This window comes from Stigmatopora nigra, chromosome 3, assembly GCF_051989575.1.
Source record: "Stigmatopora nigra isolate UIUO_SnigA chromosome 3, RoL_Snig_1.1, whole genome shotgun sequence".
Classification (NCBI taxonomy): domain Eukaryota; kingdom Metazoa; phylum Chordata; class Actinopteri; order Syngnathiformes; family Syngnathidae; genus Stigmatopora; species Stigmatopora nigra.
Genome location: NC_135510.1, coordinates 896,138 through 1,017,255, shown reverse-complemented (window position 1 = coordinate 1,017,255; position 121,118 = coordinate 896,138). Strand labels below are relative to the sequence as shown.

Here is a 121,118-nt window from a genome sequence, read left to right as displayed (position 1 = left end):
AGTGCCACCTATAGAATACATTAGTCTATTTTGAAGAAATATGTATTCATTAATATTCATTTTCTGAACGGCTTTATCGTTATTAGGCTCGCGGGGGGTGCTGCAGCCCATCCCAGAGCCGGAGGTGGGGGACAATCTGGGCACAGAGAGACTGACAACCATTCGCTCTCATACTCAAATCAATCAATCAAATCAAAAGCCTTTTGTGTCATTATACAACAGCTGCGTATACAAAATTAATGGTGCTACTCCACTAAGTGCATGTTTCTCAGTAAAAACAAGTAGTATCAAAAGTCACATCGGGGCAAGGTACATTTTAAAACATTTATATATTTATTCATGTATTTATTTATTAACTTACTTATTACCTATCTATTTATGTCTAAAATGCCTTTCCTATTTCTGCATCCTCACCCTCTTGCTACTGTGACAACCAAATTTCCCAAATACGGAATGAATAAAGTTATCCAATTCAAAGTTAATAGTATGCATGATTTTGGAATGGGAGGAAACCAAAGTACGCAAAGGAAACATATATTGGAACAACCTGGATTTGAACCCAAGACACCAGAGCTGTGAGGGTGATGCATTAACCACTCAGCTGCTAGGGCTCACAGTTTGAGGTTGGTCCTCCTGTGTGGGTGTGTATACGTGTTTTTATTATATATATTAGAAATAAATATATACATGTAAACAATGTAAGAAGAAAATAATAGCCTTTAATATGCATTTTTCAGAGCCATAGATGTCAAATCCACTTCGTCTTCGAGGGAGAAAAACATGTTCCATCACCTACATTCAAAATGGATTGGGCCACGAGCACTGTCAATGGCAAGTAGTCAGTTAAATGGGGTTTCTTGTGAGTTTTTACTTTTAACTCAGATTCATAACAACAACAAATGTATTGACAGGCAAAAAAAGTCATTAACACTGGAATAAAAGCAAGAGAATGGAAGAAAATATTAAAATGTCAACACATGCCATTTATGAAATAACTGGAATTTTCAATATAAAAAAGTACATCCTTTAAATGCATTCTTGAAATATGCTGTTGACAACTTGGAAAAAATGGGAATTTTTAAAGTGCGAATTGGTTGGCAGACATGACAAAAAATCCACATAATGAGGACCAAACTTAGATCAAACCCACGACCCCAGAATTGCGAGGTCGACGCACTCGGACCCCTGGTCGCCAGAGCATTTTTTTCCTCCACAGCCATCAGGATTCTGATCTTGCGTTAGATCAACACACAATCCCTTCTGTGCAATAACTTTGGGGTGTGCAATAGCAATGTGCAATATCTTAGATTGTCCAATATTTTAGAATTTACCTTGCCAGGATGGGACTTTTTATATTTTTATTTTACTTATTTGTTTTTTTTTTACTGGGAAAACGCACTTTGTGGAGTAGCACCACCAATTTCGTTATACACAGCTGTGTATGATGACAAAGACTTTTATATTTGATTGATTTGATTTTAAAAGTGAAAATCTCACCATTGATCTTTAAATTGCATGTGTTAAGGTTTTAATTGTTGTGAAATACTTTTGCACAAACTTATATTAGCTTGTTAGAAAAATGGTTATGTTTAGTTTTTAAATAATGCAGTTTGGAAGGGAGAAGTTGAACATTTTTATTTTTTTTAAATAATGGAGAAAGAAACTTTCATTCCTTCCCAGCAGAGGCCGATAGATCCTTCGAGTCGTGCACGTTGATTTTTGACGACTAACTTTTGGAACATTTTGCAGCGCAAACAATTTAAAAAAAGCACACACACAAACACAAAATTGATTCTGAAAAACAATTTCAAGACAACCAATAATATCCAAAGTTGGCATATCAAACCTTGAATCACAAATCTAGAACAGAATAAACTAAAATGTATTTAATCTAATCTTATTTTCAGTACACGTGTACAATTATCAAGAAGTGTATTTAGTCAATATTACAGCTATAAGCACATGAAAAGACTGGAGTGTATTAACATTGTTCATATATAAAAAAAATGTAAATCCTAGTAGTGAAAGTATTTCTCTGCTTGATTTAAATAATAATGGAAAAAAAACAGGTTTTGGGAGATTTAGTGCAAGTCCTCTCTTTCTGGAGTCAGCTGGGATACGCTCCAGCAGCCCCCGCGACCCTAATGAGGATAAAGCGGTTCAGGAAATGAGATGAGAAGAAACAAGATATATGTCATTAGGGTCCTGAATTGAAAAACTTATATTACTATCCATCAGTGGCGGGCCGTCAGGACCTTCAAGGCTTTCTCTGCTGGTCTAAGAAATATCTGAATCATATATTATGTTTTGTCCATCAATACTTATTAAATAATTCCAAATTGTTAGCTTCCTTTCATTGCTTTCCCACCTGGTTACACTGCTTCCAGATGTGTTTTCATATTGAAGCATTTAACCAATTACATTATTTGCCATTATTTGTTGCCAGGGTTGGAAATCTGCCGTAAGGCCTTCACAATCAGTTCTGCGGGCTCTGCATCGATAAAACTGTTGCTTTAACCAATCAAATTTGGAGTTGGCAACACCACAATGCCTTGTCGCAAGCGTAGGGATACGGCGTTGCCTTCTGGGAGGCGTAGGGATACGTAATCGCTTTCACCAACTATGTTGGCTAGTGATTAACCACAGCTACCAAACTGTCTGGAGCTAGTTGCACAAGCAAATATATTGTTGTGTTGATTTAAAGCCATTTTCATGATGGACTTTGCCAGAAATATGACAGAACAGGTTCGACTTTCAGCATTAGCTTCGATGGCGATTTAAAAGAAGGAAAATAGGAGGATGGATATTGTGTACCGTTAAAAGTTATTTTTGGTGAGTGAAATATGGCTATATTCCTAAATAATATTTAAATTGTGGGCCAAGTTCTGATTTCTGAAAATCAAATGTTTCAAAATGTTTGAATTTAATCACTAAATGGTGCTAGGAAGTGGATTTTACCCCCATTTTAGTGCAATTTTTGTCATTTTGTGTTTTACATGATGTACATTGTCCAGTTTGGATTTTTCCTGTCCTCACTTGTATATAATTTCCTATAATATAATTTACAATCATCAAAATAATGTTAAACCTTTTTCAATTACAGAATTAACTCATTCACATGGTCCAAAATAACTGCAGCCCTATGCTGAGTGAAGGATCTGTTATCCGTTGTCTTTGTGCATTGATGAAACATTGTTTTGATCACAATGGGAACAAAGACAAGTCACATGAACTCCAATCACATTGCCTGGTACTATTAGTGCCAACAATATAAATAGACCCCTCTTTGTGATATTTTGAGTTTGTTTTGTCAGGTTAATGATCCATTTAAGGGAGCTATTCTCAGTGAAATATTTTTTTAAAAGCATTTTTTATTAAATACTCAGTTTTATATGTAAATTTAATACTGTCCATTTGGTAGCTTTATAAGCACATGATGAAAATCCTCCCATCCATTTCCAACATTCTTATTCCAATCAGACAACCACTCTCAGGGCTCTCGTCCATCTCATCAACATACAGAGTTGAATCCCTTGTTTAGTTTCAGCCAATGCGGCGAGGAGATATCAAATAGTCACAACACATTATCCAATCAAAGATTCACCTTCCACCAAGGCCACACCTTAGCGTCCTCCCCATTCCTCTCCTCTTGCCATCCTTTCTTGGGAAACAGTTGTCATGGAGATGGAAAAGAGTTCAATGTCCACTAGCAGCAATGTTACCATAGAAATTCCTTTTGCTGTAGAAAGTCCAACAAAGCAATCCAAAGCAGGGGAGCCTGTTGAGAACAAAGATCAGCAAAATGAAGATGTATTTCAGCAAAGTAAATATCGCATGCTGATTGTGAGTGGAGAGATTTCCTCCTATGAACAGCTGGATTCTACTCGGAAACAAATCGCACAAGGTAGGTCTCGATATATTTTTCAGACAGATATTAACTAGTCAAAAACATATAAGGAAAACTAGGGTAAAAAAAATAACATTGTGCTACTTTTTTCCATATAAAACTATTCCGTTTTTGCTAACGCAACCAAGAAGGCGCCTTTCAAGTAGCAGCCGGTGGTGGTAGCTCTGTCAACTTTTGTTCGTTTTGTGTTTTTGCTGCTTTTCTGACTTAATGATTTGATTTGGTGATTCTTCATGATCCCATTTACTTTGCTTTTTTTGTGCTTTGTGCTTCTTGCTACTGTCACAATGAAATTTCCCAAATACGGGATGAATAAAGTTATCCAATCCAAACTCAGTGCTAAGAAGTTTACTGAATCATTCTAAAAATGTTGAGCCTCTTAAACCATGAACTACGTTTAGTCCGGACTGCTGGGCATTTTGCTACGTGCTTTAAATCAGTATGAGTTAAATGCGATTCCTTTCCTCTTGTAACAAGCTGCGCGTGATTTGTAATCAGCTCTTGTCTGTCTATTTAATCCCCGTGTGTTTGTTTGTCTTTGTCAGAGTGTCTGCTTTCTTTTGCTTCATGCCATGTTGCTATGACCTGCTCCATGTTCCTCGTTTATCCATGTCTTCCATGTCAGGTTTGATTTTGTTATTTATTGCTAAATCCTTGTTATCTTTTTAATCATCTCCTGCCTTTAGTATTAAAGTTTTGATAGCGCACTCAGAGGACTCGTCCATTGCCTGCTTCCCAGCCAACTTGACGTTCAACGCTCGACGTCACCAAAGACGTCACATTTAGAAATCATGGAGCGGTCTGAAATTTTCATCATAAGTGCATGTCAACTGTGAGAGAGATAATTTAAAAAGAAATCATTCTGAACATGATTTTAAAACAATTTCTGATTCCGCTGAAAATAAGTATTTGAACATATGAGAAAAACAATGGTAATATTTGTTACAGAAGCTTTTGTGTGCAATTACAGAGGTACAACAATTTCTGTAGTTTTTCACCAGGATTTCACACAGCAGGGGGATTTTGGCCCACTCTTTCATACATATCAGTCAGGCTTCTGGTCTGTCCCTAAGAAATAGAGTTTAAGCTCCATCCGAGGATTTTCTATTGGATTTGGGACTGGAAACTAGATAGGGCACCCCAGAACTTTAATATGCTGCTTAAGGAGCCACTCCTTGGTTTTCCTTTCTATGTGCTTTGGGTGATTGTCATATTTTTCCTCCAAAAATGGTTGGTGGAATGATGACCAAAAGTTCTATTTTGGTCTCATTTGAACACACTGTCTTTATAGAGCTAAAAACCTCAAACAGGTACATCTCTTTCAGGATTATACATGGACAGGTGTTCAAATTTTTATTTGCACCTGTATTAGACAAATAAATAGTTTTAAAAAATCATACATTGTGATTCCTGGATTTGTGTTCTCTCACAGTGGACATGCACCTACAATGAAAATTTCAGACCCTTCCATGATTTCTTAGTAGAGGAACTTGCATTATAGCAGAGTATTCAAATACTGATGAACTCACTGTAACAGCGGTGATGTTACGCCCACGAGAGACGACTTCGGTAAGGTAGAAAGGATTAGGACCCAGTCGCGAGCAACCGCGTCGTGAGGACGGGGCAATTTTTGCTCATAACAATTACTTTAATAACTTAGAAGGGACCTTACAAAACAACAAGGTCTTGTGAAATGAAAAAAAAAAAAACGGAACATGGAGAACAAGTGAAATCGAGCAGCAAGGTAGCATGTCTGCATGGTAATGCAATCTACGCTGGGATATACGCAGAGACTTTTGCAGACAATCCGACCATGAATACTAAACTCAGTGGTGTTTAAATACACAAATCAGGAAGTAATTATAAATCATGCACAGCTGGGCGAACACAGCAGCAGGACAGGAGGGACAAACGAAAGTGGGAATAGCAGCAGGGCTGACCTTGATAGGTGACCCCACTTTGCGTGATTTCGATTATCGTGGTGATGTCTGTTTTACATTATCTGCAAAATTGGAATTTAGTATATATATATATATATATATATATATATATATATATATATATATATATATATATATATATATATATATATATATATATATATATATATATATATATATATATATATATATATATATATATATATATATATATATATATATATATATATATATACATACATACATACATACATACATACATATATATATACATACATATATATATATATATATATATATATATATATATATATATATATATATATATATATATATATATATATATATATATATATATATATATATATATATATATATATATATATATATATATATATATATATATATATATATACATACATACATACATATATATATATATATATATATATATATATATATATATATATATATATATATATATATATATATATATATATATATATATATATATATATATATATATATACACACACACACACGCACACACCATTTTTATTTATTTATTTATTTATTCATTTATGTCTAGAATGTATTTTTCCTATGTCTGTATTCTCACCGTCTTGCTACCTGACAGTGAAATTACCCGAATACAGGATGAATAAAGATAGCTAATCTAATATACTTGAAAAGTACCCTTCCAGTATTCATTACTTCTTCAAATTGGACAATATTTTCAAGTTCAGATGGGTTTGTGGGTGGAATGATTTGGTGGGTTGATGTATGGGTGGATGGGTTAGATGGATGGAGGAAGGGTGGATGGATGGATGGATGTTGCATTCCACGAACTGAGAAGGTTTTCTTTATGACACATTAATAATTTTGTATTTTTTAAACCAACCAGGTTTGCTGTCCTGGAATGTTGATTTCAACATCTGCGACTTGAACAAGGAGCTTCTGCTGTTTAAGACCAAACACACTGCTCCGTTTTCTACACAAGTCAAAGGTTGGTTCAATCTACCGTCAATTTCAAAATGCTTTTGTTTCTGCAATGGTTTGTTTCTGCCCTAAATTGATTCTTTAGTTTTGGTAGTTACATATAATAAACAAATGTTTCTATGTCTTTGGTAAAGAACATACGTGTTCTAAAAAACGTATGAATAGGTATTATAGGGATATTGAATGAGTTAGTGACTTAACAACAAAGGAAAAGACACTCATGGCTGGTTCCAGAATATCAAAACATCACCTTCCATATACCTGCTCAAGTGTCTTTGAGTAAGGCACATAAAATGTATCCATTTGCCAATGTCTTAAATTAGTGGGAGTTTTATGCATCTGAACTATATGATGTGTAAACCTTCTTATCTTCTGTATTCTAATAATGAAAACATGGTACGCATTTGTCTTTTTTTATTTCTTTTTTTTTTATTTGGGTTCAGAAACTGAACGGCTCATAACAAATAAAGACCACACAAAATGTACAATAAGCACAGTCAAAATGTAAACAAGGAACAAAGCCACGTGAACACAAACTGGGCGAGTGGTTATTGCGTCGGCCTCACAGCTTTGGTGTTCAAATCCAGGTCACGTCCACCTGTGTGGAGTGTGCATGTTCTCCCTGGGTTTCTGTGGGTTTCCTCCAGGTACTCTGGTTTCCTCCCACATTACAAAAACATGCATGGTAGGCTGATTGGACACTCTAAATGGCCCCTAGGTATGGGTGTGTGTGCATGGTTGTCCTTCTCCTTGTGCCCCTGTGATTGGCTGGTCACTGATTCAGGGTTTCTCCCACTTCTGGCAGCTGGGATTGGCTCCACCACCAGGACAAATCGGTTTAGAAAATTATATGAGAGGAGACAAGACCACAAACTGCACATGTCCAAATGATTCCGATGTCTCCAACAGTCGCATACATTTTGGACAAAAAAATAACAGCATACAACCAGATTTTCAACGAACAGCTATGAAAAGTGCAAAAAAAAATCCTTCAAAATTAAAATAAACAAAAGTCATTGAAATCCACGCCTACCTATGGCGAGTTTGCACATTTTGCTAGGTTTGTGTTTTTTAGTTATGAGTTGTTTTAGGTTTTACAACTGCCAATTTCCAGTTCTTCTCAAACAGCAACACCTCTCCTCACTGCCATCTGCCTGGTTTGTAGTATTTGGGGGGGGGGGTTTATCTGGCTCAGAATTCAGTGAGCAGGTCATGGACACTGGACACTGGACATCTGAACAGCTATCCCAGCAGTGCCTCCAGATGTTGTACCCTGTATTTGCGCATGAAACACGGATAAATAATCACAAACTGATTTGTTGTTGCTTCTTCAATCCAGCTTTACTGGTATGAAAAAAAATTCCCGGGTTGGTCAATGTATTTGCATAAGGCATCAATAATCGAATACCGATATACACTTTTACATGTCATACTTGCTATGTGGATCAAGGCACCAATAATCGAGTACCGATATACACTTTAACATGTCCTACTTACTATGTGGATCAAGGCACCAATAATCGAATACCGATATACACTTTAACATGTCATACTTGCTATGTGGATCAAGGCACCAATAATCGAATACCGATATACATCCCCAACATGTGATCGTTAATAAAATAAACACTTGTGTGTTCTCATCAGTTACATCATAGCAACTAATGAATTTGCTAAAGGTGACGTTAGGTTTATATGATTCTATCTCATATGCAGTACAAAGCGAGTGGACATAAAGATTCACTGCTGTCATGTGATGAATAAGATACCCAGTAGCCAACTGGCAGGAAAACAAATGGGGTATGTTGCAGGGGGGCAGATGCTGGAGTGGACATAATGATTGAGATGCACACTCAGCAAGTGTAAGGCTTGGGTGGGTCAACAGCATTACAACATTGTTTTTTTCTAAGCAATTACAACCGATCTAAAGTCAATTTTGGATTTTTTATGTTTTCCCTCTTGGCTGTTCGTGATGCTGCTGAGCCAACAAATTGTTTTGGTATGGGTTTGTCTTCCTCACTCCATGCATGACTTCCAGTAATCAGTCTCTCTATTGATTGCTGCAAGTCTGAGTGTCAGTATACATTACGTAAATGCTTCAAACTTCAATGACCAAAAAAATTAAAAAGTTCATTTATTTAATGATAGATCTTTCCGAACAAGGCGAAACATGTATGTTAAAATAAAACCATTTCATGCGTCTGACATGGTTAGTACAGATCAAATTTTCAATCAGGGTCTTGTGTGCAACCAAGAAAATACATGTTTATTAATAATTCAACAGATCCTATTGATTAGTCCTTCAGCTTCTGTGTAGGCACCACTGGCCATTTGGATAGTGAGTATCACTACGTTATCTTTCATCTGAGCCTGAATGCAAGCTCCTCGAGAACTTGCATATGCTTAAGTCATACTTCTGGTAAGCACAACTGCAAATTCTCTGTTTATTGATGTATTGAAAAAAAATCTCGAGGACAATTTACGGCTTTTTCTTATTAGTGACATTAGGGATATAATATTGTGTGATTTTGGTCCATATTGGCTTATGGGGTTGTTTAGTGGATTGGCTTCATGGTTCTGGAATCTCATCTCATTTTCTGAACTGATGTTTCCTCATTAGAGTCACGGGGGGTGCTGTAGCCAATCCAAGCTAATTCAGGGACACCCTGAATCGGTGGCCAGCTGATCGCCGGGCACAAGGAGATGGACAATTATGCAAACTCACACCCATACCTAGGGGCAATTTAGAGCGTTCAATCAGCCTACCATGCATGTTTTTGGAATGTGGAAGGAAATCGGAGTACCTGGAGGAAACCCACGTAGGCCTGGGGAGAACATGCAAACTCCACATAGGTGGACCGACCTGGATTTGGACTTAGGACCCCAGAGCTGTGTGGCCGACGTGCTAACCACCCGCACCACCAAGCCACCAATTAGTTCTGGGATTGAGAGTTAAATCTCCTGTTCAGACCTCTCTGTGGGTTTTCATGTTCTTGCATGCCTTACATAAGGTTTCTCTAACATCCCACAAATTTGCATGGTAGGACACTCTAAATTGCCCCTAGCTATGAGTTTAAGCGTAACTGGTTGTCCTTTTTCCCCTTGTGCCCTGCGATTGGCTGGCCTCCAATACAGGGTGACCCTCTCCTGATGCTCGAAGTCAGCTGGGATAGGCTCCAGCACCCCCCGCGACCTTTGTGAGGACAAGCAGTATGGAAAATGAATGAGTAAATGTATGAATTGGCTATCTGGCATGGGATATTTTTGTCTGATTCTGTATATTTTTCCTGTTAATTTGGTGGCATTTTTGGGCTTGAATTTCTTGTTAACTCATGTTTCAAGGCCATTGATGGCAGTATACATCTTATTCATTTTGACTAGGATAGGTATGAACAAATGCTGTTGTTGTGCATTTCCTTGTAATTATTCTAAAAAAATAAATTTGAATGACATAAACAAGTGTTTGTGAGTGTTGTAAAATGCGCCTTGTGCTTTCCTTTTGGCACTATTAGAACACCCTTAGTGTTCAATTGCTGTAAAAGTGAGTTGGATTGTTGTTTATCTTTGTGTCCAGAAATTGTCTGGCAACTAGTTCAGGGTGTACTTTAATACCCCTCGCTTAAAATTAGATGAGATAGCTTTCTAGCTCATGCACAACCAGACTGAACAAATGTACTATGGAAAATCAGTGGAAGTGTGGTGTACACTTCCAAAGATAGCCGTTTGACTCATAACTGCCTGAAAGGTTCCCCTTTTCAAACAGTTGAATAATGTGGAAATGTACACAATTCTACTATTTTGGTTTACCCCACAATTATTTAGCATATTGCTTGCTACTCATGCCACATAGAGTTTCAGAATATCTGTATCTAACATTTCAAGGTTGTTTTTACCCATGTAGTCAGTAATTAAAATAATCTGAAAGTCATTCTAGGTGACACGGTGAAAAGTCGTCACATTTCTGACGTAAAAGGTTAAATCCCTGTGGAGTTATCATGTTCTCCCAGGCCTGCATGGGTTTTTTTCCGGTTAACAAGCTTTCCCCTCACATCCCAAAAACACGGATTGTAGGCTGGTTGAACATACTAATTTGTCCTGAGATGTGAGCATATGCATGAATGGTTGTTTGTAATGTTGTGCCCTGAAACTGCCTGCCAACCCTTGATCTCACAAATGGAAGGTGGACGTGTTAACAACTACTCCATCGGACCACTTAAGACTAATCTCTCAACTGAATTTGTAATTTACGACCTTGAGTTCGACATGTCAAGTTTTGAGCAATGAGCTAAAGGAGAGGCACATTCTTTGTCTAGTGTTGAAACTGAGAACTGCGTCACAATGTAGGATCAACTCAAGCTTTTTTTCTGAGGCAATGTTTAACAGATTTTCATAATTTACTGCTGGCCCCTGAAAACGAAGCTGCAGATGGACAGCCACAATGTAAAATATGCAAGTACCATTCCAGCAATGTGCCAAATAAACCTTTTACTTTGTATTGATGCTGTAATTATTGTTGGCTACATCTGTATGCATCTTTGATGAAATTAATTGAGGTCATGAATCAGATGTCTGCAAACATGTCAGTTTTAATCATGAAAATAAGACGTCAACGGATAACAATATTTAAAAAAATTAGGAAATATAGTACGCTTCTCTAAAACAGTTATGGGTGGCAGGGGTGCTTGAGCCTATCCCAGCTAAATATAGGCACCAGGACACCCTGAATTGGTGGCCATCCAATCGCAGGACACAAGTGGTGTCCTGCAAGTGCAATCAGTGGATTGCAGTCAGGTGCTTCTTTTTTTCTGCAGAAATCTCATTGGTTAAAGTGAACTTTGCTGGATCGGTTGCAACCAAAACCTGCACCCACAGTGGCCCCCGGGGACCGGTTTGCACACCCCTGCGCTAACCACTCGTGCCGCCGGGCTTCCCTCAACAACAATTATTCATTCCTAATTCTATACATCAGAAAGACAACTGGAAAGATCTACATTTCATATTTTGAATATTTTAGACCAGTTATTGTGAGGATCACTTAAGACCTGTCTAAATTGGGCCGCTCTGTGCGCTCGCTCTTAAAGAAATCTCGGGCACCAGGAAAGCTGGGTTTTACGAGCAGCCCTTGAATGTAGCATGATCAGCTTCCAGTCAAAGCAGGCCGACCCAGCCTTCCTCTCCTCCGCAGCCCAGCAGCATCACCGAACCACCCACACAGCTCCATCCACACGGCCGAACTAAGGACGGTAAGCCATCTCGACATTTACACATTTTCCATCCCGCGGTGTTATTCCGAAACAGGCGAAGAAGTGCCGCTTCATTTTTTTTTTTTACAACATCACGTCGGTCATTTGTAACGCGCGTGCGAAACGGTGTCACTTTGGGGGAAGAATCTTACTGGGGGGTCTACAGTATTTGTTTTAAGGAGGCCGCGGTGTGATTTGTGTAGGCAACATTATGGATGATGACGTCGTCCATTTCACTGGCTGGGCGAACGAACGATCACGCGCCACTGGAATAATATTATTAACCACGAATTCCACGGCGTCTTTTTAAAACAGGCGCACATGTTGCATTGTCGACGTGGTGTCTTGCAATGATGTCATACCGTTCCTGCAAAAGGGCTACGCTGCACGAGTCGCTATCGTTTTCATCTCATCTCATTTTCTGAATCGCCGGGGGTGCTGGAGCCTACCCCAGCTGACTTCACGCCAGAAGCGAGGGACACCCTGAATCGGTGGCCAGCCAATCGGAGGGCACAAGGAGACAATCATTCACGCTCACACTCAAACCAAGGGGCCATTTAGAGCGTCCAATCAGCCTATCATGCATGTCTTTGGAATGTGGGTGGAAACCGGAGTACCTGGAGAAAACCCACACAGGCACAGGCAGAACATGCAAACTACATGCCAGGGGTTGTGAACCTTTTTGACAGAGAGAGCCATAAACAATTCATATTTTCTACTGTTATTTCTTGAGAGCCATTCTCAGAATTGAAAAGTAAAAATACTTGAAAATGTGTGATTTTTTTTGTCATTTCACCAATTTTATATTACCAAAAGTCTCTGAATTCTTTTGACAACATTGTTATGTTGTTGCTAATAAATCACTATCAATAATATGCATTCATAAGAGTAATGAAAAACAAAATTATGATTAAAGTGGTGGTTGAGGTAGTGTCAACGCCACAGTTATTTAATGCTCCTAATAGTGCGTTTGGGACTCAGCTCTCTCACCAGAGATTTCCATGTTTTACCTCACAGGTTAGTGGAGAGCCATATGCATCCATGAAAAGAGCCACATATGGCTCCGGAGCCATAGTTGCCCTACCCCTGCGCCCACCACTCAGCTGCTAGTCGGGTATCGTTTTAGGTCAATAAATTTGGGTGACCTAATTTACAGTCAAAAGAAGTAACATCTTCTGAGCTGAATATCACATTTTAATCATGATGAGTCTCTGGCCCTGCCCATGCTATACATCGTTATTTATCAATGACTAATTTGTGATGTAATGTGGCTTAAACCTCACTCTCCAAATGAGCCTGAAATTATGCAACAGTCTAGACAAAAGTTCCCTAAATAGAAATATGTATTGATGATGTTTTAATCTGGTCTCCTACTCGGTGTTGTAGTCAATCAAATGTGTCAACGGGACAAATTTAACCCTTTTATGCTTGAATTGACTTTTTTATTGTTTTGCATTCAATTATCTAGATGTCAAATCAATTTTGTCTGGGACAAGGTGAAAATTAAAAAAAACAACTTTTGTTTATTTTCCCAGTCAAAATGGACGGTAAATGTTCATTCGCCCTCTCTCAGTAAAAATAGATTGGACGTCTATTGCCGTCGAAGGCACGGAAAGATGAGCATTCACGGTCAGTCCTCTCAGTTTAAAAGATGTTGTTTCCCATCAATGGTATGCATTGAGTTAAACACTATGGAGAAAAATGCTACTTGGGGCCGAAGCACAGGGTATTTCTGTTTTTTTTCCATTTTAATTGAGATAATATAGCTTTTAATAACACTTTATTAATACCTAATATTTTTATAACTATATCAAAATACTTTAAAAAATATATAATCATTAGTAATTAAAAATATAATAGTAATTGCATTTTTTTAAATGACCAAAAACAGTCACCCTTAGTGTACATTTCACAATTAAGTTTGTATTACTAGAAATTTATAATTCATTTATGCGCTGTTTGTTTTTATCCTTTTATTAATTAATTGTTGTTTTATACAGAATGTGTTGCTTGTGAATAAATGGTTGAAAATACAAAGTTAATCCCATTTAATCTGAAAAAGAAATAAAATATCAAGATTCAAACTATGTAGATGATAGTACATCAATGCACAGTGACATCATTAGAATGACATAGATTACATTATATATCATTTTATTGTTTCATTCTCTCACACAATGAGAATTGACAACCGAGTTGATAAGGAATCAGAATGCCTAAATTCTTGTCAATTTCCATACTCAATGTCAAACTAACCACATGAGTCTGTGGAGTATTTTACTCTTTGTTATTCATACGAAATTCAGCTAGAGCAGCATTTACAAATCAGCTATACATCACAGAAATACATCTTGAAAGAAATGTACATTTTACAACATCTTGGTTTCATAAATCGCTTTGAGTTAAGTCCTAAGCGGCAGCCGAGGGTGAAAGGGTTCAATGGATATGTGCAAGGAAGATGTCATCCTGCTTTCCCGGTTTTACCAAATTCGGAACTTGGATACAGTAATTTTTCAACAAAAAACTGCCATAAAAAGGGACTCTACTCAGTTTCATATGGAATTTGGAAAAGTTTTCTTCTCTAGTCGAATCCAAACTGCATAGAGATATTTCATAAAATGAGAAGAGATAAGTTTGAAGTTTAGGGTTGCTTGGTTTTGTTTTGGCTTTACCTCCTGTTGTCCTGTCTGAGTGATTGCCCACTGTGTTCAGCTGTCGTTTCTCCAGGTCTTTCAAATTGTCTCGTAAACCCACGTCAGTCTATTTAAATCCCACTGATTATGTCATTTGTCGGATCGTCTGCTTTTGTTGGTCTACGGCTCTACGCGATGTTTCCACATTACCTCGATCCATTGCCTCGTTCCCTGTGACACCTCTTGTAAGGTTTTTTTTTATGTGATTTGATTTCTAAGTCTTTGTTATTTGGCATACGATTGATTAATTTGGCATAAGATTGATTGATTTGGCTACAGTGAGTAATAGTTGCAAGTTAATGGGGTGGACATCTCCCTTCTTGCTAGTGAACCATGTTATTGTTATTACCCTTTTGCGCATTAGCAGTGAATGAATGGATCTTTTTGAATTACCATTTAATAATAATCATTCATTCATCTTCCATACCGCCCATGGTCAAAAAGGTTGCTGGACCCAAACCCAGCTGACTTCGGACGAAAGGCAGACTTCATCCTAGACTGGTTGCCAGTCAGTCGTAGGACAGAGAAACAAATGACCATCCGGACTCACAATAATACCGCCACCAATGGGAATTAAGCCCAAAGTCACACCCCTAGGCGGCCCCATTTATTATTGTATTTGTTTATCCATATATTCATGCTTTAATTCATGAACACCACTTATCCTTGTCAGAGTCCTGGAGCCTTTCCCAGCTGATTTCGAGTGAAAAGCGGAATACACCCCAAGTCTCCAGTAGGGCACACATAGAAACCATTTGCTCTCACAATCACACTACCACCGAGTGGCAATCGAACCTACGCTGCTCGTACCCAAGTCAGCCGAAAAAAATACTGCGAATGAATGTGTTCCTTTGCCTGTCCCAGTCAACATGGGTTGGGCGTTGAGCATTGTCAATGACAGCCAATGACTTAAATGAAAGCTAAAATCATAATTTGTTCAATAAAGTGTTGAACCCGTTTCTTTTCAGTTTTCTTCTATTGTAATTGTATAGAGAATATATAATGGCTTTTGTCTGTTTATAGTTTTTTTTTAACTTCAAAATCTACCTGGCAAAGTTTAAACATTTCTACCAAATACTACATTTATATATCATATATTTACAAATCATTGCCCCCTCCCCCCATCTTAATTTAATCCTTCTGTTTGTTTGTATTTTACACGTTCAGTATTTTATTTTTAACCCACTTTTTATATATAGTAAATACAGGTTTATGAGTCAGTTCTCTATCATGAGATGTTTTCTGAAATGCTGAAGAAATATTTCTGATACTCGTCTATATGTCAGCGTGCCACATTGTGGAGTCACATAGAGGTCACTGAGCCGTGGAGGATTTACAAATATACATAGCGGAGAACAGGTGACATTTTGGCCTGTAAGTCTCTAGTTGGGGATTATGTGGGCAGTGGATGCACTCTTTCCAGATGACGGAGGCTGCAAAACACTTCTCATCATGCTCCAGAAGCAAGAATGTGTAGGCTTCTTTAGCGTGTGATTTATTCCTTTATACACCTCCACACTGTCAAACATCACACATTTTTTGTGATGTCGAAAGTGTTTTTTCTGCTCCACTCCAGTTGAGAGGCTTACTGAATGCAGAATACAGATTTTGTTGTACTGGTTTTCCCAATGAGGAACGCGGGGGTGCTGGAGCCTATCCCAGATGAGCGGAAGACAAGGTACCGTATTTTCTTGCATATAACCCACCCTCGCCTATAAGCAGCACCCTTAAAATTGCATTCGAATCGTTGAATTTTACAATTTCTCGCGTACAAGCCGACCCCTGATTCATAATTTTCACCTCCATATTCATGGTTTTAATAGGGAGTCCAATGTGTTACTTTGAAGGCAAAATCTTAAGAAATATCATTGCATGTTTCTGAGATACTGTATGAATTGAGGAGAGATTATTGGGGTCAATATCATAAGGAAGTTAGTAATTCACCCAGTTATGGTTGTTTTCTTACGGCAAAACAGAAAATAACCAACAAATAGTAAATGTTAATTTGCCGATATCGACTGGTGAAAAGGGGTATATCAATGCTGTAATTCTTGTGGGCATATAAGCATACCCTTAATTCAGTCATTTTTTTTGTTACAAATACGGTTTATATGAGAGAAAATATGGTATACCCTGAACTTGTTTCCAGGCAATCGCGGTGCTCATAAAGGAAAAATAACTTTTCACACTCACACCTGTGGATAAATTGGAGTATGGCAGGCATGGGAGAGAACATGCAAACAGCACATACATAGCCCAATAATAAACAATTAATGTCAGGATTGTGAGGTTCACTTGCTAACCAACTAACCACATATTGCATAGCTTACACATGTGCTTTCAACTCTTGATTTGATTTAAACTTGCTTAAAAAAATGATCACAATTCCTTGAAATGCCTTTTCATTTACCGTATTTTCACGACTATACGGCGCATCGCATTTTAAGCCGCAGTGTCAGTAACGAGTGCTATTTCTGTATTTGACACAGACAAACGTCGGATCGTTTTTAAAGACGCAGCCAGGCATGGCAAAACATACACTGACTTAAACATACACTCTACATCCACACACTAAAACACGTTTTTAAAAAGGCAACGGGAGCAAAACTGAGTTTGGTTGTACTCTATTTAGCCATTTTACAAAGTACTCGCGTCATCATCACCCACAAATCCATCAAAGTCCTCATTTTCTGTGTCCGAATTGAACAATTGTCCAAATTAGTCATTGAAAACGCCGGGGTCCCTCTCCTCGTTCTCAGAGTCACGTCATGTGCCATGTGGCTCCACAGAGATGATGCCGCCTTTGGCAAAAGCTCGCACAACCGTCCAAGCAGACACATTCGCCCAGGCGGCCACAATCCATTCGAAAATCGTAGCGTAACCAGCCCGGCGCTGCCTTCCACTCTTCGTGAAGCTGTGGATTATGATGTAGACACTCAAAAATAAATGTAATCTAACCTTTCACTGAATCTAATTCGAATTTAGTTATACATTTTTATACCTTTCTTCTCCCAGGTTGGCTCGATTTGCCCCGCCTCCACCCTGTCTTTCATCGGCAACCTATCGAGAGTTGTTTGCTTTTGCCTTCCTTTCAAAATATGCTGAAAATGATGCAGACAAATGTCCTCACAATAGGATAACTTGTTAACGAGGAATAGTATACCCCTATCTAATTTCAATTTTTTCATTAAACCTCGTAGTCCCACCCTCGTCATCTTTGGGGTGTTGGCAGGAGGCGCGAGCACCTGATAGGCAACAGTGCAACATCCACATACTTGTGACAAATCCGTCTCCAAATCCCCGTTCCAATACCTTGAATATGTTGTCTAGTGATGTTGTGTTTTCTTCCTTGAGAAAAATGCTTTTTCACCTTGGTTTGCCCAAACCTCAGGATTTTGGAGATTAAGTCCAAGGGTCAATTAAGTTTGAAAAACAAAGAGCGTTATTTTCATACGCTGACTAAACCTAGGTGAAGTGGAATTTTGGACCAGGTATCAGACAAGTTTTCCTAAATTTACATCCTTATTCCATTTGTTTGAACTGCTAGTCCTTGATCTGATGGGAGGAGAAACTGCTCAGTGCAAGGTTGACTCACACTTTGCATAAGGAAGTCTAACAGACCTATTGTTACGGATTGCAGAACTGGTGAGGATCTCAAAGCAGATAGCAGGGAAGCACTGAGTGGTTATATGACAGGTTTATTTAAACACATGGTTTGTCTTGGAACAGATGCAGCTGTGGCTGCTACAGCCCTCTGAAGTCGTACCATTTAATCAGGCAAACTTGAATCAGGTGAGACTGAGAGAGGGTCTAACACCTATAGGAAGAGTGGTCTCAAATTTTGACCTATTTATAAAACATCTTGTCGAAATTAGTATTTTCCCTGGAATTTGTTAGATATTAGCATTGTATGCGACCCGTTGGAGTGAGTGTTTCGCGCATCGGCCTCACAGCTCTGGGGTCCTGGACGCAAATCCAGGTCATGTCCATCTTTGTGGAGTTTGCATGTTCTCCCCGGGTCTGTGTGGGTTTCCTCCAGGTACTGTGGTTCCCTCCCACATTCCAAAAACATGCATGGTAGGCTAAAATCTAAATTGCCCCTAGGTATGGGTGTGAGTCTGCATGGTTGTCCGTCTCCTTGTGCCCTGCGATTGGCTGGCGACCGATTCGGGGTGTTCCCCGCCTCTGACCCGGAGACAGCTGGGATAAATGAGGATAAAGCGGTTCAGAAAATGAGATGAGATTAGCATTGTAATTTAGATCGATCGGTATTGAATTTGTAAAAAAATGCCTTATCTGATTCTTCTGTGATTGGCTGGCCACCAATTCAGGGTGCCCATTGGTTGGGATAGGCTCCAACAACCCGCACGACCCTTGTGAGGATAAGTGTTATGGAAAATGCTGATGGTTCTGACTTGAGAAAATACATTAAGGAGTTTGCCCCCTTCTCTTTCATTATCTGGGTTGTTTTTTCACCTAATGAAATCAGTTTCTTCTTGGCTATCTGGCAGGCATCCCATTCTGTCTGCCCGTTTACTGTGTCCATTGTACCTAATCTCTTTGACGTATTGGAAATGTAAAGGCATCACTTTTCTCTGTACCTGTGACATGTGCAATTTATTTCTCGTACAGGATGTGCCTGTGTTTTTTCATGTTTGTTAAGACAAGAATCGTCCACCCGTTAAAAATTTAATTAGCAGCTGCGCAAACCAAGATTATTAGTGTGCTTCATAGAACAATCCACAAATTGGGCCACACACTGTTCATTAAACATCGAAATGAACAATTGCTGGTTAGTGTTACACAGATTACTATTGAACAATATTTCTCTCTACGATTAGTTTAATTAAGGATTCTTGAAATCAAGTGTGTGCGATAAAATATGTTATTTTTAGTGGAAGGAGCAAGATCTAAATATAGTTCTTGTTAGAAGTGAATGTCTACATGTGATACTATGTGCTGGTACTTAATTCCTCTACTGGGTGATGCTGCTTGCAGACTGTCATGCAGCATAAGCCTTCCCTCCCTCTTGCAGAAATGCTGCAATGCGTCTCCCTCCACTAAGACTGGGTCAGTATAACTCATCTTACATAGACAGTCACATCAGTGTCGCCATGGCAACAGCCAATGAGGCTAGTAAAGCCGGTGATAGTTCCAGTAATTTGTGTGTGTGAGTAGAGAATATGTTTAATGGACTGGGACGAACAAAATGGGGGAAATGAGAGAAAAAGGTGGTTAAAGGTGAGAGGTTTCCCATATTTTATCAGGGGTACTTGCGATGACATATGTTGCAGAATTTATACAGGAGTATGAAGTATCTTATATGTCCATTTGTTTTTCAGTTTTATTTCAAACCTTCCAATTTAGCAGTTTTTCCTGAAACTTAATATTTCCTGAAACTTATTATTTTTATATTGTGTTTTCAGTGTGTATGCGTGTGTGTGTGAGGAAGCTTTTTAATTTTATTTTCTTGATAATAAATGGCCACTTGATGGTGCGATGGCCCCTCCAGGGCTACAATGGGTCTTGCTCTTTGTTCCAACCGATCCAGCACAGTGAGCTAATCTGTTACAATAGGAAGCACCTGACTGCAATCCACTGGATGCACTTCTAATAGAGTAACAGATTGATGAAAAAGGTGTCCTCTTGATGGGTTGGAAATATAACCTTCACCCACTGTGACCTTTGTAGAATGGTTTGCCCATCATTGGTCTTGGGCATGGGTCGGGAACCTTTCTAGACGGAGAACTTAAAACAATGCATACTTTTAAATTTAATTCCTTGTGAGCCACACCCCGAATTTAAAAGTAAAAATAAATGTGTGCATTTTTTTTATTTCAACACTTTAAAAGTTCAATACCTATCTAAATTATTTTAATGACATTGTTATGCTATTTTTCACAAATGAGTATCTGCAGCGCGCACATGGGAAAATGATGACTAAAACTGTGCTATATTTTGAGATACTGTCGCAAACAGAGATATGCCAAAGAGCACAGATTGACCGATATAGCGGAGCTTGAGGTAGTGTCACGAACATTGTGGGTGCTCGGACGTTTGGTCGCTGGTATTTTGGTCGCCGGTCTTTTGGTCCCTTTTGGTCGCCGGTCAAAAGGTGACAGAGCTCATAGGCCCGGGGAGAACATGCAAACTCGATGTAGGTGAGCCGACCTGAAATCAAACCCAGGACCCCAGAACTGTGAGGCTGACGCGCTAACCTTTCAGCTGCCGATCCGCCTCCACCACAATCCTTTTTTTGAACAAACACATTCTCATGACGATTGTAAGTGTGGTGCCGAAAGTGTCAGCTAACATAGATGTCTTGATATTTAATTTACCGCATTTTCTTGACTATTATTAACACTCTTTTAGATTTTTTTTATTAATACTCAAGTGCGACTTAAATGTTTTTTGTTCTCTGACCACAGCCTCTTATATTGTCTTTTTTTTGCTATATTTATCAGAAAACCTGCTTTGTTAACCTGCATATTTAGCCTGTTTTTCTCAATTTTCCTGTTGTTAGGGTTAGGACCAAAAATCTGAATACTCTCTTGGCTCTTTTGATGGGTGCATGTGGCTCTCCACTACCCTGTGAGATAATATATGGAAACCACTGATGAGAGAGCTGAGATACTACGTCTGGAGTCGCTTTAATCTTCATTTTTTTGCACTAGACTCTTCTGGAATGCACACTCATTTATAAGCAGCCGTGTAACAATGTTGTCAAAAGTAGTCAGAGACTTTTTCTATTTTAAAATTGGTGACTAAAAAAAGGCACCCATTTACATGTATTTTGACTTTTAAATTTGAAATATGGCTCTAAGAACTAACATTACAAAATATGATTTTTTTTCAGAGTCAATTTCAAGAAAAAAGGGGAAAATAATATTTTTTAGCTGATGATGGCCTTGCTTTCAATGCGATATGTGCCCTCGGGGCAGATGGGGCCAACTTCTGGTACTTACAAAATATCATGCTTACACTTACTACCCACGTTCAGACTTACTGTCAATTTATAGTCTTCAATTATTCCACCGAGTATGGTCTGGGAATGTGGAAAGAAACTGGACTACCTGGTAAAACATTCTCATTTTCATTAACTTTTCAAAACACCATGTACTTGAAGACATACTTGAGGGTCAGAGTACGATTTTGAGATCATGATCACAATCTCTTGCCATCATTTGTATTTACTTTAAATTACCGGTGCTGTGCTCACCCGTTTAAGACTTCTTTCTTACACCGTGTTGTGACTTTACACGTTTTGTGTGTTTTTGTTAGGCCAGCAGATTCTGCATTATCAGAGTGACATCCTTGAGACAGTGGTGTTGGTCAACCCATCATTAGAGGCTGTTTCTTTAGAGGTGAGAAATCCCTTGACATGCATCCAACCAAATCAAAAACCATGAGCAAAACTGATAAGAAATTAACAATGTATCCAGTGAACTATTAAGAAAAAAAACGAAAGTCTAAAATTACACTCAGCGGTCCCCAACATTTTTCTTACCGTGGATCGGTGAAGCTCTTGCTATTTTCTTTTGTACGGGCTAACGGGAGGGGCGACAACTTAAGACAAAATTGTGTAGGGGTGGGGTCGATGAACGGACAAGACCCACGACGGCAGGGAAAAAAAACAAGTCCCGAACATAATAGCAATTATTTATTATAAGTATTGTAACAACATTTCTCATTTCAAGTAGGAGGGCAAGATTGAAAATGTTAATATATTTTACTCTGGGCTATATTTTACTAGGTAGCTAACGGACCGGTATCGGTCCACTGATCTAGGGTCGTGATGTGAAGCATGTAAAAGTGATTGCAGGCTTTCATTCCAATTCATAAAGAGGACACATTTTCACCAATCTTGTGTCCTACGAGTGCAATCATTGGATTGCAGTCAGGTGTTTCTTGTTTTCTGCAGAAATCGCATTGGTTAAAGTGTCTTTGCTGGATCGGTAGTAACAAAAACTTGCACCCACAGCGGCCCTCGAGGATCGGCTTGCCCACCTTTGGATTAGATACTGGAACGGTCAATCAAGGCCTTGGCTCTATTAACTGAATTCTATCTCACCACTGCCTCGGGACATTTTATGTATTCCATCTTTGCATTTCATATACGTTAATGGGAAATGCTTATGCACTCTATCCAGATCCGTTCTTTGCTCACTGACTTGGCTGGAAATAAACTACTGATACTGAGTGGACAGAGCTCTGACGAGGGAGGTGACATCCTTCTCCAAGGTGAAGCCTTCACGTGTCAGCATTACTTTAATATTGTTTCTAACACTCAAGTAAGTGCAATATAGTGCTTTTTTCCTGAAGTCACAGAGTTTTGGTTGACTGTTTCTTTTGCCTCAACGTCCATGTGTTTTAGGTGGTGTCAGTACTTTCCACGGCCTCTTCAGAGAAACCATTAAAGCTAACTGTTTCCTGTCAAGGAGACGGGGGCTGGAGTTTCTCGGGCAAAAGCCAGGAGCTTTTTCCAAAGATTCTGGAATACCATTTGAACCCTGAACCGCACCTTCCTAAAATGGAAGGAGTGACAGAGTTTACAGAATATGTCTCAGACACATTAAACGTGCTCTCACCCTTTGACCTTTTAGAACCCCCGACTTCAGGAGGATTTCTGAAATTGTCAAAGCCTTGCTGCTACATATTTCCTGGAGGAAGAGGGGACTCCGCTTTATTTGCTGTCAATGGTTTCAACATCCTGGTGGACGGTGGATCTGAACGAAAGTCATGCTTCTGGAAACTGGTTCGCCACCTAGACAGAATTGACTCTGTTCTGCTTACGCATATTGGGGTAGACAACCTTCCAGGCATCAATGGTTTGTTTCAGAGAAAGATTGCAGAGCAGGAGGAAGAGGGCAACCAAGGATCTGGTTCAGGCAGCAGCGGGGAGTCGACAAAAAACCTAATATCCCCTGAGCTTGGGATCGTATTTATGAACGTCCCTGAGAAGCTTCGAATCCCAGAGTCCACCCTAAAAGTGAAACGAAGCATTGAGGAAGCGTCTCTTACACTACAGTACCTTAAAGAGCTAGGTATCACACCTGAACCACTTCTTAGGCCAGTAAGTAACACTGTTGAACCCATCACACTCTTTCATAAACTTGGAGTGGGAAAATTAGACATGTATGTGCTAAACCCAGTCAAGGAGAGCAAAGAGATGCAGTTTTTTATGCAAAAATGGGCTGGAAACAGCAAAGCGAAGACCGGTATTCTGATGTCTAATGGAAAAGAAGGAGAAATATCTGTTCCCTATTTGACATCAGTTACTGCTCTTATTGTTTGGATTCCTCACAAGCCCACAGAAAAGATAGTTAGGGTGCTCTTTCCTGGAAATGCACCACAGAATAAAATCTTTGAGGGCCTTGAGAAACTGAAACACCTGGACTTTCTGCGATATCCAGTAGCAACCCAAAAAGACTTATCATCTGGTGTACCACTGCCCATAATCAAACAGACAAAAATAAAAACTAGAACTGACAGCAATGAAAGTCTGAAGGCTTCACCGAAACCAAACTACAAAACACCCAAAAGGGAAGAAATTGGACAGGAAGAAGAGCCCAAGAGTGAAACTACTAAAGAGAATAAAGTGGAAAAGAAAGAAGAGAAAAAAATAAAATCTCAAAGTTTGAAGGCCACCAAACAACAGAAAAATACCGCAGTTGCCCCCGTGACAACTAAGTCAGAGAAGAAAATATCGAAGGAGAATAGTAGCAAAATGGAAAAAGTGTTCCGAATGGATGAAAAGCAAGATAAGGAAAAAAAAGACATCAAGAAAGACAAAGTAAAAAGAGATGAAAATATAAGAAAAGAGGAGAAGAAGGAAAACAAGGACCTCAAAAAGAAGGACACAAGTAAGCCAGAATTGAGAAAAATGACCAAACCTGACCTAAAACCACTGACTCCTGAAGTAAGAAAAACATTGCACAAAGTCAAGAGTCAGACTAAAACAAAGACAGAAATGAATAAAGTTGTTAAGGAGCAAGCCAAAGGTAAAAAGCACGTGGCTGAGAGCTTCCATGACGAGGTTGCAGCAGCAGCCCTTGCAGACAGATCTATCATGTCTTCCCCCGAGGACCTTACGGAGGACTTTGAGGCTCTGAAAAGAGATGAGTTGCCAAAACCCATGAGTGAGACCACACAGATATCTGAGTTGCCAGTTCATAAAGACAGTAACGTTTCAATGTCAGTTTCTCCCGATAACAAAATTCCATCATTTGCTACTCGTGCGGACATCACTTTGGCCACATTGCCAGAGAAAACAAATGAGATCGAAACAGATAGGAAAATATCAGAACAAATTGGATCTCCTCAAAGTAAAGATTCAACAAGTGGTATTCACCAGCAATATCAAGCACAGACAATTGTGGATTATGACAAGTATTCTTCAAAGGAAGGCCTAAAAGACATGTCAAAGAAGAGTGATAGCTCCGAGGAGGAGGATGAAGTAATAGAAAAAGCTGAGTTAGAAGGTACGGAAGATGCTTCATTGATCAAGTATAAAACACAGGATATAAAGAAAGAAAGCCCTGCAAAAGAATTGGAAAACAAATCAACTGTACCACTGGCCTCATCCACAATGGCACTGTCTGGACTAGTCGGATCGGCCTCCGAGCAATTCTCTTATATCCAAGATGAAACCATCCCTGGTTACACAGAAACTGAACAGACCATCTCCGATGAGGAGATGCATGATGATACAGACGAGAGAACAACACAGTTACAATATAATCTAGGATCGTGTGACCTCCCAGTCCTCAATATCCCTAAAACAATTGACTCAATGCACGATTTGGCAAAGATGAAGAGCTCTGCTGTTCCTGGTCTTGTGGATGTCAAACCTAAAGCCTACATGGCGGGTCAACCGTTTGAGCCGACATCTTACCCTACTGTCATTGCGGCTCCTCTTGCCGAAGAAGAACACATATCCTCTGCCACATCCATAACAGAATATGACAAAATGTCATCATTTGCCACATCAGTTGCTGAAGACCAGTCTATTGCATCTGTAACGGCACCTCAAACTGAAGAGGTTGGAAGGAACTCCCTCCTTGATATCATCAACAATGTACCCGCACGTGCAGAGTGTATCCAAGGAAAGGACTATCTTCATTCCGCAGGTACCATTTCACCTACCTCTTCTTTGGAAGATGACAAATGCTTTAAATCACCTTCCTCCGATGAGTACCACCACAACATGATGGAAATGGAGAGTGAGGACAAGGCCATTGCAGCTCATGAAGAAGAAGATGATGATGAAGATGAGGATGAAGATCAGACTCCAAATCTTGACATCCCTCTGGGTAAACTCCAAGAGGGCTATGAACATGCAGCCTCCATAATGCTGAATGAGAAAGAAAACTTGCCTTCTCCCATTAGTGTTTCTCTTCCCGCTCTCTCTCAAAACTGTCCTACGAAGGCTGCCAGTGAAAAACAATCTCCCTTCAGTATAGGTGTAATTGGAATCAGCAGTGGAATCCAACCCACATCACCACCTCCAGTTTCCACCACAGAATTTGAGTCCCATTTCAGACAAGATAGTGATGAAAGATGTCCAAGTCCAGATGACAGCACCATGAGACTAGCATCACCAACACAGTCAGTACCTACAAGCAGGGCCTACTCTCCAGCAGAGGAGAAGATCTCAAAGACAGAAGATGAAGCAATCTATTTGAAGAGCGAAAAAGCTGAAAAATCAGTCACTATTTCGGATAATGCATCAGTCATTGCACCCTCGGGTGACAAAACTACGTTGGAGGCATCAGAGGAATCTGAAGAAGACAGCGTGGATGAAGATGACTACTACCTCAAAAAGGATCTTCAGCCAGCTGTTAAGGCTAAACTCATGGAGGCAAAAGAAGGATGCTTCCTGGATGATGACTTAACAACTGAGCCAAAGACTTCTGCGACAAGGACTGACCTTGAGAGCTTAGTAAAATACAGTGTAGATGAGAAAACCAAACCTGAAATCATTTCTTCAGATGGACATGAAGCAGATAAACTCACAACTGGGTTTGGGTCAAAATTCTCACCAACATATCCAAGCAACACAGAAAGCTCTCCCAAAAGTGCTCAAAACACCAATATCTCTTACGGGGGTCCCGAGAAAAGTGTTCAATTTAGTGCGTGCAATTTCCCAGATAAGGAGACAAAAGAGAAAGCCGTCTATATAAGACAAGACACTCCTTATGTACATGGTAAAACATTCTCTTACAGTGATATTTATGACAGTAAACCGGGTTCCATGGAATCAGATACATTTCAACAAAGCTCCATAGACAAGGTAGAGAAAGACATTTCAAGGGATGAAATGGGTCTGTCACCATATACTGACACAACAGGGGACAAGACATCAGGGGATAAAGTTCCCTATGGACAAGAACCTTCAACTCAATTTTGGAGTGACTCAAAAAACACTTCAGCTTATTCTACAGTGGTCAAGGAGGCCAAAGAATCTAAACCATTTGAATACACAGGGAGTGAACTAACTTTAGCAGGCGATAGACCTGAAGGATCGTCGTCTTTGGCAAAGGATTCTTCCTTTTCAATGCAATATGACCAACCCTCAAAACTTTCGTCAAAGATAGAGTTAAATAATGCCAAATTGACTAGCTCTGAAAACAATGATCCGGGTACATGTTTTAATATTGATAAACTGACAGCTAGGGATGAAGAAGACTATGATGATGAATTTGTCGGTGAAGATGATGAAGATGAAGGCGATGAGGATGATGAAGATGAAGGCGATGAGGATGATGATAATAGTTCTGTGGATTCAGACATGGCAAAAGGTGCCAAAGAAAACTCTGAAATGGACGTAAAAAGTCCTTGTAGTAAAATGTTTACGTCAAATAAGCCTGAATTTATGGTTTCCATGGGTGGATACGGCTTTAATAGTCAGGGGAAGCCAATTGTGAACGAGAACCTACCCAGTCCAAAGGTAGCAGATGAAGACATGGCTGAATCAGTATTTTTGAAGGGTAAATCTAGTGGGGGGTCATCAGGTTTTACCGGCTATGTCTCAGGCTTAAAGCTGGATGAGGAGGAATTTAAGAAAGCCCATTCACCAAGCCAGACCACAGACAAAGGTAAAGAGGATATTAGTTTGGAGTTGTCACAGAAATGTTTTTACAAGAATGAAGAGGCCGATAAAGATTTTGAGAAACCTCGATCGCCAGACCACCAAACCAAGAAATCACCGGACACAACCTTTCAGTACACATGCAATGCTGCCCCTGGGTACTCCTCTTCCTCTGCCTATAGCTACTCCTCTTCTACGTCAGGCTCGTTCTCAACCAGTCGTCAGCTTGGAGAAGATTTGGAGACACCTGCCTCCGCCGAGCCTCTATTTGAGTACTCCTCATTCAAAGAAGAACACTCTCCGGTCATAGATTCTCCTTTCCCCTCTCTAACTGGCACCAAAGATGATTATCTTGAAGCGTCTGAGAAACAGACCATTGTTACAGACACAGTTGAGTCCATCTCCAGCTTAGCACACTTTTCTCCTTTACATTATCCAACCATTTCTGCTGAAGATAAAAAGGAACCAACATCTCTCAGCGGTTTTATGGATCGACAACCTCGATCAGATTGCTTCTATAAGCCAGAGTGGTCGGAGGTATCAAGTTTGGACACTGCAAAAAGCTTAGGAGACTCACTAACCACACACTCTAAACAAACTGCGTTTGCACTCGATAAAGAGGTAGCCAGTGCTGCTTTGTTTGGTGTCACTTCTTCACCACGTCCTGTTACTGAAGGAAAACATTACTTTGAGGAGAGCGACAGCAGTGAAGAAGAAGAAGAAGAAGAAGAAGAAGAAGAGGAAGAAGAAGAACAAGAAGGTCATTATGAGCAGGAAAAGTCTTCAGTAACACCATACAGCGGTCTCACAGGTTCCTTGACATTTTCTGACAAGCCAGTTCCTTCAGCTGTAGGTCAAAGAACAACTAATGTGCTCCCTGATGTCCTTGGAAGCTACATGTCCTCATCACTTCAAGCCACAAAGCCTGAGCCAACCAAAGAAACAGTAGAGGTCAGCGCAAGCTCACCACTCCTTGCCGGAGCTACAGCTAGAGATGTGGTTATAGATGGAGCTAGAAAAGAGTCCAGAGAGGGTGCTGGAGGCTACAAGAGCTCCTATGAATGGGAAATGCCCAAGTCCCAAATGGGGAGGATGCCTGGTGACTCGCCTCCCCATTATCGTCACGATGAGGAATTTGAAGAGGAGTGTGAAATGGAACCGGAACACCCGATACGGCCACTTTCTCTGTCATCGACCAGTCAGCCATTTCGCTCCCCTTTTTATGCTGATGAGTGCAGCCAACAAGACGATGTTGACGATGATGATGAAGATGATGACGAAGACAGTGATCAGGATCTTGCTGGCAAAGTATCCAAAGAAGCTGCCTCTTCATATGTGAGCCACGGTTTTCCGGGAAATTCATCCAGGCAAAGTAAAAGTGACCTTTCACCTTCCTTTATCAACCCATCCATGCGGCAGCTATGTAGTGACGAAGATGATGAAGAGCAGGGCCATCAAAGTGAACATTCACAGGAGGGCGATGAACACGACATGTCGGTAAAGAGAAGAGCTCACAAGCAGCCAGATAATCATCAGTCCTTCAGCAGCTCTATTAATCAAGCCAGTGCTGTGTCAGCAGGGTTGGGTCTCGCAACAGAGGACACTCCGCCCACTTCCATAAGTGAGTCTCTCGCTTCACAGTCTGACTCTGAAGTGCCCCTGGGCACAGAAGAGTTCCCCTCAGTCACTGTTGGAGGCATCGTCGATTCAGATGAGGACGAAGACTATATGCCTATTGACAAAATATCCGCCACAGGGAGTCGTCAGCCTGCCTCCTGGAAGGGCCGCGATCCAGTTCCCTCACCTCAAAAGGACCCCAAGCCACATCCTCCATGTCCCGATGTCTGTATGGTGGACCCTGACTCTTTTGGCAGATCCTCAATCAAGAAAGACCCTAAGGCAAAAGTCTTGAAGAAAACCGGGAAAAACAAATCGGCATCCCCAGCCAGGCGTAAGAGGTCACCCTTGCCCGTCAAACTGACATCATCTCCTCGTAGTCTGACGTTAAAAAAGAAGGAGGCTGACAAGAGTTCACGGATCTCTCGGCTGTCAGATGGACAAGGCTCAAAAGATGATGATCTCTCAAGATCAAGCTACAATCCTGGCAAAGTGCTAACCAGTAACGGCAAAGGCAGTTTGGGTAAGCTAATTGATACCAATGCTATTGAAAAGTGAACATTTTCATTAAATCTTTAAGTTTTGGTGTTTTTTTCCGACCAGGTTCTCAAAAGGCTGGTTCTATAGCTCCTATTTATGTTGACATGGCCTACATCCCTAACCACTGCAGCGCCAAGAATGTAGATCAAGAATTTTTCAAACGTATTCGCTCTGCATACTATGTGGTAAGTGGGAATGATCCTGGAAGTGGTGAACCAAGCCGAACAGTTCTGGATGCTCTTCTGGATGGCAAAGCTCAGTGGGGGTCAAATCTTCAGGTAAACGTTCACTAATCACATCAAAGCTGTGACCCAAAGTAATATTCATTGATTCATTTTCCATTGTGATTTTGGTGTCAAGTGTCGCAGGGGTGTTGGACCCTCAGACAGGTTTAGCCAGTAGGTGGGGGACACTCTGAATCAGTTGGCAGCCAATTCATGTGCACACTCTTAATTAGGAACAATTTTGAATGATCAGTCAGCCTACCATTAATGTTTTAGGGATGTGAGAGGAAACCCACACAGGCACGGCGAGAATATCTGCTCAATATGGATGTGAACACTCCTGAGTGGTTTAGACCAGGGGTGGGCAAACCGGTCCTCGAGGGCCTCTGTAAGTGCAGGTTTGTGTTTCAACTGATCCCGCACAAACACTATAACCAATTAGATTTCTGTAGAAAACAAGAAGCACCTGACTGCAATCCATTGATTGTACTTGTAGGACACCAGATTGGTGAGAACGTGTCCTCTCTTTGGGTTGGATTGAAAACCTGCAGTCACCAGAGCCCTTTGTGGAATAGTTTGCCCATCCCCGGTTTAGACTCAACCAACAGGCTTTATTCAATTCCCTTTAACTGGGAGGCTTTACCAAACGGGATAAGAAACTGGTTTTCACAGTGGAATAAAGCCTGTTGGTTGAGTCCAAACCATTCATCAGTGTTCACTCCTATATGTAAAAATCTCCACCAAATGCCTACCCTTTTAAACCAAACCTTAGTTTGGTTTAAAACCAGGTTCACCAGGTGAACGTTATCCCTGTATGTTTGTAGCTTTTTTTTAGGCTCACCACAAATACCTCAGACCTGTAATGTACTTTGCGATGAAACTTTGACCACCTTTTGGGTGGATAGGAAAATGTTCCAGTACATTGAGCTCAGTTCTGATTGGTCTTTCAAGTTCCATAATACATTCAAAGTGTTTTGTGTTGGCATGCAAATCTACCACACGTATGTCGCATTGTAACTGAGGACATCATCCACTATGACCTCAAGTTAAAGGTGCTAAGACCATGTCAAAAACGACTGCACTAATAAAACTTAGCATGCAAATTTGGCAATTAAATCTTACAGTGTATTCTACAATTTGATACTTATTCCCCAAAAAGAAATGCATCAATGAATGTCAATTTTTATCTGTAATTCAGGTTGTGACAGCACAAACCAGCCCATTGTAAGTGTAACATCATTTGTTTAAGATAGATAGACAGACAGATTAATTAGGATATTCATTAATCTTCCGTACGGCACATCCTTGTAAGGTTTGAAAGGATGGCATAGCCTATCCCAGCTGACTTGGGCCGCAAAGCAGACTATACCCTAGACTGGTAGCCATTCAGCCGTTGGGCACACAGAGAAAGACGACCCTTCACAGTCACAATCATACCGCCACTAGCGGGAATTGATAGTCATACCGAAGTCAGAGGAGTGTACTACTACACCATCAGCAGGCTAATTAGGATATAATTTCAGATTTCTATCATTCTGGTCACATTTGTGTATAAAATATAGTCTGCTCTTATTTTAAACTCACTTTCTGTCGTATTTTATAGTATACAGTAATCCCTCAGTTATCGCAGTTAATTCAGACCAGACATGGCCGTGATAAATGAAAAACCGCAAAGTAAGGTGACCCTTATTTTTTTTTTTTTTTAAGTGCTAAGTCCTAGTAGCGAGCAGAGGGCAGGGGAGTGGCTTCGGCTTGCAAATTTCAGCGTGGACGTTCCCATTTTTACAAACTTGAAAAAAAAAATACTCTCTGGTGAATTATATATATATTTTTTAAATTCAGTGCTGAGTTCTAGTAGCAAGCAGAAGACAGCGGAGGGCTTCCGCCTGTGAGTTTCTGTGTGAATTTTCACATTTGAACTTAAATTAAAAAAAAAATACTTCAGTGCTGAGTTCTAGTAGCAAGCCTGCGAGTTTCTGCATGGATCTTACAAAAGAAATGTAATTAAAAAAAAAACGAGATAGTGAAGCCGCGATAGTTGAAGCCAAGATATCCGAAGGATTACTGTAGTATAGTAGTATTGAATCTCATGTTAAATCCCCTTTTTGTGTCAGGTGACGCTGATTCCCACTCATGACACCGAAGTGACTCGTGAGTGGTACCAGCAGACGCACGAACGGCAGCAGGAGCTCAACATCATGGTCCTGGCGTCGAGCAGCACTGTTGTCATGCAGGATGAATCTTTCCCCGCTTGCAAGATTGAGTTCTAGAAACGCTGTCCCACACCTGACCTCCATACTGTTTGGTTAATGGATTAGCCTCTTAAGCATAATTTGTGTTTTTGTCCCTTTTGTGGTAATATCACAGAAATACTAAATGCAGATCAATTTCATTGAGTTGATTGAAAAAAAATGCTCATCTGCCTATCCATGAAGCTTTTTGTGACATGTCCTGACATTAGCTTTCAAGTGTGGTATTTAAAACACAGTTGACATCAGCTACATTACTAATAAAAAGGAATTGAAAAGGCAAATAGGCAGGCGGTTCAGATGCAATTCCTTAGTTTGGGCTTGAATTTAATCACTTATGTGTACCTTCAGGACAAATGAAAAATGTCCTCCTAGCTCAGTTATTTATCCTTTTTTTTGTTGCAGAATGTATAGATGATCTGAATGAAATATTGTACTGGTAGAAAATGACTATCGTGCTCAGTTTCCTCACTTTGATGACAGTTCCAGTGTTTTAACGTTGTGCCTCCAAATGAAATAGAGAATAATATTAAATAAATCATAATATTAGAGGGCACAGTGCTCTTTCAATGTCTCTTAAATATATTTGCTGTAGCATAGGAAAGCTCTTATTCAAACTTCCATATTGTTGTAAAAAAAATTCTATGACAAAAAAACGTCTGTTAATGTTAGAATTCACGTGGGTTTGACTGAAAACATGGCGGTATTTTGCTCCTGTTGTCCTAGAAATTTATTTCCCTTTATAAATTGGTAAGATGTGAAAGTAAAGAGATGTGCATTCGGATGGTTCTGTCTTAATAGAGAAAGAACTGTTTGCATTTGAAGAAACTAAAGTTATACCACATATCAGTTGCTGCATCTTGACAACCCTTTCCCCAAAGCTAAGTCAACGAATGGCGAATGTACGACAATACAGGGAGAGTGTTTGCACAATGGATGAGATGTGGGCTGGTGAAGGTGTGACCCACGTGCCTTTTAGTCCTGATGTGCTAGGAGATTGCTAGGTAGGAAATGTGTATTTGTTGCTGAGAGTTGACATGAACGCACGGCCAAAGGTTTTGACGAGCTGGTCTCAAACGCTTTTGTGAGTTTTGTCCGTGATGAGAGTACGCGGAAGGCAGATTCACTAGTCAAGCACTTTTTTAAAGCATCAGTGAGTCAGATATTGATCTCCACAAACTGCCAGTTTTTATTCATTTAACAAAAAAAAGCACAAATACCAATTAGTGCACAAAAGTGAAGGCCCTTCTATCCACTAACGAGTAAAACAATAAGATGATGTTACCAGTATTTAATGGGCAATGTACAACTTTTTAATTTAATTTATAACTCCATTAATATTGAAGTGTTCACACGTTCAGATTCCGATTTAAACGATGAGTTGAAAAAAATCGGATTAGTTCGTTTTAATAATGTCACAATACAGTGGTCAGCATTTTCATTTTACACACTAAAAATGTTTTTGGGGGGGTCTTTGAATATCAATTTAGTTTTAGTAAATGTCATGCAGCATTATGATTGGGCTATGATTGATTTGTCAAGAAAAAAAAAACAACATTCCCCATTCATGCACTTGAAAATAAGATTTTTTTTAAGTTAAGAATTCACTTTACATGTCCATTTGTTTTCAGTCAGCTTTGTGTTTTTGAAATGGGTTCAAGTTAATGACACTAAGACATTTGATTGATTTTTATAATCTTTCTTAATATTTAGATTAATATTGTGATTTATTCATTAATTGTAGTGGTTTCATTTATGGATTTTGGTAGGATTTTTCATCACAAATATAGAACCAAATGATTCATACAACAAATTACGGGACCAATACCAATCGGGAGAGCCAACATTTTGAGATCCACTGTGTCATGCATGCAGTTCCTGCTGGTTATGATCCTATTTGCTATAGAGATGCATGCACAAGAAGACAATTAGTCTTCTCTTGGACAGAAAATGGACAGCAGGTGGATGATTTGAATGTGATGATGCAGATGACCTTTATATTCCCTGTGGAGAATTTAAAAATCTCCGGGTTGCCTTGTTTAGTGTATCTATTGGCTTAGTATGTTGAAGTCACGCAGGGCACTTTTCAATAAACAAAATACGCATATGCAAAAGAAACATTACTCATTATACAGGAAACATTGTCAAATTATTTCAAGGAAGATGAAATCAAATGTGACAATTGTGTACTTACTCTGTCTTACAGACCAATAGGGCATTTTAATCAGTATCTGAAATACTTATAGTACATTACACAGACCGGTTGCAACCATATTTACACTACTTGTTTACAGGAAGGACAGACATTACTACCTATTATTGTTCAATCGCAGTTTTGTCAAGCCGATTTGAGAGCTGCATTTGGAACAAACGTGGTTTGAGGCCTGGAACACTCCACTGATCAAAGCTTACACTGTACAAGCATGTGTACCCTCTGAACTTGTGCATTTCCATTGTAGACGTGAAAATTGTTTGAGAGAAGTGTTGGGTTCTGATGAGACTAATAATAACGTGGTCCGGAACTGTACAAGTTTATGTGAAAATGGCCGCGTTGTTAGAAAATAATTGAACGGGGGGGTATTCTATTTTCAACCCCATCACCTGTTTTAAGTCCAACATTGTTTTACTCTTTAAGTGTGCAAAAGTACAAATATAGGCTATTGTTTAAAGGGGAAAAGTGTGGTGAAGGCAAATAAAATTTAATTGACTGAAGAACGTCTCCCATCTTTTTATTAACAACAACATTGTGCAAAAGCATAACTATAACATGTATACATTTTTTGGGGTCTAATTTTCTAGAACTGGTAATCCCTTCTTTTTCTATCTACTTACAATAATTGTTAATTGTTAAAAGTTATAAGGCAACAAAAACAAGAAAATCAAAAGGTAAACAAACTGCATTTTGTATTTTCTCTGGTTTCTCTGTATCTGTTACAAACCTGTGGGGATCCACCAGGATGATGAAGAATAGTTGTGGCTGAACCTTTTTTGCAGGACAACAATGAAAAGCACATTGCAAAGTTAAATTGCTGATGGTTAAAAAAAATAAATCTGTCGGCTAGAATTTTTTTGAGGAACTTTCATTTGTGAAAATGTATAAATGTATTTGGTTTGTCAAGTTTAAAAACACCACACTTTTTACACCAATTTCAGTAAGCAAACCATTTGTTCCATTGAACCTTTTTATTGGGTTCGACAACAAAATCATGTCACTCAAAAAAATATAAGAATTTCTCTAACATAAATATATCATTTATTATAAATTCCGTCTTTTTCCATGTGTTAGAAAGGGATTGAGCAAATATATTATGGTAAGGGGAGGGAACAGGGGCATACTACATTAAACATATAAGCAGTAGACAAAATAAAACAGTGCCAATATTTCCCAGTTCACACAAACAAGATGTGATGACACTTCCGCCATGTTGCAGAATCAAATCCCAATTAAAAATAGCACATCAGCCTGAATTGCTTTCAAACGTGCGAAAAGCACCTCTCGCAATATCTGCTACCTAATTGCTCACCACAATAAAAGCATCTTTAAAGTAAATATAACGATTAATGAACAGCTATTGAAAATACCCTTCTCCCCATAAGATTTGCCAAAAATTTTATTTAGCCATTAAAGAATTGGGGAGTGTGGGATTCTGTACACGAAATGAGCGCCAACTCATCAAAATGATCTCTGAACAAGAGACGGGTATCAACAGACCTTTGATAGGGAGCCAATAACCGTTTTGTTGAGCACACTTGACTAGTGATCGACCGATGTGCGGTTTTCAGGACCGATACTGATTATTATATATATATAGCAGGAGGCAGATAACCATTATTTGGATCAGATTTTCATTTGCAGTAAAATATTTTAAAAAATGAATAATGGAAGCTCTGAACTTCAAAGAATTTATAAAATCACAGATTAGATAGAGATAAACTAAAGAAATGACAAGGTCAAAATGATCTATGAATGAATCAATGAAATTTTCCGAATACAGGATGAATAAAGTTATCCATAATCCATAATATATTCTGCGTATTTGGGAGTGCGAATGATCTCTCTCTGTGTGCCCTATGACTGAATGGCAACTAGTCTAGGGTGTAGTCTGCTTTTCACCCGAAGACAGCTGGGTTAGGCTCCAGAAACCCCAGAAACCCTTTTGAGTATGGGTGGTATGGAAGATGAATGAAGGAATGTATGGCGGCACGGCAACAGAAGGTTAAGGGAATAAATTTGCGTTGGTGCTGGTATTTCTAATGTATATTTCTAATGAGTATTACCAATCAAAGGGGCTGCAAAGTGAAGCACAGTAGTCGCAACATCTAGGTCCTCGACTTAACGAGCAACTGGTTGTTCATGTTAGTGAGAGAGAGAGCAGGCAGGAGAGAAGAAGCGCGGCTGCATCTGAGCCGAAATAACACAGTTTTAAAGTGATTTCTTCATATCGGCCTGGCGGACTAAAAAAAGGAAGATACCGATAGATGTCAAATGTCTAAACATCGGCACTGATTTTTGGTTGATCACGGCACATGACCTATTCAATAGGAATAGCGGAATTAAAATGTATTCCGAGCTATTGTTACTATATTAGAGGTGAGTTGTAGCAAAATAAAATATAAGAGTGACTGACTTTTTTTTTTACAATCACTCACAAACCACGGCTTTTGGCAGGAGTATTGTGAGGTCCGATGCTACCTTTGAGCAAAATACTATTTGAAGCTTGCTCATGCCTCAGGTGTTCCAGGTGGTGCTAGCGGTGAAGTTGGCCCTGGAGGAATGGGGACACCACCTAGAAGGGGCTAGCCAGCCGTTCACAGTTTAGACGGACCACAAGAACCTGGAATACCTCAGGTCGACCCAGAAGCTGAACTCCCGCCAGGTCAGGTGGACCATATTCTTCAGTAGATTTAATTTCACGCTGAACTATATCCCAGGTTCCAGGAACGGAAGTCGGATGCGTTATCCCGCACTTTCCAGGCTCCGAACTCGGAGGATGAGCCCCCAACTATCCTACCCCCCTCCTGTATGGTGGCCAGTATGAGGATAGGGCTGGGGACTGAGGTATTGAGGGCCCAAGATCGGGAGCCGGACCCAAGGAGAGGTACACACAAGGATATGTATGTTTCGACCCTAATGCGGTCCAAGGTACTAAAATGGGCCCACACCTCCCGCCTGACCTGCCACCCGGGGGTTGCCCGCACACAGGCGGTATTGCGCCAACGCTTTTGGTGGTCGACATTAAGGGCAGATACGCAATCTTTTGTATCTGCCTGCCAAGTGTGCCCACGCAATAAATCCTCCACCAAACCAAGCTCCGGTCTTCTCCTCCCACTCCCAATTCCTAGCCTTCCCTGGTCTCATATTGCGGTCGACTTCGTTACAAGCCTTCCCAAGTCCCAGGGTAACACCGCCATACTCACCATTGTCGATCAGTTTTCCAAGGCAGCCCACTTCATCGCCCTCCGAAAACTACCCTCAGCCCTGGAGAGAGCCGCCCTCCTCATGCTGCATGGAATTCCGGCCGACATTGTCTCCGACCGGGGTCCACAGTTCACTTGGCACGTCTGGTCTGCCTTCTGTTCTGCCCTGAAGATCACCGCAAGCCTCAAGTCAAATGGTGATTTGCTGCACCACCCAAGCCGACTCAACCACCTGGAGCATACATCTGCCCTGGATCGAATATGCCCACAACTCCCACCCTAACGCCTCCTCCAACCTGTCCCCTTTCGAGTGCTCCCTAGACTACCAACCCCCCTTCTTTCCTTCCCTGGAGGCGGAGATTGCCGTTTCCTCCGTCCAGGCACACCTGACCAGATGTGGCCGTATCTAGGAGGCCTGGGCCGCGCTTCAGCACGCTTCCAACCGTGCCCAAGGGCAGGCCAACCTCCGTCGTGCCACCACACCGGCCTACGTTGTGGGTGGTATGGCTGTCCACTCGTGATCTTCCCCTAAAGACTGAGTCCCGGAAGCTGTCTATACGCTTCATCGGTCCCTACAAGATGGAACGGTTTATAAACCCATGAGCCGTGCGCCTCAAGCACCCATGTTTCCCAAATCAAGCCAGTCATGACAAACGATACACCACTGCTATCCCCTCGTTTTGTGTGTGTGTGTGTGTGTGTGTATAAGTATCTAAGTTCATTTAAGTTAAATTCAAAGTTTGTTATGTTATAACCACATCCTTCAAGCCACTCTCTCTCTCCCATCCATGAACTGCATTGTACTGAATAATGTCTCATTTTAGTATTAAGCATCATAACCACTAGCTATTTGCTATTCTGTTAGTAAATGCTGAATTGTACTATCCTGTTTTTTTTTCAGAAGATGGGAACAAATCAATTTGTATTTAGTTCATTTCTATGGGAAACCTTGATTTGAAATACAAGTAAATCGACATACGCGCTCGGTCCTGGAGCGCATTGAGCCGTACCTCAAGGTATGACTTTGCCAATTCTAATTGTCTCGAGAATGTGTTGGCATGTCTTCTTTAGCCAATGTATGGCACTGTCAATGTTATGCAGAATCACAGCAGAATGAACCAACATGCTTTAACACAGCACGCGGTTGAAGAAACTGAGAAAATGTTATGCCTATGGTGGTTTACTGGGTTCATCCTGAGTCACTGTTCTGATGGGGGATCATCTTTGATCTCAAATGGTGTCTCTGATTTTGGGAGACTCTCAGGACTGTCCATCCATACATCCATAAACTCTTGGGTGTCAAAGAACTCGTCATGCCCTTCAGGCGACATGGGCGTCTGGGAGCTGGAACCTGCATCACTGCTGCTCTCTCTGAGCTCCAACAGCACTGGGAGCGAACTTGGGAGACAGAAGCCTTCCATCCGACCCAGTGAGAGGTCAGCTAGTGGGGAGCAGGGCGGCCTCAAGCTAGCGTCAAGAATTCCACTTCCAGAGAGGTCGGTGACTCCAAAAGCAACCTCTTGGCCTTCCTGCGTGTGTTGAGGCTCATCAAATGTGCAAGCCGTATTGTCAGATTGCTCGCCCAGATTCTCCGGAGAATTATTTTGAGTTTGCACTGTTTCAGAAGGGCTTGAAAGAGCAGAAAGATTCGGGTCTGGAATTTGGGATGCCGAAGGAGGAGCCGGATGAGAAGGAAGGTTTTGAGAGAAATGGGTTTCCTCACTACTCTGAGGAGTGAGGGTGATCTTATCACTGAAACTAAAGCGTGGAGAGGTATCGGCCGTAGTGGGAGAAGATGGACCGGCACTGGATACGGTGCTGGATGGACCACTGCTGTCTGTAGGATTAGAGCAGAAAAGAGGGAATTCAAATGAAATAAAACTAAAGAAGGCGTTAGAATTATTCCATTAGGAATAATACAACAACTTAGTTTATATTATAGATTATGCATACACACTATGCTGCTATTTTATGCTGTGTTGTAGCACAATGGGATGCTCTGTCCTCTTTAACTTTGTCATCAAACACACAGTTAGCCTCAACCGTCGGGTGCAATTTCCGTCCTCAATAAGGTCCCGTGAGTGCAGGATGAAAAGGGCTAATCGGCGTCAGCATAGGGTAGTCAAGTAGCAAGTTATGGAACCTTTTAAATAAATTCTTATGTAGTGGCCAAAAGCATCAGATTATTATACTACAACCTATAAAATTATTATGGTGTTATCATATATTAAAAGGCGGCGGAGCAAAGATTTAAGGTGTATATCATATTTGCCACATCTCCAGCAACTGTAGTTGACCCACACACGACAAAGCATACATTTTTCAAGAACACGAAGGACAGTTTGGAGCATTATCACAATGTCAAGGGACGTCCAAAACTCACACCACGGAGGTTTGTCTGAACGAGATCTGAGAGACATGGATGACGGAAGGACTCTGTGGGGGATGTACGAACCATCCCCTGATGGATGGTTGTGCGCACCAAACATGGCTGATAAAGCTGTAGGAGAAAAAGGTCGGATATCACTAAGAGGTAACAGAAAATAATCCAATTTCAAACAAGTCGCTAACCTCTTGTGGTCCTTGTATGTGGATCGCCGGCACTCTCACACACGCTTGTGAGGAATTCATTCACCTGTTTGAGTGATAATGAGTTGTGTAGTGTTTCCAGTGGGTAAATGGAGGGCACCATGGAGCAGCCTTCAAAGCCTGTGGTACAGGAGAGAAATGATGAATATTATCTGGGCTTGGTTGGACATGGCAGTAACTAGACCGAAACACATCAAATGAGACACCGAACAGAAGTTCAATGCTTTGCTTTCAATAGCTGTCCTCAAAACACACAATCCAAAGTTTGTTTCCACACAGCTAGGTTTCAAAACCCATGCCGAATGTCAACACCACATGGCAGTATATCAAATGGGTTTACAAATCAGAGGCCAAAACGGATTTTAAAATGGCAAAAGAGCTTCATGAATCAGTCCTGCCACACATGCTCGCCTCTAGCGGCACACAACAGCTGCAGCATTAGAACCCACACAATCAAAGTCAATTTAACTTCGGTTAGTGGACAACCAAGCCACACATTACCAGTTACAAAGCATCAAGCTACAACTTTATCGTGTACAAGGAGGATATTCTTTATCTATGGACATTACAGGTCCAGTGCAGGGAATTGTTTTAGGCAACAATGCATTTTGCTCATTTCGATAATGGCGATCATTTAAAAAATATATATATATATATATATATATATATATAAAATTAAATTTTAATGAACACAAGATTGATGAAAATGATGAATAAAAACCTATAGACATCGAGTATGGCGTAAAAATAATATTTTTCCATTTACTTTATCAAATTTTACAGTGTTTGACACAGTGCCTGCCAATAAAAACATAACATTTTCATTTAAACTGTGAGGTGTGTATGTCCATGTTTCTGTGCCAGTGGTGGTGCTTGATGTCCAATCTATTTTGAGTGGTACTTTTTTTACACATACACAAAACACACACTGCTCACCAAAATTTTCATCATAAAGCAGTCAGATGAAATTTCAAGATGATCTTAAAATGATGAGATTAGAGTGAAGACATGGTTGGAATTGGGATCATTTCGTTTTTTTTTTTAATTATAACCAATGTCCAGTCTTTCAATAAACCCAGGTTGGTGTCATCTTGGTGTCTCTCATGGTGACATTTCGCTGACGGACAGTTTGCATAATGGACGTTTCGCCAAAAATGTGTTTAATCTATTATTTTATTTAACAAATGAAAGTGGGGATGTTTCTCATTGTGTTGTTTTTTGTGCCGAGGTTGAAAAACATACACACGATCCGGGGGCGGGGCGAGAATCCCGTTTAGGCGAAACTTCCGTTCGGCGAAACATCCATTCGGCGAACTGTCCGTCGGCGAAACGTTCGTCCGTGAAACGTTTGTCCGTGAAACGTTTGTCCGTGAAACGTTTGTCCGTGAAACGTTTGTCCGTGAAACGTTTGTCCGTGAAACGTTCGTCGGTGAAACGTTCGTCGGTGAAACGTTCGTCAGTGAAACGTCTTTTGACGAATTGTCCATTCACGCATTTCCAGGAGGAAATTGAGGTCCAGTGTCAATAGGTCACTAAATATTGAAATGTAAAGAAAAGTCCAAGAACATTTGGGAATTTTGCCTTCAGAGATAAGCAAGATGGGGGATGAGGTGTGAAAAAGGGTAAAATGCTTTTTTTGGAGGTGCGGGTTAAAAATGAACGTGCCAGCAGACTACGTAAGTTTTAGTGCGCAGCATAAGATTCATTTGCACACGGTTTCATACATTTTCATATAGAAATTGTCATAATACTATTTTTTTGAAATCCAGGAATGAAAACACCTGGCACACACTGAAATTGAGTCATATCAGCAATACCACTGTTATTTGACCATGTGAAACAGTAAAATACTAGAAAACAAACGGTCGCAAGAGAGGTGTTGATAGACCTTTGCATTCAATAAAATGATAAGCAGGATAGTATAAGTTTTTGGAGAGATAGTTAGAATTGACCTTGTTATCATGTATATATTCTAATAACTGTAAAAAATGTCAGTTGTTAAAAAAACAATTTATAGAGTTATTTAAACAATCTAATTAATATCACCCACAAAAATGTGTCCAAACACTCAGAAAAGGCAGATACACTTGCCTTCAATTGATCAGAGGCAGGGAAGAATTGGTAGCTTTATGTACGCCAAGCCAGCTTGAATTCTGCGTAGCCACAGAAACAGGCAAGCATGCATAAACATCAAGTGGCCAAACACAAATTCCACCCCAGCCAAGCACATTTCACACTAAATCATGTGGAGCGTAGTTGGACAAAGTGTGAGTTTGGGCAAATAGGACGGGCCAGGGGGCTAACCATCAAGGTACTCTACAGGGTCCTGGCCAGAGATAAGCCAGTTTCGGAAGAGGCGGAGGTGGTAGGAGCACTGGTGGAGATGATGGGTGAGTGCACAGTCCATAGAGAGGTGGCAGCCCAGACTGAGATCTGTGGAGAAATGACTCAACAACTGGGCCACATGCTGCTCCTCCAATGGCTCTGAGGAAGAAGAGGGAGAGTGCGGATGGAGACAGGAGAGAGAGGGGGAACAGTAGAAAAGACATGGGATGAAAGAACGTACCGGAAGGTTGAAAGACGAGACAAAGACGGAACTGAAATAGATGAGTTGGACATGTTTACAAAGTTTGGGGCCGTAATGTATGTTGACATTCAGTTAGCGCGATATCGAATTTCAAGTTGTTTACAGCTTGGCATTTGTACGCAATGCTTCATTTATACAGCGTACATATCAATTTCAGGCACTGTTATGTATTTGAACGGCTTAAAAATAGTTTTTCTAGGATTTTTTTTCCCATTCTGCTCTCACAGTTAAGTGTAGCAATAATGAAAATTACAGAACTCAAGTGGAATAACATGCGCAGTGAGTCGGTAACTGTCCTATACTTTTTTGCCCTCTGTACAGAGAACATTTAGAAAGCAACTACTTACATTTAGAATAATGTGTTGTTTAGAATTTGAATCAATTAACAATTGAGCAGGCATTATATTGTTACACGTGAGGAAAAAGAAAACTCATGCAAACATGTACAATGTACAAACTCCAGTTACAAATATTAACCAGAATATCAGGTATTATTTATGTGAAGTTGCTTAGCATTTGCAAGCAGTAATCTTTTGTCACCAATCCACAAAACTCGAAATATGAACCGCTTGTTTTCGTTTTCGATAGGAGAAACGTTTTTTTTGTGTGAAATAATAACAATTACCGCAGATTATTTGATTCCACAAGTTTGAAATTTGCTAATCCATTAGACAATCATCAGATAAGGTTGAAAATGGGTCCTGATTCCACTGTATTAAACTAATTTCTCTTAACTGAATGGTTATCTCATTCATCCTCCATATCTCACATTCTGGTAAGTGTCGTGGGGGTTGCTGCAGCCTATCCCTGCTGACTTTGGGCGAAAACTATAGTACATCCTAGACTTGTAGCCAGCCAGCCCTATGGCACACAAAAAGACAAAACAACGCACTTGCACTTGGAATCATACCACAACCAAGTGGGAATCGATTCGAAGCTTGGCCACACGGAAGTCAGGCAAGTGAACCACTACAGATGGCTTCTCATGAGAAAACTCTCATCTACAGGTAACAGAGAGAGGCTCAAGACATCAAGCAAACAATGTATATCCAGTCAAAATGTCAGCTTTAAAGCTAAAGGTCCCTAAATAACAGAACCGTGCACAATAACTTGACACTATCCTTCCACAGCCATGTGTTAAACTCAGGGCCAAAAGTCATATTCTCCCAAAATGAATTACATTTGGCTCGCAAGATCAACTGAAATGGAAAATGCTTACCTGAATTTAGGTAATACAAGTCCGTTGCTTGTGTATTGCTGTGTGAGCCCCAAGTAACGGACTGTTATTTGTGTATCGTTCATGTTTTAACTGGATATTTCTTCATTATTGTTCCATAAAAATATATAATTATAAAATTGCAGAAATGAGAGGGGTGTAATAATAATATCTGTTAGATATTGTGCACGACAAACTGCCTGTGTACGTATACATACATACACACGAAGAACTGTATAGAATATAGTAGACAGAGTTACATTTTTTTGGCTACATTTTGAACACAGCTTGCTCCCACCTCCAAGCCAGGGATGCTTCATGAACACAAAAAACTAAAACGCTTAATATCTTCTCAATTACCCAGAAGACCATCAGAGAAAAATGTCAGTGAATCTGAGATAACTGACATTTGACAAGATCGACTGAGTCAAATTGCAATTCATTCCTATGCATGATTTTGCCATTCACCCGATCAGTAGACTAAGCTTCAAGCATGTCTCTATATGCAAAACAGGATTGTTACTATCTAAAAGTAGAAAAGGAAAATGCTTTTTAAAAAGTTAAATATATAGTAGTACCTCTACTTATGAATGATTGTACATGTGGAATTTGCAGGTTACAAAACCATTTGACATTCAAATTATTGTTCCAATAAACATAAACAAAATCTAAGTTCTGGATTCCCCCAAGACGCAAATACATGTCCGGTATCAGATTGTTTGATATTTAAATTGTCGCGGTAGCATTGTGTCCTGCTTGACAATCTCCCTACACTCTGCTGGGCTCTCATTGGCTCCCAACAACAACTCCCATGTTTTTTTTTCTTCAGTTTAATAAACAATATAATGTTTCTTCTATCACAATTGGTTTTATTGGACTGTTAAAAAGTTGGCATATTCTGTGTCACATTGCATGTACAGTGGTACCTCGAGACACGACCTTAATTCCTTCCGAAACTGAGCTCGTATGTCGATTTACTCGTAACTCCAATGAATGTTTCCCATAGAAATGAACAAAAAACTAATGAAATCTTTCCAACCCTCTGAAAAAAACACCAAAAACAGGATATTGGATTGGAAAAACATTTCCATTTGTTCTAATTCACCATCTATGAACAAAGTAACAAATAACTAGTGGTTTAATAGTACTACAATGTGTTTAATAGTGCTAAAATTAGACGAATTTCGCAGAGTGGAGAGAGAGGGACATAAAGAGAAGGGGGGCGTTTTGGATGGCAACCAGCTCGTAACATAACATAAATTTTTTTAAATGAACTTGGATTACAATGCAGAAACACTCAAAAATACATTTAATTTAACCTTACACTAAACTTAAATCTAATTTTGTTTTCAATTTTGATACCTTTATTCTCTTGCTCTATTTGCCCCACCTCCACCCTGACTTTCAGATGCATCGAGGGTTGTCGCCATTTGCATTCCCTTCAAAATATTCCAAAAATGTTGTACACGAATGTCCTCACAATAGCACAATGCACGAATACTTGCCAATAAGAAGTAGTAAATACGCCATTCGCACTGACTGAGAAAAAACAGAAGAAATGCAAAACTCCGTCCAGTGCTCGTAGAGACATCACACGAGGAAGTTGCGACCAGAGACATTACACGAGGGAGTTGCGAGCAGAAAGACAGTGCGCATGATGTACTCATGAGCAGGCTCTCGCGTCCTCAGTATGCTCGTACATCAAAATTTAAAGTATCTCAAATTGCTCGTATATCGAGGTACCACAATAGTCTCACAAGAAACTGATAAGGTGCATCCTAGGAAGTCCATTGCCCCTCACGATGCATTATTCAGACTCAGAAGTGCTTTTATGGGCAGTTCCAATTGATTATCCTAAATACAATCGCTGCAGTGTCCACAATTAGTTGATCAGTTTGAGATGTTTTAACAACTTGAAAAATGTTTATATTTGGATATACATCCCTAGAATGTATCTACCAAATTACAATATGGGCCACCCATGAATAACGGAGGAATAGATAAAAACTGATAGCTTACACACAACCATCAACAACATCTTGACTCGCCATTAGCCGTTTATAAAAACATTCCCTTTGTAGTTGTACATGCTTTTTCTGAAGAAGAATGGGTAAAATCAAAAGTAGTGACAGTACATGCATGGACTTTAATGTCCCAACATACACCTGGTTGAAGGGCAAGGATTTTAGACAAAACCACTGCAGGTAAATGTAACAGCACAACTGGAAGATTTCATAAAATGCCACTGGAATGCTAATGCAATGGAGCCATTTAATCGATGGCATGTTTCCGTTCAATTAAAAACACTTGAGTCCAAATGTTCATGCTCTCATTTTTATCCAGCAAAAACAAGAATTTAATATTGGTTGTCATGTTTTCGCTAAAAAGAATAATCATCAAACTTGGACTTAAGCACGTTTAATTGCACAGCGACAATAAAGTGGAAAGCAATGCAAAAATGGAATCAAAATGTACGTGTTTAAAAAAAGGTACGTCATTTAATTGCACAAATCTATGAATTACAGGAAGCCTTAGTTAGAAAGAGAATGCCAATGTTAGGAAAGTGACAACAAAGATATGAGAAGATCTTTCATAATTAGGAAAAAAAATGTTGGCAGGCCATATGGAAAAATAAAATTAAAAAAAGGTTAAAAAAATACTAAATTTTGAAGGCATGCATGACAAAGGAAGGTAAGGTAATAAAATACAGAAGCAGACGTACCATTAGTCGGATGCTTTGCAAACGACACAGAAAATCGTTTTACTGCCGGCATAGACAACAATTCTGAGGAAACAAAAATTCACTAATGTTATAAGGATCCGCAGTAAGTTGTTCATATTATCATACGCTGTTCTATTAATAGATTTGTTTTTCATAATATTAAATTGATTTGGATTCATTTTTGTGTTTTATTAGATTTCGAATCTAGAACTTTAACAGCTGCCTGAACACCGAAGTCGTTTTACTACATCACTGAATCATACTAGATTTTAAGAACCGTGTTCTCGTATATTGGATTAAACATCTTTTTATTATTTTAAATGACCTCAACACCAGACTGGATGAGGACCAAATGTGCCCATTACTTTTCAAAATGAGACTGGGGAATATGAATGACAAAGACAGACAAAAGCGATGAGAATGACAGCAGTGAAGAGAACAGCTTCATATGATCCAAATCTGACACCTAATGAACAATAACACTGACATCAATGTCAGTTACAAACACATCAAGACCTCCATTTTAGTCATTCATATATTGTGGAATTGCACTGATTAAAATGGAAAAAATAAATGTGTTTACTGTTGGCCCAAAACAGAAAAGCCACTTTATGACAACAATTTTATGTAATTTACAGTAAAAGAGAATGCACTTATTTGCAAATTCTTTTTAAACCTTATCGAATTGGTTGGTATTGAAATTGAAATCGATGCAAGCTTTTGTGGATGCAGTCAATTATATGTTGGGAAATGTACAATAGATTCCCCTCACGTTTTGAGGGTAGAGAATTAAGCTGCAATTTGGAACTCTTTAATCTTTCTTTGAACCTACCCAACTAAAAACAATTAATTATTTGTACAACAATTTAACCCGGTCATTATTTGGATCTAAAGCTGTTTTAAAAAAAAAAAAGATTCTGCAAGATACAACAATATGTTGCACAATTCTTTGCACTGAAGTTTTGGCAGAAATAATTGCTGGAAAAACTAGTCAGTCCATCCACTAGTTGACATCTTCTAGCTGTCGTGCCTTGCAAACTGCCGAAAGAACCCCACAAATGAGTCTCATCTCATCTGCATCCTATCCCAGCTGACTTCGGGCCAGAGGTGGTGGACACCCCGAATTGGTGTGTAATCATAAATGCACCTGCTCTGTATTAGTCTCAGGGTTCTGTTTAAAGTGCTGAGAGCATCATGAAGACCAAGGAACAAACCAAGTGAGTTTGAGAAACCCTTGTGGAGTAGCTTAAAACTGGATTTGGATCCAGAGAGACTTCCCAAACTTTAAACATTTCAAGGATCACTGTGCAAGCAATCATATTGAAAGGGAAGGAGTATCAGACAACTGCAAATCTCCAAAGGCCCGGCTGTCCCTCGAAAATGTCACCTCAATCAATGAGAAAACTGATTAGAGATGCAGCCAAGACGCCCATGATCACCCTGGATGAACTGCAGAGATTTACAGCTGAAGTGGGAGAGTCTCTTCAAAGGACAACAATCAGTTGTACACTGCACAAATGTCCTTTATGGAAGAGTAGAAAGAAGAAATCCATTTCTCAAAGATATCCATGAAAAGACTTGTTTACAGTTTGCCGTAAACCACCTGGGAGACACACCAAACGTGGATGAAGGGGCTCAGATCCAATGATACCTGCTTTTGCTCTCCATCCAATCCCACTGAGCTCAAAGTGTTTCTCAAATAAGAATGAGAAAGAATTGCAGTCACTTGATGTGCAAAACTGAGACATACCCCAAGCGACATGCAGCTGTAATTGCAGCAAAGGTGGCGCTACAAAACTACAAAACTCCACACTATAGATGATGGTAAGCTACTACTGTATCCACAATTGCCCTGGAGCAATCTGACAGAAGTCAGGCAGCCAAATAGTGGCATGGGCCTGTCTGACAACCACACGATTGTACACTCACACAAGCAAGTAGCGTGAAGAATTTTGCTGAAGAATACAACAACAATGGGCACAAGAGGGAGCTGGATTCGACCAAACAATCCTTCAATCAATGGATGTGTGTAGTTAGAGGTTTGTTACAATTTTCCAAATCATGTGCCGCCTCTTACCTTTTTGAGAATGTGAAGCCAGCATCCATTTACAAATGAGAAGACATAAATTGAATTAAAACACCCACAACAACGTTTAACAGGTTGAATGTTAAAACATGTGTTTGTTGGGTATTCAATTGAATGTATTTTGAAAAGGATTTTCAAATCATTGCATTCTGTTTTTATTTACATTTAACAAAATTCTCATTGAAATTGAAATTTGATTGTAAATGTATGAATTCTCAAAATAGAATTGAACCCCAATTCGGGTTGTCAAAAGTATTGAGGTATTTGATTGCAAAAGTATCGATACTCATTGCTAATTGGTGATGTCTTTACAGCAGAAATCTGTTATGGGCTAAATTTTGCACTACTATTGACAGTAATGATATTTTTGCATATTGCTTGCTATAAAAAAGTCTTTTTTTTAAATTCATGTAGTATTGAAAATGTGATTGAGTACCTATATTTACAAATTCCTTTAGGTACGAAATTTTCAGGTTACGAAAGCTTTTCACATGCAAACGAGTGCTTCAAAATACAAAAAAGATCCAAGTTACGACATCCCCCAAAAAGGAAATGCATCTCATCTGTTATTTTATTTAAACATATTGTCACAGAGGCAGTGATTCTCACTTTAGAAACCCGCAACACTCTACTGGGCTCTCATTGGCTGTCTCACAACAACCCTACATGTTTCTTTGACTGTCGTTGTCTGTTTCAAACTTATGCTTGGAAGAAGCTGTGGCCGAGTGCTTTCGACAGACTCGCAGTCGACAAAAACTTTTCATGTCTTATGGTTTTTTCATTGTGACCTTGAAGTTTAGATTGTAGGCCACCGAGTGCCTTTGACGAATTTACAACAGTCGGGCCTCAAACTGAATCGCAGTCTGCGGTGTGTGAAATTCTGTCACGGGTGCAGGTGATGGGGCTATTGGATGTTGATGAGTTGGTCATAGGGGCAACAAAACAAACTCTAAACACAGCAGGAGTTGATGAAACGCTCGGCAATACACAAGGAGTTCAACGAGAAGGCAGGCGGCCGAGGAGGAAGCAGCCGCCATTCCAACAGCACAAATCAGAAAAAAAACGGGGAAGTAACGAAGTTTCCGACTTCGTGGGAATAACATCCTGAAGAAGTGTTCACTAGTCGTACGATCGCCCACTTTGAGGCCGCTTGTCTTGTGGACTTTAGATGATATTATTAAAGTCGTCAAAGGCAATAGTCTTTAGAACGTACTTTCTCTCAAAACGTCTGTCAACAAGCACCGCCGAAGAGTAACTTAAATCTAAACAGGTAAAAAGCAGGGGCGATAAATAAAATGGGTGAAGAATTAGATGCCAAAGAAATCATGAAATGTTAATAAAAATAAAATTAAAAGTTCAATCTAACATTGTTTTGAATTCTTCAAATTGTTTATGTCACGAAGAGAAACTTAAATCCAAACAGTTAAAAAGCAGTGGTGATAAATAAAATGGGTGAAAAATTAGATGCTAAAGAAACCACGAAACGTTGATAAAAAAAGATAAAAAGTTCAATATAAAATTGTTTCAAATTCCTAAGTTTATGTTTATTAGATTGTGCTCGTGTTCGTTTGCGCTCTGCCTCTGTTGCCTAATGTTAGCTGCTTGACAGACGAATCGATTTTGCATGTTTATTTATTTTAACGGCTTATTAAATAATTGTATGCTAATTTTCTCTCATTTATGTGTCTTCACACTTTTCCTCTGTCAGATATTTTTAAAAAAACACAAACGTTAGAACTGAGACAATACTATCAAAAATGTAAATGCAATCTTAGTTTACAAAATCTTCCAATAAAAACATCCTCCTCCACTGCAGGTTTTTGTACAAAAAAAAATCCAACACATCATAAAGGGCTGGCTCTAGAAGTGACTTTGTAGTTCCCTTCAAAAAGAGAGCACTCAGCCAAAGCACCTTCTCTGTTCGTGCCGCACATACCAGGAACTCAATACCAATTAGCATACATAAACTCCCATCTCTGAACCTCTTCCCCAATGATTTTAAAGCCTGGCTGTTAGAGAAACAAAGTTGCGATCACAACGCTGTCTACAACGGTGCTACGTGTGTGTATGTAGTATGCGTCAACGTTTATCTTCAAGGGTCACAAGGGACTAAAGATGGGAATTAGCCCTCGGCTACAATCTTTCGTATTTACATTTATGTATTCTTTAATATGTGCTGTTCTTTACTAACAAAATCAAACGCAAACTCAAGTGAATTTTGCTGTTTTTAAATGAACTAGAAACACACATATAGCCAGTGTGGCCGGGCTCATGGTGAGAAATAAAACCAGACAAAGTGGTAGAAAAAGATAATCCATGAAAGAATATTTTCATGAATAGAAAAAAAAATGCTGCTTGATTGCTGACACAAACAAATTAGTAGGACTACAACCCAAAATCACTTCTAGAAGATAGTAAAATGTAAGTGAATAAAATTCCATCACTGAAAAGTCTTTCTGGTAAACCACAATGAAGCAAATACCACCATGTAGTGTGCACTTCTGGGAGTTAGGGGTGGCGGGGGACATTACTGCAATCGAAAGTAAAATAATGATTATAAACTACATCTGAATATTACCTTTGAAAGGACACTTGCGCAACTAGCACATCTGTTGTTCCATCAGTCCATAATTATTTTCAAATGGACATGAGCATGAACTATGAACTACTGAAATGAAAATATGCTAATAAAAGTGGTGTGGAGGAAGAATGATGGGGAAAACATTTGTGTGACTGAAATGAAGTATACTAATTATGTACTGATTAAAACAGAATTGTAACAATGTAACAATTGATGCATGGGCATGAATACTTCTCTTAATATGTACCATATGTCCTTCCATCTTAAGACTTATGATTGCAAGAACTATTAACTTTTCAAATTAAATGTATGTATATTTGAATTTAGTACATTTACTTGCCCACATTCTCCACATGGGCCTATTCTGAATGATGTAATAATCAAATAATCAAATCCAAATGGAAATTTTGACAAGTTTTTTTTTCTGTGCTGTGTCTCAAACACATACCGTCTTTGTAGGACAGACTGCTGGTGGAGAATTTTTTGCGATGTGCACGTGCGTAGTCTTGCAGATTAGGGGCACTAGAGGACCCACCTAGGACAGTGGTGCTGAACAGCCCGGCACACTGAGAGCCTGCGAGGGGGGCGGGGGGTTAGTGACCACTACACATAACATGCTGTTACTCAAATGACTATTCAAAGAGCGACAGAAAGAGAGAAAAGACAGAAAGAAACGTAGGAAAGATCAACATGCAGACACAAACAGTAAACCATGCACTTATGTTTCCCTCTCGTTGTGTTACTTGCACATGGCCCGAGCCATATTTACACGTGAAGATGAAGTCTTCACACACCTGCTACGAACACTGACTTCATCAGGTTCTTTGACCTCTTCAATGGCATATAAATGTTGTATAATTATGCCTCCTTCACAAGAAAATATATATTATCCGGAATACAGAACTCAGATGTCCCCCACAACTTTTTTTGTTGGTTGGAGAGTCGTCAATATTTAGACTCTGGAAGCATTCAAACGTTTGCCTTTTCAGACCCCCAAATTGCCATTGTCATGTAAATGATAGAGGTCTTTGGAAAAGTTTTTACGTTTTTACCCCATAACCATCGTCATGAAAATGGCCCCTAGGACAACCACCATGATATGGTCTTCAATATTAGGAATGTCAGGGACATCATCTTTCAAGTTCTTCCTGTATGTCTGCTGAACAGAAAGAGCTGTTGAAAACCAAATTGTTTACCTAGACTCACTACAAGCTTATGTGAAGCAAAGTCTTACGTTTGAGTTATAATTCTGAAAAGCTTGTAAGATATTGTACCATCCCTGTGGGTAAACTTTTTGGTAATATAACAATGTCTTAGGACTACAAAGGAAATGCAGCAGTTTGAGGTAAAATGCTTTGTTTGGTATAGCAGGTTGAAACCTGAAACATTTAATGGGTTTACAGGAACAGCTATTCAAACACCAGCATTGCACAAGGTACACGGTTTATTATTTCTCTAATACACTGGGTCTAGCCAGTGATTTAGAAAATTTAAAGAGGTCTTTTTAGATAGTTCATAAAATGTCCTTTAATTATGACTAGATGCCACAATTTGGCAGGGAAGGCGGTGAGGCCACAACCAATATAAAGTGGTAGCTCTCCTTTGAATTGCTTTTACATGTCAAATGTTTAGGTTACAAAGAGCTTTGATGAGATTTTGTTTCCAAGATATGAAAAATGGTCCAAAAATAAAATAGTGGCTAGTTTTACCGCAACCGTCCAAACAAAAGCCCCTTTTCCAAGACCATTGCAGACCAGTAATGTTTTGATGTGTGTACGTATGTTGACAGTGGTGCCACTTGCAATTCCACTCCATTGGTAAAATGTCTTTTGGATTTATGATATTTTAAATGGGTTAAATTATTTTCTTATCTTTTTTAAACTTTTCGCATACATTCACACATTTGCATACATTCACACATTTGCATACATTCACACATTTGCATACATTTTTCATATACAACTGTAATACTTTCATCATTTTTTGAAAGTTTTGGGGTAGTATTAAAGATTGTGGAATCAATTATGCTAATTCAACGTAAAATATGCTTCTACGTACCAAAAAAAATCAAAGTTACGATACCACTTCCGTAACCAATGAATTAAGTTAAGGGTAACACTATTTTAAATGAAGGGAGGCTTATTAAGCTTTTACACTAGACCGCAGTGGGTGCAAGTTTTCGTTCCATTTCATTTAAGAAATCAATTCAAAAGCCTTTATTGTCATCATACACAGCTGCTTATAACGAAATTGGTGGTGCTACTTCAAGCTTTTCAAAGTGTTACCCCAGTAAAAAACAAGACAAACATAAATAGTAGTATAAAAGTACAAAAAGTCACATCTCGACTAGGTGAATTCTAAAATATTGCACAGTCTAAGATATTGCACATTGTTATTGAAAATACCAAAGTTATTGCACAATAGGGATTGTGTGTCGTGCTGACGCAAGTTCAGAGTCCTGATGGCTGTGGCGGAAAAAAAACTGTCCTTAAGTCTATTTGTCCGTGCTTTGTGAGACCTGTAGCGTCTGCCAGAGGGGAGCAGCTGGAAAAGGTTGTGACCACGGTGGTATTGGTCCCTGACAATGTTCCTGGCTCTGCTGAGGTAGTGGGGGCTGGCAATTGCATCCAGTGAGGACAGAAAGTAGGCGATGATCTACTGGGCAGTGTTGATCACCCTCTGCATGACCTTTCTTTCTGCTGTCGTGCTTGCAGCGTACCACACTGTAATGCAGTATGTCAGGATCCTCTCCACAGTGGCTCTATAGAAGGTTACCAGAATTTTAGTGTCCAAGTTGTTTCTTCTGAGTACCCTCAGGAAATAGTTTAGTGTCAGATTGTCCACCAGACACCACAAAGACAGTTTGTTGACCCCATCTCTGTAGGCCGACTCCTCCCCTCCCGAGATGGGTCCGACCACTGTGGTGTCATCGGTGAATTTGATGATGGAGTTAGACTGGTGGGTCAGTGTACAGTCATATGTATACAGAGAGTACAGAAGAGGACTCAGTACACAGCCTTCACGGGAGCCAATGCTCAGTGTAATGGAGGAAGAGAGGTAGGAACCAAGTCAAACAGTTTGTGGACGGTTGGTTAATCCAGTAGCAGATGGAAAAGGTTAGTCCAAGGTAGAAGAGTTTGTCAGCCAGAATGTCCGGTATTATAGTCTTGAGGTTGAGCTTTAGTCAATAAAAAGCATCATCATGTAGTTCCCAAGGTGTTCTAGATGCTGTGTGTAGAGCTACGACGATGGCGTCCTCAGTGGACCTATTTGCTCTATAGGCAAACTGATTAGGGTAAACTGAGGGAGGGATTATATACCTGATATGGCAGGCGACCAACTTTTCAAAGCATTTCATAATCACAGGCGTAAGTGCAACAGGTCTATAATCATTCAAGCTGTCAGTGGTTGGCTTTTTAGGGACAGGGATAATGGTGGCAGATTTCAGGCAAGATGGAATGATAGATTGTTGCAGGGAACAATTGAATTTTTTTTGGGAAAACCCCAGCCAGCTGGTCAGCAGAGGCTTTGCGCACCTTTCCATGTACTCTGTCAGGGCCAGCAGCCTTCCTGGTGTTCAGTCTGCAGTACCTGTCTCACTTCATGTTCCTGAAGCTCCATTGTACTGCTGCAGGGTGGTGGTGGAGGTGTTGAGACTGGGACTTGTCAGTCTCAAAGTGGGCAAAGAAACGGTTCAGTTCTTCAGCTAGTGAGGCATCTGCGTTAACAGACATATTATTGTTCTTGTAATTGATAATATGTTGTCTTCCCTGCCACATCTTCTTTGGGTTATTTCCTGTGAAGTGCTCCTCAATTTTCTTTGTATATGCTGCCTTAGCCTTTTGAATGCCTCTCTTCAGCTCTGCTCTGGCAGCGCTCTATTGTACCTTGTCCCGTGACCTGAAGGTAGTGTTACGGCGTTTGATGAGTGCCCGTGTCTTACTGGTGATACAAGGCTTTTGGTTAGGAAAAACCTGAATCCATTTATTTAACCGTGACATTGTCCGTGCAGTTTTTGACGTGGGAAAGTACACTGTCTGTGTAGTCCTGGAGATTGTTTTAAAGTTTTAAAGTCAATGTGGCCCCCAGGCCGAAAAGGTTGCCCACCCCTGGTCTAGAGTGTTATCTCCTCTGGTGTGACATTTCACGTACTGGATACATTTAGGCAGAAAAGTCTTTAAACATGCTTGTTGAAGTCACCAGCGACAAAATAGACTCCATCGGGGTGGTCAAGCTGCTGTTTGTTTACAGCCGCTAGCAGGAGGCTAAGTGCCGTGCTAATGTTAGCCTCCGGTGGGATTTAAACCGCCGTTACAATGACAATTGTTAGCTTTCTAGGTAGATAGAAGTGCCTGCACCGTACTCCCAATAGCTTTAAATCCGGGAAGCAGTGAGTGTTGATGATCCTACTGTTGTTTTTATTTATTCCCAGCATACAGATTGCCACAACAGGCATGAAACTCCAGAGGCGAAGTGTGTTCACTTACTGTGTCCCACTTTTAACCGCATGGCAGACACCATTAACATTAACAAGATTCCTACCAGTTGAATTTTGTACAAAAGAACGGTATGTATGCCGCAATGGTGTGCTACGCCTTTATCATATCAAGGAACGTCAATATTTATAAGGCATTTTCAACACCGAAAAGTTTTTTCCACAGGTGATGTACGTGATGCAAAATTCACTCACTACAAAACAGGAAGTTGCAAGACATAATGCATCTTTGCACTAATATATATGAGATTGCACCCATTCTCCCTCTATTGTAGTATCCCTATTCGGTACCGAGAGATGAAGCGGTGTCCTGATTTCCCCCATTATCCATCTGTCTTCCGGTTGCAAGTTTCAGCGTGGATTTAGATATTTTTATGAACTTTTTTTATATACCTCAGAAAAAAATCCTAGATGTAGTGAGGCCACAAAAGTTGAAGCTGCCAAGTGAAGAAAGATCACAGTACTTGGTTTGAAAATGACCGCCATTTTCTTTAAAACCTAACCTTTACTCATATTATTTGGCTATACTTCAATGCGTGTGCATTTATGGTACTTGATGACTAGCCCACCCTAAAGAATCCTATAGGGTTTGAAAGCACCCACTAGAGATGATAAAAAGTATTTCTCTTCACTTTTTCTCTTCCATTTCCTACCAGGTTGGCAATTTTGAACTGGATTTCAGTTTGTTTGTTCAGAAGACCTTGGTCATGCTGTATTTTGAAGCCCATTTCATTGGGGTTGTTGCCATTTTCCGCGCCAACCCGTAGATGGCCAAAAACATCAAGTACTTTGTTTTGGCTCATAGGCAGTATGTACGACCATGAAATTTGGCATACACATTCCCGGTCCTCCAACAAACTCTTGATGTATGTTACAGGAACATCGTACCAAACCCACTCTAAACATTCACATTGTTTTTTACCAATAACTGGTGTGAAACTACACAAAAAAGTGTCTGGTAGCCATGTCCCAAACCAAACAGGATGACGTTCATCATGGATTTAATTTGGTAAAATCATTCGTTTTTGTCCATTTTCAAGGCATTGCATTTGAACGGACTCATACTGGGGAGTTTTACATATCTGCCTCAAACTTGGTCAGTCTGTTCATTAGACTAAATCAGTGAGTTTTTGTGATTGGGTGTGCCCGCTCAGGCCTACTTATTTTTTTTCTTGCTGTAATTGAATTCTGTTACTGTGGTGGAAAAAATACGAAACCTATTATTGAGATACATAGACTTCACCTCTATATGATAAATGTAATATTAGTATTAACCCATTGAATACTACATTAACCTCCTAAGACCCAAACATGATCTTGCAAGGCATGCATTTTTATTTTTTCCTTGATATTTACAGTGTTCCCTCGGTTATTGCGGTTAATGGGGCCCGGGACCACCGGCGATAAGTGAATTTCCGCAAAGTAGGGATTCCCCTTCAAAAATGCTTAATTAGAATTTAATTCCAAAAAATAAAAAGTAACATATATTTTTTTTTAAATTCACCCCCCTGTATACAGTACAGCAGGGGTGGCCAACCAGTCAGAGACCAAGAGCCACATTTTTTACTGTGTTACCGCAAAGAGCCACATCACACACATACCTTTGCTCAGCCAGATTTATTGTCACACACCAGCATAGTAATGACATAAATTGACTCCTACAGTACTAACAGCACTGGCCAGTCATTATAAACAATGAACATTGTGTGCACTGTCTCACACAGACAAACTCTCAGTTCAACCAAGTCCACAAAAAAAATAATAATAATTTACAACAGCGTTTTTCTTTTACTGTGCATGTTATTTAGTGCGACTTCTGGCATTCCTTGCCTTGAACAATCCTCTTCAAATCTGGCTTGTATTCTGTTGTTGCCACTCGAAGCAATTCTTTCACATGGGTGTCAGTCAGAACCGATCGATGCTTTGATTTCACGTGTTTTAGGGTAGAAAATACAGACTCGCAGACGTATGTTGACCCAAACATTGACAGTATCTTAAGCGCAGCCTGTTTAACATTGGGGTATTTTTCCATTGGCACACTTTTCCAGAACTCAATGGTCCCTTCTCTTAAGGCAGGTTTCAGTTGATCCTCCTCACAAAGTTGGACGTCTGATACCATTCGTTTTAGTTTGTCGTTTTCAGGAGACAAGATTTCAACAACGTCACCGAGGCATTTTTTAATGAACTCCCCTTCATTGTATGGCTTTTTGGCCCGTGCAATGTTCCAAGCCAGTTGATACGATGCAAGCGTTACCGTCTCTGAGTGCTTTGTAAATTTTTGCAAAATATGTGTCTGCTTTTCTGCCTGACTTTTCAAAGTGGCCAACTTGTGCTTGTGAAGTTCAGTCCCTTTTGGAAATTTCTTGGCGATGTCAGCATGGAGTGAGCTGAAGTGGCGCTGAAGATTTGAAGCTTTGAAATGCGCTAATGACGCCTGGCATATAAGGCAGAATGGCTTGCCATTACGTTCAACAAAAAAATATAAACTCTCCCACTCTGTTAAAAACGTCCTGTGTTCATCTTCATATTTTCGTTTTGCTGTGCATTTTTTCCCTTCCATTTCGAGAGCGAGCTTGACACAAATTGTTTACTCAAATCTGGGACACTTTGAGGTACGTATTTTCATCCCAGGCAGATGCGCATTTGACGAAAATACCGTATTGAACTCAAGCGAAGCGCACACGCAAATACAAATAAAACACAAGCGTTACCGTCTCTGAGTGCTTCGTAAATTTTTGCAAAATATGTGTCTGCTTTTCTGCCTGACTTTTCAAAGTGGCCAACTTGTGCTTGTGAAATTCAGTCACTTTTGGAAATTTCTGGGCGATGTCAGCATGGAGTGAGCTGAAGTGGCGCTGAAGATTTGAAGCATGGAAATGCGCTTATGACGCCTGGCATATAAGGCAGAATGGCTTGCCATTACGTTCAACAAAAAAATATAAACTCTCCCACTCTGTTAAAAACGTCCTGTGTTCATCTTCATATTTTTTGTTTTACTGTGCATGTTTCCCTTCCATTTTGAGAGCGAGCTTGACACAAATTGTTTACTCAAATCTGGGAAACTTTGAGGTACGTATTTTCATCCCAGGCAGATGCGCATTTGACGAAAATACCGTATTGAACTCAAGGGAAGCGCACACGCAAATACAAATAAAACACAAGCGTTACCGTCTCTGAGTGCTTCGTAAATTTTTGCAAAATATGTGTCTGCTTTTCTGCCTGACTTTTCAAAGTGGCCAACTTGTGCTTGTGAAATTCAGTCACTTTTGGAAATTTCTGGGCGATGTCAGCATGGTGTCACGCAAAAAAAAAAAAAAAAAAACTTTGATATGGACGTAAGAGCCGCATGAAACCGGCCAAAGAGCCGCATGCGGCTCGCGAGCCGCGGGTTGGCCACCCCTGCAGTACAGCATAAAGAATACGGGTAGAGAGAGTTAAATTCATGTTATAACAAAAAAAACTGTAAAATATGTTGTTTCAATGTAATATTTGTATTTTTTTTTCTAAAAAAAATCTGCGAAGCTCTGAGTCCGCGGTAGCTGAACCGCGAAGTAGCGGGGGAACACTGTATTTAGGCCAATTGGGACCTAAAGAAGTGTAAAAACCAAATAATTATCTTTTTACATGATGTACTTTCTGGGAAAACGATGTCCACATCATAAGTGGAGGCCAGGCCCCTGTAGTCCAAAATTAAACATTGTAGTCTTTGACAACCAAAAACCTGATGTCCACACACGTGGACGCCAGGTCATAGGAGGTTAACAAATGTTTTGGTCTATCATGCCAACAAAGACTCTCATACTGATGGCATACAACAACCAAAAACATAATCGATCAAATCAGTAGTGATTCCTCTCTCACAGTAAGCACTTTGTAATATAACCATCGTTATCATCATTATCAAAACATGCGTGATACTTACCTAATCCACTTTGCTTAATGTCTGGCGACTGGCGAGAGCAAAACGAGAAGAGCCGATAACTTCCGACTTTGGAGGATGAAGTTTCTGATAGAACCTGAAAGTAGATAACTTTTTTAAGTTTGAGGAAATAGAATACAGTAAAATATTAAGATAATACTGAATGAACAATATACCAACAACGAACCTCCATCGATCCAGTTTTGTGGTTCCGTATAAGCGGTGATCTTCTCTGTATGGTGATGGGTTCAGACAACGGAACAGCTCGGTCCGTTTCATCACGAGAGAGGTCCTCCAAACTTCCTGGGTCGGTTTGCTTTTGCCTGTTCTAATTGTATAATAAAAAGTTGGCACATACCGTTACCAGCAAACTATGACATCTACAGTGATTGGAAAGGTAAATGATGTTATCCATACCTGTCGCGCTACCTCTGCAGAGGCTGGCCTGAAGCCAAAGCCAGTTGGTGCATTCTCTTCTTCCTCAACACCTTTTACTCCCGGGCTAAAGTGAAGCTCCACATGGAAGCGTTCCTCGGAGGATAAATCCTAAGGGGAAAAAAGGTGATACTGTTTTAATGTTTACCATTGTTTAACACAGAATTCCTTTCTGCTAACCTTTATTTTGTAATATGTACAACAACAACAAAAATATTTCACCTGATTTTAGGTAAGCTGATTTTTTTTGTCTCATTCTTGATGTTTTTTTTTTATCACAAAAATATCTTAGTTTAAAAATATTTTAATCTCATAAAAACAGCCAAAGGACAGTTTTAAATTAAGAGAGAATTAAGGTACCAAATAATCCATAGTGTAATAAATAACTGAAATGTAGAATCTGGGAGAATTGCTTACTAGTCTCACACAGCTGTGAAAGAATTTTAGACCGCTCTACTTTCTTGAATTATTTGAACTCTGCTATATTGGAGGTTTTTTTTTAAAAAGGTCACAGCGACAGCATCTAAATACAATTTAAATGTGACAGCATCTAAATAAAATTTAAATTCAGACTTCAACTTTAGACCTCCAAAACCTTAATGATGGTTTTGTTTTGAGGAGGCCTTGCTTGTTTTGGAACTTTTTGTCTAAGTGCGCTCGGGTTTGAGTGCACACAAAGTTGTTCTTTAACATTTTCTGGTTCTTCCATCAATCACACACAGCAACTTGTTCTGGTCATCTGTTGGCATTTTTTTTAAACAAATGCTTTGATTTTTTCCACAGTAAAGTGCAGTAATTTTATAATCATCATTCGATAGTGTTTTTCCAAAAGTCTTAAGGATCATCAATATCATCTTTGACAAAGCTCAGATGGGGTTTTGTTGTTTTTTGACAGTAGTGCTTGGTAACTCTTCCATGAATGCGATTTTTAATCATTGTCATTTTTATGGCAAAAACATAAACATTGAATTTCACTGAGGTCAGTATCTTTGTATCTGGATGCTGTCTAGAATTTGGGGACCTCCTGGGCGAGTCATTGTCACACACTCTTCATCAAGTAATCGTGGTATTTGATTCTTTTTGATATATTGTAGCCTAGTTCACTGTGACTCAAATGCTCTATTTAAGTAATACAAATGTGGTAGTAATCAGGTTTGAGTGTGGCAAGTGAAATTAAAATGAGAAGATTGATGAACGATTTGTCACCACCTTAATTTCTCAGTCCTTTTATCCTTTCCCAATGAGGACGTTAAATCCAATGGTTGCTAAATTACCCCAAATTTTACTTTTTCACATTGGGCCAGATAGGTTTGTAAAACCCTCACAAATAAATTATCATTTACTATATTTAAAGTTATATTTTCTTGGATATTGGTGTACATTGGTGTAAGGAACACTAAAGGTCACCTTATTGTTGTCCTCATATAGCATAATGACAATCTGAGTCATGTAGTTGAGTTCAGAAACAGCGCTAAGATAATCCATGGCACGATTCCATTGCTGATCTTTCTCCTCCTTATGTACAAAGATACAAATTGTTTTAGTGCCACCTGTAAAAATATCCATTTGACAATCAAAGTGATTCACAACTCACATCAAGTAAACCACCATAGCGGAAAATACTCAGCAGAGAGTGAACGTGACTTTCACTAGTGAAATATAGTCGTGTCCTCACATGTCGCCCGGGTGACATGACACCACGCGAATATCTGCAAACAAGACCTCTCTCTTAATCGAAAACATTCTCAGCTGTCATCCAAACTCTGTCCATCATTTTGCATATCAAAGATACTTCAGGCCACACTCACAGAGGGTGCAACTTGTTGACAGACTCATCCTCATGAGTCCTCTGAAGGTCAAGCTGGATCTTTCTGACCAGTGGAAGGCAGTAGGCATATGCAATGTCCTGCTTCTCAGCTTTATTTATGCCATATTCCTACAACAACAAACAAAAGAAAAAGTAAGGAGCTGCCAAAGTTCAGGTGTTGCAATGGTACCTTGATAACCAAGGGTCAAATTAGTGACATTTGAGTTAAAGAAATATCCTTAAAAGTTCTTACATCAACTCAAAATCAATGGATACCTTTACGTGCAGCCAATAATTAATTCATAATCAAATTTTGTTATCTGCAAAAAAATGGATAAAATGCTATTAAGAAAATCCAAATGTAATAATTATATTCCAGGGATAACAAAATGCACCTGAAAGAAAAAATAAGTTGACAATTTGTGAACAAGGGTTAGAGACTTTTATGCTTAGCATTACAATTAACGATTAACTAACCACATTTTAAAGAATGTAATGTGTTAGGTACATTTGAATCCTTTAATTCGTTCCAGGACTGAGCTCGTATGTCGATTTTTTCATAACTCAAACGAACGTTTCCCATTGAAATGAAATAAAAACAAATTAATTCGTTCCAACCCTCTGAAAATACACCAAAAACAGGATATGGATTGGAAAAAACATTTTTAGTTGTTCTTAGAAAAACAATTTTATCTGTTCTAATTTGTAATCTATTAAAAAAGTAACTCATAACTAGTGGTTTAATATTACTAAAATATTTAATAGTACTAAAATTAGAAGCATTTCGAAGGGAGAGAGAGAGAGAGAGAGAGAGAGAGAGAGAGAGAGAGAGAGAGAGAGAGAGAGAGAGAGAGAGAGAGAGAGAGAGAGAGAGAGAGAGAGAAAGAGACGGACAGAGAGAGGGGGGAGCTTTTTGCACGGCAACCCGCTCGTAATATAAAATAAACAAATTTAAATGAACTTGGATTATGATGCAGACACACTCAAATTTAGTTTAATCTAACCTAACACTAAACTTAATTCTAATTTTGTTTGACACTTTGATACCTTTTGTCTCCCGGGTTGGCGTTTTGCCCCGCACTACACTGATTTTCAGTCAATATCGAGGATTGTTTCAGTTTGTATTCCATTCAAAATATTCCCAAAATGATACACACAAATGTCCTCACAATAGGATAACGCACGATCACTTGCCAACAAGAAGTAGCATATATAAGTCTCGTATTAGCGATCGCCTCGCAATGACTAATGGGAGAAAAAAACCCTGAAAAAAATGCAAAGCTCTGCCCGGTGATCGCAAAGACATTACAAAGAAGGAGTTGCGACCACAAATACATTACACGAGGGAGTTGCGGGGAGAGAGACAGTACCCATAATGTTCTTATGAGCAGCCTCTCAAGTCCGCTGTCTGCTTGTATATCAAAATTTGTCTCGTATCTCAAGATAAATATTTGCCCGAAATTTTACTCGTATCTCGAATTGCTTGTATGTCGGGCCACCCGTGTGTTGGGCCACTTGAATGTCGAGGTACCACTGTACTCACTTTCATGGCAATTACTGTTAGAATGCTACTCAATTAAAGGATGAAGAATTAGGATGAGTTAAAAGTTTTTATGGCAACACTGATGAACTTCAAAACACATCCTTGACTATTCCACGTACATCACAACAAGAAATGTATTGTTTAAAGCTGGAAAAATCAGGTTTACGACTGCAAGACAACCCCCAATTATTTCAATAAAACAAACATTTGCATTATCTTAAACCTGGTAGGAGATCTTCTTTAGTCTTACCTGCGGGATAACTATGTCTGCCAAAGCACGAGAAAGTCTGAACAACTCCAGTGTGTCCTCCAAGCCCAGAGTGGAATTATGAATGACATCATATTTTACACAGTCGTAAATGTCAGGTACTTTACTAATGTCATAGCGGCCATTTTTCATGCGAAAGTCTCTTTCAAGTTTAGACCAACGCTGCAACATCAGCTCCAGTGTTTCACTATGATAAAGTTGCAGGTCTAAAACAGCAAGCACAGAAGACAGCTTGGTTATGGCAAATGTACATTTTCACACAATTTGTGTAAATAAAAATCACTGTATTCTAGTATAAACCAACTACATAATTATTTTTGTTATACAGTGGGGCAAATAAGTAATGAGTCAACCATCAATTGTGTAAGTTATCCAACTGGAATAGATTAGAGAGGGATTAAAAAGGTGATTTACAGCAATACTGTATGTACAGGGTGACCCAAAAAGATGCGTACCCATCAGTTTCGAAAATGTTTCGATTGGTACGCATCTTTTTGGGTCACCCTGTACTTAAAATAACCTTTCATTTTATTGTGGAAAACACAACAAAGTTAAACAATATTTCTTTTGATCGAAGAATTAGAAGAAAAGACAATGACTCACCAGCTGACTTTGGATCTTCCATTCTTTTGCGGATCTGCGCGGTAAGGCTCTGAATGAGCGCGTAAACCTGATCACATGTGTCCACCGGGTTCTGGACGATTTTCATGGAATTCACCAAAGACGCACTACATGTTGGGGCCAACTGTCACACACAAAAAACACAATTATATCTGCTTCATGATGTATATAACAGGATGGCTAATCATGACCCTTAGATAATAATGGTGAGTAACTGACCCTGTCATAGTCTTCATCTATAAAGTCCCTGTCCTTCTGAAGGATCTCATGGAGTCTAGCTTTGACTCGATGCTGACAGCCACTCAGCGAATCGCTGTCGCTATCCAGCAAGCCATTCATGTTAGCACTCTTGACCATTTGCACCAGAATTGGAGTCAGCTCACCTTCCAGGGCAAGCAAACCCTGTTCAGGGAAACCAAAAATATTTACACTGGCTATGTGCTCGGAGGAAAATGGTAATATATCAAAGCAAAATAGAAAAAAAAATATGTAACTATATATGTAACTATATATGTAACTTTTAATTTCCTTCTACCTTTGCAAATGCTGCAGCAGTCATCTGTACTCTGCCTTCATCAGATGCATATATCTTCAGGTCATGTCTGTATGTGCTATGCAACCGCAGCAACCCACAGCCAGGAAATCCAGCATAGTCTCCTAATACACAAAACATTTGATACAAATTAGCATTGCCAATGAACTCGCTAATCAAGTGTTGTATTCAATGTGTTTCCAAAACAATTCTCTTGACGCTAAAAGAACTTGCTCTTTTAATGTTGATTTTTGAGATTTCTGTTTTGATTTTTTTTCAACATACCGATTCATTCCTATATTATAGACCACTCAAAATTATGCAGAAAAAAAATATTAGAAGTGAATTACATGTTTTGTATCAAACTGAGCCCTGCTTATATCACTTCAATAAATGCTCTGTTTACAAATACTACACCATGCTCAGTTTCTATTATTAATTTCTAAAGAGTAGTATTCTCACTCTGTGGACACATTTGACTAGTGGTTTGATTTAAAAAAATATATTTAAAAAAAACGCGATGGTAATGAAAACATGCAACTAATGAATCGAAAACCGATTTCGTGACCAAAATCGAAACTGAGCAGAATTCTGAAAACAGCTGTATCCAGTGCAGATACCGATATTGAATACCAGATCGGGACACTACTAACAAGAAAGAAATTGACTAGTTTGAATATATGTCATTAATTTGCTCAAACCACTAACAAAGTAAAATGAGGAATAAATAACATTTTGTAGACAGTCTTCTAATCAAATTTCAATTGCCAGTTTCCAAATAATAACTCTTGTGTATCACCTTGTCCACCAGGGTACATACAACGAAAGGCCCTTCCAAGCTCCTCAGCCTGAACCCGGCCAGCAGGTGTAAGCTCTCCTCCCCATTTCAACACTAGCAGCAGAGATGGACCTTCCTTTCGTGCGTCTACCGAAAAACCACAAAGATAAGTGAATTTTTTAATATTATATTAAATATATAATAACATTTTAGGTTTCAATTTCTCAAATCGATGCTGATTAGCAGTGGTTGAATACTTGCCTTCTTCTTCACTGGAGGTTTTGGGCTGCCCATAGGGCAAGTAAGTTAGCTGTACTTTTCTGTTGATGCCCGAAAAGTGTCCATACCTTTATTTGTAGAAAAATATGACAAAAGAGAAATTCTGAAAATGAATAATAATAATAATCGGACATAGGCTTTGTCATCATCATTGATTCGACAAAAGCCTAATTGTCATCATACCCAGAAACTGCATTTGACGAAATTGGTAGCGCTTCTCCATAAGGTGCGTTTTCCCAGCAAAAGACCCAAATAAATGAAAATAATTTGACTCGTAATTTGGCATTCTGCCGTGATGGATACATCGCATCAACCCCCCGAGCGGATCGCTTACCTCTCACTGTCTTTCACTTATCTTCAGTCAGCCAGTCGGAGGCAGATCACCGCCCAACGTATTTTCATGTTACCTCTCCCTGAAGTTATTACACAGAAGGGACTGTGTGTTGTGTTACCGTAAGTTTAGAGTCCTGATGGATGTGGGAAAAATACTGTCCTTAAGCCTATTTGTCCTCACTTTGTGAGTCCTATAGTGTCTGCCAGAGGGCAGCAGCTGGAAAAGATTGTGACCAGGGTGGTATGGGTCCCCGATGATGTTCCTGGATCTGCTGAGGTAACGAGGGCTGGCAATGTCTTCAGTGAGGGCAGAGAGCAGACGGCGATCTTCTGGGCAGTGTTAATCACTCTTTGCATGGCCTTTTTGTCTGCTGCCATGCTTCCAGCGTACCACACTGTGATGCAGTATGCAAGGATGCTCTCCACAGTGGCTCTATAGAAGGTTACCAGAAGCTTAGTCTCCATGTTGTTCCTTCTGAGTACCTTGAGGAAATTGAGTCATTTCTGGGCCTTCTTCACTACTGCTGTGGTGTTTGTAGTCCAGGAGAGCGTGGACCCCAAAGAATTTAAAGGACTGGACCTTGTCTACACATACTCCATTTATGAGGAGTGGGACCAGATCTGTGCTGTGTTTGCAAAAGTCCAGGATTATTTCTTTAGTTTTCGTGGTGTTCAGTGTGAGATTGTTCATCGAGCACCACGAATACAGTTTGTTGACCTCATCTCTGTTGGCCGACTCATCCCCTCCTGAGATGAGTCCGATCACAGAGGTGTCATCGGCAAATTTGATGAAGGAGTTGGACTGGTGGGTTGGTGTGATGACTCAGTACACAGCCTTGAGGGGAGCCAGTGCTCAATTTAATGGAGGAAGAGAGGTGGGGACCAAGTCCAACAGTTTGTGATTGGTTGGTTAAGAAGTTCTTTATCAGCAGTAGATGGAAGAGGATAGTCCAAAGTGGGAGAGTTTGTCAGTCAGAATGTCTGGTATTATAGTGTTGAAGGCTGAGCTATAGTCAATATACTTTTAATGCTGTGCAAAGAGACAGAAGCTACCCCACGAACATGCATTTTCAAGTGAGCTTTCATACGGTATACAGTTGTACCTCGACATACAAGTGCCCCGACATACAAGCAATTTGAGATACGAGTAAAATTTTGAGCAGATATCTATCTTGAGATACAAGACAAATTTTGATATATGAGCAGACTGCGGACGCCAGAGGCTGCTCATAAGAAAATCATGGGCACTGTCTCTCTCCCCGCAACTCCCTTTTTGTAATGTCTCTGTGGGCACTGGGCGGAGCATTGCATTTTTTTCAGTGATTTTTTTTTTCCTGTTAGTCAGTGCGAATGACTACTTCTGGTTGGCAAGTGGTTGTGCGTGATCATATTGTGAAGACATTTGTGTGCATCATTTTGGAAATATTTTGAAGGGAATACAAACTCAAACAACCCTCAATATTGATTGAAAGTCAGTGTGGAGGCGGGACAAATAGAGACAACCCGGGAGAAGAAAGGTATGAACATGTCAAACAAAATTAGAATTAAGTTTACTGTTAGGTTAGATTAAATTTATATTTAAGCATGTCTGCATCGTAATCCATGTTCATTTCAATTTGTTTATGTTATGTTACGTGCACGTTGTCCCCCCCTTCAAATCTGTACCATTTTAGTACTAAACATATTTTAGTCATATTAAACCACTAGTAATTTTACACTTTGTTAATAGATGGCGAATTAGAACAAATAAAAATGTTTTTTCCAATCCATATCTTGTTTTGGGTGTTTTTACTGAGGGTTGGAACGAATTAATTTGTTTTTAGTTCATTTCTATCGGAAACGTTCGTTTGAGTTACGAGAAAATCGACTTAGGAACTCAGTCTTGGAACGCATTAAGCTCGTACCTCAAGGTACCACTGTAAATCCTCAAGGTACCACTGTATATCCTCGAGGTACCACTGTATATCCTCAGGGTACCACTGTATATCCTCAGGGTACCACTGTTTATCCTCAGGGTACCACTGTTTATCCTCAGGGTACCACTGTATATAGTATATATATTGCTAGATTTTGGTTCACTTAATATTCATAGCAAATCAGAGACAATCAATGATGGTGCATGTTGTATTTCAGCACAATGGCAATGACTTTCACATTGCGCCATCGCAATATCACCTACTGCATGTCTGAGCCACTACTTTACATTTAAAGATGATCTCTGAAGCAATTGCATCAAAAGTGAACATAACCACTGGACAAATTGAATTTCTACTTACATTTCTAGTACAGTTTTCAGCTGCTCAAGTTTGGACTTTTTCTCTTCTATCTCACAGTCGGTGTGCTGACCCAGATCTGCTAACAACTGCCGTGTGATGTCCAGCACCTCCTGTTGTAGTTCATTTTATGCACAAGTTAGACACATATTGATCGACAGTCAAGTTGGTGTGATGTTACATAACTTTGCAATTATATGAATTGTTACCTGGAGTTGCTTTGGCTTCTTCAGTTTTAATTTCCCTGTTTTGTACCCTCCATATTTTTCAAAAAGTTCAAAAAACCTATAGATAAATACAGTTTAAGTGATCAAATGGACATAAAAATAAGTTACAACTATAAAAAAACAAAAAAACAATTTACATTGGGTTGCGAACTTCCATCTTCATCTTTTGCTTTGGTGTTCTGTCTCCATGGCGGATTACAGCGATGACACAGCGTAATTCCATCCTTGAGTTTCGAATTTTTAGTATTAGATTAGTAATATCATATGAAATTAACAGTAAGGTATTTTTAATTCATTAGCAGCAATTGATGGGAAGAAGCATTCAATTTATTTGAACATGGAAGGCAGGCACAGAATGGTCATGTTTCAATAACATTAATGGCAATAGACGAGCAATTGAATGACATAAAAACATTATCGGCAGCCAATAAATTAATACCAATCAGTACAACGGAAGTTGCAATATCGCTGTCATGTTAGACAATTTTCCATTAACGATCTGTAGTTATAAAAAGCAAATATTGCATTTTCATACCCATATGGCGCACCGACTGAAAGAGCCCTATGCTGTCTTATGAAAGGGCCCTATGATGTCTTAGTTGCAGGTGCAATGTTTTTGCACATTGAATGCGCTGGAAGGGTCGCACTAGCATGCATGCTAACATATGTATTAAAAAAGGAACAGGAACAAAACTGAGCTTGATTGTGTTTTATTGATGTAATGTGTGTTCATTGCTAATATAAGTCAAAGCATTCAAACATCTACAAATCTATCCAAGTCTTCATATTCTGTATCCGACATAGAGTTCAGCCAAGTGGGCGAGTTCGCCAACAAAGCTGGGTTCCATCTCATTATCAGGGTCAGTTTTTGCCGAGGGATAGCGTATAAAGTAGTGATTCCAATTTTGAGGAAAACTCAAACTTTGCAGTGGTCGCTTTGGCCCAGGCATCAACAATCCATTCAAAGTCGTCACGTAACTCATGTAACTCATGTAACACTGACTGCTAGTCTTTGTATGCAACTATTTTTGCCATCATCCGACATCCAACTATTTTTGCCGACATCCATTACTCACTCCCAAGCCATTATCAACGCTGTTTCTCCAAGTGATTGGGCGCAGAGTCCATTTTAGAGTACATGTTATGAAGTAATACCTAAATTATCGCGGAAAATGGGGGATCAGATCCCCCGTAAAGTGAAAATCCACAAACTAGGGTGACTCTTATTTCATAGAAAAATAAATAAATACATTTGCTTCAGTGCTAGGTCCTGGTAGCAAGATTGGCGTCTGGTTACTAGTTTCAGCTTGGATTTTCACATTTTTATGAACGTAAGAAAAAAAAGGGGTATGTGATTGTGCATGTTTGTCCGTCTCCTTGTGCCCTGCGATTGACCGGCCATAGATACAGGGTCTACCCCGCCTCTGGTCCGGAGTCAGCCGGGATAGGCTCCAGCACCCCCCGCACCCTTAATGAGGATAAAGCAGTTTGGAAAATGAGATGAGAATGTTTTCTTCAGTGTTGAGTCCTAGTGGCAACAGGAGTTGCTTTCAGTGTGGATTTTCACATTTTTATGAACTTGAAAAAATGAAACAAAAATTTAAAAATCAAGCCGCCTCGAGGTGTAGTAGTTCACTCGCCTGACTTCGTTGCGGGCTCGATTGAGTATGAGCGTGAATGGTCGTTTGTCTCTACGTGCAACCCCAGTAAACCTTTCGAGGATGGGCAGTGTGGAAGATGAATGAAGAAATGAATTTTTAAAAATGTAAAATAATTCTCCATAACAAAATCAACGATGTAGCTAGGCAGCGCTAACCAAAGCATGAAGTAGCGAGATGTCTCTACTTTTAAGTGCGCCATGTAAGTTTATGAAAATACGATACTTCATTTTTTCGGGGGTAATCAGTCAGTCGTGAACCGACTATTCAGCACATCACTTTCATCAGGATAAAAACTAACAGGAAATGTCTTTTCATTTAGGAACTACAATAAATTTAGCTGGTATATTACTACTTTCAAGCACAATGTATATTACCCTATTACTTACATGGTCCCTGATGTAGTGGGAACAATTGGAATGTCTTCTGCCTCAGTAGGGATGGACCATGGAATCTGAAACTGAGGTGCTAGTTCACGCATTACAATATTCCTAAAAGAAAGTCGTAAAAAAAGTGATTAATGGTAAAAAAGAAATGTAATTGCAAATATTTACTTTAAAGACAGTGAAAAGTGAATGAACACTTGAGTATTTGACACAGAGAAGTTGTTAAAAAGTCTGCCCAATTTGAATGGGGGGATCACTTAGTACAACGCTGTCAAAAAATTCTGTCTTAATGCTGCTTTTTTAACAGCAGAATTTACCCAACTTTAAAGGTGAATTAAATGCAAACACCATTCCACAAACACAAGACATTTTATGTTGTACCTTCAAAATACAATAATCTGGGTATTGATTTTGTGAAATGTTAACTTAAACATTTGATCAAATTGTATATACAGTTGTGGTAAAAAGTTTACATACACTTGTGAAGAACATAATGCCATGGCTCTCTTGAGTGTCCAGTTACTTCTACATCTGATTTTTCTCTGATAGAGTGATTGGAACATATACTTCTTTATCATAAAAAACATTCATGAAGTTTGGTTCTTTTATGGCATTATTTTGGGTTAACAGAAAAAGTGATCAAATCTGCTGGGTAAAGAATATACATACAGCAACACGAATTAGCAATTTTGGTGACTTAGAAAGTTATGTCGGTAAAATGAGCTTCATAGCATGGCCTATTAACTTCGTGTGAGTGATTATGAGTGACTACAGCTAGTGACTTCTCTGAGGCCATTTAAATAGGGCTCATTGGATGCATACGCCCACAAATGCTACAATGGGAAAGTCAAGGGAGCTCAGCAAGCCTACCCTCAAGCACGGTCGTGGCATTATTATGCTGTGGGGCTGTTTTGCTTCCAATGGAACTGGAGCTTTACAGAGAGTAAATGGGATAATGAAGAAGGAGGATTACCTTCAAATTCTTCAAGATAACCTAAAGTCCTCAGCCCAAAGATTGGGTATTGGGCGCTGTTGGGTGTTCCAACAGGACAATGACCGCAAACACACATCAAAAGTGGTAATGGAATGGCTCAATCAGGCTAGAATTAAGGTTTTCAAATGGCCAAAGTCCTGACTTAAACTCCATTGAGAACTTGTGGACAATGCTGAAGAAACAAGTGCATGTCAAAAAGCCATTAAATTTACCTGAACTGGACCAATTCTGTCAAGAGGAGTGGTCAAAGATTCAACCAGAAGCTTGCCAGAAGCTAGTGGATGGCTACCAAAAGTGCCTACTTGAAGTGAAACTGGCCGAGGGACATGTTACCAAATATTAGCGCTGCTGTATGTATATTTTTGACCAAACAGATTTTATCACTTTCTGTTCTACAATTCAGTCCAATATTGTACATGGTCTTAGCATGTCGCCAACAGATGTATGTAAACATGTATTTGGGAACAAGGCACTCAAATGACATCACAGTTTTTAATACCAATAAGTACAATTAATCTTAAACTTTACCCTAAGATCTTAGCGCAGTCATCGTAGTATTTCATGGAGTTCTTCACAAAACTAAAACCGTTGACATCACACACATAAGAGTGCCCATTGGCTCGAAGAAGGTCAAAGCCACACACAGTTTGCTGCAGAAAACAGAGAACGGAGAGAGCTGAGCAAAGGCATTGTTAAACATTGAAGGTAAAGTCCATGTGAAACAGATCATCAGTCTTTTCTTACCTTAAATGCTAAACATACTTTACGGGCAACCAATTTCTCCATAGCTGACAGCATAACAGGGTAACGAACCTCCTTGCCCTCACTGTCTCGTTCTACCTTTCCGTCCAATGCAGGAGATTTTCTAGCTTCGGCGTGAGCGTAGTCAGGCCCTACAGTGTATACCTGGAGATGACAAACATTTGACTTTGAAGATTTATTAAAGGCTGATGATGGAGAATAGTGAGTTTGGATCACCAACTTCAGATGCTTGAAAGTTGAAAGTGGGAAATATAATAATTACTGTAAACCTTCACCACTTTGGGACTTCAATAGATTGCATTTTTTTACATTCTAAAAATATGTATTCAAAAAGTTCAGAAAAATGTCACAATTCACAAAACTCGCAAGCAGAAGTTCCCTGACTTCTGCTTGCAGCTAAGAAAATTGCGAAATACGGGGCACTGTCACTCAGCCAAGAAAAAAAATGTCACACAGCGGCCGCCTTTTTTTATCTGCAAATAGAGCTTTCTGTGCGACCGGGAGACTCTGTGAGGTGGATTTATTTCAGAAATGCGAGCGCCACACGACCTTACGGCGGATACCATGGCGTTTTTTGAAAATAAAGAGCTTGCAAGGCAAACTGGACAGCAAAGAGCCTCGGTGAAGGTGGATTTTTTTTCCAAAATTGTGACCCCTGGGCGACCTTATGGCAGACGCCATGGTCCTAAATTAAAAATAGAGCTCGCTCACCGGACACCGGGAGCCTCTTAGTCAGGGAGCTGATGGTGGAATTTCTTAGAAATGTTTCAAAGTGCAACAACCGGGCGATAATACCGCCCGGGTCCAAAAATAAAGCCCCTTCGGCAGCTAAGATGGCGCGGAGGAGCAAAGTGGAAGTTGAGTTTCCATTTAAGTCCGGGCAGCGGACCTGAGTTCAGATCCTGGTTCGGACCTTTCTGTGTGGAATTTGCATGTTTTGCGTGGGTTTTCTCCGGGTACTGTGGTTTCCTCCAACATTCCAGTGACATGTATGGTAGGCTGATTGGACCCTGTAAATTGCCCCTCAGTATGAGTTGAGCGTGAATGGCTCTTTTTCTCATTGTGCCCTGCGATTGGCTAGTCACTAATTCAGGGCGTCCCCCGCCCCGCAACCCTAGTGAGGATAACGCGGTTCAGAAAATGAGATGTGATTATTAAACCTAAACTTTCATAGTGCTTTACGTGTCTACAATGTCATTGGCCAGAAAGATTCACAAGCTCATATCTCAAGATTTTTAATGCATCTCTAATAAATTTACAACAGTCAAAGTAAGTCACTGTGTTAATCTCGCTTAGAAATTGTTGAATATTACATGCATATGTTATTAGTGACATTTTCTCAAATCTGACGTGGTCATATTACTAACTAAAGCAAAATATTTAGATGACCATCACAAATACATTTGTAAACCACTTTTTGTTCTCTTGGGAAAAGTACTCAGGTGAAACCATTTGTAGTCCAATGTGAATACAACCCTTGGTGGATTGAAGCAATAGTATTTAAAGATTTTATTTGGACACCGATTTGTTTGTTAGCAAAGCTGTTAATGAACTAGGATTCTACTGTAGTTAATCATATTAAGATGCTCTAAAGGAGCTTGTAACTGTATCATTAAAGGCCTTTTCACGCTAGCATACAGAGGTTCCAGCATGACCCTTTTAGACTAGCCTTATAATAGTGTAAAAACACCCTATAATTTCCCCCCGATTCATGCAGGAGACCTAATTTACCAGTGTATGTGCTCTTTTACGTGAATTAAAAACAATTTTATTCATAACAAATTAAATAACTGATACATTTACAATTGTCCCGTTTTCTGACTTGTTAATAAGCAATTTAGATGCAATTTTCTTTAACAAAAAAACTACCTTCACATCAGTGCCGTCTGTTGGCATGAACTCCTCATAAATGTAAGAGCCAGTCTTTCTCACATTGCTCTCTGGTGAGTACACACTGCTTCTGCTTCCAATCTAAAGAAATCACAGAGTTTTTAAACAACATGTTAAAGGGGGGGTCATAATTCATGTTCACAGAAGTTTAATCAAAAGTTATCACTTATTTGCTTGTAAATAAATCGTAACTGTGCAGAATTACTGCTTCACTCATAAGAAAGTGTTTTGTTTCAAGTGGTGGATCCAGTCTTGTAAAACATTTCCAAATATAACCCCAGAGTTGATATTGCTGGATGGTAACATTACTGGATGAAATTGGATTAAAAGGATCCATTCCAAAAACATATCAACAGTGAAAAGTTAACTTTGCATGTCTGTTTGAGAGTGAAGCGGGGGGCCTGAAAGGGCAAGTTGGTAACTTGAAAGATGCAATCAGGCTGAATGTTCAATACATTTTAAAATTCATGAAAATAATAATTATTGAAAATATGTTTCAATTAAATCAAGTCTGTTTATCAGTAAATCGTTTAATACTAAATAATGTGAAGATATGCGCTCATTATTTCAGTTTCTTTACAACCTCAAAAAAAGATTATCACAAAATTGTATTTAAAAGTTGTAAGAAGAGCAGACCTTCCTGAAGAGACGTTGACTGCCACCACCAGCAGAAGTGGGATAGTAGATATACACATTGTGGTCCTCAGCACAGACAGGCTTTTCAACAAAGGGTTTCTGGAATATTTCTCCATTTACCTCCACATGGTCCTCTCCTTCAACCAGGTTACATTCTGAGAAATATGGTAAATGAATGTTTGTGAAAAATTATTGAATTATTTTATGATACACGTTGGCTGTCTTATTAGAGTGGTTTCCCAAACCAAAAAAAATATATGAAAGTTCCACCTCCCCATCTGTTTATTGTTGATATAATCTACTTTTTTTATAAACTAAATTTCTCTTATGTTGATCCTTTGTCCTAAAGAAAGTCAGTGCAAACAAATTGAGTGCTCATTACATACCATCTGGTTTATCTGGGTCACGATTTAGCACAGCGTAGCGTGGCAGATCTATTCCTTCCTCTTGCAAGATGCGATACACTTCTCGCCTTTCATAAAACAGTTGAATCAATTGGGGGGGGAAAATACTCACTTGCTTTCTCAAAGATCACATTTTGCAATGCATGATTCCAACATGCATATTAGAAATTATCTGAAAAGATGTACCTGTCCTGTATGTAGTATTGCATGTTCAGGTCATTGATGAGCAGAGGATTTCTGAGTTTCGCATAACTCACTGCTTTATCAAGTGGAAATCCTGGGTTTACAAGCACAAATACTTTCAATAGTTTGAATAAAATAATATGGAGTCACTTAATTCTTTAGACATGTTCCTATATTTGAACTGACAACTTAAATCACAATGCTTCATAAGGTAGGAGTAGACATTATTTAACCTATTACAATTACATTATCAAGTGCAGAGTGGAGAGGCACTCAAAATGTCCCTTGCTTTGTTCTTATTTTGTTTTATCATCAAAAGTGGCTGGGAAAATATGTATCTGTTTATTATGTACCTTTAGAGTGGAACGAGATGAGGCAGTCACACAATGGCCAGTTTTCTACTGGCTCGTTGAGGATGACGTCCTCAGGAAAGATGACCACAGTGATGTACTCAAATCGACATAGCCTCTCCAGGATCTGGGTCATTGGCTTGGACTTGGACTTCTTCATCATGCAGCATATCCCAACAATAATTTGTTGCTCGGGTGGCTAAAGAAGAATTAGAAGAAGTAGAATAAGAGGAATTCCAAGGTATTATTTGCTTACTGTATAATATCACAGTGTACAGGTATATTGGTACATTTACGGTGGGACAGCAGAGAGTAGTTAGCATGTCTACCTCACAGTTCTGAGAACTTCCTGAGTGGGGTTTGCATGGGTTTTTTCCTTTCTCACATTTAAAAAAAACATGGATGCTAGGTGTGCTATGCTAACTCAATACAGGAAGGCCGGAATTGAACCCCTGATCTTAAAACTGTGATCCAAACTTGCCAAATATTCTGCCAGCCAAGTCGCCCCATTCATGCCATTTAAATTATGATCGAACTGCTTGATAAGTTATTATCCTAGTTATCTGATTAAGCTAAAATGTATTTAATATGATTTCTATGTAAAACACCAACCTCCAATTACTTATAAATAAACTGTATTTTCCACATAGGATTATAAGGCCATTGATGAATGGCCTATCTTAAAATGTGTTCCATATAAAACACATAGAAGTGGTGGTGGTGGTAATAGTAGTCGGGGATTGTATTATACATCCACTAGATGGAGCTGTAGTAGTAGAAGCAATCATAGTAGTTGTTAGCAGTTGCATTATACATAAACTAGATGGAGCTGTGCTAAAGAGAATTTTATACAATGATTAACCAATATTGATCCTTAAAGCACATTGGATTATAAGGCGCACTGAGAAAATTGAACTTTTTATTAGTTGTGCTTACGTAATATTAAGTACTAGAAAAGTAATCTGGTGAGATTTTGATAAATCAAGATTCTAAATGATTTAGGATGTTGTGTTATGATCCTTACAGAGTCTGTGTCTTCATCATCCTCAAACAGTTCCATTTCTGTTCTTATGCTATCTTCCAGGACCTCGCTCTCATCGTCTTCGCAGCCCACGAAGAATCTGGGAGCGCCACGCCGGCTCTCGCCTGGGCTGTTGGGCTCTGACATCACAGTCTCCCACGGCAGCTCTCAGCATCCCACCACACCATCGCACACCAACACACCACCGGAGCACGCAGCCGATGGAAAGGCACAAAGCCAGCGAACCCAAATAGTTCCACTCTGCCAAGTTGGTGAGGAAGAATGTGAGTGAAGACAAATGGGCCTTACAGATTGTTGTCCCAATGAGGCAAGGCAAGGGGAAAGATAATTGTCAACTGTCTTTTGAAACAACGCTGTCATTTGAAGTTAGCATCCTTCATTCAGTTGGCCATAATTGTAATTGACTTGGATCCAACACGGCCAATCTCTCTTGATGTCTCTTTCTTTCATGTTGATGAAGACTTGACAGTTCTGTAAGGGAAGCAGATCAATATATTTTGGATGTCCAATACTTTATAGTTTTATAACACTGGACTAGAGGGAAAGCTTTTAATTTGCTGGGCTTTCTCTTTTAAACACATCTTCAACCGTTTTGTTATCGTTTACAGTGGGTGCTAAGTATCTGCCATATTTTTTGCCTTTGTTTTTTTTTCAGCCATCTTTTTTGGTGTAAGACACCATCCCCTGATTTTACTTCAGAACAAGTATACCTATGGGTAATAAATCAAATCAACTTGTGGACGGCAATTAACGGCAATAAAAATGTCAAAATATTGCACTAGTCAGGTTGCAGTGATATGATATCAGTCTTTACGAAAAACATTGCTCCAGAGGTAAATGTGTTACAAGCCAATGCAAAAGAATGATCATTGAATACTCAGTTTAGGCCACTGTATCTCAAACCTTATTAAAAACGGATGGAGTAATTTCGCATACTGAAGTTGACAAATGGCTTCTACCCTTCAAGCTTTATTAGAACAAATTGATTTCATGTCTATACCAGTAAGAAGTTAACAAAGTGTCACTGTGTGGTTTTGTGGATTTTGATTGGCTAGATCAGGGGTGATGAACATGCAGCTGCTGAGCCGCATGCGGCTGCTGGCCAAAATGAATCTGGTTCTTTGCTTCTTATCATATTTTGTATATACTTCGGCCGGCTCTTTGCCTCATTTGATGTTTCTCTTATTTTTATTCTATCTTAAAACACTAAATTTATCAGGGTCAATAAAAAACAAAATTGTTAAGAATTTTTGTGGGTCTGTCTGGTTTGCCAGGTCACTGGGTGGTGTGGCTCTTTGACTGTCACAGTTAAAAAAATGTGCTCTCTGTGCCTAACTTGTTTGCTATTACTGGGCTAGATTTTTCACACAAATGTTATTCAAATTTTGAATGCTGAAAAATTCATTGCCGAGCAAGTGACTAAATACAGTTGTCAAAATCCCTACAAATCACGACAATCGTGTAACGTGCAGCATCCCTAACAAGGATGTTCGATCAGGCCCGCAGGATAATTTGAAAGTGAAAAATGCATGAGACATGGATTTAATTGTTTTAATTAAATCCAATTTAAGAATTATCCACTAAGGGCGCACTATTTTGCACAATCTGTTGCTTGTTATAGTGTTATTTCTACCCCGTTCTCTACCAGCCCAGTAACCCCTCATTAGCAAAAATGGCGTTACCAAAAAAGAGAAAAGTAGAGTGTAGAATATTCCAAGAAAAATGGACAACGTCTTATTCAGTTCTTTGATCTATGAGAGGAAATCAGACAGTTCATGGAGAAAATTTGAAAAACGGGTGTAGGAATTACAATCCCAAAAATGGCTACAGGACTTTGCATTTTTGGTTGATATTACTGTCAGGGTTAGTTGGGGTGTTGGGTGGTTTTTGCTATACCTGTTTCCCTGTGAGTCCTGTCTGTGTGCTTTTCGCCTTGTGTCCCTCTGGACTTCCTTTATGACCAGCTGCTTGTCATTGATAATCAGCCATTATCTGTCTATTTTAAACCCTGTGAGTTTGTTAATCTTTATCCGATTGTGTGCATTGTTTGCCCCAAGCCGTGTTTCCAGTCAAGTTCCTCGTTACCCGATGTCTTTGGCGTCAGATTTGATTTTGTTATTTAATGTCTAATTCCTTGTTATTTTCAGAAGAACAGTTCCTCAGTTATTAAAGTTTTGTGAGAGCACTCCATTCCACTCATCCATTGCCTGCATTTGTGTCCAATCACGTGCCACGACCGACTGAATTGTGACCTAGCGTAAAGATACCAAAAAATCAAGGTGGTGATGAATCGTTCGTCACACTTACACTTATATTACATAATGTTACATATCAACAGGGCTCAACGATAACGACTGCCTGAATGCCGGGGCAAACAACGAATATTTTTATTTGATTTTTGTTTGTTTGTTGATGCTTAACAAAGAACTACTGCATGTGTTGTGTCATTTTGTATGCTAATCCTGTAAACAAAATTATGGCAGGTGGATTGCCACCTCAGGCAGTTAAGATAGATGGGTTACCTGGCCTACCTGGCAGGTGGCTTAAAAAGTTAATGTAGAACCCTGATCAATGACAATTATGATGTTTGTGGAAAGCATTAGCAGGGACTGATAGCACAGCTCAAGAAAACGCTGATAGACTCCAACACAGGTATACAAACCAAACATAAAATCTCTGATCTTCTGATGTCCCATTTCCTTTTTTTTTATATTAACAGGGACAATAGAAGAAAACTAAGAGTGGGGAAAGCTACACAGTAAAAAAAAAACTTCAGTTAATGTGAGGTCACAGTTTTAAGAACAAAACGTTTACTAGATTACCAAAACCTGATCCCAAATTCACAAAAATGAATACTGTGGTTTAAAAATTCCTATTTTGATTCATTCCACTTCCTTAACAATCTGATTGAAGTGAAAACTTTTAAAAATCGGACCATCTCTGTGAAGAGCCATTCAAAATATAAATATTTTAAAATACGCCATTACAATAACTTTTTTTACCCAATGCATCAATATTCAGTCTTTAACATACAGAACAGCAAAACTCTAAAGCACAATAGATTATCTCAGATGAGTTTGAAATTCATCAGAACAGTGACAGTTGTGCAGATATGCCACCATAGCTTTGCAAAATATGTCTCTAGTCGTTTATAAAATAAACACAGCCAGATGACACTGCATTTCACAAGAGGTGTACTGACATGATCATTTTATGTTCATAAAGGGAAAGCAACCTTAGACTCTTGGACAAAAAAATACAGTCTACCTCTGTTCCTCTTCCATTGGATTCATATATATATATGTTTTTTTTAGCCCAGCCAGGGTCGCCATCCAAAACAATATCAAAGTAATAATGCAATATAGATGTCAGCATGATAGACAGGATGGATGACAATTGCTAACGTTGCGGTTGTGACGTCACGCTGACGAAGACAGGTACACACGTAGATAGATAGGGTCATCTACGCGTGAGAGATGTCAGAAATTAGTTTAGACTTTAAAGGGTAGTATTTATCATAACGTAGAAATATATATTTTCAAAAACTCGCTTTTGGTATTCTTCAAAAAGCCGGGAGGCAATGGCGGTAGACATTAACATAGTAGGGCGCAGCTATGGGAGCAGACATTAGCATTTGACGGGGTCAGCAGTGTTTACACGTACTCCAAAGCTATTAATCGTGCATTAAACCGGTATTACATAAATAAGGTCAACCCTCATTACATAGCGAGCACGGCGGCACGTCATCAATATTTCAGTCACAATGATCTCATGGCAAATAAACTTACATTTAAGATGAACGAGGATTTGGTAAAAATCGCTTCATTTCCTGCCTTTTCACTAGTTTGCATGTGAAACCTATCTTTGGTTTTAACGGAGTAAGAGAAACGTTTGAAATAACCAATGGGCCTGGGTCATGAGAGTAAAAAGGCGTTCCACATAAAACTCAGCGACCAATTAACAACGAGGCTGGGAGGATAGTGACACGTGAGTATACACTCAAGTGAACGTTCGCGGCCTCTAGCGTTAGCATTGACGTTGAATACATACGCACTAGTTTCCCAGGTGTAAAAACAAGGGCCCGCGGGCCAAATATGGCCGCATCATTTTTTCCAGCCCGAGAAAGTAAATGATGCGTACCTGTTTCCGCAAATTACACAGATTTGTGTGAAAAAAAATCATCACTACAGCCGTAGTGCTAAAGTCATATGGATTCACAAGTTTTTGCCAATGAATGTTTTTTTCCTCATCACTGTTGCCGTATTTTGACGTACCTAACTTCGCTTTGCTTTTCCACAAACTCGCCAAAGTATGTGCAATCATGACATTAGTCTTGGACTAAAGGAAGCTCCTATAGACAGTCTATTAAAGTTTCCTTTGGTTTCGCAACATTCTAGTGAGGTCTAACCGGTGGTATCACAGCTCAAATCCAGGTCATGTCCATCTGTGTGGAGTTTGTATGTTCTCCCCGGGCCTGCGTGGGTTTCCTCCGGGTACTTTGGTTCCTCCCACATTCCCAAAACAAGCATGGTAGGCTGATTGTACACTCTAAAATTTAGAGTGTACAATCAGCCTACCATGCTTGTTTTTAGAGTCTAAATTGCCCCTAGCTACCGGTTTGAGTGTGCATCGTGGTCCATCTCCTTGTGCCCTGCACTGACTGGCCAGCAATTCAGGGTGTCCCTCACCTCTGGCCCAGAATCAGCTGCGATAGGCTCCAGCACCCCACACGATCCTAATGAGGATAAATCAAATCAAAAATCAAATCAAAAGCCTTGATTGTATTTATACACAGCTGCATATAATGAAATTGGTGGTGCTACTCCACAAAGTGCGTTTTCCCAGTAAAATCATACATAAGTAATATAACAATATAAAAAGTCACGTCTGGGCAAAGTAAATTCAAAAATATTGCACAATCTAAGATATTGCACAGTTCACAAAGTGAGATGAGAGACGTTCCAGTGAACGTGTGTTAATGTAGAAGGATGGAACCTCCCAAAAAGTGACTGCGTCTTCACCAAAGTCCGGAAAGTTCAAACTGAGTTGAAGAAATCATTAGCTCCAGAGACCCTTACTGCCTTGCCGCAATGCAAAATGAACATGGTGAGATGTTGCTTTTTTAACCCAGATGAGGAACATTTGACCTTGGCAAAGAAGGCCAGTTTCAAAGTACAATGCCAATCATGTATAATAGTTCTTTTATAACATTATTACGCACATTCTATTATTTTATGATTACTTTATTGATTTAAAAGTGTATTTTGTGTGTCACACATTAATAAAGTGTATTTAAATGTTCTTTCTTGTTGGTGCTGATTCACATAAGGGTATTGAAGTCCATATATAAGGATTATTAATAGCCAGTCATTCAGATTTATGTAGTCTTAGGTTCACAGGTATGATGAGTGCCGACTTTCTGTTTTATGATCAAATTCAAAAGAAGATTGTAGATGAATAGGGAATATTTCCCGTGTTCTTCTTTTTAAATAAATATTTGCAATTTTAAAAAAAATCCCAAATTGTATATTTTTTTCAGTTTGTTATTCTTAGTTCAAAAAGCATTTTTTAAATGTATACAAATAACTATATGAAAATATTTGTGGGTTTTCACTTTATAATTGAGTATCATTAACAAATATTTAGTGTCCTTTTGAAATGAAAAGCAAATGATAAAAAAATGGGCAGCCCAGTGGAGCGAGTGGTTGGCGCACCGGCCTCACAGCTCTGGGGTGCTGGCTTGAAGTCCAGGTCACAGCCACCCCCATTTGTGTGGAGTTTGCATGTTTTCCCTAGGCCTACGTGGGTTTCCGCCCACATTCCAAAAATATGCATAGTAGGCTGAATGGACACTCTAAATTGCCCCTATGTATGGGTGTGAGTGTGCATGGTTGTCCGTCTCCTTGTGTTAATATGTTAATTATATAAATATGTGTATAATGCCTTTCCTATTCCTGCATCCTCACCCTCTTCCTATTGCAACAAAGAAATTTCCCGATTACGGGATGAATAAAATTATCCAATCCAATAAATATATTATATATATATATATATATATATATATATATATATATATATATATATATATATATATATATATATATATATATATATATATATATATATATATATATATATATATATATATATATATATATATATGGAGAGAGAGATGTATATAGATATATGTAAATATATAGAGAGAGATATAGAGATATGTAGATATATAGAGATATGTAGATGTACAGAGATATATATAGAGATATATGTAGAGATATATAGAGATATATAGAGATATATTTAGAGATATATAGAGATATATATAGACATATATTTAGAGATATATAGAGATATATGGAGAGTTTGTTATGGACGGAACCTTTAGTGAGATAACAACCATTTCCAACCGGATCAGTAAAAAAGAACTTCCTTTGTCTATTTTCTCGCTGGATGACGATAGCTTTTCCAGAGTTTATATCGAAGAAAATCAACGGTAGTAAAAAAATAAATAAATAAAACATTAGTTACAAAATACAACAAAGACTTTAAAAGTTATTTTATTTGATAGGTATTTTCGTGGTTGAACATTAATGCCGTTCCGTTGTGGTCTCTTAATTCCTAGTTAGCGAATGTTGCTAGCGACGCAATCACGCGTCTATGGATTTAAAATAATAATGATACTTCTGATTGTTGTGTTTGTGTTTCATTGAACATGTATAAAAATACACCCTTAGTAGAACGAGTGCTTAATAAAGCGCATTAAAGTCCGTTTATCACCCCAGTTACGTCCTGTTGTTGATTGTTGGCCATACATGCCTTTGCCCTGCGTTACTTTGAAGCAACGTAATACAACAAATGCATTACAAAAAAATGATATTCGACTTAAATTAATTACGATTTAACCTCTTAAAACCCAGACTCTTGCAAGGCGTGCATTTTTATTTTCTCTTTGATATTTACGCTAATTGGGACCTGATGAGTGTTAAAAAGGAAGAATTATATTTTTATATGGTGTAGTTTCTGAGAAACATGATGCCCACATCATAAATGGCCGCCAGGCCCTTGTAGTCCAAAAACATTTAACATTGTAGTCTTGTGACAACCAAAAATGTGATGTGAGGTCCCAGGAGGTTATTAGAGTATTGTGGTTTATGCATATTAAAAAGTATTTATAGATTGTTTCATAAATTTACATTACTATATCTACAGTTCTACATAACTATTAAGCACACACATAGAATAAGTTTGTGTGGTGATTCTTGTTTCTTCTACTGTTTCTTATTAGGATGATGGCCTCCTGTTTTGCTACTTCTATTCCTACTGTCCTTGCCTCATTTCTGCCCACGTTACTGCCCAGTGGCTTTGCTGTGGGGCCTTCAATGTTCTGTAAGGGAAGACTTGGACTGTGGTGGGTCGGCCAAGCTTTGGAGGTGGGATTCCTGCTGGGGAAAGAAGGGGACACAGAATGGGTAAAGAAGTTTCAAACTGGCCCAATGCTTCCCCAAGACTTCCTTATGACACTGCGAACACTAGAAGAAAAGGTATGCTATATGCAATTTTTAAAAAAATAATAATTTAAAAAAATCAAGCTGATGCCTCGTAGTGTAAAAGTTCACACGCCTGCCTTTGGTGTGGGCATGCCCTCGATTCCTGTTGGTGGCGGGATGATTGTGAGCGTTGGTTGCTTGTTTTTTTGTCTCTCTGTTAGCTACTACTGCCTGGTGACAATTCTAGGGTGTACTACTCTGCTTTTTCCCCAAAGTCAGATGTAATAGGCTAGGTTATGAGGAAGCGCGGTATGGAAGATGAACAAAAAAAAAAATCTCGAGTTCAAGTCGGTCTCACAGATCTTAGATCGAGGGTCCAATTGCTGGTGGGTTCCAAATTTCCTGTGTGAAGTTTGCATGCTCTCCCTGTGCTTCCCTGGGTTTTCTGAAATTACTCAGGTTTCCTCCCACATCCCAAAAAACAGCTCCTCTGCAGGCCATTCTTGGTAAAAGATGATATAAACATGACAACATTAAGCTATGCAATAAAATATTAGTTAGAGAACATGAACAAGCATTCAAATTTGCTCATTGTAAATAATAATGAATTCTCTATGAGTGAAGACGTAATAATCGATGGATTACTCTTTGCTACGTGGAATTTCCATTTACATATAAGTTTCAAACAGTAAAATTTTACTCTGGTTAGTTAAAATCTATTTCATATCAATATTCAATACAATATATCGATATTCTATCAAACAGTTTTGAACTTGCTGATAATACACTTATTTGTCATTGTGTGTTTTTTTATATATTACCTGCAATTTCCCAAACAAATATGGAAGCTGTACTCAAGCGTTCTGTAACTTTGCATCAGTAGGAGCAAGTTTAGTGTGCACAGTTGTGCCCCTGATGCATAAGATATGCCGCTGCTTAAATAAAAAGCATTTAGGAATCTCTTTCACTGTAACTTAGGTCTAATAAATATTCATAATGATTTTAAATCAACCCACAGCAACATTCCCATTAACATTCTAATCGCTAAGGGATAATTATTGAAGTGATAAACAATTTGCTAATTAAGAAATTGCCTTCTGGATAAATAACCAGCCAGCCACCACGCCCCCAGCCACTTTTCCCTCTTGGAATAGACATTCATTCATTTTCTATACCGCTTATCGTCACAAGAGATCCACGTGGGTGGATGCTGGACCTTATCCCAGCTGACTTTGGGCACCAGGCATGGGACGCCCTGAGGAGTCGGGCAACCATTCACGCTCACACCCACTCTCACCAAGGGGCAATTTAGAGTGTTCAACTAGCCTACATTCATGTTTTTGGGATGTGAGAGGAAACCATACTACCCAGGGAAACCCACGCAAGCCTGATGAGGACATGCAAACACCACACAGTGAGGACTTACCTTGAATCAAACCCTCGGCCCCAGAACTGTGAGGCCGGCGCGCTAACCACTTATCACCGGGCCACCCTTAAAAGAGACAAAAAATGTATAAAATGGTGCAGCAAACAATGTAATAACAGTTCAATCTTCCTGCTCATATTTATGGCATGAGTGGGACACCAACTGAGTCAGATATGAACTGCAGCACCCCATCTGTGAATTGGATTGGATTTGATAACTTTATTCATCCCGTATTCGGGAAATTTCATTGGGGGAGTGGCAAGGGTGATTAGACAGAACAACAAAGCAAAAGCACAAAGCAAACAAAGATCGCAACAGTAGATTTGTATTGTGAATTTGAACATTGCTACTTTTTTATGATTTGGAATCTTTCATATGCAGTAGTATTATAAATGATCATGTAGCTCCACTGGAACATGTCACTTTATAACTATACACATATAACAGTTTCGTTTGAGGAAAGTGAAAATGGCATATTATGGTTCAATACCTCCACTATATACGTTTTTTAATGAGAATGATATTGAGTGTTTCTTTCTTTCTTTTTATTTAAAGGAACATATGCAAATAGCAAAGAACAATGACATGGCTGTGCTTAAAGCTATCTGGCTCAGGTGAGTTGGCTTCATAGCCCTGGTTTCATTTCGTTCTGAAAGTTTATAAACCATCTTGCATTTTAGGGTAAATTTAAGTTTAAAACTTAAAAAATAAATGCTGCAACACTGAATTAGCAAATGAGCACAAATGTTAGGGTTCTTAGGATAAAAAATGACTCATTTTACCACATTGCACTGCCTCCGGGTTTGTTCCCCATCACCCCATGTGTTTTTCATTGCAGCTGTCTTTATCTGTTAGACACAGAGTATTTGCATATATACCTACTTCAAGCAGTGTACTGAATGATTAAAAAAACTGCTTGTTTTTTCCAGTCTGGCAAGGAAATGTAGATAGAACTAAGTGGAGTCATGCTGCGTGAAGCCGCAGGGCACGATTAGTACATAGTTTATGATTCTAATTAGTTTTTGCCACAGAGCAAGTATATCTTATACCGGATGATTTTATATTTGTGCATCCGTTGCTGTATTTGAACCTGGGACATTCTTGGAATGCCATTTTTTCCATCTTATTTGAACAAAAGGTAACATGTATGTCGGTATTCAAATACACGACAAAAGCAAATCCTTTTAGCTGCCGCAGTATCTCTACTTCACTACCAGTAATCCTATGAAAATTCAGTTGGAAAAGGGCGTTTTCTTCACCATTATGTGTCATTGAAATTCACCCTAAAGCCCTGTTCAACTTTAACCCATGATCTAGCAAGAGAACAATCTGATAAATCACCATATGAACCACAAATGTTTTTTTTTTAAATGTCACAAAGGACATATATACGATACAATTTTCACATTTTTAAGAAATGAGAGTTTTTAATTATTTCAATTCATCACTGAAGCTGTTCTGCAGTTGTTGTTGTTGTTTAATTTTGGTAACTGTTTAAACAATTTAATACACAATTTAAATAGTATTATAATAAAACACAATATTACATTTGACAAAGATTGAGTTTTTCAGTTCTCTGTAAGTGGATCTATTGCTGATTCTTATTGCCACATTGAGCATTCAATTTGTAGACCTTAAAAAGTTGTTGCTTTTGTCTTCCACAGTTTTGCCTGCCAGGTGCAAAGCAAAGCTCGGCACAATGTGGCAGTGCAATGTTCGTGCGCTGAGATCTGTGTGGGCAAATGTGTGGGGGTGTGTTTGCGAGTGTGTCATGAGATCCAGCCGGGAACTGAACTGTTGTTGAATAGTGATGGAAGAGAAAGACTTGACGCACAGGAATTCTCTGAAGAACAACAAAGAGGTAACCTCACACAGTGTTGATTGTAGTTTAGATTTGGAATTAATTCATTCAACTTAAAAGAGATTTTTTGTCAATTGAAAAATAATAACATCAAATCTCTTGCATGAGTTGTGACAATTAATGAGTAAAAAGGTGGAAACTCTTAAATTAACCAGTCACAAGAGGGCAGTAAAAGCACTATTTTTGTCTAACTGACGCGTTTTAAAATCTGAATTGTTTTAAACTCATTCACCATTAATTTTCCAGTTGATGACTGCCATGTCATTAAATTAAAAAGAGAAAAAGGTGAATTTTTAGGAAATAACCTAGGAAAGATTTTCATTAAAAAAATGCAGCTAACATTTAGGCGTTTTACTATTTCTTTTTAAAAGAGATAATCAAATCAGCTATCGAAGACTACTGGATGTGGATGGTTTCTTCCCACAGACTTGGTTTTTAAGCATACATCATAAACATGACATTGCAATTTGCACAGACAGATTCCATAATGTAAAGATGTTTTACTAGGTCAAGATTTTCAAAATTGTAATTTTTTTCATGGAATAATCAATGAAATCTTCTATTGTCATTTCAACAATCCACATTTGGCCGCCCAGTGGCCGAGTATTTATTGTGTCGGCCTCACATTTCTGAGATTGAGGGTTTGTTACCAGGTCCGGAATTCCTGTTTGGAGTTTGCATGTTCTCCCCCCGCGACCTTTGTGAGGGTAATCAGTACAGAAAAAGAACGAATGGATAATCCATAAGTTGCAGTACCATAAAATAAAATAAATATTTAATAACAAATACAAGTTGTGCAGAATTATTAGGCAAATTAGTGCTTTGAACACATCATCCTCTTTATTAGATTCCATTAAAACTTTATTTCATCCCGTATTCGACAAATTTCTTAGTTGCAGTAGCAAGACAGACACAAGACATACAAGACATTGTAGACCTAGGTAAAAAAAAACAACTGGAGTCACACAGTCGGGCTCACCTCTAGGCACAGCTTGGATTCTGGTACTACTCCTCTTGAGAGGGTTTGGACAATCTTCCACTCGGGAGTCGCTCATGTAGAGAGGTGCTGAGCAGGTGTGGGCAAACGTATTGCCCCCCGGCTCGATCACTCTGTTTGTGTTTACCCTGATAGACGTGAGGGTAGCATCCCTCAGTCTTTGGCTGGGGGGACGGAACCTGACGGTTGGTTGGGCGTATGCACCTAACACGGTTCAGAGTGCCAACCCTTTTTGGAGTCATTGGAAGGGGTGTTGAAGTGTTCTCCTTCTGGAGTCTCTGTTGTTCTCCTCGGGGACTTCAATGCTCAAGTAGGCAATGACAGTGGTACCTGGAGGGGTATGATTGGGAAGAACGCCCCCCCTGATCGGAACCCAAGCAGTGTTATATTGTTGGATTTGGTGACAATAATGAGCACCATGTTCAAGCATCAGGGTGTCCATATGTGCACTCGGGAACCAAAAGACCCTAGGCCGCAGTTTGATAATTGACATTGTGATCGTGTCATTGGACTTGCGTCTACATGTCTTTGTCACTTGGGTGAAGAGAGGTGTCAACCAATCACCACCTGGTAGTGAGTTGGCTCCGATGGTGGGGGAAGAAGCCAGTGTGGCCCGGCAGATCCAAATGTTTTGTGGGAGTCTGCTGGGAACAACTGGCAGAGTCTCTTGTCAGGAGTTTCAACTCCCACCTCGGACAGACCTTCTCTCATGAGAGGCTGGAGACATTAAGTCCAAGTAGGACCATGTTTTGCGCCTCCATTATTGCAGCAACTGATTGGAGCTGCAGCCACAAGGTGGTCGGTGGCTGTCGTGGCGGCAATCCCAGAATTCGCTGGGGGACACCGGCGGAAAGGGATGCCGTCAGGCTGAAGGAGTCCTACCGGGCCTTTATGGCGTAATCTGGAAGTATGGGGTACCGGAATTCGGTACCAGAATTCCTAATATGTGGGATCCAGTCCCTCAGACTCTACTCCGTGTTGCCGACACATAAGTCAGATCTTTTTTCAGTGGTGTTTGGACTCTCCCAAGGCTGCTTTATGTCACCGATGCTTTTCATAATATAGGAAATCTTAATGCAGCTGTGCCGTTGAGGGGGTTAAAGGAAGTAACATTTAATATGTAGGAAAAATAGTCAAATACAAACTTCTCTTTAGGGTATAGTTTGGTGGCCTCAGTTTTGCATCCCTCGTTTTTGCAGATGATGTGCTTCTGTTGGCTTCATCAGGCCGTGATATCCAACTCTCCCTGGAATGATTTGCAACCAAGTGTAAAGTGGTCAGTATAAGAATTAGCACCTCCAAATCTGAGACCATGGTCCTTTGTCACAAAAAGGTGGCATGCCCTCTCGGTATCAGGGTTGAGGTCCTTCCCCAAGTGGAGGAATTGGGTTCACAGGTGAGGGGAAATGGAGTGGGAGATCAACACTTTGGTGCAATGTCTGCAGTGATGCTAAATCCGGAGCTGAGCCAAAAAACAAAGGAATTTTTACCGTTCGATCTACCTTCCTACCCTCATCTATGGTCACGAGTTGTGGATCGTGACCAAAGGAACAAGATCTCGGATACAGGCAGGTGAAATGAGTTTCTTCCTCAAGGTGTGCAGACTCTCCCTTAGGGATGTAATGAGAAGCTCAGTCTTTCGGGAGGGGCTTGGAGTAGAGTGGCTGCTCCTCTGGATCAAGAGTCATTCATTCATCTTCCATCCTTGAAAGGATTGCAGGGGTTGCTGTAGCCTAACCCAGTTAACTTCGGGCGAAAGACAGACTACACCCTAGACTGGTCGCCAGTCAGGCGTAGGGCTGGATCGAAAGGAGCCAGATGAATTGGCTTGAGTATCTGATTAGGATGTCACATGGATGCCTCCTTGGTGAGGTGTTCCGGGCAGGTCCCACCGGCAGAAGGCCACGGGGCCAAACCAGGACACGCTGGGGCGATTATCTCCCAGCCGGGCTGGGAATGCATTTGGATCCTCCCGGAAGAGCTGCATGGAGTGGCTGGAGAAAGGGACGTCTGGGCTTCCTTGCTGAAGCTGCTGCCCCGCGACCAGACCTTGGATACGCGAAGAAAAACTAGGAGGAGAGATGAGATGGGGCATTGTCAGTACAATTCATGGTTTAAAAAAACAGGCCGTGTGACTGTTTTTTTCTGTTATTTTTTTTTTTACAAAAATGGACTTGTCTACCAATTCCAACTAAGAAAATCTTTAATTTAGAAGATTTAACTCCTGTTTAGACAAAGACATGAATAGCTGATAGTCTGTATCAGCTGTCCACTTCCAATTTGGAGGCTACAACAAATGCATGGCAATGGTCTTAGCTGGTGTTCACATTATTTTGTGAAAGTGATACAAGAGAAGGAAGCAATTGAGAGGAACCAGAGAATGAGGATAGCGCTGGTGAACATAAAACAAAATACTGCTTTTATTACTGAAAGTGCTGTAAACAGTTATTACTCTTTTACGTGATACTAGCACATGGAAATAAAATGAAATTTAATTTGTCCAAATTTCTCATTAAGGAGATGCATTTAAACTTGTTTTCATCTGTGAGGCCCCCGGTGGATGAGCGGTTCAGAAAATGAATGAATATTTTCATCTGCTACCTAACTTTTAGCTTTGTTAGAAATTAATTCCTCTGAAACCCCTTTCCAAATGATGGTCTGAGGGGAACATGACTAATTAGAAGCTGAATCATATCTGGAAAACCAAAAAAAATACCCCCAGTTTAACAAAAACAATGAGCTCGAAAGCGAAAATAAGACAGACTTATCAGGTTATTTATCAAAGAATTCTAGTAATCCTTTAATTCTAGTTTCGATGTTCTTTCCCGTGCATGGATTGATGAGATTACAATAGACACCATTAAATCTTATGCATTAAATAATTTCCCTCACTAACTGTGTAAAATTAACTCTTTGTTTTCATAACGATCCGTTTTAAACATTCATACATTTTCTGTGCCGCTTACCTCACGAGGGTCGCAGGGGGTGCTGGAGCCTATCCCGGCTGACAAAGTGCAGCAGGCGGGGGGGAACACCCTGAAACAGTGGCCAGCCAATCGTAGGCCATGGACAACCATATTCACTCACACTCATACCTAGGGGCAATTTTGAGTGTTCAACTAGCCTACCCTGCATGTTTTTGGGAGGAAACTGGAATACCTGGAAAAAACCCATGCAAGCCCGGGATAACATGCAAACTCTACACAGTTAAGACTGGCCTGGGATCAAACCCCAACCCCAGATCTGTGAAGCTGACACACTAACCACTGCAACACCCACTTGACTACCCTAATTTAAACAGGGATATTAAATAATAACACAATATTTACAATAAATGTGAGGTGGATTTATATTCCAAAATTGCCACAACGGCAAGATTTGCTTCAGTTTTTGAGCGGGTAAATTTAAATACATGATGATATAAAACTAAATACAAGACAGTATCATATACAAAAAATATCAACTGAACGAACTTGAAATTTTCCGTTCAATCCGGCACAATGTTCTCAAACATGTCATATACGATAGCACAGTTAAAACAAGACAATCAGAAGTTTTTTGTTTGTTTCTAATGCAAATAATGTTGTTTGAATTATGGTGAGCAACATTCCTTGGTGCAAAGGGAAGCGTGATAAAGATGAATTAAAACACTGATGCCATCACTAAAAAGCTCGACTTGATCATTAACTCTGGTTGTGTTATATAATTGCCAAAAAAGTGAGCATGCCCTGATGCATTGTTTTTAAGTGGTTTAACTAAGAAATGATTCCCCAAAAATGAGCCAGCTAGATTTGAGTGCAGTACATTAGTGCAGTCATTTTCATTTTTTGACATTGTCACCGTTTTATAGTACATTTAAAACACTGTATTAATGTGATTAAATATGTGCAATTTCTTGTCAACTTAGACATCTGAACTTTATTTTCAGATGACCCATCACAACATTTACCAGTTTCAGAAATGACTGTTCCGAACCTAATCTCTGTTCAGAAAAAAGATGATGATGATGATGATGATGATGAGACAGAACAAGAGGAAAGACGGGACAAAGGACCTTATGAACTTTCCAAGATTCACTGTCTTACTACTCATGATCGTAGCATGGGCAGACAAGATGGAAGTAGCACCGTAATGAACAAAATTGCTGAAGAAGCTAACACTGCTATGACATTAAATTGCTACAATGACAGCACTGACCAAGCAATGGCCGCAGTAGACACTCGTTCAAATTTGAACTCTGACAAAGACGAGACAAAAACCTCAGTTGGGCCACTTCCTTCTGTTCGATGTAGTTCTCGTCTTGCAGTTAAACCAAGAAAAATGCACTTCCTGACCACCAGAGAGAAGAAACGCCCAATTAGAGAAAGGCAAAAGTGTATCAAAAAGTGTGGTGAAGCAGTGGCTCCTACAGTAACATCAAATCCAAATAATGTGGCTATAATAGCAGAAAATGTGACCGTTGATGGTCCCAATTTGTGCCCAAAGATGAGAGAGAGGCGTTACAAGTGTTCTGAGTGTGGAAAGAAGTTCTACCAAGTTGGCCACTTAAAGAAGCACCTGTTCAGTCATACTGAATCAAAGCCCTTTAGCTGTCAGGACTGTGGAAAAAACTACACCTCTGCAGAGAGCTTCAAAGCCCATCAGGTAGGACACAAAATGTAGTGTTTTATTTCACTTTTTTTATTCCCATTGGATTTTTATGTGATTTAATTGGAAATCCGTGATTTTTTTTAAAGATGGATTTCACCAGTTGTGTGCCATCAGGGCCAATAAGGCCTTCTCTGCTGGCCTAAGAAATATCTGAATCACAGACTGATGTTAATTATATTTTGTCCATGAATACTTCCAATAATTCCAAATTGTCTGATAGCTTCCTTTCATTGCTTTTTCCCCTGGGTAGACTGCTTCCAGATGTGTGTTTTCATGTTGAAGCATTTATCAATCACATTACAGCCATTATTTGTTGCCAGGGTCATAAATCTGCCTCAAGGCCTCCACAATCAGTTCTGCGGGCTCTGCTGCATTAAACAAGCGTCGATAGGACTGTTGCTTTAACCAATCAGAATTGATTTGGTGATACCAAGGCCTTCTTGCAGGCGTAGGGATACGTCATTGCCTCCTCGCAGGCGTAGGGATACGTCATTGCCTCCTCGCAGGCGTAGGGATACGTCATTGCTTTCACCAACTATGATTGGCTAGTGATAGAGTGGACTAGCCAGAGCTACAAAACTGTATCTGGAGCGAGCTGCACAAGCAAATATATTTTTGTGTTGATTTAATAGCGGTTTTGTCAACCCGCAATGGCTGAAGGAGGAAAAGAAATTAATTTGTTTGCAGGTTTACTTTTCAAGAAAAAAAGCTGGACAGCATTAAGATTAGACTTTTTGCACCTGTGAATTGCAATATAACATAAACAAATTTTAATGAACTTGGATTACGATGCAGCCACACTCAAAAATAAGTTTAATCTAACCTTACACTAAACTTAAATCTAATTTTGTTTAACATTTTTATACTTTTATACTTTTTAATCCTTCTTCTCCCAGTCGGGTTGGCTCTGTTTTCCCCTCCTCCACCCTGACTTTCACTATCGATGGGCTGTTTGCTTTTGTATTCCCTTCAAAACATTCCTAAAATGATGCAGACAAATGTCCTCACAATAGGATAACGTACGACCACTTTCCAAAAAGAAGTAATATATACTCCTCGTATTAGCAATCGCTACGCCATTCGAGACGGGGGGAAAAAACTGAAAAAAAAATGCAACGCTCCGCCCAGTGCTCGTAGATATCTGTTATACACGAAAGAGATGCGGCAAAAAAGAAAAATTGCTAAAATCATAAACTGCCTCTCATGTCTTGGCCACCTGGCTTTCTCGTATCTCAAGATAATTATTTGCTTGAAATTTTACTCGTATCTCGAATTGCTCGTATGTCGGGGTGCTCGCATGTCGGGGTGCTCGCATGTCGAGGTACCAATGCAAATGTGATTAATCATCATTGTAGTAGTCATTTTCAGACTATAAACCATTACTTTTCCTTCCCTTCTTGTTTGTAGTGTAGTACGATCTCTGTTGACATATTTTTTGTGCGTGCATGAATGTTTGGGTGGCAACAATACAGACATGATTCAGAGAGAATCTTAAAATATGTATTGAAAACAAAATCAATGTACATATAATTCAAAACCAATAGGAATTGTAGGATGATGAAAACAGTTTGTCGGACTCACCTGTGTTGGTGATTAATCTGTTGGGCAAATCCCCAAAACATGCATGCCAGATTGGTTCAACACTCAAAAACTCAATTTTCCATAGTTATGAGTTTGAGCGTCAATGGTTGTCCATTTCCTTGTAACCTGCGGCAGGCTAGTGTCCCCCGCCTGGTGCCCATAATTGGCTGGGATAGGCTCCAGCATCTCCCACGATCCTCGTAAGGATACCTGGGACGGAAAGTAAATGAATGCATGTGGGCAATTAGTACGTGTAATGCGCGGGTGTCTAAACTGGTCGTAAAGAGTTGCAATTAGTGCAGGTTTCACTTCCAACTGAAAAAGAGGGTACATTTTCATCACTCTGGTGTCTTACTGTAATCAGTTGATTACCGTCTGGTGCTGCTGGTTTCAGAAGAAACCTCATTAATTAACCAGTTTGTGCTTGGCCAGCTAAAACAAAAACCAGCACCCGCTGCAGCCTTTTGGACTCCCCTCGTGTAATCTGTGTACCTCTGTAAGGAATAATCATATAATCTCTCTATAGATGAGCCACCGTGGGGAGCGTCCATTTTCCTGTCCCCATTGTGAAAAGACCTATGGCCTGAAGCGGGACCTCAAAGAACACATGGTCCTACACACAGGCGAGAAGCCTTATGTCTGTGAACACTGTGGCAAGTCCTTTGCACGCCGCCCCTCACTGCGCATCCATCGGCTTCTTCACTGCACCAACAAGATTTATTCACAGCTTCCAAAGGTAAGACATCTTCATGTGTCAATGGCATGTCCTTGGCAATTCTTCAATATAAAGTACTCGTTACAAGTTAGACTCACTGAATCTCACTCAGTCTTTTTGCTCCTCTTTATCTACCATATTTATTTTTTAAGCACATTTAAAAGAACCGTATGCCTATTTTTATGCTTTCTTTCTACATACAAAAACATGAATGAAGATAAGTGTACTAAAGCTCTAAAATCGTGTGCGCATGTGCTTACTTCTAACAATCAGTATACACATCCACAGTTGGGAAAATTTTTGTGCATAACCAAATGTGGACAGGGTGAGGTCACTAAATAAATTGCAAGTTGCACCGAAGTATAAGTCACATTTTTGGTAGGGCATTTTTGTTTGATCAGAATCCCACCCAAAACATGTTAAAGTAACAATAATGAAATTGAGAACTACTGGCTTAGTAGGCATCTGTTAACATGACAATTTTTAGATAATTATAGTCTAAAAAAACAACAATAGAAGGGAGAAAAAATAAAACATAGATAAGTCGCACTTATGTATATTTAAGTCGCATGTCAAACTAAACTACAACAAAAAGTGTGACATATAGTTTGGAAAATATGGTAGTTGTTCTTCTAGTGTGGGGTTCGTCAACCCTTATGATCTAGAGGCGCATGTGGCAGGCTCTTTAGCGCTGCACTAGGCTACCAGGAGCTTTTTCAGAAATGTTTGAAAATGGAGGACAGAAAGATATATATTTTTAAAATGTGGTTTCTGTAGGAGAACAAACGTAACACAAACTTTCTTAATGTTTTCCAATACTGTAAAAATGTGCAGATTAAATATTAAATTTCAACATTTCTGTCAATGAAAATGTGCATCATAGCCTGCGACACGTTTCTATCAGCAGGGCGAGATGTTAGGCAGGGGGCTGTTATAATGAAACCGGCAAATGTGTAATTTCCTCAAAACAATTACCTTATTTACTCGCTTATAAGCCGCTTTTGTTGGGCAAAAAAATTAGGGTACAGCTTACTGCAAGTTTACGGCGCATGACACGATGACGTCACAACAAAATGGCATCGTTGCGTCATGACGAAGGACAATGCGTCCGATACGGGCATTTATTTCAAAATAAAGAAAAGATAAACAGGTAAATCAAAACACTAAACAGACAACACCCTGCCTTTATTTCATAACCTGGAGCAGCATTTTACATTGATTTAGCATAGTTTGTTGCGCAGTCTTTAATAGTAGCCAATATTAACCCTTAAAAATGATAAAAGTATACACATTTTGGTACATATATGTATGCAAATGTATGTTTCTATGCAAAAACAGCAAAAAAATCAAAGAAATGTTTTTAAACCATTAAAATTATGCCACAACACCGAACCAGACAACAAATCGAAAGCACTTCATTTCAAACATGCAATCGCTGAAAGGGTTGTTCTAGCTAAAATCTCTCTTACTTGCTCGCTTGCTTACTTGCTCTCTATAGTCATTTATGTTGGTGCCATGTGGCCAAGTGATGCTCCTCTGATGCATTCATGGGCGCATGGACTGATGGGTGCGGTCCCTGGCTATAAAGTGTTGTGAAGATAGCTATGTTCTAGTGTGGGTTATGCTGGAAAAGGTATAACTAGTGATTATGGCTTGCATGGTGGTTCTAGAACAGGGGTCAGGAACCTTTTGGACGAAGAGAGCCATAAATAATTCATATTTTCAAACATTATTTCTTGAGAGGCATACTCATAATTTAAAAATAAAAATACATGAAAATTTGAGAATTTATTATTCATTTCACCACTTTGAAAGTTAAAAAAAAGTCTGAATTCTTTTGAGAACATTATTTCACTGTTGCTAATCAGTGAGTATCAATGAGAGGATGCATGCAGAAGAGTCTCATGAAGAAAAATTATGATTTAAAAAGGCGCTAGAAATAGTTTCGGCACCAGTGCCGGCGTGACGCTCCCATTGGGGGACTTAGGTGTTCCACCAGCGGTTCCCATATTTTACCACATAGGTTCGTGGAGAGCCATACACACCCATCAAAAGAGCCACATACGGCTCCCGAGCCATAGGTTCCCTACCCCTGCTATAAAGTGTTGTGAAGATACCTATGTTCTAGTGTGGGTGATGCTGGAAAAGGTATAACTAGTGATTATGTCTTGCATGGTGGTTCTGGAAAGTCCCAAGGACCCAAATGCAGGGAAACGAAAGCTGGGCAGGGTAGCAGTAATTCTAAATGTTTGTGACAAAAATCCAAAGTGAAAACAAAGGCAATGGATCCAAAATTATGATGTTAACTGAAAGGTAGATGATCAAATAAATTAACTAATGCACGTGTATCAAAGCAAAGTCATAAGCACAAAACCAAACAAAACTTTGACGAGGATGCAAACAATTATGTAACCAGCGGGAAACGCCGGGAGCATGACAATGCCAGTCTGCCGACCATCCGTCTGCCGTCTGTTCCCAACCTGCCCGCCCTTATATTTTCCCATTTTTATGTCACCTTCTCACTTAGCCATCTTCTTGCTGGGTCCACCTCAACAATCACAATCTCGTACCTTTTTTTAGATTTAGACTTTTTCAAGTGTGAAGATTTAATGAATCTCCTCCTGACTTGGACTCTGACCTTGATTATGATTCCATGCCCCCTTTTACACTGTTCGCCCACTATGTGACATACCTTGAATTTCAGTGTTCTTCTAATATTAAAAGGTTAACAGATATCTATTGCTGGACCCTATTCAATTTTAGACTTTTATAAGTTCAGTGTAGGAAAGTGTAATTGTAAAAAACGCTGAATATGGCTTTCAAATTGCTACATTTGTATTTGTGAATATGAAATTTGTCCAATTGTAAAATTACAAAAAATGCAAATAGTTTGCCACCTTTCTAAATATTTATATACATACTTGAAAAAAATACCACTTTTGGTTGCATCCCCAAAGTGTTATTGTGTGTGTGTATGTTTTTTTTAACAGTCAAAGATTTATTCCCCATTGACTGTTTAATAAAAAAAAAAGTTAATGCACTGTTTGAAGTTACAATGAAAGTTCGCTGTGACCACGGCGGCCAAAACCAGACCTCGATGATTACATTTACCCACTCTGGGACATTATTTTTTCCTACTACCTGATACAAATGGCCTCATTTTAGTATCGTACCGTTTCTTACAATAGTGTCAGTGCAACAATAATCAAATCATGTTTCCCCCTCACTCCAAATTGATTTGGCATGTACTGCCATAAATGGCAGTCAATGAGTTCATTTATGAAACAATATTAAAGATGTTATAACCTTTTAATAGGTGTTCATCTATTTCCTTAGTATCAGTGTTGTGTTATTTGTGACCCGACGTTTGGTCGCCGGTCTTTTGGTCGACGGTCTTTTGGTCGACGGTCTTTTGGTCGACGGTCTTTTGGTCCCTTTTGGTCACCAGTCAAATGTACTTAGATATTAAACAGTACTTAGATATTAAACAGTACTTAGATATTAAACAGTACTTAGATATTAAACAGTACTTAGATATTAAACAGTACTTAGATATTAAACAGTACTTAGATATTAAACAGTACTTAGATATTAAACAGTACTTAGATATTAAACAGTACTTAGATATTAAACAGTACTTAGATATTAAACAGTACTTAGATATTAAACAGTACTTAGATATTAAACAGTACTTAGATATTAAACAGTACTTAGATATTAAACAGTACTTAGATATTAAACAGTACTTAGATATTAAACAGTACTTAGATATTAAACAGTACTTAGATATTAAACAGTACTTAGATATTAAACAGTACTTAGATATTAAACAGTACTTAGATATTAAACAGTACTTAGATATTAAACAGTACTTAGATATTAAAAAGTACTTAGATATTATACTCTCTCTCTCTTAGATATTAAACTCTCTCTCTCTCTCATGAATATAACTGTGAGAGCTGGCTTCAACAGTAAACTCTCTGTCACACTTTTTACCGGCGACCAAAAGGGACCACAAGACCGGCGACCAAAAGACTGGCGACCAAAAGACTGGCGACCAAAAGACTGGCGACCAAAAGACTGGCGACCAAAAGACTGGCGACCAAAAGACCAGCGACCAAATGTCCGAGCACCGGGTTATTGTGCCATAGTGTTACGATCCTGTCGCGTAGTGCAACGCGATCGGGGGGAAGGTGAACCCAGGTGCGGAGTCGCCGAAGCAAATGGAAAAGGGGAGGCAGATATGTTGCCCTTGTTGCTTGGTTTAATAAACGGGGAAAACATAACATAAACAACTTAGCTTGATCACTTCCTACAACAGAAAAGAAACATGCAGCGTGGCGTGGCGTGGCGTCAAGTGAACGGCATGACAAAGTGGAAACACAGGGAATGAAACCAGACGATCCGACAGCGTTCAACTAAAACCATAATGCTTAAATAGCATAAAAAAACCTAATCACCTAATTAGCTACGGCTGATAATAATCATGACATCAGGCCAGGAGGGGCAATCAAGCCACTCCTGACACATAGGTATTATGTGGTCTATGTTAAATGCTGTTCATTTTCACAACAACTCTGGTTCATCCATTAATGGCAGCCACTGAGTTAATGTTATAGTCCACATTAATCAATCAAGCTTGAACTACTTCAGAGTTGGGATAACGCCCAAATTTCCTTCACTAATTAGCTAACACCAAGGGTGTGTAGGTTTGAGTTTGCTATTGATTGGGATACAAAAGTGCTTCATAGCACAGAAAACAGAAGTTTTAACATTCACAATAGCAATTTTATATCATGTAAAAGGACATTTGCAAATCCTCATCCTCCAGAATGCTGTAGACTTCCATTGTGATTGTTGCGGATATAAAGGTAGGAATGTGGATCATACCTCAAATTTTAAAGTTAAGAAAATTTTATCATTGCCTGCCGTTGACACTGACGGAAATCCAATTCATTTAAACAGGGAAGACTGGCTCATCTTCTAGTGGCATTTCAGGCGAGCTGAGTAAATTAATGCCAATAATAATAATTGCCATCAGATCACTGTAATATATGCTTATAAATTGGATTGGATTGGATTGGATTGGATAACTTTATTCATCCCGTATTCGGGAAATTACATTGTGGCAGGTAGCAAGAGGGTGATTAGACAGAATAAACAGCATCAATCATTAAAATCATCAAATCATTAAAACATAAAAGCCGCAAAACACAAAACGAACAAGAGTGGACAAAGCTACCGTGGCCGCCGGCTGCCGCTTAAACAGCGCCATTTGGTTGCGGTAACTGAATCGGACTCAAAAAGACATTGTAGAGTTGGACAAAAACTGGAACCCCACAGAACAGCAAAGCAAAAAGTTTGAGGTTTGAGGTTTGAGGTTAGGCCTTTCAAATTGGGGGACATATCCCGGTACCCAGGATCCCCCGGAGCCACATTTAAAAAGGGTGACTGTGTCAAACAGATGTGTACAGTTGATGAATGCCCCATATTTCCATTTATGGATGATGATGATTCCTTGTATGCACAAGTAAGAGTATTTGATTGACATTTTTTTTCTGATTTTGAACCCATATTATGTATATGGCAATTTCTTTTTTGTTCAATCAACTTTGGCAAGTTTATTGGCAACATGTTTAATTCATTATTTCTGGTTTACAGCACCTTTAATTCTCTGCCTCTGAATTGAATAATATTTTAAGCATTCATGCCGTCCTCTTAAAAATCTCCATCATTGACTCTCTTCTTTCAACACCAAGAATATTGAAGAGAAAAAAACATTTCATTTGGGATTTTATTCTCAGTTGCAGTGCAGCCTGTGCCCCAAGCTGCTGGCAAACGCTGGTTCTCTAAGGAATCACATGAAGCTTCACACCGGAGAAAAACCTCACATCTGCCAGCACTGTGGAAAAAGCTTCGGCCAGAAAGGTACCCTTGAAACTTGGCTCAATATAATGTTGGTTGTTGGATAAAAGAAATGAAAACTAGTAATTTATGAAAATTATTTCAAAAATCTAGTGTAACATTGTCAATTCCAAGGTACTTGAGAATGCTCAGTTTCTAGATAACCAGATTTTTTTTCTCCGTAATTGTTTGTGTTTTTCTTATTCCCTGTCACATGTTGATATCTAATCATGCTCTAACAATTTCAAATCAAAAGCGAACATCTAAATGAACTAAATAGCCAGTAAAAAGTTGAAATTACTCATGCCGGAATATGTTAGGTTACTATAGTGTAAGCGAAATGAAACAAGGTTTACATTTGTGTATGTCCGACCACAACAACAAATTTAATCACAGACCAATTGCTTGTCTGTGTTTGATCCAGGAAACCTTGATAGCCATTTGAGAATTCACAGTGGAGAGAAGCCATATACCTGCTCTGAATGTGATCAAAGTTTTGCTCAGAGAGCTGAACTTGTCCGCCACAGGTTTTCACACACTGGCGGTGGTTTTCTCTGTAGTTATTGTGGAAAATCCTTGAGAGACCCACATAGCCTGAAGTCCCATGAAAGATTGCACACTGGTGACAGGCCCCATCGATGCTCCACATGTGGAAAAGGTGAACGCATTGACTGTTTTGAGAAAATTATAAATATCATATGAAAAAATATATATATATATATATATATATATATATATATATATATATATATATATATATATATATATATATATATATATATATATATATATATATATATATATATATATATAAAAATATATATATATATATATATATATATATATATATATATATATATATATATATATATATATATATATATATATATATATATATATATATATATATATATATATATATATATATATATATATATATATATATATATATATATATATATATATATATATATATATATATATATATATATATATATATATATATATATATATATATATATATATATATATATATATATATATATATATATATATATATATATATATATATATATATATATATATATATATATATATATATATATATATATATATATATATATATATATATATATATATATATATAACCCCACAAATTTATAATAAATGCTTCAATGTGCCTCAGAGTGCCACAATTTGGGCTAAAAAAGCCAAAGCCAATGTTTTCCATGACACAGGGTAATTAATATAATAATATTATATATATATATATATATATATATATATATATATATATATATATATATATATATATATATATATATATATATATATATATATATATATATATATATATATATATATATATATATATATATATATATATATATATATATATATATTATATTATATTATTATATTAATTACCCCGTGTCATAGAAAACATTGGCTTTTTTAGCCAAAAGTGTGGCACTCTGAGGCACATTGAAGCATTTCTTATTGTTATTTATTGGACTGCAATCCACAGATAAATTGTGAATGAACGTCTGGAATGAAAAAATATGTAGCATGACAAGAACCTCCAGCCTTGAGGCTCTTGGCAGTTGGCCTTTCTCTCCAGGTCACCCAAAGCTCACCATTTTGTGCTCAACCAAATGAAGTTTCAGCCAAAACATAATTTTGAATTTTTAATTTATGGTGTCTATGTACTAATCTGCTTGTTTTGATGTAATACATTGAATTTCCTAGGGTAGATCTTCAATTCATTCAATTTTAAAAGGCATGAGCAAAATGTCATTGGGAGGCAGGATTTTCTTTGCCAGCAATGTACCACTTTTCGAACTGAAGCACCAAAAACACTATTTAACTGTTTATCTTGTTTTTGGGTGGCGGGTCTTAGGCTACACTCTGGCCACAAAGCTCAGGAGGCACATGAAATCTTCTCACGTGACAGAAAAACCCTACAGCTGCTTCTGCGGGGCCTCCTACACTCTTAAACAAAGTCTGTGGAGGCATCAGGCACTGCACACACAGTCACAGTCACAAGAGGGAACACAGGATGACGTCGAGGAAGGACTGCGACACAAGACTAAACCCTGTCATCACCCCAAACCAGTCAAAGGCAGACCCAAAAAAGGCACCGGGGATGGTGGAGTACAGAAAAGAGGACAGGGAAAGCGAGAAGAAGAAAGTAGTGCAGGAAAAATTGAAAAGACATCACAGACTGCCACTGCCGCTGAGATAGATGGAAAAGCTTCAAGTGGCAGCCAGCACACTCTTGTATTTGTTCAAACTGGCGATTCATCGAAACCAAGCTACGGCTCTCTGATACTCACTTCAGAAGACTTTGATTCAGAAACAGGGCAAGAGGTTGTGGAAGTAGTGATATCATAACGTGCGGCGCAATACAGATCAGCAGTTTTTGTCTGGACCAGCAGAGATCACAGGAAAAGGTATCCATCCCAGAAACTTGATATAAAGGCTGTGCTTCTTTAAATCATGTTGAAGAACATTCAATAGACTGAACATACATTAGACCAAACATAAATTTTGATGTGTATCTACTTTTTTTTCGCAGTATACATATAAAAGGGCTTTGATAAGTTTGGCTTATACAACTTTAATGCTTGAGTAAAAAAGAAAAATCTATATATATACTCAATTGTATTGTACTGATAACACTACACAGTGGAGAAATGATTAGGAGGACTCAACATTAGAGATTTAAGTTTTTATTAATGACATTGAATAGTAATGTCACTTACTAATTCACTCTATTATCATCTGTACCACTTGTCCTCACGAGGGCCACAATGAAACGATTTTTCAACTACGGCCATGGATGAGAAATTTCTAATTTTCTTCTACTTTAGATCTCAATCAACCCTTTAATCAAGGTCCACTGGGTTAATTTGAATTTTTTATTAGCGGAAGTGGAAAAAAAATAAACAAGCCCTTTTTAACAACAAGGTAGTTTTTCCTCCCACTTCCCAAAAAGATGCATTGTAAGCTGATTGGACACTCTAAAATTGCCCCTACGTCTGGGTCTGAGTGTGCATGGTTGTCCGTCTCCTTGTGCTCTGCGATCAGCTGGCCACCGATACAGGGTGTCCCCCGCCCCTGGCCCAATGTGAAATATGGATCTCCAGCACCCCCGGCGAGTGATAAAGCGGTTCAAAAAATGAATGAAAAAATGTCTATGAATAAAACATCTTCATAAATTCCATTAGAATATGCACAAATCCGACTTAAATTTTACCTTATTTTACACATCTGTCCTTCTCACTTCTCATTCTCGTTCAAATGACTTTTCTGCTGAACGTATCATTTGAGATAGTCAAGTTTCCATTCATATGCAATATTTTTCCATGATTTTGCTTTGATATATTTAATCAGGGATAGCACATATTAATGAATATATTTATATTCATGTTAATGAACATAAATATGTAAGATTGTAGCCGAGGGCTAATTTTCATTTATAGTTCATTGTGTAGGTTGAAGACAAACGATCACACATACAACGCACAAACACACCCGCAAGCACGCACGCACACAAACTCACACAGTAGATTTGGACAGTTTTCACCTGATTTCACCGCTTGTTCTTCTGTTTGCACAGTAAAGTAAAAAAAATGTATTGAGAAATATTAAAATGTCATTAAAAAAGATAGAAGGCCTGTAAAACACGAAAAACATAAGAGTGGACAGAGCTACTGCCACTGGCTGCCGCGTAAATGGCACCATCGTGGTGGGGGGGGGGGGGTATTTTTTTTATTTTGTGCACTCCATATGATTGCTGCTGCGCACAGAAGACGAAAGTGCAATTGCACACGTCCACACCTTAGATGGAACATTGGTGTAAATAATAAATTCTGTTACTTTAGTATTGTAAAAAATGATTTTTGTAATTATTTTTCTACTGGTGATGAAAAGAATTGTGTAGGTTCTTGGGTATTTTCATTAATATTGTTACTTTTTTTCATGAATTTTGTATCCAACATAAAAATTAGCAACTTCTCCCATCTCGTATTATATATACTTTATTGCTGATTTTTTTTATCCTTTGTTTTTGTGCTTTTAATTTTTAACTGCAATTCAAAGTATAGAGAAGGGGGAAAAAACACATCCACGTCCGTCGGCATTAAAATTATATTGCGGCTATCTTGGTCCATGACTTACATTGATTTTTTTTTGTGTTTTTTAGCTTCGCAACAACTTGCGGATTTAAATTTTAAGTACATGGCATCTACATGGCTCTTTGAAACACATTTGTAAAACTGCTGTAGAGAACCAACCACCACATGAATGTTCTGTATGATGCTGTCTCAAGTTTAACTTCATTACAATATCAATGGATTTTATTTCATTGCTTCAATAAAAGAAAAGAAATCAGATTTTTTTGTTATTTTTATTTTGAGGATTCAACAAAACAACAACAACAAACGTGCATAATGTGCCACTTCACCATCTGTGAACGTTTTTTCACGCTTTATTCTCTCGGGTTGCAACAAGATTTGCAGCACTCATGGAGTTTGGAGATACAATCCACTTCTTAAATCTATTTTTGAACTCCTCTTATTTCACAAGAAGTAATGCAATCACACTTTTTCTATCTTTCCCAACTCGAAACCCGGCTGCAAATGTAGCATGGCAATATCTTTCCACATTGCTCTTTTTGTTATTTGACAACTTCTCGCAACAAAGCAAGCATTTAGGCAATTATTCCGCATCGGCAATGAATGCAAATGATTCGGTCAAAGAAACGTGGAATCCTGTGTTTTCCTCGGTTATTTATCGTTTCTCTTCGTGGTTTGCTTACAACAGCAACCAACTTTGTTGACAGAAATGGTGAAATGTAATATTTATTCTACACATTCTTACTGCATTGGAAAACATCAAGAATGTTTGTGTCATGATGGCTTCCTACAGAAACCATATCAAAACAATAATGATTTCTCACCTCCATTTTTCAACATTTTTTAAAAAGTTCCATGGAGCCACTGGGGCAGCGCTAAAGAGTCACATGTGGTTCCAAAACCTAGGGTTGCTGACCCCTGAGCTAGCAATAAATGATCGTTGTCCACTCTCCCATTTCAAATGGGTTAGATCAGACCTGGGCAATCCGGTCCCTGAGGCCTGCTTTGGATCCAGGTTTTTGTTCCAACTGATCCAACACAGACATTTTAACCAATTAAATTTCTGCTGAAACAAGAAGAACCTGACAGCAATCCACTGACTGTATATCAATCATACCAGATTGGTGGAAAGGTTTTCTCTTATGATTTGGAACGAAAACCTGCACCCACTGCGCACTGTGGCTCTTTGTGGAATTAATTGCCCAACCCTAGGTTAGATGTTTGTGGTCATCAATAGCACCCAATGAGTTAAAATACAAACACCACAATTAGTTACCTGCAGCCACCACACACAGACATCTTGCAAACAAAGAAAATTGCTATATTTGTCCCAGTGGCCAAATAAGAGAAAATGATTGCGTCTTGGATCGGAGTAGTATTCCGGTCTGTGGTGGCGGACGGAGCCCACTATTTCCAGGTCGATATATGTTCTCATCTTAATCTGTTGTCTTTAACTGTGATGCTTGTTTATTTTATCTGCTTGTTGATGTTGTGCGAGAGGTGCTCAGATTAGGATTGAAAAGTTCACTGATGCATCTTGGGAATCTACTTAGTATGCCTCCAGCTAAGCAAGCCAGCCTGTCTTTCACCATGTATAAAATTCATGGCAAGCCCCTCTGGTCTTCTGTGATTTGGGCTGGATTTCAAAATCAATGCTGGAGAAGTTGTGAACATGCACAGCCTGAATCTGAAAGAACCGATAACAGAAGCATGGCTGTAATATAAATGCACTGAAGTACGCTCTGCCAGTTGTACTCAATTCATAATTTACAAACAATAATTAAACAAACTGTCGTATATTTGTGAGAACAATGTATGAGTAATATATTCATACTTGTACATGAAAATAACAACAACAAAAAAACGCTAAAGCTCATTTCGAAAAATTTGATGAGTTAGGTTATGTAAAGGTTTTGCTGAAAAAAGTCGTATTGAGTCCCTTCAGCAACCTTTTTGTTCCGTTTTGGGTAAAAAAGATGAGAACTCTTAACACCTTCCCAATGATTCCTTGAGTGTAAAAAAGATTTGGAGTTGCCACCCTTCTTTACTATGACAAAGCGACAACTCGCGTGCTGTGATTCGTCGGTCCAGATTGGACTGGAGTGGAAAGTCAACGGAATTCAGGGAAATGTACCACCGCACAATTCCTGTGTGTGGTTCCAGTTTTATCTAACTCTACGCGTTTTTGGTACTGCAACCAAGCCGGTAGCGGGAGCTCCGTCCGCTCTTGCTCGTTTTGTATTTTTTCTGTTTTTCATCTTGTTTAATTGCATTTGAATATTTTTTAATGCTTTCCCACATACTTTGCCTTTTACTTTGTGTATTTTGCTTTGTTGCTTTGTGACCTTTGTGACTCAACCCCACCCAGTCATGTGGCTTGGTCTGTGGTTGCTACAACAACAAAGGAAATTTTCCGAATATGGGATGAAATAAAGTTCCAATCAAATCCAAAATTTATATAGATCGAAAATCTTCCCCAAAATATTTTCGTAGAATTGAATTAGAAGGGAACAATGTAAACTCATATTGAGGAAAGCCGTAAAGTTTGTTTTGATGCTGTTGATGCTCCTAAAGTATAATCTGAATCAACAAAAGGCTTGGAGCTATTTTCTAAATATTCAGATCTAACAGTGCTGATAGTGTTTCTCTGCTCTATTACCTCCTCAAAGCCTCTGGCCTGTTGGTGTATTCTACTAGTGGCATTGATAGTCATCTGGTATTTGCGTAGGCCGTAGATCCTCTCTGAGAGACTTTCATTATCCCCTCAACGAACTTTAATGTAGTTTTTGATGACAGGTGAGGCATAAGCCGCGAGAACCAGTTTGTTCGTCTACATCGTGTAACTACCTCCCTTCCTGAATATAAATTTGCAATTAGCTTTATTGGCCATAGTCTATCTGTTTCTTAGAAGTTAGTGTCTTCTGTTATTGTTATTTTCACAGCTGTAGATGATTCCTACATGATACAAATATTCCTTTGGAACCTTCAATGTTGTTTTCTGAAGAAAATATGCACTTTGGTGACAGTATGATAATATTATTCGGCGAACAACTGGTTCAAAGTTCATAGCCTTCTATATTGATGTAAATCTATTTAAATACCCTTTAATCCATAATCTTCTTGATTGTGTGCTCATATATTCATAATTATACACTTAACTCAGCTACATTGCACTAAATATATATTAACTGAGGCTTGCATTTCATAAATTGTGAATCAAAAAGTTCCAAGATATATTATGGAACTCTTAGAGATGATGGATTTAGCCTTTTGGCTTCTGCTATATGGGATACAGGATCGATCGATGCTGCAGTAATTGCAATCACAGAAATCTGGAGATTAAGTATACTTGAGACCTATTGAGTTATAGTCTAGTTTTCCAAGGGAAAAGCAAATCAACACAACCCGGATTGGAGGCAGATTACACATACAAAGGTATATGGCAGAAGATGTGGCTGGTATTCCGAATCTCCATTGCAATTGAGTTGGGGCATTATGTAAGACATAATTTAAAAACGGAATATCTTACAAAATCAATTGGTTCCATAAAAGCATATATATAAATATATATATATATATATATATATATATATATATATATATATATATATATATATATATATATATATATATATATATATATATATATATATATATATATATATATATATATATATATATATATATATATATATATATATATATATATATATATATATATATATATATATATATATATATATATATATATATATATATATATATATATATATATATATATATATATATATATATATATATATATATATATATATATATATATATATATATATATATATATATATATATATATATATATATATATATATATATGGCATTAATAAGAGGATGCTTAAAAAAACATCAGGTTGAAAAGTGGAAAGAGCAATTGAGTAATAACCTCACTGCGACCTAAATGAGAAGGTGACACGAGAGTCACAAGCTAGATATTGTGGGTGGGAGGGTGTTGTGTTCTACAGGCATGGTGTCTGGTGTGCTGTTGGCTCTCTTTAAAAGGAGACAGTCAAGCAAATATTCACACAGAGCTTTGTTAAGAAATGGTGAATCCCCCCGTCCATTTTTTTCTTCACAGGCCAGATGATATTTGAAACTAGTCAAGACTGAAAATACCAGGGCTTTTCTAAAAGACCGAGCATTAAAGTGCACCTTGGAAATCAATTTAATCATGCCTTAGATCACAGGTGTTGAACTGATTCCAGAAAGGGCAAAGAGGATGCAGATTTTCCTCCCTATAGAAACAGTGCAGAGAGTGCAGAGACCAATGGGCAGGTCTGCTGGAAGAATCAGCACCTGACTGCAATCAACTGATTACAGTTGTGAGAGAACATTTTAGTGAAAAGGTGTCGCCTTGGTGGGTTGCAACCAAACCCTGCACCCACTCGGCACATTCTGGAATGAGTTTGACACCTATGCCTTAGATGAGGCGTCTGCAAATTGGTTCTCGAGGGCCGATGTGTGTGCAAGTTTTTGTTCCAACCGATCCAACACAAAAAGTTGAACCACTGAGGTCTCTGCTGAAATAAGAAGCATCGCTCCGCAATCCACTGATTGCACTTCTAAAATACCAGATTGGTGTAAAGGTTTCCTCTTAGAGCAGGGATGTCCAAACCTTTCCAGGGGCCACAGTGGCTGTGGTTTTTCATTCCAACCCATCAAGAAGACACCTTTTCACCAATCCAGGTTCATACAAGTGCAATCAGTGGATTACAGTCAGTTGCTTCTTGTTTTCTGCAGAAATCTCATTGGTCGAAGTGTCTGTGCTGGATTGGTTGGAACAAAAACCTGCACGTACAGCGGTTTGGCCACCCCTGCCTTATAGGTTGCAACACAACTCCAAACTTTCTGGAATAGTTTGGAGACCCCTGCCTTAGATGATTCTTGGATGGTGCCTTGGTTCATTGTTTATTTTCTGACCAACAACAAACTTTCAGGTTCAATGTCACTGTTTTCTGATTGTGAAATTTTCCCTGCGCTTGTGTGGACTCTTTCCAGTGTCCCCCCACAATCTAAAGACATACTTATCTTCCTCTTAATGAAGAATTGAAATTGTCCATAGGGCTGACTGAATGACTTTCCGCCTCAATCCTTTGATTCACCGAGGAGCCATCGATAACTGCCCTGAGCTTCCCTGTTAACAGTGTTCCCCAGAACAGGGATAAGTAGGATAGAAAATGAATGGGTGGATGTTGAACCCTGGTCGTTCACTGGATCCATATTACACTGTCATGCGTCACTCTCCTCCCACTGTGGTGTGGGCTGCATGTGGAAGCAGGAGAAGAGTAATTGGATAGAATCCACAGCATTGCTCGATCAGGTTAGTGGTTACCCATCATTGTCCACTGTACAAAGTTAAGAGGACCACAGGGTTATGCAATGAAGGGTTTTCCCTTATTGCCACACTAGCTCCTGAAAATTGGTCTCCATTTTAATGGCTTCACATGAATATTTATTCATGTTTTTGTTGTTTAAATAACGTTGCAATGTTTTTAATGCATTGAGGGATACTAGAGTTATTTTGCTTTCAATCAATTCTGAACATTCATTCACTGACTTTTCAAACCCCTTATCCTCACATGGTGCAGCCTATCCCAGCTAACTATGGGCACCAGGCGGGAGACACCCTGAATACTTATTCAGTGTGTCATCGGGCCAACAAATCGCAGGGCACAAGGAGATGCAAGTGGGAGGAAACCGGAGTACCTGAAGCAAACCCAATCAAGCCTGGGAAGTAAAACTCCACAAGAAGTTCTGGACTTGGAATCGAACGCTCGATCTAGAAACGTTGAGGCCCACCTGCCACCTACTCGTCCACCAGGCCCAATTTGAATCATTCTTTTGTTTTTCTCACCATCTCTTTGGTCACCACTTTCTGTGATGGGAAAATATGGTTCAGATGCATACTAATTTAAACATTGAGGATGACCGGCAAATTCTGTCGCGAGAAGCTTTTATGTCCGATAGCTATCGGATGACGAGACGCAATTTATATGTTTAGGTAGGTATCAGATTAAATAATTTTTAGATTTTTCATTTTTCTGACTATTATCATGAACAGAATACAAACAATGCTAATTTTAGATAATTTATATGGTAAGGTAGGTATCAGATTAAAGATTTTTTTTCATTTTTCTGACACTATTATCATGAACAGAATACAAACAATGCTAATTTTAGATAATTTATATGGTTAGGTAGGTATCAGATTAAAGATTTTTTTTTCATTTTTCTGACACTATTATCATGAACAGAATACAAACAATGCTAATTTTAGATAATTTATATGGTTAGGTAGGTATCAGATTAAAGATTATTTTTATTTTTCATTTTTCTGACACTATTATCATGAACAGAATACAAACAATGCGAATTTTTAGACATGCGAAATGATTACTAAAATATGAATACAATTATATTTACTTAATATATTCCATTTTTTATTGTCTCAAGTAATATGGTTGTCATGCCAACTGCCTCATTGGTTTGGTCTAATATTGAAATGCCTTTTTTGGTTGTGTAATTTGTTTTCTTATTTTCTTTCTTCTGACATATTTACAAAATAAAGCATTCAAATCAAATCGCCTGGGGCGACAGATAGGGAACTGCTTTTGGTTCCATCTCCTATTCTTTCTCCAGAACCTTCCTCATCGGTGTCTATATGGCATCATCTCTTCTTTTTATCAGCTCATTTTTTGGCAACTTTGTTTATCCTCTGCTCCCTCGCCCCCATTTCCCATCAACTTGTGCTCCCCTTCCCTGCATGTTTCCTCTCCTACCTTTTTCCTCTTATTTATTTATTCAGTTTCTGCCTTGCAATGCCACACGCCACTGTCAGATTTCCTTTCTTCTCTCTTTCCACCCTCTCCTCCGCTACTCTCTCATTCCTTGCTCATTTTCTGGCTGATAGAATACTCTCCAGCAAAATCTCCCACTCTCCTCACTGCACGTCTTTTAGTCTGCCTTTCATATCAGCCTCGCTCCTCCTGCTTTTTTCCAGCTTTGGAGCATCAGGGAACGGCAGCACTTTCACTCAGAGCTACAACCACTCGCATCAAAGAGAGGAAAACCATTGCTCATTTATTGATGGTTCACCTCTTCCATTTTTCACTTCTTTCCTTTTGTCTCATTATTTCTTAAAAATATTTTTGGGGACGCTTTTTCGACTCCATGCAAGCTGGAGCTTTACTGCTACTTGAGAATTACGTTTTTTTTCTTAGTTATAGTGGAAATAGATAGAACAACCTTGTAAGTAAATATTAGTTATTTTAAATGTATTTCTTAAAAGGTTAAATCATTTTTCAATATAATAACTGTGAGAATTTCATATATGTGAGTGTCATCTTCATGGATATCTGTTGAACTACTATGAGGGATCTCATCTGTTGTATTTGAAGACTTTTTGGAAGGATGCTGTGGCTTGCACCTTCATTTTTCGAACTCTCAAACAACAGTCTGATTTGAATACTGTGGGACAAAAAAATAAATAAATAGAGACTGCGATTTGAGAATAATGGACTCACCTGTAATGGCCACTGTCCCCACAACGTCTTCCTTGGAGAATATTAGTCAGGCGTCATTTGCCTTGTCAAGGTCCGCTCCTCTGCCTCCGCACTCCCAGGCGGCATCAGTGCTCATCATGCTGATTGTCACGGTCATCATTCTCGTGACGGTCGTGGGGAATGTGCTGGTTGTGGTGGCCGTATTTACAAGCCGTGCCTTGCGGGCTCCTCAAAATCTTTTCCTGGTGTCACTGGCTTCGGCGGACATACTGGTGGCGACGCTGGTCATCCCTTTCTCCTTGGCCAACGAGGTGAGGCGAAAACAAATGATTCATCAGGACATTGACTCAGTCAGTTGCTTTTCTAACTTTAAAAGGTTTATTACTAACATATATAAGATGTGATGTAAAAAAAAAAAGCAAAAGCTTAAAATACCTTAGCATTTACATTTGTCATTAACACCCATGTGATATATGAAAAAAAAACAATGAAACAATTCAGAATAGAGTCAGATGCTTGAACAAACACACTCACTTTTAATGTAAAACCTTTGGTTTTGATAGCCCTTTGTTGAAAGCATGCAAACATGCATTTATTAGTTTAAGTTATATTGTATATAAGCTTCTGTGAGCTTAAGTGGTTCAGAAAATGAATGCATTAATGTAAGCTATAAATTAGGTGTCAAGATGTGGGGGGAGCAAGATTGACCCATGCGCGAGGGAAGCAGGCAGACACTGGGGGGAAACACGAGGGCATGAAGAGATACTGTGGATGATGAATGGAATTGGGCATGAGACGACAGAAATAGATGATCTGACAAGGGGTAGACAATGACGAAGGGTTTAACAAAACAGATGGGTTGACAAGACAATGTCGAACAGGTGGGTGACACAAGAGGCGACAAAGCAGGGGAGAAACGAGGGACGGGTAACAACAAATGAAATCAATGGGTAATAAAATGGGCAAGTGTAACACAAAGTGAAAAACTTAACTTTAACTTTAGAGACTATTTGGGCAAAAGCTTCTTCCAAAATTGTCGGCCATTCAATGTCTATGGTGAATTTTTTGGTATAAGGACGTCTTAAACAGATAGCAGCAGCTAAATATTTTTTTAATAATTTTAGTTTTGCAATGCATTCTCCCAGCACTGTCACACACTTCACATTGGTGCCCAAACTTCCATATTCCCTCATTGAAAGAAATCTTTGGACTGCAGTCTCCGCTAGTCAACACTTTTGACCTCGTCACTTTCAAATTGGTGTCAACTATGGTGAACGGCAGAAGCAGGTCAAGAAACACATAAAGAATAACTGCACGGGTCATCAGTTAGAAGGACTCATCGTGCTTCATGACAAGGCAAGGCCTGACACACCGTTCCAAATGATGCAGACCATCAACGAGCTGGGCTGGGAACCTCTTTGTATTCCTTTTTACAGCACAGACCTTGCCCCTTCACCTTTTACCTGTTTGATCCCTTTCCGTTCATGAGATCCAGTGACTAAGTTGGGAAAAAAAGTGTACATGTATATATATATATATATATATATATATATATATATATATATATATATATATATATATATATATATATATATATATATATATATATATATATATATATATATATATATATATATATATATATATATATATATATATATATATATATATATATATATATATATATATATATATATATATATATATATATATATATATATATATATATATATATATATATATATATATATATATTCTTTTTTTTAAGTAATATTGCGCAATTGAAAATGAGTTGCAGAATAATTTGAGATGCAAGACACACAAATATTTGTGTTTACAATAACATTCGTTGAGACCTGCTCATAATTGGCGCAGAGAGAGCTCTTTGAAAATGCATTGAATGTGAAATTAAAAAATAAAGATGTAATTTGTCTTTGAATTCTAAAGAATTGAATTCACACAAAAACATATAGGTTTTATTTCTATCATGTATTGAATAACCAATACCTACTTATTTACCCAATACCCACTTATTCAATTTTGACTACTTATTGACCAACACTTACCACTTATTTATTACGTTGACTACATATTTATTGATTACTTATTTATTTGATCTGTTTGTTTGTTGTTGTGATTTGTGTACTCCCCTACATAGTTATGTTGTGACTATTTATTATGTTGACTACTTATTTATTGATGATTATATTTATTAGTTATTTTATTTTTGTTTGTTTGTGGTTGTTATTTGAGCATTTTGTAGTGAAGCTTTAAATCTCATTCTACTTATTTAATGCCAATAAAAGCATTCCATTCAATTCAATTCAAATATATAAAACTCTTTAATAGATTACAATAATATTTTTATACTGCTTTTAACCGATTCTTACCGACACATTGAAATCATCTTTTATACAAAGAAAATGAATTATACAGCATGTAATTAGTACGTTCATTACCTATTTAGCTGCACATTTGGCATTCACAATGTGCCTACAGTAATTAATTAATAGATATAGGAACTAGTGATAAGCCACTTTTGACTAGTGCTGGCTTCATACTAATCATTAACCAGTGACATATTTATGTCAAACCTATTATTATCAACATTTTTGAAACCTCGAATGCTTTTTATTGAATTCTTGAACACGTCTCAGTTAAGCAAAAAATGATATTCGGCACAATTAATCAACAAGACTTCATTGATCTATAACAAAACAAGCTTACCAGAGCTCAACATGAGTATTTACTCAATGACCACAGCTCTTCACATTAACATAAATGAACCCTTATTTTTCCTAAGAATCAGGAAACATTTTAGACACCCATATAAATTAGATAATCATAGTTTTATTTGACTTCTGCATTATATTCTCTTCATTTATGACGCTCACGGGAAGGTTCTCAAAATGTCAACATGGTGGATTAGAGTCATTGGAACACTACTAATTGGAAAATGAATCAATGAAGCAGCAAAATTGAATTTGAAGTGATTTTTCCCATCAATACATACTTCATACAATACTTAACATCAACATCATTAATCTTCTTAGGTTGGAGTTATTCCATTTTCATTTTTCTTCACATTAAGTACTATCAGTGTGCCACTACTTGCATTGTTATCCAATCTGAATCACATACAAGAAGTAAGGCAATCAAATACTGACTGGTCATCGAATGATCACTGGCAAATGACAGTCGTTGCCGACACTCCCTGTCAAAATGGATTGCAACGAAGAGATGTGTATATATAATATGAATGTTAGCGTTAGTTGGGGTTTTGGTTGGTTTGTTTGCTTTTTGCCTCGTGTTTCTCCAGGCTTTTCTTGTTCTTGTAACCAGCAGCTGGCGATCTGGTAATCAGTGCGTGTGTGTCTACTTAAAACCTGTGTTTTTGTGGGTCGTTGTTCGGGCCGGCCGGGACAACTCCATGACGTGCCAGCTCGCTGCTTCTTTACGGGTTGACCCCGGACGACCGCCGGACTACATTTTGAGACCCCACCGTGCCCAAACCGCCTGGATATTTACTTTTTTTTGTTATTGACATTCGATTTAGAGTCATAATTTGGAAAATGCGCTTGCCCTCCTCCGGGCCCCCTGGCGCCTTCTTTTTTGGTGATGATAGTCAAGTTTTGAGACATTTGTTAGTCGTCTCTGGGGCGTCGGGGTGGGAGGTTTTGTACTGTTTGGGTAAGTTGGGGGTTGGTTTGTTTGCTTTTTGCCTTTTTTGTCCCTCCGGGCTTCCCTTACTCTTGTAACCTGCTGCTAGGATTTTAGTAATCAACCCATTTGTGTCTATTTAAATCCTGTGTGTTTGAAAATCACACAGGCGAGAATTCTACCACTGAACCACCAATGCATTGCGATTCATTGTTCAGATCATCTACCTTGTTTGATTCACGTCAAGTTCCTCGTTACCCCTTGTATTTCCACGTCAGGTTTGATTTTGTTATTTGATGCCAAATCCTTGTTATTTTCTGAAGATTACTGTCCTTAAGAAATTAAAGTTTTGTGAGACCACTCCTTCCAAGTCCTTGACTGCTTCCCTACATCTGGGTCCAACTACGACGCGATTCTAACACAACAAAGAAGAGTTAAACTAGTAAATAGACGTCACTAGGTAAATGCAGTTGTGCCTTTTTTCCAGTGCTGTGTATTTGGTAAGCATGAAATGACTTGATTATACACAAAAAAAATAGTGAAGGGGTTAATTGGAAGGGTAGTGATTCACATAACGGAACCTTTCTTCATAAACAATATGGGAATTATATGTGCACTGACATACTACACTGAACTGTCATGTCCTAATTGATTTCTACTCTTTCTAGGTGATGGGCTACTGGTATTTTGGGTCCACCTGGTGCTCCTTCTACTTAGCTTTAGACATTTTATTTTGCACTTCATCCATCGTCCATCTTTGCGCCATCAGTCTGGACCGCTACTGGTCTGTCACTAAAGCGGTCAGCTACAACCGCAAACGGACCCCCAAACGGATTAAAGTGATGATCAGTGTGGTTTGGCTGATTTCAATCGTCATCTCGTCCCCACCTCTTCTCATGACGCACACAGAAGGGAGATGGGACCTCATGGACGAGAACAACGGCACTCAGAGACAAGAGTGTCTTCTCATCAACCAGACATGGTACATTCTCTCCTCCTGCCTCGTGTCCTTCTTTGTACCAGGAGTCATCATGATACTGGTCTATTGTAAGATTTATCGGGTTGCTAAACAGCGTGCCTCCACTGTATTTGTGGCCAAAAACGTGATGGAGTTCCAACCATCCCAATCTGAGACCTGCTTTGCTGGCGCCCATCGGTCTAGCCCGACAGCTGAAGCCAAGTGCAGGAAATCCCATTACAAGTTGGAAGACACGCCGACGGAGAGCAGTCGCAGCTCTACCAAGACGGAGAGCGACCCTAGCCGCCACAAGATAAGAGAGTTGGAAAAGATTAAATTAGAAGAGAGAACGAAAGAGGATGACGTCAAAACATCATTTTCTGCTTCACGTCGCTTCTCCAGGAGATCTGGTGGAAAGGCGAAGACGGATGAGGCCAAGGGCACTGAAGGGCAAGCATCTAGGTTAAAGCCTCCTCCTCCATCTTGTGCTTCAATATCATGGGTATCATCTGATCACTGTTCCCGTCACTTCCTCCTCCCTTCTCCGGTGCCGCTCCGAAGCAGACAGATGTCGTTATCCAAAAGCAAAGTAGCACAAATTAGGGAGAAGCGATTCACGTTTGTTCTGGCAGTGGTGATGGGGGTGTTTGTCCTCTGCTGGTTCCCTTTTTTCTTCACTTACAGTCTCCAAGCGCTCTGCAAAGAGAAATGCACCATCCCCGGCGCTCTGTTTAACCTATTTTTCTGGATCGGCTACTGCAACAGTTGCCTGAACCCAATCATTTATACCATTTTTAACCGAGACTTTAGGGGGGCCTTTAAGAAGATTCTCTTCCAGTCTTGTAAACGGGCATAAGAATGTATACCATATGCTCAAATACAAATGTGTGCACAGTTTTAAGCCACCGTTGTGTAATATGAACATTAAAGGGCTTGTCATGTACCCGAGACTTCATTTATTATCTACCTCATCATTTTTATTGAATTTTTGTTGGGCCAACTACACAGTGAAGATGATTTCTAGACTTTAGTTGGTGAGTCATTTGAAGCATCTCAATATCAAGACAAATACAAACCCCTATTCCAGTAATATTGGGAGAATAAATGCTTACTAAGCGAGTTGTAAATCTTTTTCACAATGACTGACACAATAGCAAACGTTGAAATCCATACATTTTATTCTATTCTCTTGTATTGTTGTAAATTTGCACTAATTTTCTAATTTAATGCCCTGTAAGTGTTTCGATTAGAAATAACAGAGGCAAGTTTACCACTTGGTTACATAATTTTCTCCTCCAACACCCAATAATTGTTAAAAGTTTGCTTGTTGAAGCTTTTTAGATTAGTTTTTCTTCATCATTCTGGCTAAAGAACAGTTGATTAAATCTTTGACGATGCTAGACATTCAATAATGTGTGCCCCACAGTTCTGAGATTGACGGTTCAATCCTAGGCCTGGACTTTCTTGTTTGGAGTTTCCATGTACTCTCCGGGCTTGCGTGGGTGTTCCTGGGTACACCGGTTTCTTCCCGCGTCTTTAAACCATGAATGGAAGGCGGACTGCACACTCTAAATTGGTGTGAGAGAAAGTGTGAATGGTTGTCCTTCTCTGCCGTGCAATTGGCTGGCCAACAATGGAGGTTGTCCCCCACCTGGTGCCCATATATAGGTGGGATAGGCTCTAGCCCTTCTTGCAAACCCTTGTGAAGATAAACGGTATGGAAAATAAATGAATGAACGTGGATTAGCATTCTTAAAAAGATATGAGGCAGAGAACACATGAAAAAATTAATTCACTTGTGTTTATCATGCCATATAATAATTAGAATACACAAGTGGATTAGAGGAAGAAGTCCCAAATGAGATTTTACCGTACAAGTACAAACCGGAGGCTGAGGCACCGTAACACGTCCCCCATGACTAACAGAAAAGGAGAGACACAGAAGAGCCCAGCAGTGAAGCATCTTTGGCCCAATTCACATCACATCTACTGAATGGTAAATGTGAGGGTTTTTATTTCAGTTTATTATACATTTGCCAGTGGCGGGCCGTCAGGGGCTTCAAGGCCTTCTCTGATGGCCCAAGAAATATCTGAATCATACATTAAATTTTGTCCATCAATACTTTGGGCTCTGCTGCATTAAACAAGCGATGATAAGACTGTTGCTTTAACCAATCAGATTTGGAGTTGGCAACACCACAATGCATTGTCGTAGGCGTAGAGATACGTCATTGCCTTGTCACAGGCGCAGGGATACGTCATCGCTTTCGCCAACTATGATGGGCTGGTGATTAGTCAGAGCTATCAAACTGTATTTGGAGCGAGCTGCACAAGCAAATATATTGTTGTGTTGATTTAAAGCCATTTTCAAGACGGACTATGCCAGAAATACGACAGGACAGGCTCTACTTTTATCATTGGCTTCGATGGCGATATAAAAGAAGGAAGAAAGAAAGGAGGATCAATATTGTATACAGTTAAAAAGGATTTTTGGTGAGTAAAATATGGATGTATTCCTAAATAGTATTTCAATTGTGGGCGAATTTCTGAAATCTGAAAAGGTCAATTGTTTGTATATATTCACTAAATGCTGCTAAGAAGTGGATTTTACCCCATTTTCGTGCAATTTTTGCCGTTTCGCCATTGATGTCCATCGCTGTATTTTCCC

At 39.0% G+C, this 121,118-nt stretch overlaps 4 protein-coding genes across 7 annotated transcripts; 3 read left to right on the top strand and 1 right to left on the bottom strand.

The window, feature by feature from the left end:
* The first annotated feature begins 3,660 nt into the window (after nucleotides 1-3,660).
* map1aa (microtubule-associated protein 1Aa) lies at nucleotides 3,661-35,217 on the top strand. 2 transcript variants are annotated; one of them, XM_077713278.1, is made up of 7 exons: nucleotides 3,661-3,904; nucleotides 6,752-6,853; nucleotides 22,064-22,146; nucleotides 22,933-23,073; nucleotides 23,157-30,012; nucleotides 30,093-30,307; nucleotides 32,368-35,217. In XM_077713278.1, exons 1-7 carry the CDS (start codon nucleotides 3,679-3,681, stop codon nucleotides 32,521-32,523), a joined length of 7,779 nt encoding a protein of 2,592 aa, XP_077569404.1. In that variant the 5' UTR covers nucleotides 3,661-3,678; the 3' UTR covers nucleotides 32,524-35,217. The 2 variants fall into 2 exon arrangements, with proteins under 2 accessions (XP_077569404.1, XP_077569405.1); XM_077713279.1 differs by lacking the exons at nucleotides 3,661-3,904; nucleotides 6,752-6,853 and adding an exon at nucleotides 12,035-12,089.
* Nucleotides 35,218-38,619: 3,402 nt separating this feature from the next.
* On the bottom strand, nucleotides 38,620-81,485 carry ppip5k1a (diphosphoinositol pentakisphosphate kinase 1a). Of its 3 annotated transcripts, XM_077713275.1 has the most exons (30): nucleotides 81,305-81,485; nucleotides 77,499-77,987; nucleotides 76,478-76,673; nucleotides 76,128-76,218; nucleotides 75,924-76,009; nucleotides 75,538-75,692; nucleotides 74,881-74,982; nucleotides 72,994-73,155; nucleotides 72,778-72,899; nucleotides 71,259-71,360; nucleotides 69,349-69,435; nucleotides 69,194-69,269; nucleotides 68,988-69,097; nucleotides 66,361-66,446; nucleotides 66,121-66,246; nucleotides 65,325-65,446; nucleotides 65,009-65,191; nucleotides 64,772-64,913; nucleotides 64,151-64,374; nucleotides 62,359-62,486; nucleotides 62,145-62,259; nucleotides 61,958-62,065; nucleotides 60,533-60,661; nucleotides 60,303-60,443; nucleotides 60,119-60,212; nucleotides 52,150-52,275; nucleotides 47,035-47,097; nucleotides 40,492-40,629; nucleotides 40,304-40,420; nucleotides 38,620-39,757 (listed from the first exon to the last, which is right to left on the bottom strand). In XM_077713275.1, exons 2-30 carry the CDS (start codon nucleotides 77,640-77,642, stop codon nucleotides 39,120-39,122), a joined length of 4,113 nt encoding a protein of 1,370 aa, XP_077569401.1. In that variant the 5' UTR covers nucleotides 77,643-77,987; nucleotides 81,305-81,485; the 3' UTR covers nucleotides 38,620-39,119. The 3 variants fall into 3 exon arrangements, with proteins under 3 accessions (XP_077569401.1, XP_077569402.1, XP_077569403.1); XM_077713276.1 differs by lacking the exon at nucleotides 47,035-47,097 and having other exon boundaries at nucleotides 81,305-81,481; XM_077713277.1 differs by lacking the exons at nucleotides 47,035-47,097; nucleotides 52,150-52,275 and having other exon boundaries at nucleotides 81,305-81,484.
* A 2,433-nt stretch (nucleotides 81,486-83,918) lies between these two features.
* Nucleotides 83,919-105,858, top strand: LOC144194338 (uncharacterized). The gene is made up of 9 exons (XM_077713328.1): nucleotides 83,919-84,009; nucleotides 84,802-85,057; nucleotides 86,985-87,043; nucleotides 88,094-88,290; nucleotides 93,216-93,931; nucleotides 96,045-96,254; nucleotides 102,038-102,161; nucleotides 102,562-102,795; nucleotides 104,038-105,858. The coding sequence occupies exons 2-9, from the start codon at nucleotides 84,803-84,805 to the stop codon at nucleotides 104,529-104,531; spliced, it is 2,289 nt and encodes a 762-aa protein (XP_077569454.1). The 5' UTR covers nucleotides 83,919-84,009; nucleotide 84,802; the 3' UTR covers nucleotides 104,532-105,858.
* Nucleotides 105,859-113,162: 7,304 nt separating this feature from the next.
* Nucleotides 113,163-119,393, top strand: LOC144194828 (alpha-2Db adrenergic receptor-like). The gene is made up of 2 exons (XM_077714157.1): nucleotides 113,163-114,143; nucleotides 118,161-119,393. Exons 1-2 carry the CDS (start codon nucleotides 113,844-113,846, stop codon nucleotides 119,304-119,306), a joined length of 1,446 nt encoding a protein of 481 aa, XP_077570283.1. The 5' UTR covers nucleotides 113,163-113,843; the 3' UTR covers nucleotides 119,307-119,393.
* The last annotated feature ends 1,725 nt before the right edge of the window (nucleotides 119,394-121,118 follow it).

Coding starts and splice junctions, on each gene's coding strand:
- map1aa (XM_077713278.1), top strand. CDS start 3,679: ATGGAGATGGAAAAGAGTTCAATGTCCACTAGCAGCAATGTTACCATA. Junction 6,854..22,063: donor GTTTTCTACACAAGTCAAAG/GTTGGTTCAATC, acceptor TGTTTTTGTTAG/GCCAGCAGATTCTGCATTAT. Junction 30,013..30,092: donor TAACGGCAAAGGCAGTTTGG/GTAAGCTAATTG, acceptor TTTTCCGACCAG/GTTCTCAAAAGGCTGGTTCT.
- ppip5k1a (XM_077713275.1), bottom strand. CDS start 77,642: ATGTCAGAGCCCAACAGCCCAGGCGAGAGCCGGCGTGGCGCTCCCAGA. Junction 75,693..75,923: donor TGACCCAGATAAACCAGATG/GTATGTAATGAG, acceptor CATATTTCTCAG/AATGTAACCTGGTTGAAGGA. Junction 69,436..71,258: donor CCCACTACATCAGGGACCAT/GTAAGTAATAGG, acceptor TCGAAACTCAAG/GATGGAATTACGCTGTGTCA.
- LOC144194338 (XM_077713328.1), top strand. CDS start 84,803: ATGATGGCCTCCTGTTTTGCTACTTCTATTCCTACTGTCCTTGCCTCA. Junction 87,044..88,093: donor CTTAAAGCTATCTGGCTCAG/GTGAGTTGGCTT, acceptor TGTCTTCCACAG/TTTTGCCTGCCAGGTGCAAA. Junction 102,796..104,037: donor ATGCTCCACATGTGGAAAAG/GTGAACGCATTG, acceptor GGCGGGTCTTAG/GCTACACTCTGGCCACAAAG.
- LOC144194828 (XM_077714157.1), top strand. CDS start 113,844: ATGGACTCACCTGTAATGGCCACTGTCCCCACAACGTCTTCCTTGGAG. Junction 114,144..118,160: donor CTTTCTCCTTGGCCAACGAG/GTGAGGCGAAAA, acceptor TACTCTTTCTAG/GTGATGGGCTACTGGTATTT.